A 144179-nucleotide genomic window follows, 5' to 3' on the forward strand; every position below is an offset into this window, starting at 1 on the left:
CCTACCTCTCAAAGAACTAAGACCCACATCCTAACACTCACAGAACTGAGGCCCACGTTCTACAAATCACAGAACTAAGGCCCACGTCCTACAAATCACAGAACTAAGGCCCACGTCCTACCACTCACAGAACTAAGGCCAACGTTCTAAAAATCACAGAACTATGCCCCATGTCCTACAAATCACAGAACTAAGGCCCACATCCTACAAATCACAGAACCAAGACCAATGCCCTATCACTCACAGAACTAAGGCCCACATCCTACCACTTAAAGAACTAAGGCCCACATCCTACCACTCACAGAACTAAGGCCCACGTCCTACCACTCACAGAACTAAGGCCCACATCCTACCACTCACTGAACTAAGGCCCACGTCCTACCTCTCACAGAACTAAGTCCCACGTCCTACAACTCACAGAACAAAGGCCCACATCCTACAAATCACAGAACTAAGACTCACATCCTACCACTCACAGCACTACGGTCCACGTTCTACCACTCACAGAACTAAGGCCCACGTCCTGCCACTCACAGAACTAAGGCCTGCGTCCTACAAATTACAGAACTAAGGCACACTTCCTAACACTCACAGAAGTAAGGCCCATGTTCTACCACTCACTGAACTAAGACCCACATCCTACAAATCACAGAACTAAGGCCCACATCCTACAAATCACAGAACTAAGACCCACGTCCTACCACTTTCAGAACTAAGGCCCACAACCAGCCACTCAGAGAACTAAGGCCAACTTCCTGACACTCACAGAACTAAGGCCCACATCCTGCCACTCATAGAACTAAGGCTCACGTCCTAACACTCACAGAACTAAGGCCCACATCCTACCTCTCAAAGAACTAGGACCCACATCCTAACACTCACAGAACTGAGGCCCACGTTCTACAAATTCCAGAACTAAGGCCCACGTCCTACAAATCACAGAACTAAGTCCACGTCCTACCACTCACTGAACGAAGACCCACGTCCTATAAATCACAGACCTAAGGCCCACATCCTACAAATCACAGAACTAAGGTCCACATCCTACAAATCACAGAACTAAGACCCACGTCCTACCACTCACAGAACTAAGGCCCACGTCCTACAGATCACAGAACTAAGACCCACATCCTACCACTCACAGACCTAAGGCCCACATCCTACCATTAACAGAACTAAGGACCAGATCCTACCCCTCACAGAACTAAGGCCCACATCCTACCACTCAAAGAACTAAGACCGTCATCCTACACTCACAGAACTAAGGCCCACATTCTAGCGCTCACAGAACCCAGGCCCACGTCCTACCACTCAAAGAACTAAGGCCCATGTCCGACCACTCACAGAACTAAGGCCAACATCCTACCACTCACAGAACTATGACCCGTGTCCTACCAATCACAGAACTAAGACCCACGTCCTACCACTCACAGAACTAAGACCCACGTCCTTCCACTGACAGAACTAAGGCCCACGTCCTACAAATCACAGAACTAAGTCCCACGTCCTACGAATCACAAAACTAAGGCCCACGTCCTACAAATCACAGAACTAAGGCCCACTTCCTACCACTCACTGATTATGACCCACGTCCTACAAATCGCAGAAATAAGGCCCACATCCTAAAACTCACAGAACTGAGGCCCACGTTCTACAAATCACAGAACTAAGGCCCACGTCCTACAAATCACAGAACTAAGGCCCACGTCCTACCACTCACTGAATGAAGACCCACGTCCTATAAATCACAGAACTAAGGCCCACGTCCTACAAATCACAGAACTAAGACCCACGTCCTACCACTTTCAGAACTAAGACCCACATCCTACCACTCACAGAGCTAAGGCCCAAATCCTACCACTCACCGAACTAAGGCCCGCATCCTACCACTCACAGAACTAAAGCCCACGTCATACCACTCAGAGAACTAAGGCCCACAACCAGCCACTCAGAGTACTAAGGCCAACTTCCTGACACTCACAGAACTAAGGCCCACATCCTGCCACTCATAGAACTAAGGCTCACGTCCTGACACTCACAGAACTAAGGCCCACGTCCTACCCCTCACAGAACTAAGGCCCACATCCTACCTCTCAAAGAACTAGGACCCACATCCTAACACTCACAGAACTGAGGCCCACGTTCTACAAATTCCAGAACTAAGGCCCACGTCCTACAAATCACAGAACTAAGTCCACGTCCTACCACTCACTGAACGAAGACCCACGTCCTATAAATCACAGACCTAAGGCCCACATCCTACAAATCACAGAACTAAGGTCCACATCCTACAAATCACAGAACTAAGACCCACCTCCTACCACTCACAGAACTAAGGCCCACGTCCTACAGATCACAGAACTAAGACCCACATCCTACCACTCACAGACCTAAGGCCCACATCCTACCATTAACAGAACTAAGGACCAGATCCTATCCCTCACAGAACTAAGGCCACATCCTACCACTCAAAGAACTAAGACCGTCATCCTACACTCACAGAACTAAGGCCCACATTCTAGCGCTCACAGAACCCAGGCCCACGTCCTACCACTCAAAGAACTAAGGCCCATGTCCGACCACTCACAGAACTAAGGCCAACATCCTACCACTCACAGAACTATGACCCGTGTCCTACCACTCACAGAACTAAGGTCCACGTCCTATCACTCACTGAACTAAGACCCATGTCCTACCAATCACAGAACTAAGACCCACGTCCTACCACTCACAGAACTAAGACCCACGTCCTTCCACTGACAGAACTAAGGCCCACGTCCTACAAATCACAGAACTAAGTCCCACGTCCTACGAATCACAAAACTAAGGCCCACGTCCTACAAATCACAGAACTAAGGCCCACTTCCTACCACTCACTGATTATGACCCACGTCCTACAAATCGCAGAAATAAGGCCCACATCCTACCACTCACAGAACTAAGGCCCACGTCCTACCACTCACAGAACTAAGGCCCACGTCCTACCAATCACAGAGCTAAGGCCCACATCCTACCACTCACAGAACTAAGGCCCACGTCCCACCCCTCACAGAACTAAGGCCCACATCCTAAAACTCACAGAACTGAGGCCCACGTTCTACAAATCACAGAACTAAGGCCCACGTCCTACAAATCACAGAACTAAGGCCACGTCCTACAGATCACAGAACTAAGACCCACATCCTACCACTCACAGAACTAAGGCCCACATCCTACCACTCACAGAACTAAGGACCAGATCCTACCCCTCACAGAACTAAGGCCCACATCCTACCACTCAAAGAACTAAGACCGTCATCCTACACTCACAGAACTAAGGCCCACGTTCTAGCGCTCACAGAACCAAGGCCCACGTCCTACCACTCAAAGAACTAAGGCCCATGTCCGACCACTCACAGAACTAAGGCCAACATCCAACCACTCACAGAACTAAGGCCCACATCCTACCACTCACAGAATTAATGCCCAAATCATACCACTCACAGAACTAAGGCCCACATCCTACCACTCACAGAACTAAGGCCCACGTCCTACCACTCACAGAACTAAGACCCGTGTCCTACCACTCACAGAACTAAGGCCCACGTCCTATCACTCACTGAACTAAGACCCATGTCCTACCAATCACAGAACTAAGACCCACGTCCTACCACTCACAGAACTAAGACCCACGTCCTTCCACTGACAGAACTAAGACCCACGTCCTACAAATCACAGAACTAAGTCCCACGTCCTACGAATCACAAAACTAAGGCCCACGTCCTACAAATCACAGAACTAAGGCCCACTTCCTACCACTCACTGATTATGACCCACGTCCTACAAATCGCAGAAATAAGGCCCACGTCCTACCACTCACAGAACTAAGGCCCACGTCCTACCACTCACAGAACTAAGGCCCACGTCATACCAATCACAGAGCTAAGGCCCACATCCTACCACTCACAGAACTAAGGCCCACATTCTAGCGCTCACAGAACCCAGGCCCACGTCCTACCACTCAAAGAACTAAGGCCCATGTCCGACCACTCACAGAACTAAGGCCAACATCCTACCACTCACAGAACTATGACCCGTGTCCTACCACTCACAGAACTAAGGTCCACGTCCTATCACTCACTGAACTAAGACCCATGTCCTACCAATCACAGAACTAAGACCCACGTCCTACCACTCACAGAACTAAGACCCACGTCCTTCCACTGACAGAACTAAGGCCCACGTCCTACAAATCACAGAACTAAGTCCCACGTCCTACGAATCACAAAACTAAGGCCCACGTCCTACAAATCACAGAACTAAGGCCCACTTCCTACCACTCACTGATTATGACCCACGTCCTACAAATCGCAGAAATAAGGCCCACATCCTACCACTCACAGAACTAAGGCCCACGTCCTACCACTCACAGAACTAAGGCCCACGTCCTACCAATCACAGAGCTAAGGCCCACATCCTACCACTCACAGAACTAAGGCCCACGTCCCACCCCTCACAGAACTAAGGCCCACATCCTAAAACTCACAGAACTGAGGCCCACGTTCTACAAATCACAGAACTAAGGCCCACGTCCTACAAATCACAGAACTAAGGCCCACGCCCTACCACTCACTGAATGAAGACCCACGTCCTATAAATCACAGAACTAAGGCCCACATCCTACAAATCACAGAACTAAGGCCCACATCTTACAAATCACAGAACTAAGACCCACGTCCTACCACTCACAGAACTAAGGCCACGTCCTACAGATCACAGAACTAAGACCCACATCCTACCACTCACAGAACTAAGGCCCACATCCTACCACTCACAGAACTAAGGACCAGATCCTACCCCTCACAGAACTAAGGCCCACATCCTACCACTCAAAGAACTAAGACCGTCATCCTACACTCACAGAACTAAGGCCCACGTTCTAGCGCTCACAGAACCAAGGCCCACGTCCTACCACTCAAAGAACTAAGGCCCATGTCCGACCACTCACAGAACTAAGGCCAACATCCAACCACTCACAGAACTAAGGCCCACATCCTACCACTCACAGAATTAATGCCCAAATCATACCACTCACAGAACTAAGGCCCACATCCTACCACTCACAGAAATAAGGCCCACGTCCTACCACTCACAGAACTAAGACCCGTGTCCTACCACTCACAGAACTAAGGCCCACGTCCTATCACTCACTGAACTAAGACCCATGTCCTACCAATCACAGAACTAAGACCCACGTCCTACCACTCACAGAACTAAGACCCACGTCCTTCCACTGACAGAACTAAGACCCACGTCCTACAAATCACAGAACTAAGTCCCACGTCCTACGAATCACAAAACTAAGGCCCACGTCCTACAAATCACAGAACTAAGGCCCACTTCCTACCACTCACTGATTATGACCCACGTCCTACAAATTGCAGAAATAAGGCCCACGTCCTACCACTCACAGAACTAAGGCCCACGTCCTAAGACTCACAGAACTAAGGCCCACGTCCTACCAATCACAGAGCTAAGGCCCACATCCTACCACTCACAGAACTAAGGCCCACGTCCTACCACTCACAGAACTAAGGCCCACGTCCTGTGGTATTGGGTTTCAACAGACCTACATACTCTGCAAAAACTCTCGAACACCTTAGAATAGAAGTTGGCACGGAAACTGGAAATGCAAAAGACAAGTTTATTAAGACCCCATGGGGTGGTGGTACAATCCTACAGCACCCTTCGGTAATGCAAGAAGTGTCACCCCGAACATCGGTGTGCGACATCTTTTATACAGTTTAACAGTAATAAAAAGGGTAGGCGGTATACTTTTGAACAGTTTAGGTACTACTACCGATAATGCGGCATGCACCCCCACGATCAGCTAATACTACATCTAGAACCATCCGGTTCTGGAGCGTAACAATTCTAGTAATTTGAAGTTCCTCAGTCAAGTTCCCTAGGGCGGAGGCAGTTTCATTTGCAACAGCTTCTACAACACGTGTTAGTCGTCTTATTTTCCTGCTATTTAAGGCAGCACAAACAAAGGAAAACAAGCCTAAATTAAAATCTACATATTGCTGTAAAGAGGTGTCGGTCTGATCAATATTGTCGAGTTCTGATGTTCTCTTAACCCTATTTAATATGAAATCATGATACAATATAAAATCATTATGATACATGGGTGGGGCAATAAATACAGGGGGTAGCACAAAAGAAATGTAACAAGTTCCTAACCACCCAATGGGAAGACGGTGGTATCCCTTATTTCCACAAATGAAGTAAGTGTTACGTGATGCTACAAAAGCAATACCATTTGGTGTATCAAAAGTGAGAGTAGTGTTACATTCACTCCTACCTACTGGAATAGTGCCTTTATTACGGATACATAATTCAGCCTTAGTATCAATAACTGTAATTACATGTAAACTAGACATGTTTGCAGTTCTTAGATTGGTGAAAATAAAAGGTGTACATTGTCCAGTCGATATTCTTCCCACTCGAATTTTGTTCCTTCTGCTTGTGGGTAGACATCTCTGTCATTATAAAAAATTTGTTTAATCGGAAAAGCAGTCCACCTTTTGTTGGCTATCTTAGGGTAAAAAGAAGAGTATACCAGGCATTACAAGAACCATTATGGGAGAATGGAAGAGGAATAAGTGGAGTTCCTCCTTTCTTTTGATGTCCAGGCAACATTCCACATACCCAACAGTTCGAAGTGTACGTCATATTATGGGTATGATGTAAAATTTGAATGGAACTGTTATTCAAGTAAGTCTGTCTATGTCTCTCTTCATGATAAGGCAGAGTAAAATGAAAATGTTCAGATGGGTTTGGAGTGGTACGCAGTAAATATTCTCGTGCAGGAAGCAATCGTTCTATGATCCAAGCTATTACTACTATTACCACTTTAGTCATAACAAAAAGCACAGCACCAAGAATGTTCTTGTTTCTCGTTGTAGCAGGTGTCATAGTTCACAAAACAAAATTCTTCAAGACAAAAATAAAAAATAAAAAAATGAGTGCGAGAACCGTGGCTGCCGCTGGTTTCTTCTCCGAGATTCAAGACGGGTGTCGCTACACTGGACAGAACTGATGCCCCCCCCTTGATATTCTCGGCTTCGATTTTCACAAACCTCAGAACGGTAACTCAACCAGTCTTGGACAAAACAACAGCTTTTCTTGACCGCAAATTATACTTCGCTGCACCAGAAACAGTGTGGTCCGGGAAGGCTTCCTCCGATTCGTTAGGCGTAGTAGCTGGGCTCTTCTCCGCATCCAAGATGTCTCGATAATCAGACAGCACCTCAGGATTCACCAGATCCGGAGAAACACGACGGCAGTGAGTGGAATACACCCACCACTTCTTATTCGTTACTCGTACAGCCGTCCGAGTTGTTAGCAGTACCTGTTCAGGGCCACGCCACCTCGGCTCCAAACTGCTGGCTCTCTCGAACACGCGGACCATAACATGGTTCCCAGGAAGGAGATTATGAGCCTCTCCAATGGAATTGTCGGGGTGCGCTTCTCGAACCTGTTGATGAATAGAAAGTAAATCATTTGTTAATCGTGCCAGATAATCGTTCATCATTATACAAGGCAAATCATGTATCAGACGAGGCTTAGGAACTCCCCAGATGTTCATAGGCCTTCCAAACACCACTTCATAGGGTGTGAGGCCAGATCGGGAATGTGGCACTGATCTAATGAACAGTAATGCCAAGGGACGGGGCGTCCGGCCATTTCAAAGACGTGGATGCCACAATCTTTGCTAGCTTCAGCTTCAGGGTTGCATTATACCTTTCTACAAGACCTGCTGACTGCAGATGGAATACAGCATGAAATTTTTGCTTAATTCCCAATCCTTTCAGGACGTACTCCACTATCTTCCCAACGAAATGAGGACCATTATCAGTCAGTCAGAATATCTTTATTCGACTTATTCCAAGTCATACAAAGAAACAAAACAAAAAAAAACAATAAAACATAACATAGAAAGCATACTTGATCTTCCTAATATCTAAAAAGCATCATACTAGATGTTCATTATAAATACTATTTACAAGATTTAAGATAATACATTTATATCTAAAAAGAATACATATTGACTCATTACAAGAAACGATTTTTAAGACGAAGTTTGGCCAACAGCTTTCACCCTCGCAGCGGCCACTAAGAAGTTTGCAAGACTAAACGTTGTGCGTGGATTTGTCATGAACTGTAAGTAGAGCAGCGCAGGGCGCACCTGTGTGAACCCTGCTTCTTTCAAAATGGGGAGCAAGTATTTTTTCCTCTGCTCATGATACAGGCTACAAAACATGACAAAGTGCATTGTATCCTGCACAGAAAAAAGGTCACAACTGCAGGGGGCGGCTAATTCTGGCTTCTGCCAGCCCTTAAAAGAACCAAGATAAAAATGTAAAAGGTTAAACCTGAGTTTGGTTAATAAAAACCTGTGGTAAGGGATTGTTACAAAGCGGAGATAAGGTGCCAAATAGGGTACGCTAACCAATAAATAGTGAGCCCTGACTGCAGGTTTCTGCAGTTCGACTGCCTCACGGCATGCTTCCTTCCTTTCTTTGAATACCTTTTTTATGTAGGCTATATCCTGGACCCTAATTTTTTCTGGGCAAAGGAAAAGTTCCGGGCGGCCCAGTTCTTGAAATGATTTGGTTAAGTAGGCCAGCCATGGGATTTTACTATATTTATCCAATGATTGGACATCCCTCAAAACTTTATGATTCAGTGGGAGATCGTCGTTTAACCACAATTTCAACCACAGGATCAAGGGCGCTACACTAAGTGAATCCGACAGATATGGCAAACCCACCTCCTTATGGATGGAATAAGTTGGGGTTGACTGGGGCACAGAGAGAAGAGATCTTATGAATCTGTTTTCTGCTCTCTGAATGGGATCAAGATTTGCGTACCCCCACAGAGGGGATCCATATGAAGCGATGGCCACAGGTTTACACTTATAGATCTTTAACATCGCTTCCATAGGCCGGGCTCCCAGCTTACCAGCGAAACCCAAAAGTGCAGAAGCAGATCTGGTTACCGCCAGCCTCTTTGCACTTATCTGCGGTCCCCAGGTACCTTTTTGATCGAATAAAACACCCAAATAGGGGAATGTAGTTACCTCGGAAACAGGGACCCCACAGCAAAAAAATGATTTGTGTCTTCTCTTAGTACACTCACGACCCATGACCATCGTGTGGGATTTGGACACATTGACCTTAAGGTCCAAATTTCCCATAAAGGAACCAAAAGCATTCAGGAGAACCTGGAGTCCAACACCAGTGCGGGCAATCAACACGGCGTCATCCGCGTACAGGAGTGCCGGAATTTGGGCATCTCCTGCGCGTGGAACGTCCGTGCCCTGGCCTCGCAGGTGCGCCCCCAGGCCATTAATATAGATGGTGAAAAGCGTGGGGGCCAAAATGCAACCTTGCCGTACCCCTTTTAAGGATCTAAATAAAGGGGTACACCTGCCGTTGTTTGACACTCGAACGGCTGCAAAAAGCTCCTGGTGCAGACTGGCCATATACATGACCAGGGCTTCGTCAATGCCCAAATCCAACAGGGTCAACCATAATTTGGACCTATTAACGAGGTCGAAGGCCGAGGAGAGGTCCATAAATGCAAGATACACTGAACCCTCCTTGGCCACCGTGTACTTAGAGATGAGTAAATGCAAATGAATACATTGCTCGATGGTACCTTTTCTCTCTCTAAAGCCATATTGCAACTCGCACAGCCCTCCACAACCCTCAACATTCTCCCTCAGTCTAAATAAAAGGACTCTGCCCAGAACTTTTATAGTTGAGTCTAAAAGGGATATAGGCCTATAGAATGCTGGGTCGTCCCGCTGGCCTTTATTTTTATAAATGGGGACGATAGTAGATATAGCCCAAGATGCGGGAGCTGAATTGCCATTAACTGCATTAAACACGTTGGACAACACCCTCGACCACATTTTAGGTGAATACATAAAGAAGTCAGCCGGGACTCCATCTGGGCCAGGTGCCTTATGTTTGGTAGTTTCCGCGAGTGCCTTTTCCACTTCTTGGGGATTAAATACGATAGGATGGGCAACCCCACTAGGCAGTTGACCCATATTAATGCCCTCATCAACTACATCACCCCCATAAACATTTTTAAAGAAAGACAGCCATTTTTCCTCAGTGATCACACAATCCATGGGTACGTTACTATCCTCCGAGAATAGGGGCTGCTTAATGATCTCCCAGAATCTCCTACTGTCCTTCAGCACTGCCGCCGAAAGGAGATTATCCCATGTTTCACGTTTAATGGCTTCTTTGCGGTTCCTTACGGCTATCTTGTAAATTTTCCTTAGCCTCACGATGTCATCTGTTACTCTCGGAACGATTTTTAGAGCCACCATCAAGTCTCTATGGGCCTTCGAACATACAGAATCGAACCATCGCTTGTGACCCTGGACTCCCTGGAAGGGTTTAGCTAAAAGTTCGTTAGAGACCTGGACACATATATCCTCGTAGGCTGCTACCATGAGATTCCCTTGAGTGTCCGGGTTCTGACAAAGCTCAACCTGGTCTTTAATCTTAGGGAAGCATTTTTTGTAAAAATTTTCCGGGATCACATTCGCCCACTTCACTCTTCTGTCTTGATCGGTAGTCCTCAGGGGATGGGCTGGTTTTATGATTGATGGTGATGCACCCATATGAGCCCCCCAAGCCACTTCGAGTAGTACTGGATTATGGTCACTGAAGTGAGTTGCTACCGTACAATAGGCGGAGGTCCGAGTTAAAATACCCAGAGAGACAAAGATGTAATCTATCACAGTTCCATGATGACCGCCAGTAAAAGTTGGCAATCTCAGACCGTGATCGGGTTCGTAAAGATTATAGTTTGCAAGTAAATCTTCGAGCTCCTGGCCCTCCACTGAATGTTCGAAGTGAGGCACTACTGGGGCGGCATCATCATCTTCGCTGACTCCTCTTCCCTTACAGGCTAATTTGCATAAATGTATGTTAAAATCACCTAATAAAATAGACTCAGAAGCAAATGCGATATTCTGTAAGACTGTATTTAAAATGCTGTCCAAACTAGCAATGTTACAGCCGTCATAGGCACTGTTCCCAGAGTTATAAAAATTAACATATAAGGTCCTACTAGTTTTATTAATGACCCTTTCGACAATTAATATATTATCAGATTCAGAGATAATCTGCCTGTAGCTTCCTTTTAGGTCCACGGCGAAAAAAAGCGCCAGACCGCCTTTGGCCCTGCCCATTCTACTAGGGGCAGCAGGTCTTGTGAAACTGGTGTACCCGTCCCACCAGATGTTACTGGCTGTGTCCCAAGTTTCTTGCAGGGCAATGATGTGGTACTTTGAAATATAGCTCCGCCAAACAGGATCCTGGCGTTTAGCGTTTAAACCTGCCACGTTCCAACTTATAATCTTACATGAATCCGTGATAGTCCTTAGCTCATTACCACCCTCTGAATCTCCTTCCGCTATTTCTTGCAATAGTGGAACCTCGCTAATTTTCGCTTGACAGCGGCTCTGTGTGACCTCTCCAATGGGACCCAAGTTAGCACCAACCTCAGTCCCAGATAAGATTGATTGCTGGTCAAGAATTGTAGGAGGTTGAGACTCAATGGCTACGTTAAGCGTGAGAAGGCTAGAAGGGTCATCAGCGATGAAACCGCCACTACTGGTATTTAGATTGGTCAACCCCACGTTTTTTTGGTCAGCTCCTGGTTCAAGTCAATCACAGGTGTTTAGGTCGGATAGAGGACCAAACCTGTTACCTGTAGTGAAGCCCCATGCAGATGGAGTAGCTAACTGAACCTGTCCATATTGAGCTGGATTCCACAGAGAATGTGGGGTGTTTGGGCGGATCAAAGAAGGGTCCGTTCTCTGCCAACGTATTGGCCTTATACCCCGCACACTATGATCGAGCCCCATTGCGCCAGGCCCCCACCCGTTTGTTCTTATCTCATGCGGGTGGACAGGCTGGATGTTTTGGTCATACGGGTAGATGGATCTTCCTAACTCTCGCTGTGCGATAGGCTGAGACCGGACATTTGCGTATCGCGATCCCATAGCCCCTCCCCAACTGCTGATATTACTAGGCTTGTTATGCCTACTAGTATTGGGTAAGGTGGCAAACTGAGACTCGTCATAAAAAAATTTGAGAGTTAGTGGGACTATAGAACCGCTGCGGCGTTGTGGCAGGAAAACGTTGCTCAAAATATCTGGGAGGACCTCGGCATTAGCAAGATTTAAAATGACGCAGTCGCCGTTGAACTTTTTCGACTTACTGCCAATCCAAGGTACCCTCCTAGTCAAAACTATATCTCCTGCCAATTTGTCAATCCCTTCTTGGGCCATATACATATTATTTGAAAGCCAATGTAAGGCTTTATCTTTGAGACCCTGATTGGACTCTATTTTATCTTTTGGCAGAACTGGGACATTAGCCAACACCAAGACTACCGGTGAGGCTTCCGCAATGAATTGGACTGAAGCGTCCTCTTGGTGTCTTATCACTGTTACGTCAGTGGGAATGGTGTTAGGGTCCCCAGTTACAGCGTTCTGATCCGGGACAGTTAGTAATAATGGTGAAGGTAAGGGCAACAGCCCTTGTTGAGTGGGCTGTAAATTACTATCGGTAGGGGAAGCCTCCTCATCCGTGGATATTAAATCCGTGACGAGGGAAGATAGATTCTCTACCTCCTTAGTCAGGTTACTATGAACCCCACCCAACTTCCTAACTTCAGCAGTTAGCTTGTCCACTTTCCCGATCAGAGGTTTAATAATGGTCCTAATTTTGATGTCTATCATGTCTTGAATCCTGTTAAAAAGGTCATCATCCATAATGCGTTTAGACTCAATATCTACCTCGGAATCTACATGTTTACCCGCCCGTCTATGAGGAGGGGTGGCAGGCTTCTTCCTACCTAATTGTTTCCCCCCTCGTTTTACTGGTGGTTTTCTGCATGCTCTAACAGCACGTGTTTTTGGCGGCGGGGGTTGTATATCTTCATCCGTGGCAGCTATCTGGCTGTTTGAGTCAGTAATGGCATTGTCAGATAAATCTATGAGATCTATTCTATCCATAACAGGATCAGGGTCATCAGTGACCTCGCTGTGGTAAGCTAGAGAGTTAGAATCAGCAAGGTTAAGCGGAGGATTTTCTATCAAAGAATCAGACATGGCAGCGCTTACAGCGCTTGTGGATGGACTTTCTGCAGGCAACACAGGTGATTGGCTTAGGCCCAAGGATTGCCTTCGTTTATTGTTGATACTGCTGACCACTTGAACGAGATAAGAGTCCAGTGTATTCAAGGTCTCAACAGGGGCAGGTACCAGTTTTTTCCCCATACTCTGGTATATTACTCTAAAAGGGTCAATCAATCGAAGCTAGACTTAGACCAAGTCAAGGACTGACCATGGCACGATATAATATATATTGTCAACAGCTAATATTTGATACAAAGTAAATGTCATATATAATATGTTATGTGCCAAGTGGCAGGCCGGGAACAGTACCTTAGTGTCCACACGAAAGATGTCAGGGGGATAGCCTTGCCTGGCCTTTCCGTGCCTCGGAGGGCCTCAGAGGGCCCGCCCTTTGCCCGGGCTTAGCCCCGGGCGTCCCGCTCGCGTCCCGCTGCGCTGTAATCTGATCAAGATAAGGAGGTTTTACACGCAGGGGGCGTGTCTTCCTGGGGGGGCGCCCGTGCACACCTGTGCAGCGCAGGGACTCCTGGTCTTATGAGTCCCTGCGGCGCGCTCCCTCGATGATTTCGCGATGTTCCCTCCTCCTGGGACAGGACCCACGGCGCTAGGACTCCCCCAGCCTCGACCCCACGCCACTCACCGCGCAGCAGCGCCCGCGAAGCGGGTGCTGCAAGTTGTAGCGTTGCGGGAGGGCGGTCAATCCCGCCTGGGACACAGGGAGGCCGGGTAAGAGCAGGGCAAGGGTTAAAGATCACACAGCAATAACAGAAGCAGTCTGGTCAGTACAAAGGGATCCCGCTGGAGACTACTCGGGAGCGCCGACTTCGCGCCGAAGTCGCGCACAAGTCAAGCCCCTCTGCGCCCGTCCGCGGCCGACCAGGCCCAGGGCCCAGTCGTAATGCCCATTTTTATTCCTACTCCTTTTCTGACCTCCTGAGCCTTAACATATCAGGACCTATTCCTACCCATGCTGTTAAGTCGGCCCAGACATGTGGCATCCTAATTCCTTCCGCCTTTTCGGCGCTGGCCCCTCTTCACGATCTGACCCCTCCTGTCCCACAAACTTCTACCTCTTTGTCAATCTTTTATCTTAACACCCGATCCCTTATTCGACATCAGCTTGAGGTGTTTCAATTATTGATCGATAGTTCTATCGATATTCTCCTCTTAACAGAGACTTGGATCACTGAAGACTCCGCCCCTGATATTCTCGCTGCTATCCCTTCGGTATACTACATCATGCACAGCAACCGGCCTGCTGGGAGGACTGGGGGCGGCGTGGCGGCTATTATCCGCTCTGAACATGTCTTCTCGGAAATTTCGGTAAATTCCATCCTAAAAACTGAACTATTGGCACTAAAATTTTCCTCCCCCAAATCTTCCTTTGTTTGTGTCCTTGTTTATCGACCCCCGGACCCTATGCCCTTCTTTCCCCAACTCTTCAGTGACGCAATTGCTCACTTAGCAATTAACCACGCTAATATCGTGGTAATTGGCGATTTTAATTACTGGCCAGCCGATGTCCATGAAAATCATCTGTCGGTGGAATTCACAGACCTGCTCACAGGCATGAATCTTACCCAACACATCCACACCCCCACCCATTTGAAAGGTCATACCCTCGACCAAGTTTGGACTTCTAATATTGACATATCACCTCCCTCGGTTTTTCCTTGCTCCTGGTCTGATCACTACTTCATCTCTTTCCACCTACATTTGCACACCCCCTGGCCCCCTCCCCGTTCCTCCAACATCATGGCTCGCAACTGGAAAAGGGCCAACTTGCCGGACTTTCTGGATTCACTGATCGCTACCGCACCCCTGTCGTCGACCTCACTAGAGCTCCAAGCTGATTCTCTTGATGCATGGCTGCAACAGGCTAGCGATGAAGTTGCTCCTCTAAAGAAAATAAAAACCAAGCGTCCTCACGACGCTCAACGTTGGTTCACGGACCAACTTAAAGCAGAAAAACTTGCACTGCGACAATCTGAACGCCGTTGGCGTCGCCATTACGACCCTCTGCTTAAACTAGCCTACATTGAGGCTCTGAAATCCTACAAACGACTAATCTTGGAGGCCAAGACGGCATACTTTTCCCCAAAAATTTTGAACTCCAACAATAAAACTAAGGATATTTTTTCAATCGTAAATGAGCTCTCCATGCCAGATAGAGTCACCCTTCAACCACAGCAGACTCAATCCCTCTGCGACTCACTCAATTCTTATTTTACAGATAAAATAATCACAATAAAAAATAATATTCCATCTCCGGCTTCCCCCATTTCTCCGTTCCTCCCCCCCCACAAATACTAATATCCTTACAGAGTTCCCTCCGATATCCTTAGAAGAGTTTACTAATCTTCTTCATATAGTCAGTTCAGGCTCCCCTAACGACTGCTGCCCCCCGCAGGTCTTAAAAGAAGCTTTCCTTGCCTGCCCAGGCCCCCCTTTGGCACTACTCAACAACTCCCTTGCCATCGGGAAGGTCCCATCTTCTTTTAAGCAAGCTGCAGTTTTACCGATACTAAAGAAATCTACCGCAGACCCCTCTATACTCAGCAATTACAGACCTATCTCTCTCCTACCTTATTTAGGCAAGATCCTGGAGACCTTTGTCACCCGCCGTTTGAGCTCCTTTATAGAGCAATCCTCCTTCCTAGACCCCCAACAAGCAGGATTTAGACCCCTCCACTCCACCGAGGCGGTCATTGTTGCTGTTATGGACACCCTTAGGAAAGGTGCGGATAGTAACATCCCTCAAGCCCTTGTCCTATTAGACCTTTCGGCAGCTTTTGACACGGTCGATCACACGCTTTTGATCGACCGTGTCCACAATGCCGGCATTCAGGGTGTGGCCCTCGACTGGCTTAGATCTTTTCTCCATCAACGATCTCAGTCTGTCCACTTATCCTCTTTTTCCGCTTCTTACACTTCCCTTCCTTGCGGAGTCCCTCAGGGCTCAGCACTTTCTCCTCTCCTTTTTAATTTGTACCTCCAACCCTTATTAGCTTCCCTCCGTCACTCCCCGGTCACAATATTTAATTACGCTGATGACCTTCAGTTAATTTTTCCCATAGACTCCCTCCCTTCCTCCCGCACTGACTTTCAGACCACCATGATGACCATCGCGGAGTGGATGCACTGCAGCCATTTAAAGCTGAACCCCACAAAAACTGAGCTCGTCCTGGTAGGAGGCCCCAACCATCCTTGGAACTCCACGTTCTGGCCAACTTCCTTGGGGCTAGCACCCTCTCCTGTGAGCTCCGTCAAAAGCCTGGGGGTGATTATTTCTGAGGACCTGTCAATGCGACCCCAGATCAACGCAGTCACTTCTGCCTGTTTTTTCCACCTCAGGCGGATCCGTAAGATCAGCAGGTATTTCAGTAAGGAAGCCCTGACCCAAGTGGTCATTGCGCTTATCACCTCCAGGCTTGATTACGCCAATATTCTTTATGCTGGGATTCCAGCTTGCCACCTTCAACGGCTGCAGCTGGTGCAGAATCAGGCCGCCCGCCTGATCTTCCACCAGCCTAAGCACCAACATGTCACTCCCCTTCTTCGCAGCTTACACTGGCTCCCGGTATCCAAACGCTGCACCTTTAAACTGGCATGTACCACCTTTAAAGCCCTATTTGATGCAGCGCCTGTTTTCATCTCCTCGGCTCTGACCCGTCACATCCCTACGAGAGCCCTTCGTTCAGCCTCATCAAACCTCCTTGTGGTGCCCAGATTTAAGAGGAAAAAACACGGTGGTCTGAGTTTTTCCGTCCTGGCCCCCTCCACCTGGAATTCCCTTCCCCTTCCCCTTCGTCTCTGTTCAAAGCTTGACTGCTTTCGCAGACTTCTAAAAACTTTGCTCTTTCAAGCTGCCTTCGACTAACCTCCTGCTTTCGGTCCCCCATTTGTCTATTCAGCGCCAAGAAACCAATGGTGATAGAGCGCGTTACAAATGTTTTTAATAATAATAATAATACTCGGTATCCCGCTTTAATAATCTGGACACGCAGGGGGCGTGTCTTCCTGGGGGAACGCCCGTGCACACCTGAGCAGCGCAGGGACTCCTGGTCTTATGAGTCCCTGCGGCGCGCTCCCTCGATGATTTCGCGATGTTCCCTCCTCCTGGGACAGGACCCACGGCGCTAGGACTCCCCCAGCCTCGACCCCACGCCACTCACCGCGCAGCAGCGCCCGCGAAGCGGGTGCTGCAAGTTGTAGCGATGCGGGAGGGCGGTCAATCCCGCCTGGGACACAGGGAGGCCGGGTAAGAGCAGGGCAAGGGTTAAAGATCACACGGCGATAACAGCAGCAGTCTGGTCAGTACAAAGGGATCCCGCTGGAGACTACTCGGTATCCCGCTTTAATAATCTGGACACGCAGGGGGCGTGTCTTCCTGGGGGCGCGCCCGTGCACACCTGTGCAGCGCAGGGACTCCTGGTCTTATGAGTCCCTGCGGCGCGCTCCCTCGATGATTTCGCGATGTTCCCTCCTCCTGGGACAGGACCCACGGCGCTAGGACTCCCCCAGCCTCGACCCCACGCCACTCACCGCGCAGCAGCGCCCGCGAAGCGGGTGCTGCAAGTTGTAGCGATGCGGGAGGGCGGTCAATCCCGCCTGGGACACAGGGAGGCCGGGTAAGAGCAGGGCAAGGGTTAAAGATCACACGGCGATAACAGCAGCAGTCTGGTCAGTACAAAGGGATCCCACTGGAGACTACTCGGTATCCCGCTTTAATAATCTGGACACGCAGGGGGCGTGTCTTCCTGGGGGTGCGCCCGTGCACACCTGTGCAGCGCAGGGACTCCTGGTCTTATGAGTCCCTGCGGCGTGCTCCCTCGATGATTTCGCGATGTTCCCTCCTCCTGGGACAGGACCCACGGCGCTAGGACTCCCCCAGCCTCGACCCCACGCCACTCACCGCGCAGCAGCGCCCGCGAAGCGGGTGCTGCAAGTTGTAGCGTTGCGGGAGGGCGGTCAATCCCGCCTGGGACACAGGGAGGCCGGGTAAGAGCAGGGCAAGGGTTAAAGATCACACGGCGATAACAGCAGCAGTCTGGTCAGTACAAAGGGATCCCGCTGGAGACTACTCGGTATCCCGCTTTAATAATCTGGACACGCAGGGGGCGTGTCTTCCTGGGGGCGCGCCCGTGCACACCTGTGCAGCGCAGGGACTCCTGGTCTTATGATTCCCTGCGGCGTGCTCCCTCGATGATTTCGCGATGTTCCCTCCTCCTGGGACAGGACCCACGGCGCTAGGACTCCCCCAGCCTCGACCCCACGCCACTCACCGTGCAGCAGCGACCGCGAAGCGGGTGCTGCAAGTTGTAGCGATGCGGGAGGGCGGTCAATCCCGCCTGGGACACAGGGAGGCCGGGTAAGAGCAGGGCAAGGGTTAAAGATCACACGGCGATAACAGCAGCAGTCTGGTCAGTACAAAGGGATCCCATTATCATTCCACAAAAATTTACAAACACCATAGCGCGAGAAGTACTCTTTAAGTAACACCTTAGCTGTCGTCAATGCTGTATTATCCATCGTGGGGTAGGCCTCAATCCATTTACTGAAGGCACACACCACCACTAAGACATACTTGAGGTTATTACAGCGCTCCAGCTGGATGTAATCTATTTGCAGTACTTCGAACGGTGCAGTAGGTGGAACAAACCCTCCTTTAGGAGTATAAGTCCCTTTAGTAAGATTGTACTGTAAGCATATCAGACAGGTCTGCACTACTCTTTTGGCCGTGCTAGCAATCTCAGGATGCTCCCAAACTCGCGTAAGCCATTTGGTAATTGCCTGAGCTCCAACATGTGCAGCCCATGTGTCATTTGGACCATTGCTTGCAAATAAGGGGCAGGCAATTTCCATCTCTCCATATCCTTGCTACGCCAACAACCCTCATCCTCCAACACTCCCTCTGTTGCCCAGGTTGTAAGTTCTGCTTCAGATGCTGATTTTTGTATGTCTAGTATTTCTTCTCTAGCATCATGCCATCGCTCAGCCTGTGACTTCACTACATACATAGGAGAGACATTTTGTAACATGGCAGTCTCTCTCGCTATGCGATCTGCAAAAGCGTTTCCTTGTCCTATTTTATCTGTCACTTTCTTATGTGCACTACATTTGATTATCGCTACTTTCTTTGGACATAATAATGCATTCAGGAGATCACGTACTAATTCTCCATGCATAATGTGCACTCCATGCGATGTCAGGAACCCTCGTTCCTTCCAGAGTAGGCCAAAATCATGCACTACTCCAAAAGCATAACGGCTATCAGTGTAGATATTGACACATAATCCAGCACTTAGCTCACATGCTTTCGTTAAGGCTATCAATTCAGCTGCTTGAGCCGATTTCTGCGGTATTCGTGCTGTTTCTACCACTGTCTTAAGTGTCGTGATCGCATAAGCTGCGGAAGTCGTGCCATCTGGTAATCTTAAACACGATCCATCAACCCACAGTTCCCAATCTACATCTGGAAGAACCGTATCCTGTAAATCGATACGACCCTTTGTTTGTTCTTCGGTCAGGAAAACACAATCATGGTGTTCTTCCTTCTGGGTCTCAACAGCAGGATATGGCAATAAAGTAGCAGGGTTCAGAGTGGCACACCTCTTCAGTGTAATATGTGGCGCCAACAGCGTTAACTCGTATCCTGTTAAACGAGCTCTAGTTAGATGCTGTGTTTTCGTTTGGTTCAATAAAGCATCTACCGCATGGGGAACTAACACCAATAATTTGTGTGACAACACTATTCCCTCACTCTGTCGTATGGCCACTGCTGTTGCTGCAACTGCTCGAAAACATCCAGGCAGTCCTCGAGCCACAGGGTCGAGTACTACCGAGAAGTACGCACAAGGTCTCTGTTTATCCCCGTGTGTCTGCACTAGGACTGACAATGCGCACCCATCCTTCTCGTGTACATACAGTGTAAAGATCTTTGTGTAGTCAGGTGTACCTAGCACTGGTGCAGAACAAAGGGCTTGTCTCAATTGTCCAAAAGCATTTTGACATTCATCTGTCCATTCAATGGGAACCGGTGTAGTTTTAGACAACAATGCTAACAAAGGTTTTATAATGTGTGAAAATCCTAGTATCCATTGCCTACAAAAAGACGTCAAACCTATGAAAGCACGAACATCTTTCTGAGTGCAAGGGACTGGCGTATCTAAAATTGCTTGAATTCGATCTGATGTCAGTGCACGCCCCTCTTTAGACAAAAGATGACCGAGGTAGGTCACCTTTGGTCTACAATATTGCAACTTCTTCCTTGAAACCTTGTGATTGTTCTGGGCAAGAAAAGAAAGCAGAGAAAGAGTACTTTCCTCACATTGCTCCTGCGTGTCTGCTGCTAGTAAGATATCATCCACATATTGATTAAGAGCCACCCCAGACTGTAAATCAAAAGAATCAAGCTGTCTTTTTAATGCTTGGCTATAAATGCTAGGGCTTTCTGTGTAGCCTTGAGGAACCCTACAAAAACTATACGATTTGTTATTTAATGTAAAGCCAAACAAATATCGGCTATCAGGGTGAATGGGAATCGAAAAGAAAGCGTTTTTCAAATCGATTACCGTGAAGGTAGTGGCTGTGGGTGGAATCAACGTGAGTAAAGTAGTAATATCAGACACCACCGGATACTGGGGCACTACTATCTTATTGATTTCCCTCAAATCAATAATAAAATGATACATTTTAGTGTCCGTGTCTTTCTTGAGGATCGGAAGAATTGGGCTGTTACATACATTATAAGAGACTTCCTCCACCTCCCCTGCCGCAATCAAGTCATTTACAATATGTGTCAAAGCAACTTCTCCTTCTCTAGAGATCTTATACTGTGCTATGAGAGGCAAAGACACTCCCTCCTTTACAGTAATACGTACGGGAGGGATGATCATTTGACCCACATCGGTATCAGAAGTGGCCCATAAAGTGCTTGGGAGAGACGCTAACGCATCAGCCTCCTGCATGAGGCACAATCTCTCAACCTCTGGGTAATTTTCATTCAAAATAACCTGCACCCCTTCAGGGGCACAGCGTATAGTTGCTCGAAAATGTTTTAGCATATCAAGTCCCACAATATTATCTGGTGTGTTTGGAGATAACAAAAACAGGCATGGAGCAACACATTTATCAATGTGAAATGTAAGGGTTTGGGACAGTGGGCTAAGGGAAGACGTTCCATCGAACCCTATTGATGTAATCATTTCGCCAGACAGGGGAGCCCTTGGAACCAAGTGTTTGGACAGAGCGCTACGAGTAGCTCCCGTATCGACCAGAAACTGATCAGGAGAACACAAAACATTCGCTAATATATAGGGACCCCTTTGATCTACTGGTACTTCCACCGATTCCACACCCCATCCTACGCAATCCTATGCATGTGTATTTTCCTGAGACTCAACAAACTCACCCTCAGCTGTCTGATACTGATTCCGTCGATCAAAAGTATTATGGTCAGCCTGACCACGACCTCTCGCCTCAAACCTTCCACGATCATTCGCTCCACCCCTCGATCCTGTATAACTATTCCGAAACCTTCCACTCCCTCGACCACGCTGATTACGCTGTTCTCGAAACACCGGACAATCTGAAGTCCAATGTCCAAACTGTTTACAGTATGCACACTGATCCTCAGAAATATCAGAACGAGGAGAAGACGCTCTATACGATCCACGTCTACCCCTATCATTCCCTTTCGCTGTGTAGCGTAAACCTGAGCCAACATCACCTTCGTCTTCAAATCCTTCGCTTTCTAATCACTACTTTCCTTAGCCTCTAATTCCTGTCGTTCATAATACTGAGCCATAGTCAATAAAGAAGCAGGGGTTGCTGTGGTCCATGAACTTTCACTAGTCTTTAAATGTTTTGCAATCTCCGGTAGGAGATTAGCCACGTACTTATCAACAAACAAATGCCTGTACGTGTCCTCTGTTAATAATTGACCACTGTAATCATGAAACGCTTCCTCAAAACGTGAAAAGAAGTCAGAAACCGATTTGTCTGGTTTCTGTTTGCAAGAAGCCAACATTGTCCAATCTATTTTTCTTAGGGGGAACAAGCGTTTTTAATTTATTCAAAATAGCCTCTGGGAGGTCTAAAATCAGTTGGCATGGCTTACATGCGGGTTCTCTATCCAAATCAGCTTGAGCTAAATCCTTCCAATCTGCACCCAAAACCGTTCAATCATCAAACTTACGAATCGCCCTCCACATATCAGGAGGCAGTATTAACCCAAAGAAGAGATCAATATCAACTAATGTCATAACACATGAAGAAATAGCACCTTCCACTCCTTCAAAGAAAGCCGCCGGATTTTTACGGCGATCAGGCAAAGCATTCTTAAGCGCCATAGCATCTGCTCTATTCCAAGGCGTATAAAGCCAATTATATATAAAATAACCCTTTGCATCCGCTGACAATTTATTATCATCTGTAGCTTGCCCTTTAGGGGGAACATACAAAGGCGCATCTTCTCGCATAGGCATAACATGGACCGTAGCACTCTTATCTGTTTCAAAGATAGGACACTCGTTGGATACTTCCGTCGATCCAGGCGCAGGCGAACCCGGTGTCTTTTTCAACGCCCGTAGTCATGACGCTTCATCCCGTAGCTGAACCAAACACCGGAAAAACTCATCCGCATCTGTAAGAACGAAAACACCTTTACATAAATTACTACAACCAACTGATATATCCTTCGGTTCCAATTCAGATGAGTATTTCCTAAACCGTTCAACTACTTCCTCTCCAAAATGATCCAGAAAATACAATCGTTCTCTTTCAGACCACTTACACATAGGTCCATCAATCTCTGAGACAGTTATAGAATTAAGATTAAGTTTACGAGTTAACCCGCGTAATTCTGCAGCTCGATCAGCACTTAGCCGGGTACGATTACCCCTCTGGTCATCCTCACTCGAGTCCTCATCCGGGGCCGTAGGCGCAACATACGGAGGTGGGCAACGATCTAACAATGCAAAATCATCAGATTCATTAGTAAGGACAGGATAAAGAGGACGTCGAATAGGAAACTGACCATTAACCTGTAAATTACGTTCTCGAGTCACCCTCTCTTTCTGTTCCTGCAATTCTTTTTCCTGCAGCTGCAAAGCTTTGTCACGAGCAGACTTTCGCTGCTCTTTATCCGCCAAGGCTTGTTCACGCTTCATTCGTTCACGCATCGCTTTCTCCCACATACGCACACAATCAAACATATCCTGTCTAGACCTGCGCTGAAACAAACACTGCTCCACATATTGAACCTTTCGTAAATCAAACGACCCATGTAGTGGCCATTGCAATTCACGATCAGTTTTCGTGTATTTGTGCCATAATGTACTATACATTATAGGAGGAAGGCCAAATTTTATATACAATTCGCGATTAGGCGTCCCCTCTGGGAGAGCCGGTTGAGATTCATTTAATCGATAACTGGTACCATTTCCAAGACAGCACATTCCTCGGAGTGTGCTTAAAACAGGCATATCAAAATATCACGAAAACGCGATATTACAAAAATGGCACTTAATATGTTTTACACATGGTGCGCCGTTCAAACAAATACAAAGTCAGAGAAATATCCCTACATGCCTGCCTATGTGAGGTGCACTCCACAAATAAATCAAATCATAGGTCCAAATGTTAGCTAACTCAAACAAGTCCAAAAAGCCACAGTAAGTGTCAGTAGACTACCTTACCAATCACAAGCTTACCAAATATTTCTCAAACGTCCAGGTTCCAACTGCCAAGGTCTTTTAATCGAATCAGCCAAACGGGCACTGCACGACAACCCAACCGATCAGGATCTCAGTCGAGGACCGGCGCCACCTGGAAGGTCAGATCAGAAGGAAAGGAAAAAACCCCGTGGGTGCCAAGACTCGGGTCACTCAGTGGCAGCGTACGAGTCCATGGCGAGTTTCCAATCCTTCGTCACGACCACTCCTTCGGGCATCCGAGTCGCCGATGAGTCCCTTCGTGGTCGCCAATTTGTGGTATTGGGTTTCAACAGACCTACATACTCTGCAAAAACTCTCTAACACCTTAGAATAGAAGTTGGCACGGAAACTGGAAATGCAAAAGACAAGTTTATTAAGACCCCATGGGGTGGTGGTACAATCCTACAGCACCCTTCGGTAATGCAAGAAGTATCACCCCGAACATCGGTGTGCGACCTCGTTTCTACAGTTTAACAGTAATAAAAAGGGTAGGCGTTATACTTTTGAACAGTTTAGGTACATATAAGGGAATTTTTGGAACACAGCCAACATGTGGGAGGAGTTCAGTACCACTGGTCAGTTTTGGAGAACATTCCTAAGAGATGACCGCTCGATAGTCTAAACGTGCGAGTACGCATGCGCAAGATTGACCAGTGCTAAAAATAGCCTGTTGCTGGGCAAGGTAAATGGTCATTGGTACAGAGAAAGGACAAAAGGGCATGCTGACCACGAGGCAGCATGTTCATACAAAATGGAAGCCAGGGAATCTAAAATGGCCCGCACATTTTGGTCAAGTTAGATAAGAAAGTTCGTGTAGCTGAGCTAAATGCTAACTCAGGTGCTGCCAAATTACGACAGTCCTACCACTCACAGATCTAAGACCCACATCCTACCACTCACAGAACTAAGACCCACGTCCTACCACTTTCAGAACTAAGACCCACATCCTACCACTCACAGAGCTAAGGCCCACATCCTACCACTCACCGAACTAAGGCCCATGTATTACCACTCACAGAACTAAAGCCCACATCATACCACTCAGAGAACTAAGGCCCACAACCTGCCACTCAGAGAACTAAGGCCAATGTCCTGCCACTCACAGAACTAAGGCCCACATCCTGCCACTCACAGAACTAAGGCTCACGTCCTACCACTCGCAGAACTAAGACCCACGTCCTACCAATCACAGAGCTAAGGCCCACATCCTACCACTCACAGAACTAAGGCCCACGTCCTACCCCTCACAGAACTAAGGCCCACATCCTAAAACTCAAAGAACTAAGACCCACATCCTAACACTCACAGAACTGAGGCCCACGTTCTACAAATCACAGAACTAAGGCCCACGTCCTACAAATCACAGAACTAAGGCCAACGTCCTACCACTCACTGAACGAAGACCCACGTCCTATAAATCACAGAACGAAGGCCCACATCCTACAAATCACAGAACTAAGGCCCACATCCTACCACTCACAGAACTAAGTCCCACGTACTACCACTCACAGAACTAAGGCCCACGTCCTACCCCTCACAGAACTAAGGCCCACATCCTACCATTCACAGAACTAAGGCCCACATCCTACCACTAACAGAACTAAGGACCACATCCTACCCCTCACAGAACTAAGGCCCACATCCTACCACTCAAAGAACTAAGACCGACATCCTACCACTCACAGAACTAAGGCCCACGTTCTACAAATCACAGAACTAAGGCCCACGTCCTACAAATCACAGAACTAACACCCACGTCCTATTACTCACAGAACTAAGGCCCACATCCTACCAATCAAAGAATTAATGCCATCATCCTACCACTCACAGAACTAAGGCCCATGTCCTACCACTCACAGAACTAAGGCCCACATCCTACCACTTACTGAACTAAGGCCCACGTCCTACCACTCACAGAACTGAGGCCCACGTCCTACAAATCATAGAACTAAGGCCCACATCCTACCGCTCACAGAATTAAGGCCCACATCCTACCACTCACAGAACTAAGTCCCACGTACTACCACTCACAGAACTAAGGCCCACGTCCTACCCCTCACAGAACTAAGGCCCACATCCTACCACTCAAAGAACTAAGACCCTCATCCTAACACTCACAGAACTGAGGCCCACGTTCTACAAATCACAGAACTAAGGCCCACGTCCTACAAATCACAGAACTAAGGCCCACGTCCTACCACTCACTGAACGAAGACGCACGTCCTATAAATCACAGACATAAGGCCCATATCCTACAAATCACAGAACTAAGGCCCACATCCTACAAATAACGGAACTAAGACCCACGTCCTACCACTCACAGAACTAAGGCCCACGTCCTACAGATCACAGAACTAAGACCCACATCCTACCATTCACAGAACTAAGGCCCACATCCTACCACTAACAGAACTAAGGACCACATCCTACCCCTCACAGAACTAAGGACCACATCCTACCCCTCACAGAACTAAGGCCCACATCCTACCACTCAAAGAACTAAGACCGACATCCTACCACTCACAGAACTAAGGCCCACATTCTACAAATCACAGAACTAAGGCCCACGTCCTACAAATCACAGAACTAACAGCCACGTCCTATTACTCACAGAACTAAGGCCCACATCCTACCAATCAAAGAATTAATGCCATCATCCTACCACTCACAGAACTAAGGCCCATGTGCTACCACTCACAGAACTAAAGCCCACATCCTACCACTTACTGAACTAAGGCCCACGTCCTACCACTCACAGAACTGAGGCCCACGTCCTACAAATCATAGAACTAAGGCCCACATCCTACCGCTCACAGAATTAAGGCCCACATCCTACCACTCACAGAACTAAGTCCCACGTACTACCACTCACAGAACTATGGCCCACGTCCTACCCCTCACAGAACTAAGGCCCACATCCTACCACTCAAAGAACTAAGACCCTCATCCTAACACTCACAGAACTGAGGCCCACGTTCTACAAATCACAGAACTAAGGCCCACATCCTACAAATCACAGAACTAAGGCCCACGTCCTACCACTCACTGAACGAAGACGCACGTCATATAAATCACAGATCTAAGGCCCATATCCTACAAATCACAGAACTAAGGCCCACATCCTACAAATCACGGAACTAAGACCCACGTCCTACCACTCACAGAACTAAGGCCCACGTCCTACAGATCACAGAACTAAGACCCACATCCTACCACTCACAGAACTAAGGCCCACATCCTACCACTCACAGAACTAAGGACCACATCCTACCCCTCATAGAACTAAGGCCCACATCCTATTATTCACAGAACTAAGGCCCACGTCCTACAAATCACAGAACTAAGACCCACGTCCTATTATTCACAGAACTAAGGCCCACATCCTACCACTCAAATAACTAAGGCCCACATCCTACCACTCACAGAACTAAGGCCCATGTCCTACCACTCACAGAATTAAGGCCACGTCCTACCACTCACTGAACTAAGGCCCACGTCCTACCACTCACAGAACTAAGACCGGTGTCCTACCACTCACAGAACTAAGGCCCACGTCCTACAAATCACAGAACTAAGGCCCACGTCCTACCACTCACAGAATTAAGGCCCACGTCCTACCACTCACAGAACTAAGGCCCACGTCCTACCACTCACAGAACTAAGACCCACATCCTACCACTCACAAAACTAAGGCTTACTTCCTACCACTCACAGAACTAAGGGCCACGTCCTGGCACTCACAGAACTAAGGCCCACGTCCTTCAAATCACAGAACTAAGGCCCACGTCCTACAGATCACAGAACTAAGACCCACATCCTACCACTCACAAAACTAAGGCTTACTTCCTACCACTCACAGAACTAAGGGCCACGTCCTGGCACTCACAGAACTAAGGCCCACGTCCTTCAAATCACAGAACTAAGGCCCACGTCCTACAGATCATAGAACTAAGACCCACATCCTACCACTCACAGAACTTTGGCCCACATCCTACCACTCACAGAACTAAGGACCACATCCTACCCCTCACAGAACTAAGGCCCACGTCCTACAAATCACAGAACTAAGACCCACGTCCTATTACTCACAGAACTAAGGCCCACATCCTACCACTCACAGAACTAAGGCCCATGTCCTACCACTCACAGAACTAAGGCCCACATCCTACCACTCACTGAACTAAGGCCCACGTCCTACCTCTCACAGAACCAAGACCCACGTCCTACCATTCACAGAACTAAGGCCCACGTCCTACCTCTCACAGAACTAAGACCCACGTCCTACCACTCACAGAACTAAGACGCACAGCCTACCACTCACAGAACTAAGGCTTACGTCCTACCACTCACAGAACTAAGGGCCACGTCCTGGCACTCACAGAAGTAAGGCCCAGGTCCTTCAAATCACAGAACTAAGGCCCACGTCCTACCATTAACAGAACTAAGGCCTACGTCCTACCACTCACTGAACTAAGACCCACATCCTACAGATCACCGAACTAAGGCCCACATCCTACAAATCACAGAACTAGGACCCACGCCCTACCACTTTCGGAACTAAGGCCCACATCCTACCACACACAGAGCTAAGGCCCACATCCTATCACTCACCGAACTAAGGCCCATGTCCTAGCACTCACAGAACTAAGGCCCACATCCTACCACTCACAGAACTAAGACCCACGTCCTACCACTCACAGACCTAAGACGCGCGTCCTACCACTCCCAGAACTAAGGCCCACGTCCTACCACTCACAGAATTATGGCCCACTTCCTTCCACTTACAGAACTAAGGCCTACGTCCTACCACTCACAGAACTAAGACCCACATCCTACCACTCACAGAACTAAGGAGCACGTCCTACCACTCACAGAACTAAGGCCCACGTCCTACCACTCACAGAGCTAAGGCCCACGTCCTGCCACTCACAGAACTAAGGCCCACATCCTACAAATCACAGAACTAAGACCCACGTCCTACCACTTACAGAACTAAGGCCCACGTCCTACCACTCACAGTACTAAGGCCCACATCCTAGCACTCACAGAACTAAGACCCACGTCCTACAACTCACAGTACTAAGGCCCACGTCCACAAATCACAGAACTAAGGCCCACTTCCTACCACTCACTGAACTATGACCCACGTCCTACAAATCGCAGAATTAAAGGCCCACATCCTATCACTCACAGAACTTAGGACCACATCCTACCACTCACAGAACTAAGGCCCACGTCCTACCACTCACAGACCTAAGGCCCACATCCTGCCACTCACTGAACTAAGGCACACGTCCTACTACTCACAGAACTAAGACCCACATCGTACCACACACAGAATTAAGTCCCACATCCTACCACTCATAGAACTAAGGCCCACATTTTACCACTCACAGAACTAAGACCCTCGTCCTACCACTCACAGACCTAAGGCCCAAATACTACCACTCACTGAACTAAGGCCCACGTCCTACTACTCACAGAACTAAGACCCACGTCCTACCACTCACAGAACTAAAGCCCACGTCCTACAAATCACAGAACTAAGGCCCACATCTACCGCTCACAGAACTAAGGCCCACATCCTACCAATCAGAGAACTAAGGGCCACGTCCTACCACTCACAGAACTAAGACCCACGTCCTACCACTCACAGAACTAAGGCCCACGTCCTACCGCTCACAGAACTAAGGCCCACGTCCTGCCACTCACAGAAATAAGGTCCATGTCCTACAAATCATAGAACCAAGGCCCACTTCCTACCACTCACAGAACCAAGGCCCACATCCTACCACTCACCTAACTAAGATCCACATCCTACCACTCACCTAACTAAGGCCCACGTCATACCACTCACAGAACTAAGGCCCACGTCCTGCCACTCACAGAACTAAGGCCCACATTCTACAAATCACAGAACTAAGTCCCACGTCCTACAAATCACAAAACTAAGGCCCACGTCCTACAAATCACAGAACTAATGCCCACTTCCAACCACTCACTGATTATGACCCACGTCCTACAAATCGCAGAAATAAGGCCCACATCCTACCACTCACAGAACTAAGGCCCACGTCCTACCACTCACAGAACTAAGGCCCACGTCCTACCAATCACAGAGCTAAGGCCCACATCCTACCACTCACAGAACTAAGGCCCACGTCCTACCCCTCACAGAACTAAGGCCCACATCCTGAAACTCAAAGAACTAAGACCCACATCCTAACACTCACAGAACTGAGGCCCACGTTCTACAAATCACAGAACTAAGGCCCACGTCCTACAAATCACAGAACTAAGGCCCACGTCCTACCACTCACTGAACAAAGACCCACGTCCTATAAATCACAGAAGTAAGGCCCACATCCTACAAATCACTGAACTAAGGCCCACATCCTACAAATCACAGAACTAAGACCCACGTCCTACCACTCACAGAACTAAGGCCCACGTCCTACAGATCACAGAACTAAGACCCACATCCTACCACTCACAGAACTAAGGCCCACATCCTACCACTCACAGAACTAAGGACCACATCCTACCCCTCATAGAACTAAGGCCCACATCCTATTATTCACAGAACTAAGGCCCACGTCCTACAAATCACAGAACTAAGACCCACGTCCTATTATTCACAGAACTAAGGCCCACATCCTACCACTCAAATAACTAAGGCCCACATCCTACCACTCACAGAACTAAGGCCCATGTCCTACCACTCACAGAATTAAGGCCACGTCCTACCACTCACTGAACTAAGGCCCACGTCCTACCACTCACAGAACTAAGACCGGTGTCCTACCACTCACAGAACTAAGGCCCACGTCCTACAAATCACAGAATTAAGGCCCACGTCCTACCACTCACAGAATTAAGGCCCACGTCCTACCACTCACAGAACTAAGGCCCACGTCCTACCACTCACAGAACTAAGACCCACATCCTACCACTCACAAAACTAAGGCTTACTTCCTACCACTCACAGAACTAAGGGCCACGTCCTGGCACTCACAGAACTAAGGCCCACGTCCTTCAAATCACAGAACTAAGGCCCACGTCCTACAGATCACAGAACTAAGACCCACATCCTACCACTCACAAAACTAAGGCTTACTTCCTACCACTCACAGAACTAAGGGCCACGTCCTGGCACTCACAGAACTAAGGCCCACGTCCTTCAAATCACAGAACTAAGGCCCACGTCCTACAGATCATAGAACTAAGACCCACATCCTACCACTCACAGAACTTTGGCCCACATCCTACCACTCACAGAACTAAGGACCACATCCTACCCCTCACAGAACTAAGGCCCACGTCCTACAAATCACAGAACTAAGACCCACGTCCTATTACTCACAGAACTAAGGCCCACATCCTACCACTCACAGAACTAAGGCCCATGTCCTACCACTCACAGAACTAAGGCCCACATCCTACCACTCACTGAACTAAGGCCCACGTCCTACCTCTCACAGAACCAAGACCCACGTCCTACCATTCACAGAACTAAGGCCCACGTCCTACCTCTCACAGAACTAAGACTCACGTCCTACCACTCACAGAACTAAGACTCACAGCCTACCACTCACAGAACTAAGGCTTACGTCCTACCACTCACAGAACTAAGGGCCACGTCCTGGCACTCACAGAAGTAAGGCCCAGGTCCTTCAAATCACAGAACTAAGGCCCACGTCCTACCATTAACAGAACTAAGGCCTACGTCCTACCACTCACTGAACTAAGACCCACATCCTACAGATCACCGAACTAAGGCCCACATCCTACAAATCACAGAACTAGGACCCACGCCCTACCACTTTCGGAACTAAGGCCCACATCCTACCACACACAGAGCTAAGGCCCACATCCTATCACTCACCGAACTAAGGCCCATGTCCTAGCACTCACAGAACTAAGGCCCACATCCTACCACTCACAGAACTAAGACCCACGTCCTACCACTCACAGACCTAAGACGCGCGTCCTACCACTCCCAGAACTAAGGCCCACGTCCTACCACTCACAGAATTATGGCCCACTTCCTTCCACTTACAGAACTAAGGCCTACGTCCTACCACTCACAGAACTAAGACCCACATCCTACCACTCACAGAACTAAGGAGCACGTCCTACCACTCACAGAACTAAGGCCCACGTCCTACCACTCACAGAGCTAAGGCCCACGTCCTGCCACTCACAGAACTAAGGCCCACATCCTACAAATCACAGAACTAAGACCCACGTCCTACCACTTACAGAACTAAGGCCCACGTCCTACCACTCACAGTACTAAGGCCCACATCCTAGCACTCACAGAACTAAGACCCACGTCCTACAACTCACAGTACTAAGGCCCACGTCCACAAATCACAGAACTAAGGCCCACTTCCTACCACTCACTGAACTATGACCCACGTCCTACAAATCGCAGAATTAAAGGCCCACATCCTATCACTCACAGAACTTAGGACCACATCCTACCACTCACAGAACTAAGGCCCACGTCCTACCACTCACAGACCTAAGGCCCACATCCTGCCACTCACTGAACTAAGGCACACGTCCTACTACTCACAGAACTAAGACCCACATCGTACCACACACAGAATTAAGTCCCACATCCTACCACTCATAGAACTAAGGCCCACATTTTACCACTCACAGAACTAAGACCCTCGTCCTACCACTCACAGACCTAAGGCCCAAATACTACCACTCACTGAACTAAGGCCCACGTCCTACTACTCACAGAACTAAGACCCACGTCCTACCACTCACAGAACTAAAGCCCACTTCCTACAAATCACAGAACTAAGGCCCACATCTACCGCTCACAGAACTAAGGCCCACATCCTACCAATCAGAGAACTAAGGGCCACGTCCTACCACTCACAGAACTAAGACCCACGTCCTACCACTCACAGAACTAAGGCCCACGTCCTACCGCTCACAGAACTAAGGCCCACGTCCTGCCACTCACAGAAATAAGGTCCATGTCCTACAAATCATAGAACTAAGGCCCACTTCCTACCACTCACAGAACCAAGGCCCACATCCTACCACTCACCTAACTAAGATCCACATCCTACCACTCACCTAACTAAGGCCCACGTCATACCACTCACAGAACTAAGGCCCACGTCCTGCCACTCACAGAACTAAGGCCCACATTCTACAAATCACAGAACTAAGTCCCACGTCCTACAAATCACAAAACTAAGGCCCACGTCCTACAAATCACAGAACTAATGCCCACTTCCAACCACTCACTGATTATGACCCACGTCCTACAAATCGCAGAAATAAGGCCCACATCCTACCACTCACAGAACTAAGGCCCACGTCCTACCACTCACAGAACTAAGGCCCACGTCCTACCAATCACAGAGCTAAGGCCCACATCCTACCACTCACAGAACTAAGGCCCACGTCCTACCCCTCACAGAACTAAGGCCCACATCCTAAAACTCAAAGAACTAAGACCCACATCCTAACACTCACAGAACTGAGGCCCACGTTCTACAAATCACAGAACTAAGGCCCACGTCCTACAAATCACAGAACTAAGGCCCACGTCCTACCACTCACTGAACAAAGACCCACGTCCTATAAATCACAGAAGTAAGGCCCACATCCTACAAATCACTGAACTAAGGCCCACATCCTACAAATCACAGAACTAAGACCCACGTCCTACCACTCACAGAACTAAGGCCACGTCCTACAGATCACAGAACTAAGACCCACATCCTACCACTCACAGAACTAAGGCCCACATCCTACCACTCACAGAACTAAGGCCCACATCCTACCACTCAAAGAACTAAGACTGACATCCTACCACTCACAGAACTAAGGCCCACGTTCTACAAATCACAGAACTAAGGCCCACGTCCTACAAATCACAGAACTAACACCCACGTCCTATTACTCACAGAACTAAAGCCCACATCCTACCACTCAAAGAACTATTGCCCACATCCTACCACTCACAGAACTAAGGCCCATGTTCTACCACTCACAGAACTAAGGCCCACATCCTACCACTCACTGAACTAAGGCCCACGTCCTACCACTCACAGAACTAAGACCCACGTTCTACCACTCACAGAACTAAGGCCCACGTCCTACCGCTCACAGAATTAAGGCCCTCTGTCGTAATTGGCAGTATCTGAATTAGCATTTACTACACGAATATTCTCCGTTAACTTGACCAAACGTACGGGGCCATTTTGTATTCAGTGGCATCCATTTTGTATGAACACGCTGCCTCGTGCTCAGCGTGTCCTTTTGTCCTTTCTCCATCCCTATGGTCGTTTTGTCCTGCCCAGCAACAGGCTATTTTTAGTACTGGTCAATCTCACGCATGCGCATTTACACTTTTAGACTACCGAGTGGTCATCTCTCAGGAATGTTGTACAAAACTGACCAGTGATCGTTAAACTCCTCCCACAAGCTGGCTGTGTTCCAAAAATGCCCTTATATGTACCTAAAACTGTTCAAAAGTATACCGCCTACACTTTTATTGCTGTTAAACTGTATAAAAGAGGTCGCACATCGATGTTCGGTGTGATACTTCTTGCATTATCGAAGGGTGCTGTAGGATTGTATCACCACCCCATGGGGTCTTAATAAACTTGTCTTTTGCATTTTCAGTTTCAGTGCCAACTTCTGTTCTAAGGTGTTCGAGAGTATTCTGCAGGGTATGTAGGTCTGTAGTACCCGAATACGACAATTGGCGACCACGAAGGGACTCATCGGCGACTCGGATGCCCGAAGGAGAAGTCGCAACGAATGTTTGGAAACTCGCCATGGAAGCGCGCTGCCACTGAGCGACCCGAGTCTTGGCACCCACGGAGTTTTTTCCTTTCCTTCTGATCTGACCTTCCAGGAGCGCCGGTCCTCGACTGAGATCCTGATCGATTGAGTTGTTGCGCAGTGCCCATTTGGCTGATTCGGCTAAAAGACCTTGGCAGTTGGAATCTGGACCTTTGAGAATCTTTGGTAAGCTTATGATTGGTAAGGTAGTCTACTAACACTTACTGTGGCTTTTTGAATTTGTTTGAGTTGGCCAACATTTGAACCTATGATTTGATTTATATGTGGAGTGCACCTCACATAGGCAGGCCTGTAGGGATATTTCTCTGACTTTGAATTTGTTTGAGCGGCACATCATGTGTAGGACATATTAAGTGCCATTTTTTGTAATATCACGCTTTGTGATATTTTGTAACATGCCTGTTTTAAGCACGCTCCGAGGAATGTGCTGTTTTGGAAATGGTACCAGTTATCGATTAAATGAATCTCAGCCGGCTCCCCCAGAGGGGACTCCTAACCGTGAAATGTACATAAAATTTGGCCTTCCCCCTATAATGTACAGTAACCTATGGAACAAATATACAAAGAGAGACCGCGAGTTACAGTGGCCACTACATGGGTCATTTGACTTGCAAAAAGTACAATATGTGGAACAATGTTTGTTTCAGCGCAGGGCTAGGCAGGATATGTTTGATTGTGTGCGTATGTGGGAGAAAGCGGTGCGTGAACGAATGAAGCATGAGGAAGCCTTGGCGGATAAGGTGCAGCGAAGGGCTGCTCGTGATAAAGCTTTACAGCTACAAGAAAAGGAACTACAGGAACAGAAAGAGAGAGAGATTCGAGAACGTAATTTGCAGGTTAATGGGCAATTCCCTGTTCGTCGTCCTTTGTATCCTGTCCTTACTAATGAAAAAGATGATTTTTCGTTACTAGATCGTTGTCCGCCACCGTATGTTCCACCTACGGCCCCGAATGAGGACTCGACCGAGGAGGATCAGGATAATCAGCGTACCAGGTTATCAGCCGAGTGAACAGCAGAACTACGTTCGATTACTCGGAAACTTAATATAAATACTTTAACTCCTACAGAGGTTAATAGTTCTATGAGTACGTGGTCTGGAAAGGAGCAATTATATTTTTTAGATCATTTTGCAGATGAAGTTGTTGAATGGTTTAGGAAGCATTCTCCTGAATTGGAGCCTAAAATTATATCAGTTGGTCGTGAGAATTTTCGTAAAGGTCTTTTTGTTCTTGCAGATGTGGAGGAGTTTTTCCAGCATTTGATTACGCTACGGGATGAGGCGACACATCTACGAACGGCGAAAAAGGCATCGGACCTGTCTGCGTCTGGATCGACGGGATTATCAAAAGAGTGCCCTATTTTCGGAACAGATAAGAGCGCTGTGGTGAATGTTATGCCCATGCGAGAAGCCGCGCCTTTGTATGTCCCTTCTAAAGGCCAAGGTACAGATGATAGTAAAACATCTGCGGATGCAAAGGGATCTTTTATATATAATTGGGTTTATACGCCTTGGAATAGAGCAGATGTAATGGCGCTTAAAAATGCTTTACCTGATCCTCGTAAAAATCCAGCAGCTTTCTATGAAGGGGTGGAAGGTGCTATTACTTCATGTGTTATGACATTAGTCGATATTGTAGAAAAAACAAGAGAGGAAGGGTTCAAGGACACTCCTATACCCCAGTCAAAATATCAAGTAAGCAACAAAGGAGTGACTCAAAAAAGTGATAATAAAAAAAGTGAGACACAAAAAACAATGGGTGTGTAATAGAAAAAATATCGAAATGATTTTTATAAAACCCTCACTCACCCGTCTATTGGGTGACATGCTTCATCATTGGGTTATGTTCACCGGGCAGGCCAAATGCGTGCCCGGTGTGCTACTACACCTGCAACTGCAGTGGAGCTGGTTACTAATTTAAAAGCAGTGCAAAAAGTGATAGTGAATTAAAGTGTAGGAATAAAAAGGTGCACGTTCCAACCTAAACTCAATTTTAATAAAGGTTGAAACAGGCACGGCGTAAAAAAAGGGATTGGTGGACGGGCTTGACTATAAATTTGAGTCAAACAGTCCTGCTTGGTACATCAAATGGTCGACATGTTTCTGCTCATGGTGGCCCACTTAGCCGAGCTTTCATCAGGACCAAACTGCGACACTGGGCGGGAGGAAATAGACGCACTCATGTCCGATCCTTCTCTGTTCGCTGACCCACAGGTAGCTCAAACTATATCTCAAACTACCGAATGGGACAAGTTAACTGAACAGAAAAGGAGTCGTATTCGGACTATATTACACGGAACGATTCTCAAAGAATATCTATTGAATAATGCTGCACCAAAGGGCCTACTTGTTACGAACGCTCCCAGGATTTTTCTGGAAGATGCCCAATTCCGAAAGGAATGGGCACAGATTGCCTGGCGTTGTACCCGCGACTGGGCCATACTGATTATGAAAATCTCACTACGGTTGTCAGAAGCACTGATAATAGAAATCCAGAAGACAGAAACGCATTTTCGAACAACCTTAACTGGATATAAGAAAAAATTAGATGAGCTAAACAAAGAGGTGACAGAATATAGAGATGACCTGGCACAATCCAAAACCCAAAAACTCCAAAAAGACTTGAAACGCTGGTCATATGCCAAAGTATATCCCTATTCTTCTGCGGAATATGTACCACCAAGCCGTAAAAATGAAGATCCTGATACATCTGGAGATAACGACTCCAATAGTAGTGGCTCTAGTAATGGGAGTCAGAACACTAGACAAAGGGGCAGAGGCAGAGCTAGAAGGGCCCATACACCACAACCATGGTATCCTTTCCCACAGCACGGAGCATACCCCATGCCTTTCCAACCACCTTTTCCACCAATGATGGGTTGGAATACACCAAATATGGGTTTCCCTCAATATCCACAAAATATGCACCAACAACCTTTTTTAGGGCAGGGCCGAAGGAACAGGGGCAGAAGAAGAGGGGGCAACCAGGTCCATTGGGTCCCGAACGAGACAGTGGGGGACAATACCCGCAGCAAAACAACAGAACCACGTGCGGGTCCAAGCAACCTGAGAGCTTGATCACTAACCTATCGACAGTACTCCTGAAACCAGATGAAATAGCTGTTTTGGAAAAAGGGCTAGGTTTCGTCCCCACAGCAAGATTAGATCGCTTTAAATTACATTGCGAATTGTCAGATTTCTTCCGCAAATTACGCCTCAAAAACTTCTGGAAAAATCATAATGATGAAGATTCACAACGTGTACAAGATGACACGGGGTTACGAGTTAAATCTAATTTTTTTCCCCCTTCTCATATGACCCCACCAGAAATAATTGCCTTTGAGCAGGCGGTATTTAACGAAGTTGACCAGTTACAAGAACCTACACCCTTTAAAAATATGAAAGCTACCGAGTACCAGGCAATACAAACTTTACAATCTAATACCAACATTGTAATAAAACCTGCGGACAAGGGGGGAGGTATTGTAATACTTGACGCAGTGGCCTACGACACAGAATGTAGACGGCTTCTGAATAACAGAACTAACTATTCCCCCCTTGACACAGATCCTACAGAGGCTTTGAGGGATGAAATAATTGAATTAGTGTCTGAAGCAGAACACAATGACTGGATCTCACAGCATGAGGCTAACTTTCTGACGAAATCGGATGGAAAAATTCCATATTTCTATATCCTACCCAAAACACACAAAAACAGGGTCCCCCCTCCCGGAAGACCGATTGTTTCTGGGATTGGGTCGTTGCTAGAGCCCTTATCCCAATACTGTGACTTTTTTCTAAAGCCCATAATACAACAAACGGCTACCTATCTAAAGGATACGAAAAGTCTCTTAGCCATGCTTAATGAAATTGTTTTACCAGAAGGTCCTATTTTTCTAGTCTCTTTAGACATAGAGAGCCTTTACACCTGCATCCCACAGGATGATACCTTGATGGTTCTAACAGATGCCTTGGACGACTCAGAATGGAGTTACAAAACCCCACCTTCCTTCGTGGTGGATTGTGCAGTTCTAGTTCTGAAAAGGAATTTCTTTCAATATCAAAATGACCTATTTCTCCAAACAACGGGACTTCAATGGGCAGTACTTGTGCCTCTAGTGTGGCGGGATTGTATGTTCACAATTTTGAGAACAAACATATCCTCCATGCTTCTAATCCATTTCTAACCAACATTACATTCTGGCGTCGCTATATCGACGACGTGCTGGTTATTTGGAATGGCACTGAACCCTCTCTTTTAGAGTTCCTAACATGGATTAATACTTGTAACACCCACCTCAGATTTACAAATAACTACAATCCAAACACTATGGTCTTCCTAGATGTCACAATTACTAGATCAGGAAATCATCTTAAAACAGAAAATTATCAAAAACCTACATCTAAAAATAACCTCTTACATTTCAACAGTTTCCATCCTCGCCCGCTTAGGGAAAATCTCCCATATGGGCAGTTTTTACGCCTAAGGCGCAATTGTAGTGAGACTGAAGACTTCAAAGATCAGTCGGAACAACTGACACAGAAACTCCAAGCACGGGGCTATCCTCAAAGAATCCTGAAAAAAAGCTGCAAACGGGCTAGAAACCAACAACGTGAGGCCCTACTTGAGGATTATCCGAAGCCTGATGATAATGAAATTCCTTTGACATGCGTCACAACTTACAACTGTCTCTCCAACACAGTTAGTAGATGCATAAATAAACATTGGTCGATCCTCACTAGTAACAACCATAATTGGAACAAACCGCTTTTCTCCTACCGGAGAGCGAGAAGCCTGAGGGACTCTTTAGTCCACACACGTCCAACAAAACAAATGGTGCAACCTGCAAACACAGTACTTAATGCGTGGGGGCTCCCACCGGTACTAGGTCACCACCCTTGTGGCGGGTGTAGTGTGTGCCATTTGACATCTGCAACAAAAACTTTGGCCTTAGAACCAAATAAAATATGGCATTTAAGACAACACACCAATTGCAATTCCACAAACGTAGTCTACCTCATAACATGCCCCTGTGGACTGCGTTATGTAGGAATGACTACAAGACGTGTAAAACTTAGAATTACGGAACATCGCAGTAATGTCAGGTGCCTAAAGGACATGACCAAACTTACGGCACACTACAAAGAAAAAAATCATACTCCTGATGACATCATATGGACAGTAGTGGAACAGATACATACCACCACAATGACACAGGAATCTCTATTCGAAAAGGAGCAACGATGGGTGTACCGCCTCTCTACACACCTACAGGGTCTTAATGACAATATCCCTTGGGGTAGCGTGAGGCGCCGCTAACCTTTGTTATTGCTCACTAAATATTTCAGATTGCCCTAGTAAATATGACCATCTCACACATAAAACAGCCCGTTTTGGTCAATGAATGAGCATAAAAACTACCAAGAAACCCCGTTTTGTTGCACAGTCAAGAACGCTCTGTTATAATATATCTCAGATTGCTAACTATCTGGTAGAAAGCAACGAACTGTAAACACGAGCGTCTGTTCAGCAAATTATGACTGATAAAGTTATTTGGACTTAGAGGACTTGCCTACTACCCCTTTAAAAATTACTTGACAACAAACAAACACGCCTGATGTCACCGGGGACGTAGTCTCTGATTCGGTGGGAGTATCACGTGCTTTAGGCAACGTGATATCCCTTGGCCAGCACTACACATCCACCATTACTCGGGCGGTGGTAGTGCACTACGTAGGTGTAAATGCGGGGAGCCACCGGAATGAAGGTGAGTGACACACGGATGCGTCCGTTCCTAGTCCTTACCCGTTCTGGACTCTTAGGCGGGCTGTAACACCGTCCTCTCTATGTTTTTTCCACCAGACTATTCCGGTGTGAAGATTACCCCCTCCACCGACCTAAGAAGTGAAGAAAACTGTTCTTTCACGTAACTACAAATAATTTGCTTTCTCCTTGTTATGTATTGTCCTCCAGGTCCAATGTGCGAGTGTTGTGGCTATCAATTGTTGAGATTCTAAACTGCACAATTCCTTGTATTCCACACGTGGAGATCGTGATAACTTACAAAATCACATTGTGTTTGACTAATTACATAAACACATTCCGGCGCATTTTTGGCGTCTTGAAGATGGTTTGTTAGTGAGAGTGAAGAGGGAACTCCCTTCTGTAACCCGATTAAAATAACAAACTCATCACCTTCCTTCTAAAAATAGAGAAGTAAACTAATGATGAGCACTTAATTCGGAGGTGTGTTATAAAATAAGTTGTGGTGGATAAAGGAATCCATTCATTTTTTCATATTCATGATTATGTGTTTGGTTGTTTCTCTGTCTTTATTCCACAGATTATAAAATCCTGGAAATACCAGGGTGATCCGGTAAAAAAAACGTGAGTCTTTTTCTTTTCTACTACACTGAGGTTTGGGTATGCCTTAGCGTGCGTACACCGCCCAGTGTCACAGTTTGGTCCTGATGAAAGCTCGGCTAAGTGGGCCACCATGAGCAGAAACATGTCTACCATTTGATGTACCAAGCAGGACTGTTTGACTCAAATTTATAGTCAAGCCCGTCCACCAATCCCTGTTTTTTACGCCGTGCCTGTGTCAACCTTTATTAAAATTGAGTTTAGGTTGGAACGTGCACCTTTTTATTCCTACACTTTAATTCACTATCACTTTTTGCACTGCTTTTAAATTAGTAACCAGCTCCACTGCAGTTGCAGGTGTAGTAGCACACCAGGCACGCATTTGGCCTGCCCGGTGAACATAACCCAATGATGAAGCATGTCACCCAATAGACGGGTGAGTGAGGGTTTTATAAAAATCATTTCGATATTTTTTCTATTACACACCCATTGTTTTTTGTGTCTCACTTTTTTTATTATCACTTTTTTGAGTCACTCCTTTGTTGCTTACTTGATTAGTCGATATTGATCTTTTCTTTGAGTTGATATTGCCTCCTGATATGTGGAGGATGATTTGTAAATTTGACGATAGAACAATTTTGGGGGCAGATTGGAAAACTTTAGTTCAAGCGGATCTAGATAGGGAACCAGCGTGTAAACCGTGTCAGTTAATCTTGGACCTTCTAGAAGCTATTTTGAATAAATTAAAAATGCTTGTACCCCCTAAGAAAATTGATTGGACGATGTTAGCGTCTTGCAAGCAAAAGCCAGATGAAACGGTTTCTGATTTTTTTTCACGTTTCGAAGAAGCGTTTCATGATTACAGTGGTCAATTATTAACAGAGGACACGGGCAGGCATTTGTTCGTTGATAAGTACGTGGGTAATCTCCTCCCGGAGATTGCAAAACGATTAAAGACTAGTGAAAGTTCATGGACCACGGCAACCCCTGCTTCTTTATTGACTATGGCTCAGTATTATGAGCGGCAGGAATTGGAGGCGAAGGAAAGTAGTGATAAGAAAGCGAAGGATTTGAAAACGAAGGTGACGTTGGCTCAGGTTTATGCCACGCAGCAACGGGGGAACAATAGGGGTAGGCGAGGATCGTATGATGCGTCTGCTCCCCGCACAGATATTTCTGAGGATCAATGTGCATATTGTAAGCAGTTTGGGCACTGGATCGTGGATTGTCCGATCCTTCGAGAACCGCGTAATCTGCGTGGGCGAGGAGGTGGAAGGTCTCGGAATAGTTATTCAGGAGCAAGAGCTGGAGCGAATAATCGAGGTGGGTTTGAGGCGAGAGGTCGTGGTCAGGGTGGCCATAATACTTTTGATGAACAAAATCAGTATCAGATAGCTGGGGGTGAGCTTGTCGAGTCCCAGGGAAATACACATGCATAGGATTGCGTAGGATGGGGTGTGGAATCAGTAGAAGTACCAGTAGATCAAAGGGGTCCCTGTATATCAGCGAATGTTTTGGGTTCTACTGATCAGTTTCTGGTCGATACAGGGGCTACTCGTAGCGCTCTGTCCAAACACTTGGTTCCAAGGGCTCCCCTGTCTGCCGAAACGATTACATCGATAGGGTTCGATGGAACATCTTCCCTTAGCCCACTGTCCCAACCCCTTACATTTTATGTTGATAAATTTGTTGCTCCATGTCCGTTTTTGTTATCTCCGAACACACCAGATAATATTATGGGACTTGATACGTTGAAACATTTTCGAGCAACTATACGTTGCGCCCCTGAAGGAGTGCGAGTTATCTTAAATGAAAATTATCCAGAGATTAAGAGATTGTACCATATGCAGGAGATTGATGCGTTAGCGTCTCTTCCAAATATTTTGTGGGCCACCTCTGATACTGATGTGGGTCAAATGATTATCCCTCCTGTGCGAATTACTGTAAAGGAGGGAGCGTCTTTGCCCCGCGTAGCGCAGTATAAAATTTCTAGAGATGGAGAAATTGCCTTAACACATATTGTGAATGACCTAATTGCAGCAGGGGTGGTGGAGGAAGTTCCTTATAATGTATGCAACAGCCCGATTCTACCGATTCTTAAGAAAGACACAGACACCAAAATGTATCGTTTTATCATTGATTTAGGAGAAGTCAATAAGATAGTGGTGCCCCAGTATCCAGTGGTGTCTGATATTACAACTTTACTTACCTTGGTTCCACCCACAGCAACTACGTTTACTGTAATCGATTTGAAAAATGCTTTCTTTTCGATTCCCATTCACCTTGATAGCCGCTATTTGTTCGGCTTTACATTAAATAACAAATCGTATAGATTTTGTAGGGTTCCTCAAGGTTACACAGAAAGTCCTAGCATTTATAGTCAGGCATTAAAAAGACAGCTGGATTCTTCCGACTTGCAGTCTGGGGTGGCTCTTATTCAATATGTGGATGATATTCTCTTAGCAGCAGACACACAGGAACAATGTTAGGAGAGTACGCTTTCTCTGCTTTCTTTTCTTGCTCAGAACAATCACAAGGTTTCAAAGAAGAAGCTACAATATTGTAGACCAAAGGTGACTTACCTCGGTCATCTTTTGTCTGAGGAGGGGCGTGCACTAACACCAGACCGAATTCAGGCGATTTTGGATACGCCAGTCCCTTGCACTCAAAAGGATGTTCGTGCTTTCATAGGATTGACGTCTTTTTGTAGGCAATGGATATTAGGAATTTCACACATCATAAAACCTTTGTTAGCATTATTGTCCAAAGATACACCAGTTCCCCTTGAATGGACAGATGAATGTCAGAATGCTTTTGAACAATTGAGACAGGCTATTTGTTCTGCACCAGTGCTAGGTACACCTGATTATACAAAGATCTTTACATTGTATGTACACGAGAAGGATGGATGCGCATTGTCAATCTTAGTGCAGACACACGGAGACAAACAGAGACCCTGTGCGTATTTCTCGGCATTACTCGACCCTGTGGCTCGAGGACTGCCTGGATGCTTTCAAGCAGTTGCAGCAACAGCAGTGGCTATACGACAGAGTGAGGGAATAGTGTTGTCACATAAATTGTTGGTGTTAGTTCCCCATGCGGTAGATGCTTTATTGAACCAAACAAAGACACAGTACTTGACGAGTGCTCGTCTAACAGGATATGAGTTAACGCTATTGGCGCCGCACATCACACTGAAGCGATGTGCTACTCTGAACCCCGCTACTTTATTGCCATATCCTGTTGCTGAGACCCAGAAGGAAGAATACCATGATTGTGTTTTCCTGACTGAAGAACAAACAAAAGCTCGTATCGACTTACAGGATATGCCCCTTCAAGATGTAGATGGGGAACTGTGGGTTGATGGATCGTGTTTAAGATTACCAGATGGCACGACTTCTGCAGCTTACGCTATCACGACACTTAAGACTGTGGTGGAAGCAGCACGAATACCGCAGAAATCGGCTCAAGCAGCTGAATTAATAGCATTGACGAAAGCTTGTGAGCTGAGTGCTGGATTATGTGTGAACATTTACACTGACAGTCGTTATGCTTTCGGAGTAGTGCACGATTTCGGCCTACTCTGGAAGGAACGAGGGTTTTTGACATCACATGGAGTACACATCATGCATGGTGAATTAGTACGTGATCTTCTGAATGCACTGTTATGTCCAAAGAAAGTTGCGATAATTAAATGTAGTGCACATAAGAAAGTGACAGACAAAGTAGGACAAGGAAATGCTTTTGCAGATCGCATAGCGAGAGAGACTGCCATGTTACAAAATGTCTCCCCTATGTATGTGGTGAAATCACAAGCTGAGCGATGGCATGATGCTAGAGAAGAAATTTTAGACATACAGTAATCAGCATCTGAAGCAGAATTAGCAACCTGGGCAACAGAGGGAGTGTTGGACGATGAGGGTTGTTGGCGTAGCAAAGATATGGAACGGTGGAAATTTCCTGCCGCTTATCTGCAAGCAATGGTCCAAATGACACATGGGCTAGCGCATATTGGAGCACTTGCAATTACTAAATTGCTTACACGAGTTTGGGAGCATCCTGAGATTGGCAATACGGCTAAAAGAGTAGTACAGACCTGCTTGATATGCTTACAGTACAATCCTGCTAAAGGGACTTATACTCCTAAAGGAGGGTTTGTTCCACCTACTGCACCATTCGTGATTATATCCAGCTGGAGCGCTGTAACAACCTCAAGTATGTCTTAGTGGTGGTGTGTGCTTTCAGTAAATGGATTGAGGCCTACCCCACGAAGGATAATACAGCATTGACAACAGCTAAGGTGTTACTCAAAGAGTACTTCCCGCGCTATGGTGTTTGTAAGTTTTTGTGGAATGATAATGGTCCTCATTTTGTCGGGAAGATAGTGGAGTACGTCCTGAAAGGATTGGGAATCAAACAAAGATTCCATGCTGTATTTCATCCGCAGTCAGCAGGTCTGGTAGAAAAATACAATGCAACTTTGAAGCTAAAGCTAGCAAAGATCGTGGCTTCTACGTCTTTGAAATGGCCGGATGCTTTGCCTTTGGCATTGCTGTCAATCAGATCAGTGCCCCACTCCCGATCTGGCCTCACGCCTTATGAAGTGGTGTTTGGAAGGCCCATGAATATTTGGGGAGTTCCTAAGCCTCGTTTGATACAAGATGTGCCTTGCATAATGATGAACAAATGATTTACTTTCTATTCATCAACAGGTTCGAGAAGCGCTCCCCGACAACTCCATTGGTGAGGCTCATGATCTTCGTCCTGGGGACCACGTAATGATACGTGTGTTTGAGAGATCCAGCAGTTTGGAACCGAGGTGGCGTGGCCCTGAACAGATCCTGCTGGCAACTCGGACTCCATAGGAAGCGGTGGGTGCACTCTACTCACTGCCGCCATATCTCCCCGGAGCTGGTGAATCCTAAAGTAATATCTGATTTTCGAGATATCCTGGATGCAGAGAAGAGCCCAGCTGCCACTCACAACGAATCGGAGGGAGCCTTCCCGGACCACACTGTTTCTGATGCGTCAAGATATAACCTACGATCAAGAAAGGCAGTTGCTTTGACCAAGACTGGCTGAGTGGCCGTTCTGAGGTTGTGGAAACGGACGCCGAGAATATCAAGTGGGGGGATCAGTTCTGTTGAGTGTAGCGACACCCGTCTTGAATCTTGGAGAAGACACCAGTGGCAACCTCAGTCCTTAGCACTCATTTATTTTTTATTTTATTAGTTTGTTCTGAAGAGAATTTTTTGTTTTGTGAAATAATGGCATCAGCTACGACAAAGAACAAGAACATTTTTGGTGCTGTGCTTTTTGTTTTGACTATAGTGGTAATAGCAGTAACAGCATGGACTATCGAACGTTTGCTTCCTGCACGAGACTATTTACTGCCTACCACTCCAAGTCCATCTGAACATTTTCATTTTACTTTGCCTTATCATGAAGAAAGACATAGACAGACTTACTTTAACAATAGTTTCATCCAGATTTTACACCATACCCATAATATGACAAACATGTCCAACTGTTGGGTATGTGGGATGTTGCCTGGACACCAGAAGAAAGGAGGAACCCCACTTATTCCTCTTCCATTTTCCCATAATGGCTCTTGTAATGCCTGGTACACCCTTCTTTTTACTTTAAGATGGCCAACTAAAGGTGGACTATTGTTTCGACTGAATAAAATTTGTTTTAATGATAAAGATGGTCATCCACAAGCAGAAGGAACTAAATTCGAGTGGGAAGAATATCGACCAGACAATGTATCTACACCTCGTATTTTCACTAATTTGAGACCTTTAAATATGTCTAGTACACATGTAATTACTGTAATTGATACTAGGGCAGGATTATGTGTTCGAAATAAAGGCACGATTCCAGTAGTGAGAAGTGAGTGTAATACTACTCTCACCTTTGATACACCTGTTGGTATTGCTTTTGTGGCATCACGAAATACTTACTTTATTTGTGGAAATAAGGGATACCATTGTCTTCCTATTGGGTGGTTAGGAACTTGTTATATTTCCTTTGTATTGCCCCCTGTGTTTATTGCCCCACCTATGCACCATAACGATTTTGTATTATACCATGACTTTATATTGAACCGAGTCAAGAGAACGTTAGATCTTGAAACAATTGACCAGACTGATACTGCTTTACAACAATATGTAGACTTCAATTTAGGATTGTTTTCTTTTGTAGGGGCTGCATTGAATAGCAGGAAAATAAGACGTTTAACACGTGTTGTAGAAGCTGTTGCAAATGAAACTGCCTCTGCTTTAGGGAATTTGACTGAAGAACTTCAAATTACTAGAATTGTTACGCTCCAGAACCGGATGGTTCTAGACGTTGTATTAGCTGATCGTGGGGGTGCATGCCGCATCATCGGAAGTAGTTGTTGCGTATACGTCCCAGATAACTCGCCCTCTGTATATGATGCTATTTCTAAATTGCATAAAATAGATTCCGAGATTCATTCTGAAAACGGCACCTGGACATTCTCTAGTTGGTTCTGGACTTTGCTTAGCACTTGGGGTTGGAAACTATTAACGATTCTATGTGCAATTATTGGAACCTTTTTCTTCTGTTGTTTATGTATTCAATGTGGCCCTACCTTATGTTCCATATGTATCTCTGCCTGTATCCCATCTAAACGAGCTATTGTCAAACATGAACAGATGAATAACGCAGAAGTGATGAAAATTATGATGATTGATATCAATGATGAACATTCCAATTATATCCACTATGAGGTAGCTTCAGCTAAATGCTAAAAGGGTCGTCTGTCGTAATTGGCAGTATCTGAATTAGCATTTAGCTCAGCTACACGAATATTCTCCGTTAACTTGACCAAACGTACGGGGGCCATTTTATATTCAGTGGCATCCATTTTGTATGAACACGCTGACTCGTGGTCAGCGTGTCCTTTTGTCCTTTCTCCATCCCTATGGCCGTTTTGTCCTGCCCAGCAACAGGCTATTTTTAGTACTGGTCAATCTCACGCATGCGCATTTACACTTTTAGACTACCGAGTGGTCATCTCTCAGGAATGTTGTACAAAACTGACCAGTGATCCTTAAACTCCTCCCACAAGCTGGCTGTGTTCCAAAAATGCCCTTATATGTACCTAAAACTGTTCAAAAGTATACCGCCTACACTTTTATTGCTGTTAAACTGTATAAAAGAGGTCGCACATCGATGTTCTGTGTGATACTTCTTGCATTATCGAAGGGTGCTGTAGGATTGTATCACCACCCCATGGAGTCTTAATAAACTTGTCTTTTGCATTTTCAGTTTCCGTGCCAACTTCTGTTCTAAGGTGTTCGAGAGTATTCTGCAGGGTATGTAGGTCTGTAGAACCCGAATACGACACCACGTCCTACCACTCACAGAACTAAGGCCCACGTCCTACCACTCACAGAACTAAGGCCCACGTCCTACCCCTCACAGAACTAAGGCCCACATCCTACCACTCAAAGAACTAAGACCCACATCCTAACACTCACAGAACTGAGGCCCACGTTCTATAAATCACAGAACTAAGGCCCACGTCCTACAAATCACAGAACTAAGGCCCACGTCCTACCACTCACTGAACGAAGACCCACGTCCTATAAATAACAGAACTAAGGCCCACATCCTACAAATCACAGAACTAAGACCCACGTCCTGCCACTCACAGAACTAAGGCCCACGTCCTACAGATCACAGAACTAAGACCCACATCCTACCACTCACAGAACTAAGGCCCACATCCTACCACTCACAGAACTAAGGACCACATCCTACCCCTCACAGAACTAAGGCCCACATCTTACCACTCAAAGAACTAAGACCGACATCCTACCACTCACAGAACTAAGGCCCACAGTCTACAAATCACAGAACTAAGGCCCACGTCCTACAAATCACATAACTAAGACCCACGTCCTATTACTCACAGAACTAAGGCCCACATCCTACCACTCAAAGAACTAAGGCCCACATCCTACCACTCACAGAACTAAGGCCTATTTCCTACCACTCACAGAACTAAGGCCCATATCCTACCACTCACTGAACTAAGGCCCACGTCCTACCACTCACAGAACTAAGACCCACGTCCTACCACTCACAGAACTAAGGCCCACGTCCTTCAAATCACAGAACTAAGGCCCACGTCCTACCACTCACAGAATTAAGGCCCACGTCCTACCACTCACAGAACTAAGGCCCACGTCCTGTGGTATTGGGTTTCAACAGACCTACATACTCTGCAAAAACTCTCGAACACCTTAGAATAGAAGTTGGCACAGAAACTGGAAATGAAAAAGACAAGTTTATTAAGACCCCATGGGGTGGTGGTACAATCCTACAGCACCCTTTGGTAATGCAAGAAGTATCACCCCGAACATCGGTGTGCGACCTCTTTTATACAGTTTAACAGTAATAAAAAGGGTAGGCGGTATACTTTTGAACAGTGTAGGTACATATAAGGGCATTTTTGGAACACAGCCAACATGTGGGAGGAGTTCAGTGTAGGAGAGTAGGGTCTGCTATCCTATGGTCACCCAAAAATCTTTCTTTTTGCTTCACTGGTTTATGACTTAATGTGGCTGTGGGCCTGCTAATCAGACCCACAGCCTGCTGTTCTCTCTCTAAATTGTAACCCATGCACTTTAGGTGAATAACGAAATTGGAACTGGTTCACCTTATTGGCCCCTGTAACAGTGTACCCAGGTACCCAGGGCATAGGTGCTTCCAAGGCCTACCAGGGGCTGCAGCACGTATTGTGCCACCCCTGGCCTGGCCTCCATATTTGACACAATTGGCTGATCACTCAGCTGGGGTAAGTCGGTGTAACCACCCCTTACTTAGGTGTAGTATGCCTATACCTAACCTAAAATGGACACATATGTTCCTATCAGTCACTCCTATGGAAGGCCTCATCAATCCTGGAGGCAGAGTGCTTGGAAATATGTGAGATGGTGCTCTGGCATGAGCTGAGCCTTTCTGCAGCTTTCGGTACCGAGGGCCAGATGTAGGTAAATCTATTTTACCGACACTTAAATACCGAATTTTACCGATTCGGTATTTAAGAGTCGGTAAAATAGATGTACCGAGATGTAGGTAAATCCAGATGTGGATTTACCGAATCTTTAAAAGTCGGTATTTACCGATTCGGTAAATACCGACCTGTAATGCTCCATTCATTCCTATGGGCTTTGAAGCCCATAGGAATGAATGGGGCATTACAGGTCGGTATTTACCGATCGGTAAATACAGATTTTTGGCAAGGGTGCAGGGGGTGTCACTTTGACACCCTCTAGCACCCCCAAAAAAGGTTCGGGGGCCATATGGCAGGCATACCTGCCCTAAGGGCAGGTCTGCCTGTCATATGGCACAGGTGTGCATGCACACATTTGCATGCTCACCTGAATCGGTATTTCACCATCAAATTGAATTTGATGGTAAAATACCGATTTCTTAGGCCTTGTGGGACTCATCAGAGTCCCACCTACATATCGATTTTACAGAATCTGTAATTTTACCGTTCTGTAAATTTACCGACCGGTATATTTACAGATTCTGTAAAATTACAGATCGGTAAATTACAGAACGGTAAAATTACCGATTCTGCCCCCTACATCTCAAATTCCTTTTACCGGTCGGTAACGGCCGAATTCGGCCGTTACCGACCGGTAAAACCCTACCTACATCTGGCCCTGAGTCCTTTAGCTGTTTCATGATACTGCCATACCATATACTCTTAAGTGCATTATAATTCTCGGGGTTAAATGCTATCTTGGGTTTGGCTTTATCAAAACATGTCGAGTAAGGTGTCATACGAATTGGAATACTACCCCCTCGCCAGTTCTGGCGACGGGGGTAGCATTCCACCCTTCTAGAGGGACACAACATGTACCTAACCTGAACCCCGGTTAAAGTTAAACAGAGCCTCAGCATCACAAAATGGATGCAGCCACCACAGACACAAGTCTGACCTCCTGTTGCTGGGAGTCCTTCCAGCGAGGGCAGCTTGGACAAAGGGTTTCCTGCCTTGGGAGGTGCTAGCACCACCCCAGACAGGATTTTGTGTATTGGGTAGGACAGGGCTGAATAGAATCAGACATGCCTGGGGCACACAAGGTGTCCCTGTGCATAGGCCAGTTCAAACCGGTGCTGGGGCTTTCCAGCCCCAGTCCTGGCGCGAACTGGACAAAGGAAAGGGGGTGTAAACACCCCCCTTCCTGGTCCCACCCAGAGGAGGGAACTAGCAGGTGATCCACCCCTCAGATTGGGAATAAGAGTGGGAGCAGTGCCATAGCACCTCAGATCATCCTGAATCAACTTGAAAAACAGAAGAAGACTGGACTTCGACATTCTGCTACACAGAAGACGGAAGCGAATCTCCCTTGTGGCCAAGGAGTGACCACCCTGTGAATACAGGCACCAACCAGCAACTCGACATCTGCTTTGCCGCCGCCTCCCGCCGGAGCCCGAGCCCAGAGCCTGACAAGACCCAGACTCCCAGACTTCTCACAGCCCGATCCACAGTCCCTGCAAAGAAGGGACCCGTGGAGGCATCGAGAGACGTGGGACCGGACCTCTTGGAAGACCCCTGAGAAGCTGACTGCGCAGCACCCGAGGCACCCTCGATGCTGTGCTTTAGGGTTTGAGAAGCCCCAACCTCGAGCAGCTCTTGCTCCGAAGATCAGCCCCCCAGTATCTCCACGATCTGCGTGGGGCCCTTTTGTACCGTGCCACTTGACGCATCATCCCGGCCACTTGCCACGTGGCTAGCGGCCATCTTGGCAACGAAACCTTCAACTTTCACTGCAGGTCTGGTTGCTCCAGACTTGCCCTCGCTCCTGTAAAAGGGAGCACTCGCTCTGACCTTGCTGGTCCGAGTGATAAGCCCTTTTTTGATTCCTGCGTGGCTTGCATTAGCCAAGGCCTGTTTGCTCCAATTAAGTTTCCGACACTGCCAACAGCGAGAAGCCTGCGTGGGACAGCTCGTGACCGACTCCTGGATGTCCTCAACCCCTCGTGTCCACGTGGCTGCAGAGAGAAGCTATACCTCGATGCCTGTTTGCACCCGACATCGCCTGGTTCCAATCTGGTTCCACGGTAGTCACTGGCTAGTGACTTTGAACATTGTCCCCTCTGCTTTCAGGTCTTAACAACTTCAGATCCACCCTTGGATCCACCAGAACTCTTCACATCGAGCCGCCTGCAGCATCTTCAGCTCCAAGCACCATCGACCATCGTGACAAAACCCGACACTACTTTGACCCTATGCACCTGCGTCCTGTGGGTGAGGTAACTCAGCAACGCCGGTGTTCCCACACTGGTACACACCTCTAGTGTCTGTGTCTTAAGTTTCATTCCTCTAGGTCACTCGGAAGGTTCCTTTTTAACTAACTTTGTACTTTTTACGCACTATAGACTTAGCATTGGTGAGTGCGTGCACTTTAAACATTGCACCCGAGGCCCACGGGCCTTTCCCGACTTAGTCACTGCTAGTCCCGATCAGCTCCAGCGATTCCCAAAGCCCTAGGCCTATTCCCTGTTCGAGTGGTATCTCTTACACCACTTTCTTAGTATATGGTTTAGGTGGCCCCTAGGGCTCATCCATATTGTGCAACTTTTGTGTATTTTAAACTGTCTTGTGTTTAACGCTTGTGCTTCTGTGCTCATAAAGAGTCCAGGGGATATTTGTAGTTAATAAATCTATATATATTTTCAATATATATATCTGTGTGGTGTCCTTTCATTTGGTATTCAAGGGATTGTGTATGGTAAAACAGCTTGCTTCACATGCCTTTCACAGTTTAGCCTAAGACTGCTTAGTCCATGCTACCCCTAGGATAGCTTGTCTATAAGGTTGACTTTACAACCTGCACCATAAGGGTTGCTTGGCATGGTACAAGGTGATCACTAGAACTAGTGAGCATCATATACCAGGCCAACTTCTCACATTCAGTACCACTGGTCAGTTTTGGGGAACATTCCTAAGAGATGACCTCTCGGTAGTCTAAACGTGCGAGTACGCATGCGCAAGATTGACCAGTGCTAAAATAGCCTGTTGCTGGGCAAGGTAAATGGTCATTGGTACAGAGAAAGGACAAAAGGGCATGCTGACCACGAGGCAGCATGTTCATACAAAATGGAAGCCAGGGAATCTAAAATGGCCCCCGCACGTTTTGGTCAAGTTAGATAGGAAATTTCCTGTAGCTGAGCTAAATGCTAACTCAGGTGCTGCCAAATTACGACAGACGGCCCTTTTAGCATTTAGCTAAAGCTACCTCATAATGAAAGTAATCAGGATATTCATCATCAATATTTATCAGCATCAAATGTATTATCTCTTTGTTAATTATTTTCTCATTTTTGACAATAGCTCGTTTGGATGGAATGCAGGCAGTAATACATATAGAACATAAGGTAGGGCCACATTGAATACATAAACAAAAGAAGAAAAGTATTCCAATAATCACACATAGGATCGTTAACAGCTTCCAACCCCAAGTACTAAGCAAAGTCCAAAACCAACTAGAAAACGTCCATGTACCATTCTCGGGATGTATTTCAGCAGCAATTTTGTGCAATTTAGAAATAGCATCATACACAGAAGGCGAATTGTCTGGCACATATACACAACAACTACTACCGATAATGCGGCATCCACCCCCACGATCAGCTAATACTACATCTAGAACCATCCGGTTCTGGAGCGTAACAATTCTAGTAATTTGAAGTTCCTCAGTCAAGTTCCCTAGGGCGGAGGCAGTTTCATTTGCAACAGCTTCTACAACACGTGTTAGTCGTCTTATTTTCCTGCTATTTAAGGCAGCACAAACAAAGGAAAACAAGCCTAAATTAAAATCTACATATTGCTGTAAAGAGGTGTCGGTCTGATCAATATTGTCGAGTTCTAATGTTCTCTTAACCCTATTTAATATGAAATCATGATACAATATAAAATCATTGTGATACATGGGTGGGGCAATAAATACAGGGGGTAGCACAAAAGAAATGTAACAAGTTCCTAACCACCCAATGGGAAGACGGTGGTATCCCTTATTTCCACAAATGAAGTAAGTGTTACGTGATGCTACAAAAGAAGCAATACCATTTGGAGTATCAAAAGTGAGAGTAGTGTTACATTCACTCCTACCTACTGGAATAGTGGCTTTATTACGGATACATAATTCAGCCTTAGTATCAATAACTGTAATTACATGTAAACTAGACATGTTCGCAGTTCTTAGATTGGTGAAAATACGAGGTGTAGATACATTGTCCGGTCGATATTCTTCCCACTCGAATTTAGTTCCTTCTGCTTGTGTTAGACATCTCTGTCATTATAACAAATTTTGTTTAATCGGAAAAGCAGTCCACCTTTTGTTGGTCATCTTAGGGTTAAAAGAAGAGTATACCAGGCATTACAAGAACCATTATGGGAGAATGGAAGAGGAATAAGTGGAGTTCCTCCTTTCTTTTGATGTCCAGGCAACATTCCACATACCCAACAGTTCGAAGTGTTCGTCATATTATGGGTATGGTGTAAAATTTGAATGAAACTGTTATTCAAGTAAGTCTGTCTATGTCTCTCTTCATGATAAGGCAGAGTAAAATGAAAATGTTCAGATGGGTTTGGAGTGGTAGGCAGTAAATATTCTCGTGCAGGAAGCAATCGTTCTATGATCCAAGCTATTACTACTATTACCACTTTAGTCATAACAAAAAGCACAGCACCAAGAATGTTCTTGTTTCTCGTTGTAGCAGGTGACATAGTTCACAAAACAAAATTCTTCAAGACAAAACTAAAAAATAAAAAAATGAGTGCGAGAACCGTGGCTGCCGCTGGTTTCTTCTCCGAGATTCAAGACGGGTATTTCCTAAACCGTTCAACTACTTCCTCTCCAAAATGATCCAGAAAATACAATCGTTCTCTTTCAGACCACTTACACATAGGTCCATCAATCTCTGAGACAGTTATAGAATTAAGATTAAGTTTACGAGTTAACCTGCGTAATTCTGCAGCTCGATCAGCACTTAGCCGGGTACGATTACCCCTCTGGTCATCCTCACTCGAGTCCTCATCCGGGGCTGTAGGCGGAACATACGGAGGTGGGCAACGATCTAACAATGCAAAATCATCAGATTCATTAGTAAGGACAGGATAAAGAGGACGTCGAATAGGAAACTGACCATTAACCTGTAAATTACGTTCTCGAGTCTCCCTCTCTTTCTGTTCCTGCAATTCTTTTTCCTGCAGCTGCAAAGCTTTGTCACGAGCAGCCTTTCGCAGCTCTTTATCCGCCAAGGCTTGTTCACGCTTCATTCGTTCACGCACCGCTTTCTCCCACATACGCACACAATCAAACATATCCTGTCTAGACCTGCGCTGAAACAATCACTGCTCCACATATTGAACCTTTCGTAAATCAAACGACCCATGTAGTGGCCATTGCAATTCACGATCAGTTTTCGTGTATTTGTGCCATAATGTACTATACATTATAGGAGGAAGGCCAAATTTTATATACATTTCGCGATTAGGCGTCCCCTCTGGGAGAGCCGGTTGCGATTCATTTAATCGATAACTGGTACCATTTCCAAGACAGCACATTCCTCGGAGTGTGCTTAAAACAGACATGTCAAAATATCACGAAAACGCGATATTACAAAAATGGCACTTAATATGTTTTACACATGGTGCGCCGTTCAAACAAATACAAAGTCAGAGAAATATTCCTACATGCCTGCCTATGTGAGGTGCACTCCACAAATAAATCAAATCATAGGTCCAAATGTTAGCTAACTCAAACAAGTCCAAAAAGCGACAGTAAGTGTCAGTAGACTACCTTACCAATCACAAGCTTACCAAATATTTCTCAAACGTCCAGGTTCCAACTGCCAAGGTCTTTTAATCGAATCAGCCAAACGGGCACTGCACGACAACCCAACCGATCAGGATCTCAGTCGAGGACCGGCGCCACCTGGAAGGTCAGATCAGAAGGAAAGGAAAAAACCCCGTGGGTGCCAAGACTCGGGTCACTCAGTGGCAGCGTACGCGTCCATGGCGAGTTTCCAATCATTCGTCACGACCACTCCTTCGGGCATCTGAGTCGCCGATGAGTCCCTTTGTGGTCGCCAATTTGTGGTATTGGGTTTCAACAGACCTATATACTCTGCAAAAACTCTCGAACACCTTAGAATAGAAGTTGGCACGGAAACTGGAAATGCAAAAGACAAGTTTATTAAGACCCCATGGGGTGGTGGTACAATCCTACAGCACCCTTCGGTAATGCAAGAAGTATCACCCCAAACATCGGTGTGCGACCTCTTTTCTACAGTTTAACAGTAATAAAAGGGTAGGCGGTATACTTTTGAACAGTTTAGGTACATATAAGGGAATTTTTGGAACACAGCCAACATGTGGGAGGAGTTCAGTACCACTGGTCAGTTTTGGAGAACATTCCTAAGAGATGACCGCTCTGTAGTCTAAAAGTGCGAGTACGCATGCGCAAGATTGACCAGTGCTAAAAATAGCCTGTTGCTGGGCAAGGTAAATGGTCATTGGTACAGAGAAAGGACAAAAGGGCATGCTGACCACGAGGCAGCATGTTCATACAAAATGGAAGCCAGGGAATCTAAAATGGCCCCGCACGTTTTGGTCAAGTTAGATAAGAAAGTTTGTGTAGCTGAGCTAAATGCTAACTCAGGTGCTGCCAAATTACGACAGTCCTACCACTCACAGAACTAAGACCCACATCCTACCACTCACAGAACTAAGGGCCCGATGTAGGTCGGTCGGTAACGGCCGAAAATCGGTATTTTCGGCCGTTACCGATCGGAATTGAGCCATCGGGATGTAGGAGGCCGAAATCCGACAAAATCGGTGATATTACCGAATCGGAAAGTCACCGAATCGGTAGAATTCCGAATCGGAAAAAATAAGGAATCTGAAAAATCTCCGATTCGGTACCGAATCGGAGATTTTTCAGATTCCTTATTTTTTCCGATTCGGAATTCTACCGATTCGGTGATTTTACAGAATCGTTAACGTACCGATTCAGTATAATTACCGATTCGGTGATAATCCGATTTGTTGTGAAAAGCTGAAGATTGAGATGTAGGTAAGCACTGAAATACCGAATTTGCTTCAAATTCGGTATTTCAGATTCGGTAATTACCATGGATTGGAATCAGGTGGTAACCAGGTGCAACCTATAAAAAAGGACCCAAAATGCAGTTCTACTTGCAACATGGCAGCTTTCTATGTCATAGCAAGACGGCTACGGCTACAGCAGGAAGGAGAGAGGGAATGGCAGAGAGAGGAGCAGGTGTATAGAGAGCGGATCACCCTGTCCATGCTCACAGATGCAGAGATCCTACAGAGGTACAGGCTGGACTCAGAGACCATCATAGACCTCATTAGGGACCTCCAACCCCTGTTGCAGCACCCCACCCCAAGGGCACACGCAATCCCTGTGCATGTGCAGGTGCTATACTGCCTACACTTGCTGGCGTCTGGCAGCTATCAAAGTGTAGTTGCTGTGGCAGGAGGGGTGACCCAGAGCAGCCTGCCAAGGTTCTTCCACAAGTTCCTTGACGCCATGATCCAGAGAATGGACCAGTACATTTCCTTCCCTGCAACCCATGCAGAACTGGTACAGACCAAAGCAGACTTCTACCAGATGGCAGGATTCCCCCACATCATTGGCTGCATAGACGGCACACACATTCCGATTTGCCCCCCTGCTGACACGGAATACGTATACCGCAATCGGAAGTCACGGCACACCATAAATGTCCAGGTGATTTGCAATGCCAAGTGTGTCATCACTGACCTGGTTGCGAAGTTTCCGGGGAGTACCCACGACTCCTATATCTTCCAGAATAGCGGAATTTATGCACGGCTGACGGCAGGGGAATTTGGTGAAGGATACCTCCTAGGTAAGACACAGTGTCAGACCCCCATAACCTAAATAGCAGTGTGAAGTACATGTATGCATGTGAGTAATGTCACCCCTTTTCCTTCTAGGCGACAGTGCATATGCCCTCCGCTCGTTCATTCTCACCCCCTACCTGAACCCCTCAACACCCAGCCAAAGGAGGTATAACCGTGCCCACAAAAGCACGAGGAATGTATTGGAAAGGACCTTTGGCATCTGGAAGAGCAGGTTCAGATGCCTACACAAGAGCGGAGGTGCAAGGCAATATACCCCCATCACCTGCTGCAAGATAATTGCTGTCTGTGCAATGTTGCACAACCTTGCAGTCAGGAAAGGCACTGAGGTTAAGTTGTCCGACTACGATGACCCTAACGATGACAATGCTGTGCCACTACCACAACCTGCTGGAGTGTCTGCACCAAGTGACGGCAGATACAGGCGTGAGGAGATGACAGCCAACTATTTCTGAGTGCGTACAGATGCACAGACAGGTCAATGTATGTTTTCAAAAAAGAAATTTAATAATGTTGCAACAACGTTACTGCACTGATGTGCAACAAAAGAAAAGGTAAACAAGATGTGGTTAAATGTCAATTGTCCGGGTTGCCTCACCCGCCCTGGCAGTCTTATTTCTTGCTGCGCTTAGCAGCCCCACTAGGATGTGGCTCACCCCCTTCTGTATGACCAGCAGCCTCAGCTGAGCGCCTGCTGCTCCGGCGCGGCTCAGACACTGCGCTGGCCGGGCTGCTGCGGCTGCTGCTGTCCCCAGCCTCGCCCAGGCCCAAGGTGGGATTAACAACTGTGTTCGAAATAAGTAGTGTCTCCATGGCGGTGGTAATGCGGGCCATGCCCCTAGTCACCACTGACATGTTCTGGGTGAGGCTGGCCTCCATGTTTGCCCCACGTTGGCATAGCTGGGCAGTTGCAGCAGCAAGGCGGTTTGATAGACCTATTCTGCACGCGGGCATCCCTGCGGCGACAGTGCTCATGTTCATCCATTTTATTGCAGAGCTGGGTGATGGCAGTGGTCATTCGCCCAATACCTGTTGCAATGTCCTTGTTGCTATCAACAAATGTTTTGAATCCCTGTGCCATCTCCCCCATCTGCAGGTTGTGCAGCCGCAACTGGCGATGGCAGGCCAAGATTGATTTTGCCTGCATTCTCTGGATTCTGACCATACTGCCCTTCAGCCCTAGGAACACCCTGCCCTCCTGTGCTGGAAGTGGACTGCTGGATGCACGTGGCCTCCGGGGATTTCTGCTGCCCTGCTGTGTGTGCTGGAGTGACACAGGTGTTACAGGGTTTTGTGCTGGAGCCTGACCCGCTGCTCCCTCCATGAGGTTTAATGGAGCAACAATTATCCTCCTGGCAGGAGATGTGGCAGGTGCAGGGTGGCTCTGTGGTGGTGAGTTCTTCGGGGAGAACTGCAATGGGGGCGTCTGAGACAGAGACAGTCGGGGGGAGTGTGGAAATGTGAGGGAATGTCCAGTGTCTTCCTCATTGCCCAGGGCACTGCTTTTGTCCTCCTCCTGTGTATGTACACTGGTGCTTGGCACTGCCACCGCACTGGCTGATGGTGCTGGAGCTGGTGCTTGAGTAGCTGCTGCTCCCCCGTCTGATGGTGCCCCTAGGTATAAAGAAGCATTTGTCAACTGAGTGCTAATGTATTACAGTCACTACTATTAAAGCATTGCACATCTCATTACAAACACTTTGATGCAGTATTACAGTTCTTTTTATTATGCTTCTGCAGTGGCATTTTTGGGTACTTTTGCTGACTACATTTAGCATGATGCATTGCTCATGTCTGTTGCTAGCAGTACTGGGCTGGGGTTTGGCTGTGCATTGGGTCTAAAGGGGAGGTGTCTGATATGGTGTGTCAAGTTGCGCATGCTTCTTACCTGTAGCTGTAGCTCGGGATGAGCTATCCAGGTCCCCAATTCCCACAACACTCGCGCTCTCAATGGTAGTCGCCACAAGTTCCTCCAGGTCAGTGAGGGGTGGCGCCCGGTTCTTGCCTCCACCAGTTAGTCCAGCCTGCTTGTGCAGCTCGGCCAGTTTCCTCTTTGTGAGGCTGCGGATGTCGTAGAACCTCTTTTTGAGGTCGTCCTGGCTCCTGTGGGTGACACCAACAGCGTTTACTCTTTCCCCAATTTCAATCCACAGCTTCCTCTTAGTGCTCTCTGGAACAGTGAGGGACAGCCTTCCATACAGCTGCCTGTGTACCCTCACCACCTCCTCCACCAACACTTGCAGCTCCATGGTGCTGAATTTGCTCTTCCGCTTGCGCTCTGCCTTCTGCCTCTCAGAGCTGCTTGCCATGTTTCACAGGGATCTGGATACTGCTACCACTGCTGCTCACTGTGGCTGCTCAGCTCAGGCTGCCTCTCCAGAAAGTTCTGATGAGTTGCACCTGCCTGGGTTGCCACACCCTGTGGGGGAGGGTGCTTCCACCTCATTGGCTGATGTCTTTAGTTTCAGTTTCCTTGCTCGACGAATCGGCATTTACCGATTCGGTAAATGCCGAATCGGATAATACCGATTCGGAAAATACCGATTCGGTATTTATAATGCGTTCCTATTGGGCTTTTGGCCCATGGGGTGTATTGCTATTACCGATTCGATATTTACCGATTCGGTAGTGGCCGAATCGGTCTATACCGAATCGGTACTTGCCGAATCGGTACGTATCGACTCACGATACCGATTGCTACCGATTCGGTAATTTTCCGATTTTTTTTTCCTACATATCATTTTCCGATTTTGAAATACCGATTCGGTACGATTCGGTATTTTAAAATCGGTAAATGCGTTTTACCTACATCGGGCCCTAAGACCCACGTCCTACCACTTTCAGAACTAAGACCCAAATCCTACCACTCACAGAGCTAAGGCCCACATCCTACCACTCACCGAACTAAGGCCCACGTCCTACCACTCACAGAACTAAAGCCCACGTCATACCATTCAGAGAACTAAGGCCCACAACCTGCCACTCAGAGAACTAAGGCCAATGTTCTGACACTCACAGAACTAAGGCCCACATCCTGCCACTCACAGAACTAAGGCTCACGTCCTACCACTCACAGAACTAAGACCCACGTCCTACCAATCACAGAGCTAAGGCCCACATCCTACCACTCACAGAACTAAGGCCCATGTCCTACCCCTCACAGAACTAAGGCCCACATCCTAAATTTCAAAGAACTAAGACCCACATCCTAACACTCACAGAACTGAGGCCCACGTTCTACAAATCACAGAACTAAGGCCCACGTCATACAAATCACAGAACTAAGGCCCACGTCCTACCACTCACTGAACGAAGACCCACGTCCTATAAATCACAGAACTAAGGCCCACATCCTACAAATCACAGAACTAAGGCCCACATCCTACAAATCACAGAACTAAGACCCACGTCCTACCACTCACAGAACTAAGGCCCACGTCCTACAGATCACAGAACTAAGACCCACATCCTACCATTCACAGAACTAAGGCCCACATCCTACCACTAACAGAACTAAGGACCACATCCTACCCCTCACAGAACTAAGGCCCACATCCTACCACTCAAAGAACTAAGACCGACATCCTACCACTCACAGAACTAAGGCCCACGTTCTACAAATCACAGAACTAAGGCCCACGTCCTACAAAACACAGAACTAACACCCACGTCCTATTACTCACAGAACTAAGGCCCACATCCTACCAATCAAAGAATTAATGCCCACATCCTACCACTCACAGAACTAAGGCCCATGTCCTACCACTCACAGAACTAAGGCCCACATCCTACCACTCACTGAACTAAGGCCCACGTCCTACCACTCACAGAACTGAGGCCCACGTCCTACAAATCACAGAACTAAGGCCCACGTCCTACCGCTCACAGAATTAAGGCCCACGTCCTACCACTCACAGAACTAAGGCCCACGTCCTACCACTCACAGAACTAAGCCCATGTCCTACCCCTCACAGAACTAAGGCCCACATCCTACAACTCAAAGAACTAAGACCCACATCCTAATACTCACAGAACTGAGGCCCACGTTCTACAAATCACAGAACTAAGGCCCACGTCCTACAAATCACAGAACTAAGGCCCACGTTCTACCACTCACTGAACGAAGACCCACGTCTTATAAATCACAGAACTAAGGCCCATATCCTAAAAATCACAGAACTAAGGCCCACATCCTACAAATCACGGAACTAAGACCCACGTCCTACCACTCACAGAACTAAGGCCCACGTCCTACAGATCACAGAACTAAGACCCACATCCTATCACTCACAGAACTAAGGCCCACATCCTACCACTCACAGAACTAAGGCCCACATCCTACCCCTCACAGAACTAAGGCCCACATCCTACCACTCACAGAACTAAGGCCCACATCCTACCACTCACAGAACTAAGGCCCACATTCTACAAATCACAGAACTAAGGCCCACGTCCTACAAATCACAGAACTAAGACCCACGTCCTATTACTCACAGAACTAAGGCCCACATCCTACCACTCAAATAACTAAGGCCCACATCCTACCACTCACAGAACTAAGGCCCATGTCCTACCACTCACAGAACTAAGGCCACATCTTACCACTCACTGAACTAAGGCCCACGTCCTACCACTCACAGAACTAAGGCCTACGTCCTACAAATCACAGAACTAAGGCCCATGTCCTACCACTCACAGAATTAAGGCCCACATCCTACCACTCGCAGAACTAAGGCCCACGTCCTACCACTCAAAGAACTAAGACCCACATCCTACCACTCACAAAACTAAGGCTTACTTCCTACCACTCACAGAACTAAGGGCCACGTCCTGGCACTCACAGAACTAAGGCCCATGTCCTTAAAATCACAGAACTAAGGCCCAAGTCCTACAGATCACAGAACTAAGACCCACATCCTACCACTCACAGAACTAAGGCCCACATCCTACCACTCACAGAACTAAGGACCACATCCTACCCCTCACAGAACTAAGGCCCACATCCTACCACTCACAGAACTAAGGACCACATCCTACCCCTCACAGAACTAAGGCCCACGTCCTACAAATCACAGAACTAAGACCCACGTCCTATTACTCACAGAACTAAGGCCCACATCCTACCACTCACAGAACTAAGGCCCATGTCCTACCACTCACAGAACTAAGGCCCACATCCTACCACTCACTGAACTAAGGCCCACGTCCTACCACTCACAGAACTAAGACCCACGTCCTACCATTCACAGAACTAAGGCCCACGTCCTACCACTCACAGAATTAAGGCCCACGTCCTACCACTCACAGAACTAAGACCCACAGGCTACCACTCACAGAACTAAGACTCACATCCTACCACCCACAGAACTAAGGCTTACGTCCTACCACTCACAGAACTAAGGGCCACGTCCTGGCACTCACAGAACTAAGGCCCACGTCCTTCAAATCACAGAACTAAGGCCCACGTCCTACCATTAACAGAACTAAGGCCTACGTCCTACCACTCACTGAACTAAGACCCACATCCTACAGATCACCGAACTATGGCCCACATCCTACAAATCACAGAACTAGGACCCACGCCCTACCACTTTCAGAACTAAGGCCCACATCCAACCACACACAGAGCTAAGGCCCACATCCTATCACTCACCGAACTAAGGCCCATGTCCTAGCACTCACAGAACTAAGGCCCACATCCTACCACTCACAGAACTAAGACCCACGTCCTACCACTCACAGAACTAAGACCCGCGTCCTACCACTCCCAGAACTAAGGCCCACGTCCTACCACTCACAGAACTATGGCCCACTTCCTACTACTTACAGAAATAAGGCTTATTTCCTACCACTCACAGAACTAAGACCCACATCCTACCACTCACAGAACTAAGAAACACGTCCTACCACTCACAGAACTAAGGCCCACGTCCAACCACTCACAGAGCTAAGGCCCACGTCCTGCCACTCACAGAACTAAGGCCCACATCCTACAAATCACAGAACTAAGACCCACGTCCTACCACTTACAGAACTAAGGCCCACGTCCTACCACTCACAGTACTAAGGTCCACATCCTAGCACTCACAGAACTAAGACCCACGTCCTACAACTCACAGTACTAAGGCCCACGTCCTACAAATCACAGAACTAAGGCCCACTTCCTACCACTCACTGAACTATGACCCACGTCCTGCAAATCGCAGAATTAAAGGCCCACATCCTATCACTCACAGAAATAAGGCCCACATCCTACCACTCGCAGAACTATGGCCCACGTCCTACCACTCACAGACCTAAGGCCCACATCCTGCCACTCACTGAACTAAACATACGTCCTACTACTCACAGAACTAAGACCCACATGGTACCACACACAGAACTAAGTCCCACATCCTACCACTCACAGAACTAAGGCCCACATTTTACCACTCACAGAACTAAGACCCACGTCCTACCACTCACAGACCTAAGGCCCACATCCTACCACTCACTGAACTAAGGCCCACGTCCTACTCACAAAACTAAGACCCACGTCCTACCACTCACAGAACTAAACCCCACGTCCTACAAATCACAGAACTAAGGCCCACATCTACCGCTCACAGAACTAAGGCCCACATCCTACCAATCACAGAACTAAGGGCCACGTCCTACCACTCACAGAACTAAGACCCACGTCCTACCACTCACAGATCTAAGGCCAACGTCCTACCGCTCACAGAACTAAGGCCCACGTCCTGCCACTCACAGAAATAAGGCCCATGTCCTACAAATCATAGAACTAAGGCCCACTTCCTACCACTTACAGAACCAAGGCCCACATCCTACCACTCACCTAACTAAGATCCACATCCTACCACTCACCTAACTAAGGCCCACGTCAGACCACTCACAGAACTAAGGCCCACATCCTGCCACTCACAGAACTAAGGCCCACATCCAAATACTCACTCACAGAACAAAGACCTACATTCTACCATTCACAGAACTAAGGTCCACACCCTACCTCTCACAGAATTAAGACCCCATTTTACCAGTCACAGAACTAAGGCCCATGTCCTACCACTCACTGAACTAAGGCCCACGTCCTACCAATCACAGAACTAAGGCCCACGTCCTACCACTCACAAAACTAAGGCCGATGTCCAACCACTCACTGAACTAAGGCCCTCATCCTACCACTCACAGAACTAAGGCCCACGTCCTACCACTCACAGAACTAAGGCCCACGTCCTACCACTCACAGAACTAAGGCCCACGTTCTAAAAATCATATAACAAAGAACCACGTGCTACAAATCACAGAACTAAGGCCCACATCCTACAAATCACAGAACTAATACCCATGTCCTGTCACTCACAGAACTAAGGCCCACATCCTACCACTTAAAGAACTAAGGCCCACGTCCTACCACTCACAGAACTAAGGCCCACGTCCTACCACTCACAGAACTAAGGCCCACATCCTACCACTCACTGAACTAAGGCCCACGTCCTACCACTCACAGAACTAAGACCCACATCCTACCACTCACCGAACTAAGGCCAATGTCCTACAAATCACAGAACTAAGACCCACATCCTACCGCTCACAGAACTAAGGTCCACATCCTACCGCTCACAGAACTAAGGTCCAGGTCCTACCACTCACAGAATTCAGGCCCACGTCCTGCCACTCACAGAACTAAGGCCTACGTCCTACAAATCACAGAACTAAGGCTCACGTCCTACCACTCACAGAACTAAAGCCCACGTCCTACAGATCACAGAACTAAGGCCCACATCTACCGCTCACAGAACTAAGGCCCACATCCTACCAATCACAGAACTAAGGGCCACGTCCTACCACTCACAGAACTAAGACCCACGTCCTACCACTCACAGATCTAAGGCCAACGTCCTACCGCTCACAGAACTAAGTCCCACGTCCTGCCACTCACAGAAATAAGGCCCATGTCCTACAAATCATAGAACTAAGGCCCACTTCCTACCACTTACAGAACCAAGGCCCACATCCTACCACTCACCTAACTAAGATCCACATCCTACCACTCACCTAACTAAGGCCCACGTCCTGCCACTCACAGAACTAAGGCCCACATCCAAATACTCACTCACAGAACAAAGACCTACATTCTACCATTCACAGAACTATGGTCCACGCCCTACCTCTCACAGAATTAAGACCCCATTTTACCAGTCACAGAACTAAGGCCCATGTCCTACCACTCACTGAACTAAGGCCCACGTCCTACCAATCACAGAACTAAGGCCCACGTCCTACCACTCACAAAACTAAGGCCGATGTCCAACCACTCACTGAACTAAGGCCCTCATCCTACCACTTACAGAACCAAGGCCTACATCCTACCACTCACCTAACTAAGATCCACATCCTACCACTCACCTAACTAAGGCCCACGTCATACCACTCACAGAACTAAGGCCCACGTCCTGCCACTCACAGAACTAAGGCCCACATCCAAATACTCACTCACAGAACAAAGACCTACATTCTACCATTCACAGAACTATGGTCCACGCCCTACCTCTCACAGAATTAAGACCCCATTTTACCAGTCACAGAACTAAGGCCCATGTCCTACCACTCACTGAACTAAGGCCCACGTCCTACCAATCACAGAACTAAGGCCCACGTCCTACCACTCACAAAACTAAGGCCGATGTCCAACCACTCACTGAACTAAGGCCCTCATCCTACCACTTACAGAACCAAGGCCCACATCCTACCACTCACCTAACTAAGATCCACATCCTACCACTCACCTAACTAAGGCCCACGTCAGACCACTCACAGAACTAAGGCCCACATCCTGCCACTCACAGAACTAAGGCCCACATCCAAATACTCACTCACAGAACAAAGACCTACATTCTACCATTCACAGAACTAAGGTCCACACCCTACCTCTCACAGAATTAAGACCCCATTTTACCAGTCACAGAACTAAGGCCCATGTCCTACCACTCACTGAACTAAGGCCCACGTCCTACCAATCACAGAACTAAGGCCCACGTCCTACCACTCACAAAACTAAGGCCGATGTCCAACCACTCACTGAACTAAGGCCCTCATCCTACCACTCACAGAACTAAGGCCCACGTCCTACCACTCACAGAACTAAGGCCCACGTCCTACCACTCACAGAACTAAGGCCCACGTTCTAAAAATCATATAACAAAGAACCACGTGCTACAAATCACAGAACTAAGGCCCACATCCTACAAATCACAGAACTAATACCCATGTCCTATCACTCACAGAACTAAGGCCCACATCCTACCACTTAAAGAACTAAGGCCCACGTCCTACCACTCACAGAACTAAGGCCCATGTCCTACCACTCACAGAACTAAGGCCCACATCCTACCACTCACTGAACTAAGGCCCACGTCCTACCACTCACAGAACTAAGACCCACGTCCTACCATTCACAGAACTAAGGCCCACGTCCTACCACTCACAGAATTAAGGCCCACGTCCTACCACTCACAGAACTAAGACCCACAGGCTACCACTCACAGAACTAAGACTCACATCCTACCACCCACAGAACTAAGGCTTACGTCCTACCACTCACAGAACTAAGGGCCACGTCCTGGCACTCACAGAACTAAGGCCCACGTCCTTCAAATCACAGAACTAAGGCCCACGTCCTACCATTAACAGAACTAAGGCCTACGTCCTACCACTCACTGAACTAAGACCCACATCCTACAGATCACCGAACTATGGCCCACATCCTACAAATCACAGAACTAGGACCCACGCCCTACCACTTTCAGAACTAAGGCCCACATCCAACCACACACAGAGCTAAGGCCCACATCCTATCACTCACCGAACTAAGGCCCATGTCCTAGCACTCACAGAACTAAGGCCCACATCCTACCACTCACAGAACTAAGACCCACGTCCTACCACTCACAGAACTAAGACCCGCGTCCTACCACTCCCAGAACTAAGGCCCACGTCCTACCACTCACAGAACTATGGCCCACTTCCTACTACTTACAGAACTAAGGCTTATTTCCTACCACTCACAGAACTAAGACCCACATCCTACCACTCACAGAACTAAGAAACACGTCCTACCACTCACAGAACTAAGGCCCACGTCCAACCACTCACAGAGCTAAGGCCCACGTCCTGCCACTCACAGAACTAAGGCCCACATCCTACAAATCACAGAACTAAGACCCACGTCCTACCACTTACAGAACTAAGGCCCACGTCCTACCACTCACAGTACTAAGGCCCACATCCTAGCACTCACAGAACTAAGACCCACGTCCTACAACTCACAGTACTAAGGCCCACGTCCTACAAATCACAGAACTAAGGCCCACTTCCTACCACTCACTGAACTATGACCCACGTCCTGCAAATCGCAGAATTAAAGGCCCACATCCTATCACTCACAGAAATAAGGCCCACATCCTACCACTCGCAGAACTATGGCCCACGTCCTACCACTCACAGACCTAAGGCCCACATCCTGCCACTCACTGAACTAAACATACGTCCTACTACTCACAGAACTAAGACCCACATGGTACCACACACAGAACTAAGTCCCACATCCTACCACTCACAGAACTAAGGCCCACATTTTACCACTCACAGAACTAAGACCCACGTCCTACCACTCACAGACCTAAGGCCCACATCCTACCACTCACTGAACTAAGGCCCACGTCCTACTCACAAAACTAAGACCCACGTCCTACCACTCACAGAACTAAAGCCCACGTCCTACAAATCACAGAACTAAGGCCCACATCTACCGCTCACAGAACTAAGGCCCACATCCTACCAATCACAGAACTAAGGGCCACGTCCTACCACTCACAGAACTAAGACCCACGTCCTACCACTCACAGATCTAAGGCCAACGTCCTACCGCTCACAGAACTAAGGCCCACGTCCTGCCACTCACAGAAATAAGGCCCATGTCCTACAAATCATAGAACTAAGGCCCACTTCCTACCACTTACAGAACCAAGGCCCACATCCTACCACTCACCTAACTAAGATCCACATCCTACCACTCACCTAACTAAGGCCCACGTCAGACCACTCACAGAACTAAGGCCCACATCCTGCCACTCACAGAACTAAGGCCCACATCCAAATACTCACTCACAGAACAAAGACCTACATTCTACCATTCACAGAACTAAGGTCCACACCCTACCTCTCACAGAATTAAGACCCCATTTTACCAGTCACAGAACTAAGGCCCATGTCCTACCACTCACTGAACTAAGGCCCACGTCCTACCAATCACAGAACTAAGGCCCACGTCCTACCACTCACAAAACTAAGGCCGATGTCCAACCACTCACTGAACTAAGGCCCTCATCCTACCACTCACAGAACTAAGGCCCACGTCCTACCACTCACAGAACTAAGGCCCACGTCCTACCACTCACAGAACTAAGGCCCACGTTCTAAAAATCATATAACAAAGAACCACGTGCTACAAATCACAGAACTAAGGCCCACATCCTACAAATCACAGAACTAATACCCATGTCCTGTCACTCACAGAACTAAGGCCCACATCCTACCACTTAAAGAACTAAGGCCCACGTCCTACCACTCACAGAACTAAGGCCCACGTCCTACCACTCACAGAACTAAGGCCCACATCCTACCACTCACTGAACTAAGGCCCACGTCCTACCACTCACAGAACTAAGACCCACATCCTACCACTCACCGAACTAAGGCCAATGTCCTACAAATCACAGAACTAAGACCCACATCCTACCGCTCACAGAACTAAGGTCCACATCCTACCGCTCACAGAACTAAGGTCCAGGTCCTACCACTCACAGAATTCAGGCCCACGTCCTGCCACTCACAGAACTAAGGCCTACGTCCTACAAATCACAGAACTAAGGCTCACGTCCTACCACTCACAGAACTAAAGCCCACGTCCTACAGATCACAGAACTAAGGCCCACATCTACCGCTCACAGAACTAAGGCCCACATCCTACCAATCACAGAACTAAGGGCCACGTCCTACCACTCACAGAACTAAGACCCACGTCCTACCACTCACAGATCTAAGGCCAACGTCCTACCGCTCACAGAACTAAGTCCCACGTCCTGCCACTCACAGAAATAAGGCCCATGTCCTACAAATCATAGAACTAAGGCCCACTTCCTACCACTTACAGAACCAAGGCCCACATCCTACCACTCACCTAACTAAGATCCACATCCTACCACTCACCTAACTAAGGCCCACGTCCTGCCACTCACAGAACTAAGGCCCACATCCAAATACTCACTCACAGAACAAAGACCTACATTCTACCATTCACAGAACTATGGTCCACGCCCTACCTCTCACAGAATTAAGACCCCATTTTACCAGTCACAGAACTAAGGCCCATGTCCTACCACTCACTGAACTAAGGCCCACGTCCTACCAATCACAGAACTAAGGCCCACGTCCTACCACTCACAAAACTAAGGCCGATGTCCAACCACTCACTGAACTAAGGCCCTCATCCTACCACTTACAGAACCAAGGCCTACATCCTACCACTCACCTAACTAAGATCCACATCCTACCACTCACCTAACTAAGGCCCACGTCATACCACTCACAGAACTAAGGCCCACGTCCTGCCACTCACAGAACTAAGGCCCACATCCAAATACTCACTCACAGAACAAAGACCTACATTCTACCATTCACAGAACTATGGTCCACGCCCTACCTCTCACAGAATTAAGACCCCATTTTACCAGTCACAGAACTAAGGCCCATGTCCTACCACTCACTGAACTAAGGCCCACGTCCTACCAATCACAGAACTAAGGCCCACGTCCTACCACTCACAAAACTAAGGCCGATGTCCAACCACTCACTGAACTAAGGCCCTCATCCTACCACTTACAGAACCAAGGCCCACATCCTACCACTCACCTAACTAAGATCCACATCCTACCACTCACCTAACTAAGGCCCACGTCAGACCACTCACAGAACTAAGGCCCACATCCTGCCACTCACAGAACTAAGGCCCACATCCAAATACTCACTCACAGAACAAAGACCTACATTCTACCATTCACAGAACTAAGGTCCACACCCTACCTCTCACAGAATTAAGACCCCATTTTACCAGTCACAGAACTAAGGCCCATGTCCTACCACTCACTGAACTAAGGCCCACGTCCTACCAATCACAGAACTAAGGCCCACGTCCTACCACTCACAAAACTAAGGCCGATGTCCAACCACTCACTGAACTAAGGCCCTCATCCTACCACTCACAGAACTAAGGCCCACGTCCTACCACTCACAGAACTAAGGCCCACGTCCTACCACTCACAGAACTAAGGCCCACGTTCTAAAAATCATATAACAAAGAACCACGTGCTACAAATCACAGAACTAAGGCCCACATCCTACAAATCACAGAACTAATACCCATGTCCTATCACTCACAGAACTAAGGCCCACATCCTACCACTTAAAGAACTAAGGCCCACGTCCTACCACTCACAGAACTAAGGCCCACGTCCTACCACTCACAGAACTAAGGCCCACATCCTACCACTCACTGAACTAAGGCCCACGTCCTACCACTCACAGAACTAAGACCCACATCCTACCACTCACCGAACTAAGGCCAATGTCCTACAAATCACAGAACTAAGACCCACATCCTACCGCTCACAGAACTAAGGTCCACATCCTACCGCTCACAGAACTAAGGTCCAGGTCCTACCACTCACAGAATTCAGGCCCACGTCCTGCCACTCACAGAACTAAGGCCTACGTCCTACAAATCACAGAACTAAGGCTCACGTCCTACCACTCACAGAACTAAAGCCCACGTCCTACAGATCACAGAACTAAGGCCCACATCTACCGCTCACAGAACTAAGGCCCACATCCTACCAATCACAGAACTAAGGGCCACGTCCTACCACTCACAGAACTAAGACCCACGTCCTACCACTCACAGATCTAAGGCCAACGTCCTACCGCTCACAGAACTAAGTCCCACGTCCTGCCACTCACAGAAATAAGGCCCATGTCCTACAAATCATAGAACTAAGGCCCACTTGACTACCACTTACAGAACCAAGGCCCACATCCTACCACTCACCTAACTAAGATCCACATCCTACCACTCACCTAACTAAGGCCCACGTCATACCACTCACAGAACTAAGGCCCACGTCCTGCCACTCACAGAACTAAGGCCCACATCCAAATACTCACTCACAGAACAAAGACCTACATTCTACCATTCACAGAACTATGGTCCACGCCCTACCTCTCACAGAATTAAGACCCCATTTTACCAGTCACAGAACTAAGGCCCATGTCCTACCACTCACTGAACTAAGGCCCACGTCCTACCAATCACAGAACTAAGGCCCACGTCCTACCACTCACAAAACTAAGGCCGATGTCCAACCACTCACTGAACTAAGGCCCTCATCCTACCACTTACAGAACTAAGGCCCACGTCCTACCACTCACAGAACTAAGGCCCACGTCCTACCACTCACAGAACTAAGGCCCACGTTCTAAAAATCATATAACTAAGAACCACGTGCTACAAATCACAGAACTAAGGCCCATATCCTACAAATCACAGAACTAATACCCATGTCCTATCACTCACAGAACTAAGGCCCACATCCTACCACTTAAAGAACTAAGGCCCACGTCCTACCACTCACAGAACTAAGGCCCACGTCCTACCACTCACAGAACTAAGGCCCACATCCTACCACTCACTGAACTAAGGCCCACGTCCTACCACTCACAGAACTAAGACCCACATCCTACCACTCACAGAACTAAGGCCAACGTCCTACAAATCACAGAACTGTGACCCACATCTTACCGCTCACAGAACTAAGGTCCACATCTTACCACTCACAGAACTAAGGTCCACGTCCTACCACTCACAGAATTCAGGCCCACGTCCTGCCACTCACAGAACTAAGGCCTACGTCCTACAAATCACAGAACTAAGGCTCACTTCCTAACACTCACAGAACTAAGGCCCACGTTCTACCACTCACTGAACTAACACCCACATCCTACAAATCACAGAACTAAGGCCCACATCCTACAAATCACAGAACTAAGGCCCACGTCCTACCACTTTCAGAACTAAGACCCACATCCTACCACTCACAGAGCTAAGGCCCACATCCTACCACTCACCGAACCAAGGCCCACGTCCTACCACTCACAGAACTAAAGCCCATGTCATACCACCCAGAGAACTAAGGCCCACGTCCTGCCACTCAGAGAACTAAGGCCCACGTCCTGACACTCACAGAACTAAGACCCACATCCTGCCACTCACAGAACTAAGGCTCACGTCCTACCACTCAGAGAACTAAGGCCCATGTCCTACCAATCACAGAGCTAAGGCCCACATCTTACCACTCACAGAACTAAGGCCCACGTCCTACCCCTCACAGAACTAAGGCCCACATCCGACCACTCAAAGAACTAAGACCCACATCTTAACACTCACGGAACTGAGGCCCACGTTCTACAAATCACAGAACTAAGGCCCACATCCTACCACTCACATACCTAAGGCCCACGTCCTACCACTCACAGAACTAAGACCCACGTCCTATAAATCACAGAACTAAGGCCCACATCCTACAAATCACAGAACTAAGGGCCACATCCTACAAATCACAGAACTAAGACCCACATCCTACCACTCACAGAACTAAGGCCCACGTCCTACCGCTCACAGAATTAAGGCCCACGTCCCACCACTCACAGAACTAAGGCCCACATCCTATCACTCACAGAACTAAGATCCACATCCTACCACTCACAGAACTAAGGCTTACGTCCTACCACTCATAGAACTAAGGGCCACGTTCTGGCACTCACAGAACTAAGGCCCACGTCCTTCAAATCACAAAAGTAAGGCCCACGTCCTACCACTCACAGAACTAAGGCCTATGTCCTACCACTCACTGAACTAAGACCCACATCCTACAGAGCACAGAACTAAGGCCCACATCCTACAAATCACAGAACTAAGACCCACGTTTCGGGATTCATAGAGTGAACTTACTGCCTTCGGGATTCACAGAATGAACTTACTACTTTTGTTATTCACGGAATAGATTTAAGACTACTAACTTTACTTCCGCACTCGGGCCGGAAATTTCGGCCCGGAGGTGGAGTTTCCGGCCCAGAGGCGGAGCTTGCGGCCCGGAGGCAGAGCTTGCAGCCCAGAGGTTGAGATTTCAGCCATGGCTAAATTCCCACCTCCGAACCGGAAGCTCCGCCTCCAAGCCGCAAGCTCCACCTCTGGGCCACAAGCTCCGCCCCAAACCGAAATATCTGCCTCCTGGCTGGAATTTCCAGCCTGAGTGCGGACGTAAAGTTAGTCTTAAATCTATTCTGTTTTTGTTACCGAGCTGTTTTTGCAAAATGGGCCCTGTAACAAAATCAGCCGAAAACTGGCCCAGGAAACTAGTTCAGCCACACCCCCGGACCCTCCCCCCCACCCCTTGGGAGGGGGGCCGGCCGAGCACTTTGCCAGGGACGGTTTTGGTTCCCAGTCCAGCCCTGGGCTGGAGCTGGAAGTGATCCCGAGCGCGGCTCCTGCTGCGGTTGAGTCTTGAACAGCAAGAGCCGCGAGGGCATTGCCTGAACATGGCAGGGCGTGCGAGCTTTACAAAAGCATCAGGAGTCACGAGGACACTCTTAGTACGTGCATTACCTGAAGCGCCATTGTCCATCCTGTGAGGCATGCATCATCGCTTGAGTGCGGGAGTCCGTTTACTCATATCTGCTGTGATATTTCCCTGCCTACCTGCTGTCAATGCAGGGGAAAAGGAGACCGCTGCTGGGGGCCTCGCCATACACCTCTTGCCGCCACTCCGAGGGAACTACAACCCCCATCATCATTGCTTGGGAAGCCAGGGCTCCCGCAGCGCAGCGAAACCCGGGCGGGCCCGTCGAGACTGGAAGTGACTTGGCTGGGCCACACCATTAATATCTCAACTACAGCATCCAAAAGGTTAGACTCGTCACCCAACCTTTATTAACCCCATTAATCTCCCGCCTAGAGTGCAGCTGTACCAGAAGCTACTAACTTTAAGAGCTGACATGAATAATATGAATAAGCAAGATCCCAAGGGTAAGAGTGTGCAAATAGGAGGAAGTATTCCAGGGACTCTTGACCAATTCCTCACTAGAGCTACCTCGGTCCTTGCGTAAGAGATAGAAAGGAGAGAGCGACGACTATCATTAGATCCATTACCACACAAAGGATCCATTCTGGGCACCATAGCCCCCAATAATAGCATCTTTGATTACGGGTTCACCAAGGAGAATGTGGCCGATCTCATCTTAGTCACTGACAGAACTGACCTAGCTGAGGGAAGTTTGCCATCTGGAGAAACTGTGGCTAAGTCTGCTACGGCATGTCCTAGACTGCAACCTGCCATTAATGATATAGGCCCAAAAAAATACTCAGGCGTAGGTCCAGTTGTGGATCCTGCAGTTAAAAGAAAGAGGGGAGGGGGCCCGCAGAGGCCGAAAAATGCTAAAATATCGAAGGAGAACGCTAAAGGAGGGGAAGGTTTAGCAGTGTTAATTTATGGAGAAGAAGGTGTTCCTTCAGAAGTCACCACTGTGTATTTTAACCCACTGCATACTCTGCCCCCAGCTATATGTGAGGAAATGTGGACTAAACTAGAACATCGTGTGCTTACACTCTCAGGCCAAGTCCAATTTCCGTGCGCTTGAGGGTCAATGCTAATGCCTCTAACTAATGAGAACTCGGAGCTCAATCTTGAGAAAAGTAAATCTGCTTCTATAGACGGAGTTATTAAACCAGCAAGTAAGCCACCCGCTAAGCAAACAAAACTGGTAAATAAAAGAAAATCTCCAATGGAGACTCCCCCTGCAGAGGGAAGTTCAGCAGAAGTTAGAGGAAAGTAGATTCCGGACGTACTAGATATATCTGGCGAATTTGCTCAATCAAATGAAAACTTAATGGTTGATAACGTCACAAATAAAGCAGGAGATAATAATACTCTAATCACAGCAAACAGTACTATGAACAAAATCCCTACAGATCCCACTTGTCCGTCAACAAGGAATAGCGCCCAAGGAAACCACTGGAGCCATGGAAGACAAGCCAATGGACCCTCTACTTTAGGACTATGGACGCTAGATCTTCCATCTGCAGCAGCCCCGTTGGTGGTGGTCATGGGGAATGTGTCACCTCTACGGGAGGACCAGGTGGAATCAACAGCTCAGCTAATGCTAAAGGTTATGCATTGGCTGGATCACCGACTGCAGGGTACTGGGTTTATGAATAGGGATATACAAAACCAGATGATCGTGGCTAGAAGACTGTCTTGGATTGGCCAAACAAGAACAGGATTGGGGGGCGATTATGTAGTGGTAAATTTTAATAATAAGATTATTATCCACCTGATAGGTTGCTTTTACAGATCTTATTGTAACACCTTAGGTATGAACAGCTCCCTAAGAGCAGGTAGACAGTTATTGCCAATCACAAGAAGCATGCCTATATGTACAGATTTAAGATTGGCCAATAGGTTTGCCCCACTAATGGATCTTGAAGAATGTGATTGACTACAACCAAGCAATCCTCAACCTATAGAGAATATCCCCAGTGCAGTGACATTAAATAACAACCTAAATACAGGATCACAGATAACTAAAGTCACACAACTGGAAGGTAGTATGACCCAGATAACTCACCAATCCACTGAGAGGTTGGTGAGTTCCTCCTCATGTATTCTCTCGTGGAACATTGCCGGTCTGTTTTCTAAGATAATGTCATCCGATTGGTCTTCCTTTATGGAGGATCAAGAAATTGGTATCTTCCAGGAAACCTGGTCAAGGGATTGTATCTTTCACCCAGGTTACCTTGCATTTTGTAAACCGGCCACGAACAGAAAAAAGGGGAGACCTTCAGGGGGACTTATTATCTGGGTTAGATAACATTCTGAATATCAGGTTGAGGAGGTAAATATGGACTTTCCAGATATTTTAGCTGTAAAGATCTGTTTTAAGCATGATTATGATGTTGTAGTAGTTAATGTGTATGCAAGAGGGCTGGTGGGTGGAAAATCATCCCCTACTGTTTCACAACTAGATGACTTAATTGACCTATTTAGAGCGATAAATCCTCTAGTAATTGCAGGTGATTTTATTTGTACATTCAAGCCCCTTGGACACAAAGACTGTGATCTTAGCGGTAAAGAGGACTCTAATTGGGCTGTCCCTCAGCTTATGTTGCCTTATATAAAAAAAAATGGGCTGAGTCAGCTCTTCATCTAAAAAGTCTATGCCTAGAGAAGGGTATAAGGGAATTAAAAAGGAGGTCACAGTCAGACAACGAGGGACAGCATACATAAAATAATGGAACTAGAAGTAGCCACATAGATGATTTCCTTATAAATTTAGAGCTATGGCCCCGGCTTAAGGATATGAAAATACAACAAAGAACTGAGAGCAACCATTACCCTTTATTGTTAACTTTGGATATAAAGGGGCTAAAAACCCACATGGTAGTTAATGAAATAACAACTGCAGTTATATTGATTACAAATGACATGCGAAGAATAAAATGGGATCACTATTAGAAAATGCTAATGTCCTTGAAAGGATAATGCTAGCTGTGGAGGACACGCTAACCACAATATCAACCTTACAGACACAGAGTGGCAATCCCACTTATATAACAAAGGCCCATGAGGAGCTGTTTGTAAAGTTAAGGGCCTTTTTTATTAGGGAAAATAAATCGACCAGTGGGTAACAAGAGAAATCGGCAAAGTGGTATAATTCTGTTTGCAGAGCAGCGTATAAATGCCTATCACAAGCAATTAGGTCAAAAACAGCATATGAGGTTAGAGCTGCCCAATTAACATATAAAAAAGCTCAATATAAGGCAAAAAGGGATTTTGATGAGCAATGATGGATTAATCTCTCGGAAGCAAGTAAAATGAAGGACATGCAAAACTTTTGGCACACCGTAAAATGGGGAAGCTGTGACAATATGCCAGTCCCTGTTAACAACGTAGCCCCTGACCAATGGGTTGCATATTTTGGGGCCCAATTCGCTGATACCCCAGATGCTCTGAATAAGTACCCCGAGATAATCACTAATAACAAAGTATCCTTCGAGATGAGGGAAATAGAATTAGCTCTGGATGTAATAACATCTGGAAGGGCCCCCAGCCCGGATTGTATCCCTGCCTATATATTTAAATTTGATAAACCTAACTGGCTTAAATATATCTATGTATTACCTAAAGGTCTAGCCAGAGTGGCACCTATTCCCGAATCTTGGCACGGAGCATCGTCTCTCCTACTCAAAACCAGTAGGCCCAGCGTTATCAATATATAATGGGAAGGTCAGGGCGTCAATAATATATGGCGCAGAGCTATGGGGCTTTAAAAATCTATCTTCCTGAGTCCTAGCTCAAAATAAATTCCTGAGATTTCTAACTGGTTTACCCCAATCTACCCCTTTAAAACCACTACTGTTAGATCTGTAATGTAAAACATTTGAGGAGATTGCTCACTTTAGACCCCTTGCATATTGGAAAAGGCTCTGGACCACTCCGGAACTTCTACCATATGCAAATGTTCTAAAACACATAAAAGAAGTAGATACATCATGCAAAATTAAATGGCTGCAAAACATCAAGTGCTCACTCACTACCATGGGACTTAGTCATCTGTGGGAGGACCCAGTAGAAAACTCTATTCCTTCACAATTAGAATATAAGACAATTTACTGGAACAAGGTCACACTCAATTCTATGTCAATGGCAAATAACTCCTCACTGACATGTGGCTTCTTGGAGCATAAGCTCAACACAAGATTTGACGCTTATTGAGATAGTATCACTAGACCTTGCGACAGAAAACTGTACCACCAATTCAGAGTTGGTCCTCTCCCTATAAAGATGTTTACATCATACTGGCGTAATGTTACTGGAACTAAGTGTCCCTCATGTCAAGTTATAGATGAGACAATCTTGCACATAATGTTCGCGTGCCCCGCATATTATCGACCAAGACAGAAATGGCTTACACCGATCTGTCAGAATCTTGGAACAAGATCTTGTAGGTCAGCACTTCGCTTTTTGAAAACTGGTACTCGTGAAGATATAGTGGTAGCAATGGCAAAGTTTTTAAGCTGGATGTGGGACATTCAAAGGAAAAACTTAAACTACTTAAAGATCTGTATAGAATGACTAGATTGTTTAATGTTTTCAATTTTTTTTTAATGTATTCTTCTGTCACTAATTTTTTAACTGTTGGACTGCTGATGATTTTTTTTATGAAATTGTCTTTTTATGTCACTGTGTCTTTTATGATTGAAAAAAATCGAAATAAAGACTTATTGAACTGAGCTTATTTCTCCCACCCGTAACAATACTCATTATCTTTTTCATGGATAAACTTCAATAGTGGGTGATTAACCTTTAGTTTTATCAAATGAAACATTTCTGTGGTCTCAACTCCTAATTTGAGAAGGTGCTCTTTAAGAGCAAAGAGAAGAGCATTTGTCAGTGAAATTGCTCTCCCACCCTCGCAGCTCCACCAGCCCCGAGCCCCTGCACTCTTGATTGTTGGTGTGCGAGGCCCTCCTCCACCCGCTGGGTTTCCTGCGCCTCATCCCTGGTGGTCCAGTGGACCTCTGTCTCCTTTCTCTTGCTCCGCTTCTGCAAAAACCCGACTCTTCGACAGACCCCCTCCTTGATGGACTGGAACCTACAACGCCCCAATCCCAAGCGCCTTGAGACTCTCTCAGGTGAGTAGTCGCGCTCAATAAACGCCTGATTGAGTGATTGATTGAAGAGTGCCTTTGAATAAAGAGTGTAACTCTCAAGATACAAAACCTCTCAATAGAGAGAACAAATTTGCATTTCGGTGACATTCCAGGAAGTGGTATTGGACTACATTTGACATTGATAGAAACACAAGAAATTACGTAACTGAACTGATAAATTAGAACAAATGTAATGTAAAAAATGTAAATCCTAACACCTCACTAACCTATCCTTGTAGAGAATTAGTGGAACAACGCTCTAATCTAATGTGGCTGCTCTTATCAACAGAAAGGGTCTCCTGGAGGCCACTCAACATGGTGGAAAGACTTCTAAAAGCCCCTGACACTTCCAAATGCTGCTCTGCACACTACAGAGCTCTTAGTAGAACCACATTTACTGCTGTTCTAGGCTGCACTTCTCCTTTTTTAGGTCGAGCCTGGCGAACGCAGCGCGAAACGCTGTCTCCAGCGAGGCTTATTGTTGTGGACTTGCCTCGGAAGTGGGACAGAAGATGAGCAAGCGCAGAGCTTTTGGCAAATTTGAGCAGGTGCACACGCACGTACAGCCACGCGCTGTGCAAATCCCCTGTCCCGCTTCCGAGGCAAGGCAAGTCAGCCTCCTGCAATAGCATTTTTTGTATTGCTCATATGTGCTCCACACATACATCATGCCCCACTTACTGGCTCTTGTGGGGACTTTGCGTTGCTCCCCAGCTGGTCATCTCGTGGCAGGGTAGCCTCTTCACCCGGTCAATGGCGCAGAAACACGCGGGCTCCCTCAGCTCACGGAAGCCCCGGACACTTCCGCCCACTCGACAGCACGCATGCTCAGGACGTAAGAAATGCTTGTCAGCGTGTGTGTTCCTGTGAATACGCACATCACGCGCTTTCAGTTTCCGTTTCCCTCGTCGGCTTATTTAAATTGTAATTGGAACTGTTTAGGAACATATTAATAAACACTTTCCTTTCAGAATCACACGATTGAAAGAAAAGTCAATAAAGATCAGATGTCACCAAACATGGCATGTACCGAGATGCTGGTAGCCCCAGCAACAACACAAATGCCCACACTTTACCAGAATTCCCGTCACAACAAGCAGTCACGCCATGCAAATGTCATGCACTTTTTACTGACACCCGATTACTGCAGCTGGCTTCATAAGGGCTATCAGAAAAATAAGTTTAGCACTATCGCTTGAGAGACATTCGACAGGATGATGCCAGCAGCACTGCCAGAGCTATGCAAAACAGCTGGGCTGTAACCAATAGAATTGTGCGCACGCCACTTGGCAGGGCGCGTGGACGACAGATCACACAAGGCTTATTTAACTACGCAGACTTAAATGCTAACATTCTGGTTCTATCAGACAGCAACCACAAAAGCAGGTCATACATGTAGTCCAAGAGAAAAAATTTAAGAATTTCCTACGTGTCATGTAACAGAAGGCGGGGAAAGCTGAAGAGGTAGACACAAGCGTTGTGTGATGGCCCCAAACATGTACCAGCTCCACAGGTATACAGAGCATGCACTACAATAAGACATGAAGACAGACTCTGGTGTCATGCAGCTGACAGTGAGCAGTATCTATCCCCAAGTTTAGTAGCCCGGATGCAGGTTACAATGACGATGAAGGGAGTGACGCTGTACGGCTTCAGCGGCTTACTGTACGTGAGATGCCGCCTGTCAGACCAGGTTCCAGTGTTGTAGGTAAATCCTCCATTTGATCCATGAAATTATCGAGTGTAGGCAAAGTCAAAGGTAAAGTGGCCGGTTCTGGGCAGGTGGAAGTGTGGCCAACTGGTACTAGGGGTGGCGGAGGAGTGCTCGAGCTTCCGTCCTGCTCCCTGGCAGCATTAACCTGGTAGAAATGGACTACTATAAACTCAGGCAGAGCCGTAGCGGATGTGGCATCCTGCAGGAGATAAGGTGTTATTATATGCAGAGAAGCAATTCATACCTTATACAAGTGCACTTGTGAAATGACATGCCACACATACATTTGCAACAAGGGTTCAATTCATTCATTGTCGGTTTTTTCAAGATGCAAAACAAAATAAATCAAAAAAATCAGCTCCAAACTGACAAGACTCGCATTTTACTTAGTCCCTTTTTGAACACATTTTTTCCCGACCGTGTTGACAAAAAAACATTTTTTGAAACATATTAATAAATAATTGCTATTTGCGTTTAAACTGGCAATAGCATTACATTTTGCAAGTACAGTAGCCCACATTCCTAGCCTGCTATTTAGTGGTTCGAGACCACGATGTTAACAGGAGGTGGTTACTATCATGGGAGTAAGTTCGGAGGCCGCAGTTTATATAAAATGATATCACTATGAACCAATACAATGAAAACGAGTGAGCACATTCTGCAGTTCAGATGCCTGACCAGTGACCACAGATACGCAGCAGTGAGAACCACATTGAATGTTTACCAACATGGCTACTGACTTGTATTTTTTACATTAGATAAATCTTTCCTAAATCTAAAAAGTGCAGCCACTCTATGATTATAAGGAGTACACTGTTGGGGTTAACAGCAGAGCACAAGTACTTCATTCAGTCATTCACTTAGCATGTCATCATCTAGCAAATAAAACAATATTCAGTTCACGCCCTCCCTTTACCCCACTGAAATGAAAGCTTCAATTGTCATTGTCAGACATTAAGAAACAAGCTAGAGGCAGCTAAGAAAACCAGCAACAACGAAGCACAGTGTTAGGGACAATCTGTTTGGAACAGAGAACTGTGCGGCACAATCTTAAGAGAGTCATGAAGAAGACATGTTCCACGCGGTATGATGCCTTTGATAGGTGCTTCCGTTGGGATGGGAATGCGGCTGCTGTGGGGACCACCTCAGAGGGCTGCCCCCCTTAGTTCCATTTGGGACCCTTCCCCACCCCCACTCTCTACTGCGGGACTCCAGGAGGAGTCCTCTTACAGGGCGCGCCAGACCTGTCATGTCCGGCACGCCAGGTGATGGGGAGGGTATTTAGGCTGCTTGAATCTGTTCTTACTGGACATGAATGAGGCCCAGGAAATTGCAGGTGGCAAGTGAGAATACAGCTGTGTTGGAGGGGGGCTCTTTAGGCGACGGGGGCCGCCTCCAGAGCTGTGGCAGAGTTACAGGGCGATCTGGAAGCAGTTTTTGTACAGAAGGATACCTCTGCAAGAGCACAATAAGGGTGCCAGACCCAAATCCCAGGAGCCTCAGGGGAGGGTCCTGGAACAATGACATCAGTGCCCCGTTAGTCCTTCGGGCGGTTGTGGGCCTGAACAACCGGGGGCTTGCCTTGCTACGCTCTGCCCTGAAAGGGGCGTTAGTAATAAGGGACCAATGTGTCATGTGAGCCAGTAAGGGGATCACCCCTAGAAGGGTAGCGCTGAATGGGTTTTCCACAGTGCTTGGCTCATCAGGCGGGCAGGGCAGCATAGTCTGGTACAGCTGCCTGCCCTTGGATCACCCGTAAGATAACCCACCATATTTGCATACTTTTGTATGGAATAAACCTGCAGCAATATTTTCTCCAAACAAAAAGTTGTTTTGTGCATTTATTCATGCATACCTATTCTGCTGTGATGTGGGTGGGGTTTTGCACCTATAATGGAACTATGCGGCTGCCCTCGGCCCCCGCAGGGGGCCACCTCAAAGGGCGGCCCCCCTTAGTTCCATTTGGGATGCTTCCCCACCCCCACTCTCTACTGCGGGACTCCAGGAGGAGTCCCCTTACAGGGCGCGCCAGACATGTCATGTCTGGCGCGCCGGGGGATGGGAAGGGTATTTAGGCCCCCCCCCATTTTTGATCCTCTTTGTTGCCTGCCACGCCGTCTCCCACCCTACCGCGTACCCGGGGGACAGGGGTGAACTGCAAAGGACATTGTAATGTTTTCTTTGTCGTTGCAGACGGAGTTGCAGGGCAATCTGGAAGCAGTTTGGGTACAGAAGGATACCACTGCAAGAGCACAATAAGGGTGCCAGAACCAAATCCCAGGAGCCTCAGGGGAGGGTCCTGGAACAATGACATTGATGCCCCGTTAGTCCTTCGGGCGGTTGTGTGCCTGAACAACCGGGGGCTTGTCTTGCTACGCTCTGCCCTGAAAGGGGCGTGCGTAATAAGGGACCAATGTGTCACGTGATCCAGTGAGGGGATCACCCCTATAAGGGTAGCGCTGATTGGGTTTTCCACAGTGCTCGGCTCATTAGGCGGGCAGGGCAGCATAGTCTGGTAAGGCTGCCTGCCCTTGGATCGCCCGTAAGATAACCCACCATATTTGCATACTTTTGTATGAAATAAACCTGCAGCAATATTTTCTCCAAACAAAAAGTTGTGTTGTGTTTTTATTCATGCATACCTATTCTGCTGTGGTGTGGGTGGGGTCTTGCGCCTATGATGGAACTAATACGTTTCATTGGAGGCCATTTTCCTGCCGCCAGCGCCGTCCTTGGACACCATTACCGTGCGCCACATGTCTTGCAGCAGTGGGTATGGCGTCCAGAAGCTGCCCGTGCTCGCATAGGCGGCTGCGTCTTTGCTTAGGGTGGTGGGCGACTGTGGCCGGAAGGGACAGGCGGAGGAGACTTGTCGGTGTCTATTATTGCGGAAACAATGTTTGTGGCGTGTGCTCTCGTCAGTTTCCAATTTGGCTCTCTGTGTTTTATCGTGTGCAATGCTTTTGGAATTTTCAGATGCGGCTGGGCCAGTTCTGTTAGATAAACAAGCCACATATAAACTGCTGATATTTTTATCCGTGACAATCTCATGACTGGAATGTATTCCAGCTCCATTGCTATCTGGACAGACTGGACCTGGCTGGTTGGGTGCTGCAGTGACGCGTCCAATAACAAGCAGCAGCTTCCAGAAAGTGCCTGTTTAGCATGCACGCTGTCCTGAGCAGGCACACCGGCTGCTGCTGAAGCAGGTGCCTCCCTGGAAGGCGCTGGTGAAAAGCGATGGTCTCAGGGATAAATGATATATTGTGATGAAAAGTGCTGTTTGTTAGTGGGGGGTGGAGCTGGTGCTGCGTACAATTTAGGCGCGTTCAGATACACACAGTCCATGTTGGGAATGGGACGCAGGTAGGAGAATTTAGGGCCAGATGTAAGAGCCCAAATACCGGCCGGTAACGGCCGAATTCGGCTGTTACCGACCGGTATTTGGTGATTGAGATGTAGGGGCATCATTTTACAGATTCGGTAAATTTACCGAATCGGTAAATTTACCGAATCTGTAAAATACCGAATCGGTATTTTTACCGATTCTGTAACTTCCAGATGTAGGTGGGACTCTTCTGAGTCCCAAAGGCCTTTCAGATTCGGTATTTTACCACCCAATCCAATTGGGTGGTAAAATACCGAATCCAGGTGTGCATGCACATGTGTGCATGCACACCTATGCCATGTGACAGACAGACATGCCCTTAGGGCATGGCTGTGTGCCACATGGCACACATGCCTGTATTTGGGGTGCTAGAGGGTGTCAAAGTGACACCCCCTGCACCCTTGCTGAAATCGGTATTTACCGAATCTGTAAATACCGATTCGGTAATGCCCATTGATTCCTATGGGCTTCAATGCCCATAGGAATCAATGGGCATTACCAAATCGGTATTTACAGAATCGGGAAATACCGAATCTTAACGATTCGGTATTTACCGAGTATGTATTACCTACATCCCCCCCCTCTATTTTACCACTTCTTAAATACCGAATCGGTATGATTCGGTATTTAAGAAGTGGTAAAATAGAATTACCTACATCTGGCCCTTAGTGTTAGTGCGGGGGCGCCATGCAAAGCTTTCCTCTTTGGGAGGAGGTGGGAGAGGGAGAGGAGAAGTCTTTCGTGAAATAATAGGGATGTGAACAAAAGTAAGAAGGGATTAGCTACTGACAAGAAATCCATGAGTAGACCATTAAATTACAGTATACTTCAAATGTTACAAAACAACAGCCTACCATGGATGTCTAGATCTCAAAACTGTAGAAAACAACTGTAATAAGGTTAATGTTCAAATATGGCATGAGATGATGAAATATCATATTTATAACCATAAATGCCAGGTAAAGATTCATGTGCACAACACTTCACCAACGGTGTTTAACGAGCATTTGCAATGCAATAGGTCTCGCAGTTGTAAGAGTTTCAGCTACTGGCATTTGTAAATGGCAATGCCTTTTATTTACATGTTGGTTTTTAAAACATAAATGAAAGGCATTGTCATTTACAATGCCAATAGCTTAAACTCTCGCAAATGTGAGACCTATTGCATTGCAAATGCTTGTTAAAAGATGAGAGTGCACAATGGTATCACTTTTGCCTCTGGATAGTCAGTATTTGTTGTATTTTTTTCTCAGCTGACATCTATTGTACGTGCTGCCCTGCAGGCATAGCTGTGACTTATGTTTATTTTGTGACCATCATCAGGTGTACTGAATGCACAAAGTGCCAAACAGACCAATGACCACCTCCTCCTCCATATATTTTGTTCATGGAAATAAGCAAGCATTGTGTGTAGCATTGTGTGTAGTAGCTTCTAGTGGATTTCATGAGGTCATTCCTGGCCAACATTTAATTTTTGTATGCCCTTCCTAACTGGGTGGAACTCTCCTTTATGAGATATAAAGGGGCAATATTGTCAGACAGATTCACTTAATAAATACAACTGTCAGTGGAATGGTAAGGTTTATGTTTTTGGTCTAATGTTCACATATATTTCAGCGCCAAACTGTTGCAGAGGTGTTTACATGATAGGTTAGTCTTACATAATTTCTGCATAGCCAAAAGATGGATGCAATATTACGAAATTGTGCCTAGTCTGGTCCCCTTACTGAACAATGTTCTCATGCGTTCATTTTGCAAAATTAATCAAATTTCAGGACATCATGGATCCAGCCATCATCCGCAAAGCTGTCTCTCCTGCTTTAAAGCTGTGGCTATTTACGCTCATGCCACAAATTTAAGTGCAACAGACACACAATTGATGGACGGAATGCAGAACAAATCGAAACATTCACCCTCAGTCAAGATATCTGGGTTAAATCCATCATTCTTTTGCTCACCATGCCACCCCAGAAACCAGTCCTAGGATGCTTGTTTCCGGTCCAGGGAGGACCTGGCTTAGCAGTACGGACTGCACTGTTCCCATGAGGCACAGGGTCAAGACTGATTTGCATATGGCCAGGTCTAAACTGGGGTGGCATTGTGAGCAAAAGAATGATGGATTTAACCAACATTTCTTGACTGGAGGTAAATGTTTGGATTTGTTCTGCATTCCGTTCATCAATTGTGTGTCTTTTACTTCCTCACCTTAAGTGCGCCGGGTATGTGTTTTAGAAAGAATTTTAGGCGTTACGATCGCACTGGCATACAGGTCTTTTTGGCCGTAGCCAAAGGGCTGAACCTGACAGACAGGAGTGAGGAACTTCCACTGTCCACTTGGTTGCAGGAAGAAAGCGGGCAACTGACAATGCATCACTAGGTCCAGATGGAGACAAGAACCAAGGACTCCCACGGCGGTAAAAAACAGCCTTTAAAATCATAGTGAATTCACACATTACAGGATTATATTAGCAGGTATCTGTTGATACTTTGGGGAACAATTATAAAAATGGATGCAGGCAGCAGCCGAGTAGAAGACAAGAATGAGGAGAGGCATGCGGCGGTAAAGCAGAGACCCCTCTATGTAATAGGGTGCCGCTTCATTGGAGAAGACTCTGTTTGGGTACTTTGTGATTTTGTTGGGGGCTCCGCAGTCCAGGAGCCCCCGGAATTGCCGCCACCTGTGCCGCAAGAGGCCCTCCCACAGCCCCTACATCTCTCCTCGTGGCACCCGCTTCGTGGGTCCCACTTCGTTGGAGAAGACTCTGTTTGGACGCTTTGTGTGTTTGTTGGGGACTCCACGTTCCGGGAGCCCCAATGATTGCCGCCAACTGTGCCGCAAGAGGCCCGCCCATAGCCGCCACACCACTCCTCGCGGCACCTGCTTCGCGGGTGCCGGTTTGTTGAAGAAGACTCTGTTTGGGCACTTTGTGTGTTTGTTGGGGATTCCATGTTCCAGGAGCCCCCGGGATTGCCGCCACCTGTGCCGCAAGAGGCCCGCCCACAGCCGCTACATCACTCCTCGCGGCACCCGCTGCTCGGGACGAGCGCAGGCCCGTTTGAGCCCATTGTAGACCGGAGGAGACCGGGCCAGGCCCCTCCTCTAATGCCCCAACATCCAAAGGTTCTGCCCTCAGCTTCATAAGTACATACTAACCGCTATTAGTTGACATTCTTTTACACTGACTAAGCAATGCCTGGGCGCGAAGGAAAGGGGAAGAAAGCTACAGTGGGTAGCTATGTAGCAGGGACTCTTGACCAATTCATAAAGAGGGCTATGTCTGTTCTGGCACACGAGATAGCCATCACAGAGCGTCGCCTTTCACTGGATCCCGTCTTTGCAAAACGATCGTCATTAGGGGGACAGGCGAACGCACGCACACCGGAACGGCGTTTACAAACTGCTCTCCCTTCTGGGTCCCAGAGTCTCAGCCACACTAAATTAACTCAAGATCATAGTATTTTATCTGAGGTTGGAGAGTCTTCCCACCCTATGTCGACTAGACATAACTCATCGCTAAACAAAAATAGTGGTGTGCCTGCAGGCCACATGGAAGCCCCTGTAGTCCCTCTACAACCCACGGTGCACATGCAGGGGGCTGTCCCCAAGAGGAAGAGAGGAGGAGCCCTAAAGTGGGGGAAAAAGCCAAAGATTCCGAGATTAAATAAGACCGAGTGTCCTCAACTATTGAAGGCCCCCCGCAGATGACACCTGTTATAAACCGTGCGAATGTGGTTGATCCTGTGGGAACATTGCCCCAGCTGGATGAGGGCTGCTGGTCACAAGTGGGTGGTCTCATTACATCATCCTTGCAGCCTCTACTAGAGAGTCTATCGCTAATAGGGAATAGGCTAGAAAGATTTAAAGAACGCACCTTGTCGAGCCTGGGATGCATCAGGGAAAACTTGGTGTACTGTGGCCAAGTGCACAAATCTATGAAGATTGGACCACGGGGTCTCCCTCCTGCCAACATCCCATCGAGCCAACGCGTTCCTTCAAAAACAATGGACCTAACAACAAGCAGTAATGAAGTAGTAAGTGTGTGAGAAATGGGGGTCTCTAGTTGGCAGGGATAGGTACCACTGTCCAAATAGGGACCCTTGCTTCTAGTCAGTGTAAGGAGGAAACCCTCTGAGATAACCCCTGCTCACCCTCTAGGTAGCTTGGCACGAGCAGTCTAGGCTAACCAGAGGCAACGTGTAAAGTATTTGTACCAATAGTAACACAGTGAAAACACCACAAACTGACTCCACAACAGTTTAGAAAAATAAAGGTATTTAATCTAAACTACTCAAGACCAAAACGACAAAAATCCAACATACACAGTTCAAGAATATGGTTTCAATAGCGTTCTTAAGGTTGCGATAAAGTTGTTTAGGTTGCGATAAAATAATCCACAGTTACGTGTAAAGTTCACAGTTGCATCACGTTTAGCTCACAGTACCTTTAGTTGCGACAAAGTTCCAAAAGAAGAAGCTGGTGCGGTGGAAAACAAGCGATGCGTTGCTCCTGAGACCCTGGGGAGGCGATGCGACAGCCCCGCTGCCGCAGCGGGCGTGTTGTGACAAATCCGGTCTGTATGGGAAGGAAGGCCACATGTATGGATTCTGGTGAGTAGGTTCCGTAGGAAGTTTGCTCTCGCAAAGGCACGATGCGACGATCTTTGGAGTTCTGACAATCTCCGGTGCGACGATGCGCGGACCAGAGGTGATCTTCTCTCTCGCAGCTCCTCGATGCGATGCCTTTGGCGATGACTCTCGCAGTGACGTGATGCGGTCCGCAAGCAGGCGGTGCGGCGATCTCACCCAGCGACGACAGGCTCTGCGACGACACTCGCAGCGATGTTAGGCTTCCTGCACCGATCGGGTGTGTCCTGCAAGCAAAGGTGGTGACAGCTCTGACAGCGGCAACAGGTGCTGCGACGATCTCGACCTTTGTAGCGGCAGGAATTTCCTTGCACTGTCGGGGATGCACTCCGCAGCGAGCGATGCAATAACTTTTCTGTAGCAAAGTCTCTAAAGCTTAGTTTCCAGCTTCCCAACACAGGTACAATTTCCAGAGGCACCACACAGAGGCCAAGCACTCCAGGAAGGACAGAACTCTCTCATTAGAGCTCAGGGGAAACTGGGGGTGAAGTCCTTTTGTTCCTGGGACTTCAGAACAGGGAGCCAGCTCTTCTCAGGCCCTTGGAGATTCCTTCAAGCAAGGGGACACAGCACAAAGCAAAGTCCTTCCCCTCTCCTTGGCAGCAAATGAACAGCAAGGCAATCCAGCAGGGCAACAGCTGGACAATCTTCCTTCTTCAGTTTCAGCTTTGGCAGAGGTTCCTTCTTGATTCCAGGATGATCTAATTTTCTGTTGTCAGGGGTCCTGTAGTTATAACCCTAAAAGTCTTTGTTCTCTTTGTGCAAGGGTGCCCTGAGCCCGGTCTGAACCAGTTCTGGGTGTTTCTTCAGCACTTTGTTTTCCTGGCTTCTCCTTTTCTTTCAGAGTCAGGGGCAGGTCACCAGCCGCCCAGCAGGAGGTGGAGCCGACATTGTGGAAGGCAGGCACAGCCCTATTCAGGCCCAGGTGCTATCTCCTCCCTCCACTCAAGTTGAAAATGCAGTCATTCAGCCTAGGGCTGACTCAGCCAGCCTCCTGGGGAATCCCCAGCCCCTGTCACTCTCAAACCAGACAGCCAATACACAAACAGGTTAAGGCACACAGGATTGTCAGACAAGAGAACAGCAACTTTCTAAAAGTGCTGTTCTCAAACACAGGATTCAAAAACAACCTTTCCTAAAAGATGTGTTATTAAAATCTGAGTTCAGGGATACTAGACTCTTATGTCCTATATTGATCCTATAGGAAGAAATGCTGGTAGCCACTATAGCCATCATCCCCCATGTTAACCTATAGAGCAAGATAGCCTTACAACAGTGAAAAACGAAAATGGCTGTAATTCACTACCAGAGCATGTCACCTGCACCAGTACATGCTCTACCTTTCACATACACTGCACCCTGCCCAGGGGGGTACCTTGGGCCTTCCATAGGGGTGACCAATGTGCACTAAAAGGGAAGTGTTAGGCATGGTCAGTGGGGACACTGACTAGGAGGACATGGCAGTTCACAGACTGCACACAGGCACTGCGATGGCAGGCCTGAGACACCATTTTGGGCTACTCCTGTGGGTGGCACAATCAGTGCTGCAGGCCCACTAGTAGCATTTGTCATCACCAGCCCTGGCACACTCAGTGCACTTTACTAGGGACCTCATGGTGATACAAATAAGCCAATCATGTATATCCAGTCATAATAACAATTTACTTAGGGAGCACTTACACTCTGGCACTGATCAGCACAGCATCAAAAATACAGGGGGTAGAGGCAAAAAGATAGGGGGAACCACGCCAAAGATGCCAGGTCTAACAAAGTGCAAGTACCAAACCTGGTCAAGAGGTACATCGAAATAAAGCCTGCAATCAAGGACAAAGAGAAGCCCAACAACTCTCGGGAAAGGGCCAGGTGCAAAAACTGAATGTTGACACCAAGGGGAATTATGCTGATAAAAAGAACATTCTTCCTCACTTAGACCTACCTCCTAATTATTCACCACATGTTGCTGTTTTGGCTGGGTTCCAGAATTGGAACCTGGTAGAGGTGAATCTTATATTAAACTTAAGAACAAAACAATTCATTGGTTGAATAATAATAGACCTCTTCCACCTAATGTATTATGTCAAATTTTGTTTGCCCGTAGAGTGAGTTGGGTAGGTTGCAGGCCAGAAATATAGCTGGTGATTGCATTGTCATTAATCTTAAGGATAGCAAGGTGGTGGAATACGTTTGTGCAGGTTTCACTACAAATAGGAAATCTACCATTCAGATCTATGACAGCGATCAAGTATCCGTCTGACAATGCTAGGGGCAGGGGGAGGGGGTAATAAGTCAACACTCTTTCCTTGGCGATGCAGCAGGTTCTATTGTAAGTGGCACAACATGTTTGGTCAATGTAGTTGAGGAGTGACTGAACCCCATTACGCCTATTGAAATAAGCCCTGTATTTTGTGATGTTGGCTCTCAATCTCAAGAACTAGCCACACCCTTTATTAGTACTGAACCTCTAGGAATGCTAGATAGACGAGAATTGGAGGCAGTAGTTGGTAGTGGTTTGGAAGTACGAGCTGGTGGGCCTAGAATTTTGTCTTGGAACATCGCAGGTCTTGCGGCTAAATTAGATCTGCCCGATTGGGGTGATTATATTGACTTCCACGAGATCTGCCTTTTCCAAGAAACTTGGGCCGTCAGCCCATCGTATAGAGTGGGGTTTGTGGCGTACTGCGAAGACGCAGTAAAGGGCCCCAGGAGTAGACCATCGGAGTGGGTCTATGCATATGGGTGGGTTCCCATTGAGGATGCAAGGTAAAGAGAGTGGAAACCCACTCGCCTGATATTAATTGCATTCTTTTGTCTCATAGGGACCTACCAAAACAAGCTATTATCAATGTTTATTCTAGGCCAGTCCAGCATGGTGGGATTTCCCCGACGTTAAATTACCTGGTGAGCGTCCTTAACTCACATTTGGGGAATGCCTCTTTTGTAATTGGCGTAGATTTTAATTGCCACTTTGAACCTCTCACTGGTCTTCAGAATACTATTAACAGTGAAGAGAATGCATCTTGGCTAATCTCGGAGCCCAATACATACTCGATTAGGGGGTTGACCCCACTTGTCCTTCAATTAACGTCTCTTACCCTAACCTTTTCTCCGAGGGCTTGTAATGGACTGTTTCAGGGTGATAATCCAGCCAGTCCTACTTTTGAAAGACTGGAACAGTCCTCAGTAATTGACTATCGCCTATTTAGTGTTGAGATCTGGCACAAAGTGGCAGAGTTTAGCGTTAATACTCGTAATGAAAGTGACCACAATCCTTTGATCGCATCACTAGATTTCCATCTGAGGGAAATAGATCGAGGGTGTTAAAACGCCCTCTGTGACAATCGAGTTGTCGCTGAAGGAGGGAGACACATCTGTTGGGTTACATTAAACCAATCCCCGGAAAAAATTTCAAGCATGTTGTTCCAGCGCTCCAACAGAAATTCTTTATAATTGACGTCACAATCTACTACCATACTTACCAATCAAAACCAGGCCCATAAAAAACAACAGAGCAGCTGAAACATGAGGCGAATGGATCTGATATGTTGTTATTAAACTCTTTTCAATAAACAAGACCAGCTTGTCATTTTAAAAGTTTATTTCAAAATTCTCAAATTTGTATAAATTCAATTAGCTGTTTATTAATATCAACATTTATTTTTAATAAGTAAGCTTTATTGCATTAATCATTGGCTCAAAATCTGGCACTTCAACATTGTATGAAATAATGAATTTAAAGAAAACATGGCCCTAAACCCTAAGTTAGCTTTCTGACCTGAAAAGGAAAATAATGAATAAACAGTTGAATGCTTACAAGTCCATGGAAAATCGAACAGCACTTCGCCCTCAGGAAACAGTCAGCCCTGATCCCTTCAAGAGGCCAATTTTTATACCCTATTTGCTTGCTAATCTAACTAAAATGTAATTCTTTCAGAAAGTTCAGCACTCTGATTGGTTGCTGTCTGTCAGACCACCAAAATCACCACGTCCAGGGTGTAAGCGTCACCATACTATTGTTCATTGACATAGAGTGACATCAGCTTCCGAGTGTCTTTGCAACAATTTAAAAAGTTGCTTCTCTGACTTCCACCAGAGCTCGGTAAAATCATCCCTGCCATTTCCTCGGCCTTGAGAAAAGAACATCCAGAGCAGTTCATGAATAAGTCTCTTTTGTTAGAGCCACAGTCTTTTTCAAAGGTTATGCAAAAGCAAAGTTCCATGGAAAGTTTCCAAGATGACTGCACTTGGCTCCAACTCTGCTCATGTACAGGCCGACCAGATTTTCTTCAGAACCAGAACTAAGGCTAGGCCTCAAACCACATTCAGGCTAATAATTAAACAAACACAAAAAGAGTGATTAATTCAGGTAAAACAAACCCTTCTGTTACCCACCCTTCCCTGCTAGTGATTAACCCATTAAAAAATGACAACTAGCAGAAGCAAACAAATAAAGCAACACATAAAATATCTACCATTCTTCATATAGTCCAGCTTTATGAATCTGAAAGAGTAAAAGATGATTAAATGTTTCACAGACAGACAATCACAACATAGGACAAACATGTAAGCACATATAATGAAGCACATGCCTTGAATGATCAGCCGCATATTAATAGTGACAAAGACAATAGGACAGACATGACAAACAAAACAATATTAATCATGTGTTACAAAACAGACTTGCAAATGCAACAAGAGCACATGTTATTAGTTCCCGCGTGTTCATGTGTGGTGCAAACTTAATCTAGGTTGGATTAATCAAACAAATCATGCAACAATTCATTAATTGATTAGTTCATGTTATTGGAAATTGAATCCACAAGTCAGAATAAAATAATTTCTGAAGCTCGCTTCATCAACTCCCTCATCTGGTGATTTAAAAATCACAAAACAATACCCAAAAATTTCAAGAAATTTTTACCCACTTTTGGAGACTACACACATTGAATTCTCTCGATATTAGTCTCCCTAAACCCCAGTTTCTGCTGTCTGATCATCTCTTCCAAACTGAACCCTTCGCATTTCCTCTAACTCATATTCCTTCTCCTGTTCCTTTCTGAGTTTATAAATTCTTCTCTTTTCCTTCTGATGCTTTCTCCTCCTGTGAATCAAACAACTAATTTTTAGCAGCATTATCAATATAAGAATGACAATTACTGGATAGAGCACTTTGCCAATGATTGAGCTACCAATTTCAGAAAACCAATCTTTGATAGCCTCCATTCTCTTCCCAATTTTCTCGGTAAAACTTTCTTCCTCCATGGGTTCTATTTCTTCATGAAAATGTGTAATGTTTTTAACAAGCAACTCTATATCCCGACTTTTGTCAGGTATATAAGTACAGCAATGTTGGACATGCAAGACCCCACAAACTCCTCCCTCTTTTGCAAGCAGAATGTCTAATGCAAGACGATTCTGCATAACCATGCTTCTGGTAGCAACAAGTTCTGTGCTAACCAACTGGAAACCACTTGCAGTATCAGTTGACAATCTATCCACAATTGTAGAAATTTTTCTGATTTTGATTGAATTCATAGTAATTCCCACCATAGGAATAACAGCACCAAAGATGTCTCCCAGGATTTCTGAAAAACTTTCTCTTTTGTACCTATTCAAATGTTCACCAAATTCAAAGGTACCCCTTTAATTTCTGTCAACATGAAATATTTTTGGAAAGACCAGGCCAATATAACATGTCCCGTACCAGTGGTCTGGAAGACTAAAATATGCTTTATTACCACAGATAAAATAAATCCCAGGAAAAATGGGATCCTTACCACCTTTAAATCCCCAACCCCCCTGTGATAAGATAAGTATCCTCACATTGACTAGCACCCACAAAAAGATTATCATACAACGTATTGTCTCTTCTAATGCAAAATTTACCACTAACTGGTTCATCTATGTGAATTGCAGCATTTGTGTTAACACCATTTAATTTAGCATCCTCCATTTGCCAGTACTTAGACTTGGCATGCTTTAACATCTCATTTCTTTTGTAAACAGCCCTTCTCTCCTCAACCATGTTCAGGAATGTCTTCTCTTCAGTTCTCATTTTGCAAGTTAAATTATTTCTATAGGCGTATTCATAATTGAGTTCATTAGTGACTAAAAAGAATTCCCTCATCTGCTTTGCAGGTCTAACTTTGTTTAAGCTATTTACAATTTTGAGATTTGCAAAAACCTCATCAAAGTCTGAGTAATAATACTCCAGACGTCCAGTTTCATAAAACAAGCTAGCAATCACACTGCAAGTAATGCCATAAGTGAGACGTAACATATTATAAGTCACACCCTCTGAAACAGAAGCAGGCAATTTTACGCAGACATAGCAATCCTTAACATTCATTACTTTAACATATTCAGATAAAAGCCTTGAAAATGAATTGCTTGAGAAATCTCCGACAGATCTGTCTTGATGAATCTCTGGATTATGCTCAATAACTCTGCTAGACTTGCCAGCATGTTTCTTATGTTTAGACTCAACCTTACTGGTTATATTAGTCTTGGATTTCTGCTTATTAATATCAAAAGGATAGACCACAGCTAAAATTAACCAAAGTAGAATTAATAATATCACACAAATTGAAGTCATTTTACAACATCTCTTAAGAATCGAACACCTAGAAGTATCTGATCCAGGCATTCTAACAACATTTTTTATGTTTTTTTTTGTTTTTTTTTTTTAATTTTAAATTGTGAGTAGACTACAGTAGACTACAAACTATATCCCCCCTTTTAAAAAAAAAAATTTTTAAACCCTAAACAGCTTTTCTTCAACCTTGTGTCACAAAAACATGTGCTTTTCCAACTAAACAACTTTTCTTCGACCTAAAGTCACCTAACAAAATTTTTCTTCAGCCTTATGCCAGAAATCAAAAACTCCTGTCTAAATTTAATGACTTCAATCCTTGCCACTGGTTTCAGCAATCTCCAAATCTTCTTGGCCACTGGATTCCACTTCAGCACTTGGTGGTATTATGATGTATGTCCATTCCGGAGACTTATATTTCTGATTTGGCTTTATTACTCTTCTTGTTTTACAAGTAATTACTTATATTTTCTTGTTTTTCTCTTCTTTCTTATCAGAATCACCTCCTGGACTTGATATCTCATTGACCTGCTCTTTTGATTTTTTCACCAATTTGAACTTCAAATTGTCTTCAGGCCAATTATCCCCTTTTCTCAGCATTTTCTTCTTTGGCACGTTTTCGTTACTTTCAGCTTTCCAAGCTCTTTTTCTGAAATTTCTTATTTCAGAATCTTCATCACTTTCATCAGTGTCTGTATCTGAAACTTCAAATCTGTACCTAGGAACTTCTTTACTCGGCAGCTTCACTCCATTTGGAACAATATCCTTACTGGTACTTGGTAATTCTTCTTCTTCTTCAGAAATTACCTTCAACTTCCCAGTCTCAGGCTTTTTGCTATTGTTCACAGAGTTACTCTTTTGCCTTTCAATACTCTGGCTCAGATTTTTGTTTTGTTCAGATTTTTCTGCTTCTTCTGAATCTCTTTTTTCTTCTAGAGACTCTTCTTCAAGCAGATCATTATCAACACCTCGATCTCCAGTTTCGATATTCAGATCTTCTTCATTCAAGTTCTGACTCTTTTGTAGATCTTTCAAATGTTGATTATTTTGCTGATCATCAGAATCAGGATCTTCTGGATCTCCTTCTGAATCTGAATCAGTTGTTGTGTCACTGTCTTCATCAGGGTTTTTAGGAGGTGGCACACGAATTGTATGACTTGGATGAATCCACCTTTTTAACCCTTTGCACTTGATCGCATTTGTTGTAATTAAAATAACTTGTCTTGCCTTTTGCCACCTTGGGACTAAACAGTTTCTTCTTCGATGAACTTTGGTCCTTACCCAGTCTCCGGGTAACAAATCATGAGCTTGAACCTTTTCCTTAGAGATTACATCTGTTCCCACCTGATGAAATATAGAATTCACTACATCAGACAGGTTTTGGCAATATTCAATGATTGCACTATCATTAATACTCATTAGTTTGCCAACTGGAACAAATGCTTGCCTCATCACTCTACCCATCACGATGTCATGTGGGCTAAGACCTGTTTTTTTCTCAGGAGTACTTCTCATTGACATTAGAACAAGTGGAAGTGCATCTGTCCACTTCACTCCTGTGGCAAGACACATTTTTGAAATTCTGTTCTTAATGGTGCCATTAATCTGTTCAACAACTCCTGATGCTTCTGGTCTGTAAGCACAATGTAACTTTTGCTCAATGTTTAAAGCTCCACAAATCAGTTTCATCAACCTATTTTCAAAATGGGTTCCGCAATCACTTTCAATAGTCACTGGAAATCTGTACCTAGGTATGATCTCCCTTAAAAGTAATTTTGCCACAGTTACTGAGTCTCAATGACGGGTTGGGAAAGCTTCCACCCATCTTGAAAACAGACAGACAAACACCAGTACATACCTCAACCTATTGTGCATAGGCATTTCAATGAAATCCATTTGTAATCTGGTAAAAGGACCACCCTGCCGTCCTATGGTTCCCGAACTTACAACAGTTTTTCCGTTAGGATTCATCTGTTGGCAGGACAAGCATCTTTGGCAAAGTGACTCCGCAATTATTCTAAATTTTGTGTTAAACCATGTTTCTCTGAATAATCTTATCATGGAATCTCTTCCTAAATGTCCTGGACCATGATACATCCGTGCCATATCAGCAATCATGCAGTCCGGCATTACAGGCCTTCCATCTTTGTGTACCCAAATTCCATCTTCTTCTCTTGGTCTGCACTCACTTTTTGACCATGTATTTTTCTCCTCCTCACTTGCCTCATCTTGTAAGTCTTTTACTTCCTGTCATGTTTCAACTACAGAAATTAGCATGAGAGAATTCATTGTGTGACTTTCGTCTTTTTCCAAGTGGGTGTTGTTTTTAGCGCAGTACTTTGCAATTTTATCTGCGTATGCGTTTCCTTTAGTGATGTAATCATCACCTTTTTTATGAGCTGCACATTTAACTACAGCAATTTGTTCTGGTAATTGAATGCCATCAATCAATCTTTTGATCAAATTTGCATTTCTGATTGGTGTTCCTGCAGAAGTTAAATAACCTCTTTGGGACCACAGTTGTCCATAATCATGAACAACACCATAACCATATTGACTATCAGTCACTATGGTTACTCTTTTGCCTGCTGCTTTTTCACATGCTCAAATTAAGGCAATCAACTCTGCAATTTGTGCAGAACGAATTCCATTCAGAGGTGAACCTTCAACAACATCTGAGACTGTGCATACTGAATATGCTGCTCCCTTCATCATTTCTCAAACAAGACCCATCTACAAAATAGATTATGTCTGATTCAGGTAAAGGAACATCTTTTATGTCCTGTCTTGGTTTTGTGCAGTAATCTACAACATCCAGGCATTCATGATCAATGTCATTTTCATTACTTACCTCAGTAATAACTCCATCTGGTAATAGTGTGGAAGGATTCAAGTTCACACACCTTACAATTGATACATTGTCTGAACCCAGAATTGTTTTTTCGTATTTTGTCAGTCTACTACTTGTCAGATGTTGCGTCCTGCTTCTGGTAAGTAGAATCTCAACTGAATGAGGTACATATACTTTTGCAGGAAACCCCATAATGATTCCTTCACTTTGGTCAAGACTTACACTTGTTGCGGCCACTGCTTTTAAGCAACCTGGCAAAGCTTTTGCAACAGGATCCAAGACAGCTGAGAAATATGCAATTGGTTTTCTCAACTTACCATGTTTCTGTATCAAAACAGACAATGCACAACCCTCCCTTTCACTGCAGTAAAGTTCAAATTCTTTTTCATAATCTGGCATACCCAGGGCAGGAGCTTCACATAAGCTCTTTTTTAACTGCTCAAAAGCTTCCAGTTCAACTTTTGACAAGATAATTGGATCTTTTACATCTGCTTTAGTTAATCTTTGCAATGGTTTTGCAATTACTGAAAATCCACTGATCCATTGTCGACAGTAACTAACCATTCTCAGAAACATTCTCACCTGTCTCTGAGTTGTTGGTGGTTGAATTGCTCGAATCCTTTTGATCCTTTCAACTGTCACTTTTCTTGTTCCCTTTGCAATTCTGTGACCAAGATATTTTACTTCTTGCTTACAAAATTGCAACTTTGCAGGTGACACTTTATGTCCTTCATCTGCCAAACGATTTAACAGGGTAATGGTATCAGTAACACAATTTTCTCGTGTTTTGGCTGCCACAAGCAAATCATCAATGTACTGTACCAATGTGGAATTGCCAGGTAACACCAAATCTTCCAGGGATTTCTTTAACAACTGATTAAAGATAGATGGACTCTCAGTATACCCTTGAGGGATACGACACCATGCTAGGATCCTATTTTGGAATCTGAAAGCAAAGATTTGCTGACTTTCTGGGTGTAAAGGAACAGTAAAGAAGGCGTTACACAGGTCAATGATCTGCTTGAAGAAGAGTCTCTAGAAGAAAAAAAAGATTCAGAAGAAGCAGAAAAATATGAACAAAACAAAAATATGAGCCAGAGTATTGAAAGGCAAAAGAGTAACTCTATGAACAATAGCAAAAAGCCTGAGACTGGGAAGTTGAAGGTGATTTCTGAAGAAGAAGAAGAATTACCAAGTACCAGTAAGGATATTGTTCCAAATGGAGTGAAGCTGCCGAGTAAAGAAGTTCCTAGGTACAGATTTGAAGTTTCAGATACAGACACTGTGTGGAGTGGTGTGGCTCACTGGTTAGAGGCGGCAGGCCTGAGAGCAGAAGTCAGCCCGGGACCAGGGTTCAATTCCCGACGCGGCAGGGTCGTGGACCTTGGTCAGCGGACTCGATAATTCTCGCTTCGATGCTTACTCTAATCAGGGGTTCCACTCGGCAACTCTGGGCATTAGCTTGCCTAATCTCCACAACGGCCCCACCAATTCCGGGGATGCCTGGCTCCACCTTGGGGACTCCCAGCAGGGGACCATCCCACAGGGAAAGCCAGGACGGGTTCCCCAGAGTTATACAGCGCCGGGACGCCCTGTTGCTGGGGCAGCTGTGCGCTTTACAAGTATACTACATTTACATTTACACTGATGAAAGTGATGAAGATTCTGAAATAAGAAATTTCAGAAAAAGAGCTTGGAAAGCTGAAAGTAACGAAAACGTGCCAAAGAAGAAAATCCTGAGAAAAGGGGATAATTGGCCTGAAGACAATTTGAAGTTCAAATTGGTGAAAAAATGAAAAGAGCAGGTCAATGAGATATCAAGTCCAGGAGGTGATTCTGATAAGAAAGAAGAGAAAAACAAGAAAATAGAAGTAATTACTTGTAAAACAAGAAGAGTAATAAAGCCAAATCAGAAATATAAGTCTCCGGAATGGACATACATCATAATTCGACCAAGTGCTGAATTGGAATACAGTGGCCAAGAAGAATTGGAGATTGCTGAAATCAGTGGCAAGGATTGAAGTCATTAAATTTAGATAGGAGTTTTTGATTTCTGGCATAAGGCTGAAGAAAAATTTTGTTAGGTGACTTTAGGTCGAAGAAAAGTTGTTTAGTTGGAAAAGCACATGTTTTTGTGACACAAGGTTGAAGAAAAGCTGTTTAGGGTTTAAAAAAAACAAACAAAAAAAAAAAAATTTAAAAGGGGGGATATAGTTTGTAGTCTACTGTAGTCTACTCACATTTTAAAATAAAAAAAAAAAAAAAAAAAAAAACATTGTTAGAATGCCTGGATCAGATACTTCTAGGTGTTCGATTCTTAAGAGATGTTGTAAAATGACTTCAATTTGTGTGATATTATTAATTCTACTTTGGTTAATTTTAGCTGTGGTCTATCCTTTTGATATTAATAAGCAGAAATACAAGACTAATATAACCAGTAAGGTTGAGTCTAAACATAAGAAACATGCTGGCAAGTCTAGCAGAGTTATTGAGCATAATGCAGAGATTCATCAAGACAGATCTGTCGGAGATTTCTCAAGCAATTCATTTTCAAGGCTTTTATCTGAATATGTTAAAGTAATGAATGTTAAGGATTGCTATGTCTGCGTAAAATTGCCTGCTTCTGTTTCAGAGGGTGTGACTTATAATATGTTACGTCTCACTTATGGCATTACTTGCAGTGTGATTGCTAGCTTGTTTTATGAAACTGGACGTCTGGAGTATTATTACTCACACTTTGATGAGGTTTTTGCAAATCTCAAAATTGTAAATAGCTTAAACAAAGTTAGACCTGCAAAGCAGATGAGGGAATTCTTTTTAGTCACTAATGAACTCAATTATGAATACGCCTATAGAAATAATTTAACTTGCAAAATGAGAACTGAAGAGAAGACATTCCTGAACATGGTTGAGGAGAGAAGGGCTGTTTACAAAAGAAATGAGATGTTAAAGCATGCCAAGTCTAAGTACTGGCAAATGGAGGATGCTAAATTAAATGGTGTTAACACAAATGCTGCAATTCACATAGATGAACCAGTTAGTGGTAAATTTTGCATTAGAAGAGACAATACGTTGTATGATAATATTTTTGTGGGTGCTAGTCAATAAGAGGATACTTATCTTATCACAGGGGGTTGGGGATTTAAAGGTGGTAAGGATCCAATTTTTCCTGGGATATATTTTATCTGTGGTAATAAAGCATATTTTAGTCTTCCAGACCACTGGTACGGGACATGTTATATTGGCCTGGTCTTTCCAAAAATATTTCATGTTGACAGAAATGAAAGGGGTACCTTTGAATTTGGTGAACATTTGAATAGGTACAAAAGAGAAAGTTTTTCAGAAATCCTGGGAGACATCTTTGGTGCTGTTATTCCTATGGTGGGAATTACTATGAATTCAATCAAAATTAGAAAAATTTCTACAATTGTGGATAGATTGTCAACTGATACTGCAAGTGGTTTCCAGTTGGTTAGCACAGAACTTGTTGCTACCAGAAGCCTGGTTATGCAGAATAGTCTTGCATTAGACATTCTGCTTGCAAAAGAGGGAGGAGTTTGTGGGGTCTTGCATGTCCAACATTGCTGTACTTATATACCTGACAAAAGTCGGGATATAGAGTTGCTTGTTAAAAACATTACACATTTTCATGAAGAAATAGAACCCATGGAGGAAGAAAGTTTTACAGAGAAAATTGGGAAGAGAATGGAGGCTATCAAAGATTGGTTTTCTGAAATTGGTAGCTCAATGATTGGCAAAGTGCTCTATCCAGTAATTGTCATTCTTATAGTGATAATGCTGCTAAAAATTAGTTGTTTGATTCACAGGAGGAGAAAGCATCAGAAGGAAAAGAGAAGAATTTATAAACTCAGAAAGGAACAGGAGAAGGAATATGAGTTAGAGGAAATGCGAAGGGTTCAGTTTGGAAGAGATGATCAGACAGCAGAAACTGGGGTTTAGGGAGACTAATATCGAGAGAATTCAATGTGTGTAGTCTCCAAAAGTGGGTAAAAATTTCTTGAAATTTTTGGGTATTGTTTGGTGATTTTTAAATTACAAGATGAGGGAGTTGATGAAGCGAGCTTCAGAAATTATTTTATTCTGACTTGTGGATTCAATTTCCTATAACATGAACTAATCAATTAATGAATTGTTGCATGATTTGTTTGATTAATCCAACCTAGATTAAGTTTGCACCACACATGAACACGCGGGAACTAATAACATGTGCTCTTGTTGCATTTGCAAGTCTGTTTTGTAACACATGACTAATATTGTTTTGTTTGTCATGTCTGTCCTATTGTCTTTGTCACTATTAATATGCGGCTGATCATTCAAGGCATGTGCTTCATTATATGTGCTTACATGTTTGTTCTATGTTGTGATTGTCTGTCTGTAAAACATTTAATCATCTTTTACTCTTTCAGATTCATAAAGCTGGACTATATGAAGAATGGTAGATATTTTATGTACTGCTTTATTTGTTTGCTTTTGCTAGTTGTCATTTATTAATGGGTTAAACATTAGCAGGGAAGGGTGGGTAACAGAAGGGTTTGTTTTACCTGAATTAATCACTCTTTTTGTGTTTGTTTAATTATTAGCCTGAATGTGGTTTGAGGCCTAGTCTTAGTTCTGGTTCTGAAGAAAAGCTGGTCGGCCTGTACGTGAGCAGAGTTGGAGCCAAGTGCAGTCATCTTGGAAACTTTCCATGGAACTTTGCTTTTGCACAACCTTTGAAAAAGACTGTGGCTCTAACAAAAGAGACTTATTCATGAACTGCTCTGGATGTTCTTTTCTCAAGGCCGATGAAATGGCAGGGATGATTTTTGCCGAGCTCTGGTGGAAGTCAGAGAAGCAACTTTTTTAAATTGTTGCAAAGACACTCGGAAGCTGATGTCACTCTATGTCAATGAACAATAGTATGGTGACGCTTACACCCTGGACGTGGTGATTTTGGTGGTCTGACAGACAGCAACCAATCAGAGTGCTGAACTTTTAGAAAGAATTACATTTTAGTTAGATTAGCAACCAAATAGGTTATAAAAATTGGCCTCTTGAAGGGATCGGGGCTGACTGTTTCCTGAGGGCGAAGTGCTGTCCGATATCCCATGGACTTGTAAGCATTCAACTGTTTATTCATTATTTTCCTTTTCAGGTCAGAAAGCTAACTTAGGGTTTAGGGCCATGTTTTCTTTAAATTCATTATTTCATACAATGTTGAACTGCCAGATTTTGAGCCAATGATTAATGCAATAAAGCTTACTTATTAAAAATAAATGTTGATATTAATAAAGAACTAATAAAGTTTATGCAATTTTAAGAAATTTAAAATAAACTTTTAAAATGACAAGCTGGTCTTGTTTATTGATAAGAGTTTAATAACAACATATCAGATCCATTCGCCTCATGTTTCAGCTGCTCTATTGTTTCTAATGGGCCTGGTTTTTTGATTGGTAAGTGTGGTAGTAGATTATGACATCATTTATAAAGAATTTCTGTTAGAGCGCTGGAACAATTTTTGGTAGCTTCGTACGGTTATATGTTGTTTTTGACATGCATGTTACATATATGTTGGTATAGTCATAGGATGAATGTTTAACATATGTTGAGATTTTATTTGATTTTGTCAAATGTTATATGTAGTCTTAAGAGTTTTTTTCAGTAGTGTGAAAGACTCTTGGTTATTGCCGGCAAAGGTAGTGTGACTGGAAGAGTTACACAGTGCATTTGTCTGTTTCAAAATTGTGGTATAGAATATATCACGTGTTGTGGACGTACAACACAAGTTTACGGACCTTAGATTGACTGGTTGAATGTATAGTGAGGATTGCCTATGAAATTGTAACATTAAGCATAGGGACTTGTTGCCCGTTTTAAAACTTTATGTGAAAAGAGTAGTAGGATTTATTCAAGGTTGAGAGAAGGGTGAGATAGCGTCGTCTATTCTTATCAACGTCTGACGTTTTCTGTGGTTGGTTCAAGTCCTGCCAAGAATTCGTGTGTGTATGATCAGGGTTTTCTGTCTGGAAGTGCGAGAATGATTGAGATTTGTTAGAAGGGTAGGGTAAGAATTACTCTATTGGCAATTGAAACTATTCTGTGAGAATAGCGTCGTCTATTCCACGTTAAGGATACTTGAATGTATGTATAAAACTATCTCTTTGTTAGAGAAACAGGCAAATGGTTTCCTTTTAAGTAGTTATTAATTACGTTTTTTATAAGTAATTGAAAATTGTTTTAAACCCTTCTGGGTAAAGTAAAGGCATTGAAAAGTGTTTTGCGCTTTTTAAATACCTTCAAAAAGCATTGCGCGCTATTTTAAATCATTGAAAAGTGCCCCGATCGAAAATTGTGAGGGAGGGGCTGATTTAGGAGTGAGAGCGTGTGGGGAGAGACTGCAGCCGCAGCTTCTGTATACGTCAGAGCCTGCCGCGCTCTGATTGGTTGATGTGCCTGGAATATTAAAACAAAGCAGTGCTCTCATTGGCTAAGGTGCGATTAAAACTCTAAAGTGATTCCTGGCAGAATATTCCTGTTCTATTCTGAGTTCTGCCTTTGTCCCTCGCATTATTGATTTAAATTAATTAATTGCATATTGCATGTGGTGAGGAGCGCGAGAGAAGAGACTGTAACAGCAGTAGTAACAAAATAGCTACAGCTGTATGGTAATTGGCTGAGCTTACAGGGACGGCGCGTTGATTGGCTGGAACGCGGTGCTGTGATTAGCTTGAGCACGTTGTTAGTATTCTGTATTGTGTGAGTATCCCCAGGTATATAATAAGCAGTGGATTAGATCAGCTGCTTTAGTTTCCGTTAAATTTGCGCTGTCCTATGCGAGTGCGGAGCATTTTGTAAAGGAGGGGGGCTGCTTGGAGCGCGTAAGGAGAGAGCTGACTGCAGCGGCTGTCTACGTCAGCCGCCGCGCTTCCATTGGTGTAAATCGCCGAAGCGTCATAGACAGAGCCGCGCTCTGATTGGCCGAGGTTCCGTGAGCCGCTCTGATTGGGCGAGGCTTTCCCATTCAATATCCTTAGTCCCGAGTGTCACGGAGGAGCCGCGCACCGATTGGCTGTGACGTGTGCTGTCCCGAGAGAGGAGCCGCGACCTGATTGGTCAGAGCTTCGTGTACTAGGACTTCATCTTTTTCTTTTGAAAGGGAGTACTGCAGAGCGCTGATAATAGAATCACGCTACAATTGAAGAGTTTTAAATTTAGGATTAAAAGGGAACTGGCTTAATTTAGATTGTTTTGTTTGATGCTCGAGAGGAACTGTGTCCTGGTTGGTTGGAGACACCGTAGTGTCATAGAAAGGCCACGACCGAATTGGTTAAGGCTCAGGCAGGCACTGTGATTGGCTGAGCGCTGTGCAGCCACACGCTGATTGGCTAAAACACTTGTGCTGATGCACATTGTTTACTTTTTGTCGAATGTTTAATTTTCTACGTTGGTAATGCCTAGAGCTTTAATTTAATAACTGATTATTTCTAAATTTAGCCATAACATTAAAAAGTGGAATTTCTATAAAGTATTTAAAATTACAATAAGCAGCTACCCTGATTAATAAACAGCAAAGGTGATTAGAGCTTAGTAAATAAAAAGCAAATAATAAATAGTTATCATTAAAATTGCAATTTAAATAAAATTTATAGCAAGTAATAACATTTAAAACCTCTTTAACAGAATAGCATTGTATCATAAACATGAGTTATTGGGATGATTATGAGAAGAAGCCTTCTTGGTTTCAAAAGGTGAAAAATTATTTTAAACTTGACAAGAAAATTGAAACGCGTGGTGGTAAATTACTTCATAAGTACAAAACACCTGCAGCCTATATGGAAGGTGAATATGGCTATCATACTGTAATTTGGTTTGATAATTGGATGCATTATACTAGAAATGATGGCGTACTAGCCTGGCCAGAAGATGGATCATTTAATACAAAAATTTTACAAAATTTAAGGAAAAAGATGATGGATCTTGTGCCAAAGCCAAGACCTACACAATTTGAAGCCTTAGTTGAATGGGAGGTTGAGATGATGGAACTTGAACGTGAAAGCAAATGTTCAGCACTTCTTTTGGGGGAATTTTTCCTTTCAACCAGTAAATTACTTTATTATAAATATCCATGACATCTTTTGCTGGTGCACCTGTAACCGGATCTCGAGGAGGTTCTTCTTTTGGCCAATCTATAGAAATCTTACATTCTGTCCAGAGATCTGATGGGACAACAATGTCAAAGAATCCATCTAGATCAATCCACAGAACTTTTGATACCTTTATAAATCTGTCTACCTGTCGGTACCACTCAACTGGCTTTTCTCTCAACCTTGGAAAATCATTAGTAAACAGGAGAATATCCTGTCTCGACCAAGGAACATGCACATACCCTCCTCCAGCTATTTCCCTCATTGGAAATTCAGAAACTACATCTTTTCTTAAATTTTTATCCTGATCTTTCTTAGACCATTTCATTCTCCATTTACCTAATTCGCCTAATTTTCTGAGAAAACTTATTAATTCTTTTGTATGTGTCATTCTTCCTGCAGCGTTTAGATTGTCAATGTCTTTTTCAGAGAAATCCACTCTGTAATGTTTTTGCAAATGTTTCTGTTTACTCAAATCAATTTCTAATTCAGCAGCCATTTCTTCCAGTTGTTCATACCTGTTTTTTACTTTCCACTGAATACTCTTACAAATGAACAACAATTCATCATCCTGATACAATTTCAAATTATCAGTACCAATTGTGCCAATGATCAATTCTTCCAAATCAGCTTTTAATTTAGCAACATCAAGTTTTTTATAATCAGGAACTTCAGGGCTTATTCCATTTTGTGATAATTCCATTCTATCCAGACTTTTCTCAGACAGACCTGAATCTGAAACTGCCACTGATGGTACTTGTGAACTTGACAGATTTCCATTTAATGTTAAATTTGGCATCATAGAATTTTCTCTATGAATCTATGAAAGTTCTGAATAAAATCTCTCAGCAACCTTTTGAATTTCTGCATTTAGTGGAACTGTTAAAGCTGTTTGTCTATTGACTCCCTGATCAAAAACCGGTACAACAGGACCAATAGTAACTGGTACCGTCACTGCTTCCATACCTTTTGTCAATTGTTGAATTAACTCTTCCTTCGCTTTATTGTAATTAGAAATTTCTGGAATGTTAACAGGTATTCTCTCTTGATTTTTCACAAAATTATTTTCCTGTGGGACTCTGCTCTCTCTGTGTGTACTACAATTATTTATTGATCCTACTCTTTCAGGTAGTTTCAAAAATCTGGGAGAACCTTCTTCAGCTTCTCTAGGAGGTGCACTTGGAGAAGTTTCTGTAGAAACTCTCGGGGTAGAATGAGAACCTACTTGATAAGGTGGCGGTTTATGTTTATTTGCATAAATGTCTTCTAAAACTGCATCATCTAATTCCTCATCAATTCTCTAACTAGCTATCTTTTCTTGTAAATCCTCAGTAACCATTATTCTCACTGGATATAGACCATCATACATGTTTGCCTTTCTCCAGCGTTTTACTTTTTCTTCATGTGTTTCCTTATTTACAACATATTTTGAATATTTGGGTGCTGAACATTTGCTTTCACGTTCAAGTTCCATCATCTCAACCTCCCATTCAACTAAGGCTTCAAATTGTGTAGGTCTTGGCTTTGGCACAAGATCCATCATATTTTTCCTTAAATTTTGTAAAATTTTTGTATTAAATGATCCATCTTCTGGCCAGGCTAGTACGCCATCATTTCTAGTATAATGCATCCAATTATCAAACCAAATTACAGTATGATAGCCATATTCACCTTCCATATAGGCTGCAGGTGTTTTGTACTTATGAAGTAATTTACCACCACGCGTTTCAATTTTCTTGTCAGGTTTAAAATAATTTTTCACCTTTTGAAACCAAGAAGGCTTCTTCTCATAATCATCCCAATAACTCATGTTTATGATACAATGCTATTCTGTTAAAGAGGTTTTAAATGTTATTACTTGCTATAAATGTTATTTAAATTGCAATTTTAATGATTACTATTTATTATTTGCTTTTTATTTACTAAGCTCTAATCACCTTTGCTGTTGTTTATTAATCAGGGTAGCTGCTTATTGTAATTTTAAATACTTTATAGAAATTCCACTTTTTAATGTTATGGCTAAATTTAGAAATAATCAGTTATTAAATTAAAGCTCTAGGCATTACCAACGTAGAAAATTAAACATTAGACAAAAAGTAAACAATGTGCATCAGCACGAGTGTTTTAGCCAATCAGCGTGTGGCTGCACAGCGCTCAGCCAATCACAGTGCCTGCCTGAGCCTTAACCAATTCGGTCGTGGCCTTTCTATGACACTACGGTGTCTCCAACCAACCAGGACACAGTTCCTCTCGAGCATCAAACAAAACAATCTAAATTAAGCCAGTTCCCTTTTAATCATAAATTTAAAACTCTTCAATTGTAGCGTGATTCTATTATCAGCGCTCTGCAGGACTCCCTTTCAAAAGAAAAAGATGAAGTCCTAGTACACGAAGCTCTGACCAATCACGTCGTGGCTCCTCTCTCGGGACAGCACACGTCACAACCAATCGGTGCGCGGCTCCTCCGTGACACTCGGGACTAAGGATATTGAATGGGAAAGCCTCGCCCAATCAGAGCGGCTCACGGAACCTCGCCCAATCAGAGCGCGGCTCTGTCTATGACGCTTCGGCGATTTACACCAATGGAAGCGCGGCGGCTGACGTAGACAGCCGCTGCAGTCAGCTCTCTCCTTACGCGCTCCAAGCAGCCCCCCTCCTTTACAAAATGCTCCGCACTCGCATAGGACAGCGCAAATTTAACGGAAACTAAAGCAGCTGTTCTAATCCACTGCTTATTATATACCTGGGGATACTCACACAATACAGAATACTAACAACGTGCTCAAGCTAATCACAGCACCGCGTTCCAGCCAATCAACGCGCCGTCCCTGTAAGCTCAGCCAATTACCATACAGCTGTAGCTATTTTGTTACTACTGCTGTTACAGTCTCTTCTCTCGCGCTCTTCACCACATGCAATATGCAATTAATTAATTTAAATCAATAACGCGAGGGACAAAGGCAGAACTCAGAATAGAACAGGAATATTCTGCCAGGAATCACTTTAGAGTTTTAATCGCACCTTAGCCAATGAGAGCACTGCTTTGTTTTAATATTTCAGGCACATCAACCAATCAGAGCGCGGCAGGCTCTGACGTATACAGAAGCTGCGGCTGCAGTCTCTCCCCACACGCTCTCACTCCTAAATCAGCCCCTCCCTCACAATTTTCGATCGGGGCACTTTTCAATGATTTAAAATAGCGCGCAATGCTTTTTGAAGGTATTTAAATAGCGCAAAACACTTTTCAATGCCTTTACTTTACCCAGAAGGGTTTAAAACAATTTTCAATTACTTATAAAAAACGTAATTAATAACTACATAAAAGGAAACCATTTGCCTGTTTCTCTAACAAAGAGATAGTTTTATACATACATTCAAGTATCCTTAACGTGGAATAGACAACGCTATTCTCAAAGAATAGTTTCAATTGCCAATAGAGTAATTCTTACCCTACCCTTCTAACAAATCTCAATCATTCTCGCACTTCCAGACAGAAAACCCTGATCATACACACACGAATTCTTGGCAGGACTTGAACCAACCACAGAAAACGTCAGACGTTGATAAGAATAGACGACGCTATCTCACCCTTCTCTCAACCTTGAATAAATCCTACTACTCTTTTCACATAAAGTTTTATAACGGGCAACAAGTCCCTATGCTTAATGTTACAATTTCATAGGCAATCCTCACTATACATTCAACCAGTCAATCTAAGGTCCCTAAACTTGTGTTGTACGTCCACAACACGTGATATATTCTATACCACAATTTTGAAACAGACAAATGCACTGTGTAACTCTTCCAGTCACACTACCTTTGCCGGCAATAACCAAGAGTCTTTCACACTACTGAAAAAAACTCTTAAGACTACATATAACATTTGACAAAATTAAATAAAATCTCAACATATGTTAAACATTTATCCTTTGACTATACCAACATATATGTAACATGCATGTCAAAAACAACATATAACCGTACGAAGCTACCAAAAATTGTTCCAGCGCTCTAACAGAAATTCTTTATAAATGATGTCATAATCTACTACCACACTTACCAATCAAAACCAGGCCCATAAGAAACAACAGAGCAGCTGAAACATGAGGCGAATGGATCTGATATGTTGTTATTAAACTCTTATCAATAAACAAGACCAGCTTGTCATTTTAAAAGTTTATTTTAAATTTCTTAAAATTGCATAAACTTTATTAGTTCTTTATTAATATCAACATTTATTTTTAATAAGTAAGCTTTATTGCATTAATCATTGGCTCAAAATCTTGCAGTTCAACATTGTATGAAATAATGAATTTAAAGAAAATATGGCCCAAAACCCTAAGTTAGCTTTCTGACCTGAAAAGGAAAATAATGAATAAACAGTTGAATGCTTACAAGTCCATGGGATATCGGACAGCACTTCGCCCTCAGGAAACAGTCAGCCCCGATCCCTTCAAGAGGCCAATTTTTATACCCTATTTGCTTGCTAATCTAACTAAAATGTAATTCTTTCTAAAAGTTCAGCACTCTGATTGGTTGCTGTCTGTCAGACCACCAAAATCACCACGTCCAGGGTGTAAGCGTCACCATACTATTGTTCATTGACATAGAGTGACATCAGCTTCCGAGTGTCTTTGCAACAATTTAAAAAAGTTGCTTCTCTGACTTCCACCAGAGCTCGGCAAAAATCATCCCTGCCATTTCATCGGCCTTGAGAAAAGAACATCCAGAGCAGTTCATGAATAAGTCTCTTTTGTTAGAGCCACAGTCTTTTTCAAAGGTTGTGCAAAAGCAAAGTTCCATGGAAAGTTTCCAAGATGACTGCACTTGGCTCCAACTCTGCTCACGTACAGGCCAACCAGCTTTTCTTCAGAACCAGAACTAAGACTAGGCCTCAAACCACATTCAGGCTAATAATTAAACAAACACAAAAAGAGTGATTAATTCAGGTAAAACAAACCTTTTTGTTACCCACCCTTCCCTGCTAATGTTTAACCCATTAATAAATGACAACTAGCAAAAGCAAACAAATAAAGCAGTACATAAAATATCTAGCATTCTTCATATAGTCCAGCTTTATGAATCTGAAAGAGTAAAAGATGATTAAATGTTTTACAGACAGACAATCACAACATAGAACAAACATGTAAGCACATATAATGAAGCACATGCCTTGAATGATCAGCCGCATATTAATAGTGACAAAGACAATAGGACAGACATGACAAAAAAAACAATATTAGTCATGTGTTACAAAACAGACTTGCAAATGCAACAAGAGCACATGTTATTAGTTCCCGCGTGTTCATGTGTGGTGCAAACTTAATCTAGGTTGGATTAATCAAACAAATCATGCAACAATTCATTAATTGATTAGTTCATGTTAAAGGAAATTGAATCCACAAGTCAGAATAAAATAATTTCTGAAGCTCGCTTCATCAGTCCACTCCTGAAGAATCTTGTTCGGCTATCTCAAAGAAAACCCTGGCAAATGTGCTGAAGGAGTATAAATTGACTAGAATTTTACAGGTCGTCAAACCTATGACTTTACCATATGGGTTCTTGGATTGTTAGTCACATTATACATTTGAGCAGGTGTTGGATTCAATACAACCGCCTTTAGCTAAGAATTTGTTCTTGCAATTTGGATATGGGACGCTGCCGCTTCATGCTATAACTAAGTGGTGGGAGCAACCCATTGTCTATGTCCTGGATGCCTAGTAGAGGAAGAAACAGATAGTCATATAATGTTCTTATGCCCGACATACAAACAGACTAGATTTGAATTGGTTATACAACTATGTAGAAACCTGGGCATTAGGAACTATTGTGAATTCTATAGGATCCTAAAATCTGATACTGACCCGGTCTATGTTGTTGTAATTTCGAAATTTCATTTTGCAATGTGGTCGAAAAGAAGGTATTTATTGAAATCTGATCTGGCTACAAGTAACAACTAGTTCTATTATTCCTAAAACATGTAGGCAGGTACTGGGAGTTACATCCTCGTGAGTGATAGAAGTGCCTGTTTCCAGGTTGATATATTGATCTTGGGCTTTTTTTCTTAGTGTTTATTGGATGTGTTTTATTATTCTTTGTATGCAGTTTTAGCTTAAACTATATTCTTAATGATTGTTTTAAATTTATGAATTTCCCATAATCGACGATTTTGTATTTTTTATTCTCTTATAGTGGCTTGTCTACCTCCCCAAGTTTACATCGCAGTGTTTCCGGTGATTTTTTATGTTTTCCCTTGATATGAATTGTAATATGTTATGAATTCTTAATTGTGCATTTATGGCTGTAATAGCCGAAATAAAGTTTTTTTGATGATGATGAACAATGTTCTCATGCGTTCATTTTGCTAAATTAATCAAACTTCAGGACATCTTAGATCCAGCCATCATCCGCAAAGCTGTCTCTCCTGCTTTAAGCTGTGGCTATTTACGCTTATGCCACAACTTTAAGTGCAAAAGACACACAATTGATGGACGGAATGCAGAACAAATCAAAACATTCACCCTCAGTCAAGGTATCTGGGTTAAATCCATCATTCTTTTGCTCACTATGCCACCCCAGGAACCAGTCCTAGGATGCTTGTTTCCGGTCCAGGGAGGACCTGGCTTAGCAGTTCGGGCTGGACTGTTCCCATCAGGCACAGGGTCAAGACTGATTTGCATATGGCCAGGTCTAAACTGGGGTGGCATTGTGAGCAAAAGAATGATGGATTTAACTCACATTTCTTGACTGGCTTTTTTGTCTTTAGTCTGTCTGTGTTTTCAGGTCTCCTCTACAGATCTACATAGCGCCGGTACACTCTGCCCGAGTAGCCGCGCGCTCTATAAGACACCCAATAACATAACATAACATAACATAACATAACATAACATAACATAACATAACATAACATAACATAACATAACATATAACATAACATAACATAACATAACATGTTTTGATTTGTTCTGCATTCCGTACATCAATTGTGTGTCTTTTACTTCCTCAGCTTAAGTGCGCTGGGTATGCCCAGACGTGGGTCCCGGGCTCACTGTGCCATTGGATTCAAGCTATCCTGGCTGAAGAGGGGTGAGAACCCAAAACCGGTCCTAGGGTGCTTGTTTACGGTCCAGGGAAAACCTGGCTTAACAGTTCGGGCTGGACTGTTATCATGAGGCACAGGGTCTAGACTGATTTGCATATGGCCAGGTCTAAACTGGGGTGGCATGGTGAGCAAAAGAATGATGTATTTAACCCTGATCTCTTGCCTGGGGTGAATATTTTGATTTTTTCTGCATTATGTCTATCAATTGTGTGTCTTTTACAACTTTAAATGCAGCAGCAGACTTTGTAGATTCTTTTGTCTCTCTGTGATCATCCCTCCTGGATCCAGACTTAGGACGTAAAGAGACAAAATGCTGTCACTCATCATGATTGCTACACCAAACATATAATGGGTGTTCTGCAGTCAGGTCCAAAATCTAAATGACACTGGATACAGATCAATGGACAAAGGGGTCTCACCCATTTCCCTAAACTGTGTATATTATTTTATTTTGTGCGTATTTGTATAGTGCACAACTTTCATTGCCTGTTGGTGAAGCAGGAGCTCGTCATGCTGAGCTAGGGCATGGAGTAGTTGAGGAGCCAGGTCTTCAGTTTCTTGTGGAATTCAAAAACTAAGCAGGTGGCTTTGATATGCAGGGATAGATCATTCCAGACTTGAGGCAGGGCAGGTAGGTAGAAGAAGTCATGATTGTCAGATCTTCCTCTGCGTATGCGTGAGTAGGCGCCAGTCTGAGCAGCTGTGTCTGGTAGGTTTAGGGACGTTTATGTGGTTGTTGAGTTACTTGGAGCCTGTGTTGTGTGATACTTTGTATGTGAGGAGCTTGAAGAGTTCTCATTTGTGGATTGGAGTACAGGTATAAGATCAGTGCGGGGTGGGAGCATGAGGGTGTTAATGGCTGCTGAATTGTGTATGGTCTGGATTATTCTGATCTGTTTAATGTTGATTCAATCGTTGAATGACCTGTTCATTGAAGACCTAATCCAAAATCATCTACAACCCTGATCCCTCTCCAAACATTTCTCTGTTGACCACGCCCACAGGGTGCCTGGGGGCCCTCCGAAGATGGGCATTCCAACGCGTCCCATCCTGGCGTGGAGCTTCAATTTCCGTGACTGGGACATCATCCTTCAAGCTGCAAGAGGTGGATCTCCTCTAAAATTTGAGAACTTGAGCGTCACCTTTTTCCCACCTACAAAGTGCACCAGAAGCACCACTCCTTCCTGAAAATAAAGCGAGGTCTCAGGGGTCACAATTTGAAATATGCAATGCTCTTCCCAGCAAAACTGCGTGTGCAATCAGACGGTACGTCGCTGTTCTTTCAGTCCCCGGAGGAAGCCTGGGACTGGCTGGATAGGTGTCGGTCCTCCGTAGACCATGATGGCTCATCCCGGGATCAACCTCATGGATCCGACCGTCCTCAGGGAAAGATTGACTGAGTTCCTACGATACAGGTATTGACAGACTTAGCACAAACTGGGGTGCCCACCTAGTATTTATTGGTCAGCTACGGTGCTGACTACGATGGCCCTGGACATATTCCTTGGTTATGGAGGATATTTAACACATATGTTGTTTCCCATAATGAGCACTCTAAGACTATTGTTAATGTTTAATTGCGGCCTGGTTTTGGGGGGTGTGGGGGGATATATCACCCATATTGATTGGGGTTCCATGTATCAGGGCTGGGGCTATGAGATCCTTTAGGAAACATTTTGGGCAAATGTAATTGTTCTTAGGGTGGAAGAGGGTCGAATCGTGGGGTATATTGGTTGTGTAGTGTTCTCCTCTCCATGGTTCTAGTTATGGGTATACTAGCGCTCTGCAAATTGACGTGGTAGGCAGTTCTGAGTCCACATTGTAGGGGTGGGGTGGGGTTCCAGGGTGTTTTACTAAGGTTTTTTTTATTTTTGTTATGTTATATGAGCAGTTGGTCTATTATGGTCACATACAATTGTAGGGTGGTTACTAGCACACACAACGACCTAGCCTACACACTTCTGATATGCTTGGGGGGTGGTCCCTCGTTTTGGGTTCCATTTATGGTCCAGTGGGTCTCCCCGGGGGGTTCTGTCAATTCTCGCCAGGGGCCCTGTGTGACCCGCCTACTTTATTTCTCGGGGTGGTGATATGTCCCATTGCGCACTGTCGTCTCCTGGGGCCAGTGGGAAGTGGGGCTCTTGTTCTCCAACGCAAATGCGTGATACTCCTATAGCCTCTCCCTCCCTGGGTCAACTCAAAATAATCTCTTAGAATGTGAACAGACTGGGTGACTGGATACAAAGAGGGATAGTCTTGCAATATCCGAGATGTCACACCCCTGACCTTGTGCACCTTCAAGAAACACATATTCCTGGCACCACATACTGTGCACTAAATCGGTGGTTATAAACTACTTGCACATGTGGGTTACACACGGGGTCCAGAGGAGTGGGCATTCTTGCACGTGCCTACCTTCCCTTTATGGTTAAAAAAATTGCACACAACCCCGCTGACCTTTTTGTCACAGTGTCCAGATGGTGGGAGGGTCGCTCCCGCAACGTGACCTCCTTATACATACCCCCAAGCTCCACTCCTCCACCCTGACTGATTTGGGCCCTCACATGTTGAATCTACCCGAAGGAGCCATTTTACTGGGGGAGTCTGTAATGCTGCCCTGGCTGGGGATTTGGATCGCTTACCACCCAACAAAGTGAACCACATGGGAAACTACTGTCTGACTTTCTGATAGCCATGGGACTGGTAGATGCGTGGCACACACATCACCCCTCCGATCGGCAATCCACCTTCCTTTTGGGGATTTATGGAAGTATGTCTCATATTGATTACCTCTTCAACCAAGCCACACAGTTTTTTATGTTTAGTGACATCACCTTATTGCCCAGGGGTACATCTGACCACTCTCCTATCCTGGCTTACTACGGTGGTGTGCCTTCTCGCTCCCATCAGGAGAAGGCCCTCACCCCATGCTATCTTTGGGTCCCAGAGATACGGGATAAACTGGTACAAGCCACAACAGACTATTTCGCAGAAAATGAGGGCTCCATCGAATCGGATGTGACGTTATGTGAGGCATATAAGATAGTTATTCGATGGTGTGGGGTGGCGGCAGTGGCGGGTCACTGAAAGGAGAAACGTAAGCAACTAGAGGACATAGAATTAGAGGTGGCCAATCTTGAACACAAATTAATCGCATCCGCCTCCCCTGAAACTTCCCACAAACTTGCAGTGAAACAAAAGGAATATAGAGATATAGCCAGAGATGCGGCCCAAGCGCACTACCGCACCACTCAATATCGTGTATATGAAATTGGAGCTAAGGCCAGTAAATTGTTGGCACGGATAGGTAAGCCTGAGTTGGCCAACAGGTGGGTGGCTGAAATTGTGGCTCCTAATGGTGTGATACGATGCGACCGGGATGGGAACGCTGATAGTTTTGCTAGCCATTTTGAGCAACTCTATGTCCCTACGTCCACCTCCATGCAGGAGGAAGCAGCCGACCTGCTTTCCACCCTCCCAAACCCCGATCTTCACTTCACGTGGTGCTACCTATTCTCTCTCTTTTCCGGAAATACTCGGGCTACACCATCAATTGGGACAAGTCATTGATCTATGTCCTCAGTGGGGAGCCCCCACAGCTTCCTCCAGGCTGCAATGCTGGCATAGTCACGGACTGCTTTCACTACCTGGGCATCTATGTCACAAAAGATGCAGATGTCTTCCACCAAAAGAACCTCCTCCCTCCCTTGCATCGCCTCCGGGCTGACATGCAGCACTGGAAGACACTGCTCCTTACTCAAAATGATGGCACTTCCCCATTTCCTATATGCCCTACAGAATGCGCCCTACCTCCTCCCGATTCAATATTTCCAAACATTTGATTCCGAGGTCCGCTCACTACTCTGGAATGGTGGCACGACCTGAATTGCCCTGACAAAACTGACATGCAGCTGGTACGACGGGGGTATTGCTCTCCCTACAATTAAAACATATTACTGGGCCTCACAATAAGTGGTCCTCAATCACTGAGGCCACCGTCCCATTACAGACCCAGCATACATAATGGATAGGTTCAATATGGCGGCAGGCACTTACATGAGGGTGTTATATGAGGGGCCTAAGCAGTTACCCATCTTTACCCCTACCTCAACCACAGTCTCGATCTGGCACGTGACAACCTCCACGTTGGGCTGGAAAGCTAGAATTACATGGGTTACTCCACTGCTGGAATTCTTCCACTTGAGTATGCTATCGAGTCAACCTGGATTTGATAAATGGGACCTGATTGGTCTTTCTGATTAGGTGACATGTGGGCGAAGTGTGCAGTGGTTCCATTCGGTGAATTGCAAGTAAAATACTAGCTACATGGGGGAGAAACGTTCCGATTTCTTCAGGCGCATAGTGCATTAAATAAAGCCATCCACAAGGGTTTCGATTTGCCAGTCTCTTCACCTCTAGAGGACAGGCTGCTCGATGACTACCTTCCGGACAAGGCCATCTCTTGACCTACCGCAAAATACTCAATAACTTACCAAAACCTCTCGATAAACTCCAAACGAAATGGTCGGATGACGTGGGGGATATACCTGATGAAGATTGGTGGCCCTGGCATCTCCCAGGGAGGTAGCAATCCGGTCTCGCTTTGAGCATACACAACTTAAAATACTCCACACGGCCTATTACACCAGCACAGCACTTGTCAAAATGGGTCTTAAGTTCTCCCCACTCTGTCCCAGAGACTGTGGCTCCTTAGGTACTTTCTTGCACCAGTGGTGGGACAGTCCAATCCTTCAACAGTATTGATGTGAGGTTTTGTCCACTATGTCCTGAATATGTCAGAAATCAATAGAACCCTCCCCTCGACTCTATATTTTAAACATTTGGGACGCTACCAACCTCAATCGCACCGAACAAATAAGGGTTTCTCTGGGCTATATCATAGCAAAACACAATATAGCCAGAACATGGAAGGGGGGAGTTATGCCCCGATTTAAGGGCTGGGTGGAGGACATGGACTGGTGCATGCAGGCCGAGAGGGTGATATACGAGAGCAGAGGATGCACAGGCAAATGGACTAAAATATGGGGGCCCTGGAAAGAAAGCAGAGGGTTTCTGTGCATCCCCTTTGACGATGATTCCCCATTCAATGTTGATAAGGAGACATTTTAATAATTCAATGTCACTGTGTGCCTGTGCCATTATCTGTATTGTCTCTTTTTAGTTTATTGATTACATGTATGACGTGTCTAGTTTATGTGATATGCTCATTTCAACAACTGCTCTTCTTTTATGCGTTGATGCTTTTATTTTATTATTGTTTTTTGTTTCTTATATAAAAAGACTTATAAAAAAAAAAGATTACTACTTCTGTCTTGTCTGTTTTGAGTTTGAGGCAGTTAGCTTTCATCCATCTGGTAAGTTCGGTTATGCAGGCAGAAAAATTAGTCTGGCGTTTGGCATGTTGTCGGAGAGGCCGAAAGTGAGTTGGGGTGTTGCCAGCATAGAATATGATATTGAGTGGGGTCATGTGGAAATATAACCGGATGGGGCTGATGGAGTATCCTTGAGGAACTCCGTAGATTAGGTTAACAGTGTCCGAGGCAAAGGGGGCCAGGGTTATTAACTGTATGCGACCTGTTGGGCAGGAGCAAATACAACAAAATGCAGGTCTTTGGATGCTGGCTTTGTGCATAAGGGGCAGGTTGCTTCATAAATCTACTTGACCTGTAACAAAATCCACTTGTCCCTTTCGTGTCATGAAATGCGCGAAACATTATGGCAGCTATCTCATATAAGAGCTCTGATAATAGCCTCTCTGATTATGCCAGGGCACATATCTTAGTAGGGTTTGGATGCTACCACTTTCCTTATGTTGCCATATTTCCTCAGATTTACTTACTGGGGTTGAAGCTAGTGGTGAGCAACAGTTCCAGGGTTGGAATGCCCTTATGAGTCTGTGCAAACCTACTAACTTGCATGTTTTAAGGGTTTTCACCAACTCGTCTCAAATTGTTTCCTATACTGTAGAAAGGATGGAACTTTACTTCTGATAATGGCAGGTGTGAAACTTCTTCCAGGGTTGGGAAAAAAGTGGTTGGAGGGAGTGTATGGTTTCAATAGAGTTCTTAAGGTTGCGATAAAGTTCTTTAGGTTGCGATAAAATAATCCACAGTTACGTGTAAAGTTCACAGTTGCATCACGTTTAGCTCACAGTACCTTTAGTTGCGACAAAGTTCCAAAAGAAGAAGCTGGTGCGGTGGAAAACAAGCGATGCGTTGCTCTTGAGACTCTGGGGAGGCGATGCGACAGCCCCGCTGCCGCAGCGGGCGTGTTGTGACAAATCCGGTCTGTATGGGAAGGAAGGCCACATGTATGGATTCTGGTGAGTAGGTTCCGTAGGAAGTTTGCTCTCGCAAAGGCACGATGCGACGATCTTTGGAGTTCTGACAATCTCCAGGGCGACGATGCGCGGACCAGCGGTGATCTTCTCTCTCGCAGCTCCTCGATGCGATGGCTTTGGCGATGACTCTCGCAGTGACGTGATGCGGTCCACAAGCAGGCGGTGCGGCGATCTCACCCAGCGACGACAGGCTCTGCGACGACACTCGCAGCGATGTTAGGCTTCCTGCACCGATCGGGTGTGTCCTGCAAGCAAAGGTGGTGACGGCTCTGACAGCGGCAACAGGTGCTGTGACGATCTCGACCTTTGTAGCGGCAGGAATTTTCTTGCACTGTCGGGGATGCACTCCGCAGCGAGCGATGCAATAACTTTTCTGTAGCAAAGTCTCTAAAGCTTAGTTTCCAGCTTCCCAACACAGGTACAACTTCCAGAGGCACCACACAGAGGCCAAGCACTCCAGGAAGGACAGAACTCTCTCATTAGAGCTCAGGGGAAGCTGGGGGTGAAGTCCTTTTGATCCTGGGACTTCAGAACAGGGAGCCAGCTCTTCTCATGCCCTTGGAGATTCCTTCAAGCAAGGGGACACAGCACAAAGCAAAGTCCTTCCCCTCTCCTTGGCAGCAAATGAACAGCAGGGCAATCCAGCAGGGCAACAGCTGGACAATCTTTCTTCTTCAGTTTCAGCTTTCTCCTTGGCAGAGGTTCCTTCTTGATTCCAGGATGATCTAATTTTCTGTTGTCAGGGGTCCTGTAGTTATAACCCTAAAAGTCTGTCTTTGTTCTCTTTGTGCAAGGGTGCCCTGAGCCCGGTCTGAACCAGTTCTGGGTGTTTCTTCAGCACTTTGTTTTCCTGGCTTCTCCTTTTCTTTCAGAGTCAGGGGCAGGTCGCCAGCCGCCCAGCAGGAGGTGGAGCCGACATTGTGGAAGGCAGGCACAGCCCTATTCAGGCCCAGGTGCTATCTCCTCCCACCACTCAAGTTGAAAATGCAGTCATTCAGCCTAGGGCTGACTCAGCCAGCCTCCTGGGGAATCCCCAGCCCCTGTCACTCTCCAACCAGACAGTCAATACACAAACAGGCCAAGGCACACAGGATTGTCAGACAAGAGAACAGCAACTTTCTAAAAGTGCTGTTCTCAAACACAGGATTCAAAAACAACCTTTCCTAAAAGATGTGTTATTAAAATCTGAGTTCAGGGATACTAGACTCTTATGTCCTATATTGATCCTATGGGAAGAAATGCTGGTAGCCACTGTAGCCATCATCCCCCATGTTAACCTATGGAGCAAGATAGCCTTACAATAGTGAAAAACGAAAATGGCTGTAATTCACTACCAGAGCATGTCACCTGCACCAGTACATGCTCTGCCTTTCACATACACTGCACCCTGCCCAGGGGGGTACCTTGGGCCTTCCATAGAGGTGACCAATGTGCACTAAAAGGGAAGTGTTAGGCATGGTCAGTTGGGACACTGACTAGGAGGACATGGCAGTTCACAGACTGCACACAGGCACTGCGATGGCAGGCCTGAGACACCATTTTGGGCTACTCATGTGGGTGGCACAATCAGTGCTGCAGGCCCACTAGTAGCATTTGTCATCACCAGCCCTGGCACACTCAGTGCACTTTACTAGGGACCTCATGGTGATATAAATAAGCCAATCATGTATATCCAGTCATAATAACAATTTACTTAGGGAGCACTTACACTCTGGCACTGATCAGCAGTGGCAGAGAGTCCAAAGCATCTAAACCAGCAAAAACGAAATCCAGCACAGCATCAAAAATACAGGGGGTAGAGGCAAAAAGATAGGGGGAACCACGCCAAAGATGCCAGGTCTAACAAAGTGCAAGTACCAAACCTGGTCAAGAGGTACATCGAAATAAAGCCTGCAATCAAGGACAAAGAGAAGCCCAACAACTCTCGGGAAAGGGCCAGGTGCAAAAACTGAATGTTGACACCAAGGGGAATTATGCTGATAAAAAGAACATTCTTCCTCACTTAGACCTACCTCCTAATTGTTCACCATATGTTGCTGTTTTGGCTGGGTTCCAGAATTGGAACCTGGTAGAGGTGAATCTTATATTAAACTTAAGAACAAAACAATTCATTGGTTGAATAATAATAGACCTCTTCCATCTAATGTATTATGTCAAATTTTGTTTGCCCGTAGAGTGAGTTGGGTAGGTTGCAGGCCAGATATATAGCTGGTGATTGCATTGTCATTAATCTTAAGGATAGCAAGGTGGTGGAATACGTTTGTGCAGGTTTCACTACAAATAGGAAATCTACCATTCAGATCTATGACAGCGATCAAGTATCCGTCTGACAATGCTAGGGGGCAGGGGGAGGGGGTAATAAGTCAACACTCTTTCCTTGGCGATACAGCAGGTTCTATTGTAAGTGGCACAACATGTTTGGTCAATGTAGTTGAGGAGTGACTGAACCCCATTACGCCTATTGAAATAAGCCCTGTATTTTGTGATGTTGGCTCTCAATCTCAAGAACTAGCCACACCCTTTATTAGTACTGAACCTCTAGGAATGCTAGATAGACGAGAATTGGAGGCAGTAGTTGGTAGTGGTTTGGAAGTACGAGCTGGTGGGCCTAGAATTTTGTCTTGGAACATCGCGGGTCTTGCCGCTAAATTAGATCTGCCCGATTGGGGTGATTATATTGACTCCCACGAGATCTGCCTTTTCCAAGAAACTTGGGCCGTCAGCCCATCGTATAGAGTGGGGTTTGTGGCGTACTGCGAAGACGCAGTAAAGGGCCCCAGGGGTAGACCATCGGGGTGGGTCTATGCATATGGGTGGGTTCCCATTTAGGATGCAAGGTAAAGAGAGTGGAAACCCACTCGCCTGATATTAATTGCATTCTTTTGTCTCATAGGAACCTACCAAAACAAGCTATTATCAATGTTTATTCTCGGCCAGTCCAGCATGGTGGGATTTGCCCGACGTTAAATTGCCTGGTGAGCCTCCCTAACTCACTTTCGGGGAATGCCTCTTTTGTAATTGGCGGAGATTTTAATTGCCACTTTGAACCTCTCACTGGTCTTCAGAATACTATTACCAGTGAAGAGAATGCATCTTGGCTAATCTCGGAGCCCAATACATACTCGATTAGGGGGTTGACCCCACTTGTCCTCCAATTAACTTCTCTTACCCTAACCTTTTCTCCGAGGGCTTGTAATGGACTGTTTCAGGGTGATAATCCAGCCAGTCCTACTTTTGAAAGACTGGAACAGTCCTCAGTAATTGACTATCGCCTATTTAGTGTTGAGATCTGGCACAAAGTGGCAGAGTTTAGCGTTAATACTCGTAATGAAAGTGACCACAATCCTTTGGTCGCATCACTAGATTTCCATCTGAGGGAAATAGATCGAGGGTGTTAAAACGCCCTCTGTGACAATCTAGTTGTCGCTGAAGGAGGGAGACACATCCGTTGGGTTACATTAAACCAATCCCCGGAAAAAATTTCAAGCATGTATAATTGTATAATAGTATTATCCCTTTGCTGGAGAAGGCAAGCCTTATATCTGGTACTTTTACTAATTTAGGTTCTGAAAACGGTCTGGGGAAAATCCACCAGGACATGGTTTCTACCCTGGCGGATTTTTTCTATACTTGCAGTCCTACTAAGACCAAACATGTTAGCTATAAAAAACCCTGGTACAATAGGAACTGTAAGGAAGCAAAGCAAGCTCTGCTATCGTCCCTTAAGGGGGTGATAGCTTGTCTATCAGGGAGGCCAGGGCTGTTTTTAAGAAAACCCTTTTAAAAGCTAAATCTGAATGGGAAACCGTTAGATGGCAGGCTATACAGTCTGCCTTGGATGCAAAAGACACTAGAGCCTTTTGGAATTTGGTCCACACAGGAAAAATCGAGGGCAGGATCACTATTAAGTCAAATATTAGCGAAGAAGCCTGGCATCTATATTTTAAGCAGCTATACTCAAGCCCGTCTATCGGATCGAGTGTGAGTGAGACCACGGTTTGCTTTTCTATCCCTGATCCCATATGGGACATTCCCCCATGTACTACGGCAGGTACAACCTAACAAAGCCCCTGGATTAGACAAAATTCCTGGTGATTTGTATAAAAATGAACAGGTAGTGTGGACTCCATACCTCCAATTACTTTTTAATGCAATTCTTCGTGGTCTCCCAGCTCCACAGACATGGGCTGGAGCAGAGATCATCCCTATATATAAAAAGGGTCCCCCCACTGAACCTGCTAATTATAGGCCAATTAGCCTTATTGAGGTGACACAACATTTTTTGCAAGGGTGTTATTAGGGAGATTGCAGGATTGGATGGAAGACCATGCTGTTCTAACCCCGTTGCAAGCAGGTTTCAAAGTCAAAACTTCAACAGTAGATCAGCTGTTTAGGCTTCAGGTGATATACTGGAAGCATGTAGTGTTGGAAGGTGGGAGCCTGTACCTTACCTTCATGGATTTGAAATCTGCGTTTGACATGGTGGACGGTGAACAGCTGTGGGGTATCCTGCTGGACATGGGTGCTCCACCCTAACTTTGTTTCCAGCTCTAACGCCTCCACGAGGGAACGTTTGCTAGAGAAAGGTATGGTAAAAATGGGCAATTAATGGCTCCTTTTCCCATTGGCAAGGAGGTGAGGCAGGGCTGCGTGTTTGCGCTGACCCTCTTTTCCCTCTTCCTCAACGGATTAATAGAAGATCTACTTACTGTTAAGGACATTGACTCCCCTAGATTAGGAGTACGTAAATTTCCGGCACTAATGTTTGCGGATGACACCCTGCTCCTCTCTAAATCACCAATGGGGATGCAGCGAGTGCTAAAGGAATTTAGCCAGTTCTGCACTAGTAGCAACCTTGTAGTAAACATCAATAAAACAAAATATATGGGGCCATATGTATGAAAGTACCGATTTGCGAATCCTAATTTGCGATTTTTACCGAATCGCACATTCAGATTCGCAAATCGGTATGTATGAAAGAAATCGCAAATATTTAGCGATTCCTTAGAAATTGCTATTTATTTGCGATTTACCCAAGTGCGATTCCTTAACCTTTAGGAATCGCCCAAATTGCGAAATCGCACTGAAAAATCATAATTTTAGCGAAAAACGCAATTTTGCGAATTTCGCAAAGAAGTCAATCAGGGACTCTGGTACAGCATGATGACATCACAACCAGGAAGTGATTGACTACCCATACTGCACCTGAGTTCCTGATTCTGAGGCAGAGTGAAGGTGTGTTTGGGAGAGTGTACTGTGTTCCTGGAGAAACATGGCTGAGAGTGGAGACACGCCCAGGCAGGAATCCCAGCAGCAGGAGAGTGAAATCTCCAGGAAAAGAAAGCAAAAGTTTTCTGAGGCAGAACTGGAGGCTTTGATTCATGAAATGGTGTCAAACCATGAATTATTATTTGGAAAAAAATCAGGGAGGTGCCAGAGAGCCGCAAAAGGATAATCTGGGAAACAATCCAGCATAAGGTGAATGCTGTGGGTGTGACACCGCGGTGTGTGGAGGACCTCAGAAAGCGCTGGTATAACCTGCGCCTGCGCTCCAAATAAAAACTAGCTGCCAGGCTGGAGCAGTCCAGGATAACAGGTGGTGGGACCTCATCTGTTTCAGACACACCCCTTGAGGAACTGGTGGAGGGGACCCTGCAACCAGAGAGTGTGGGAGGAGTGGCGATCTTGACAGCTCTGACCAGCCAGCATGCCCTCACACCCCTTACACCCCCCAACAGCCCCCAGCAGTGACCAAGGGTCAGGACACAAGATAGGTAGTCCAGAGCAGGCACACAGGCAGACATAGCAATGCATCATGGGAGATGTAGTTACATGTAAATCAAAGTGCAAAAATTGCTGCTAAAATAGTCAAACATATATTCTGCAGGTTATGACAGGGAAACAATACACCAATGTAAATCAAATAGGTGTGAAAAATGTATTTCTACAGTGCAAGTTAGTACAGTCAATTAATGTGTGCTGTTCTGTCCACAGCACCATCTTCAACACAGCCCTCAGGCAGTGGGACAGTCGGTGAGAGTTTTGACTCAGGAGATGCCAGCCAAGATGTGAACACTGATGGGGAGGACAGTCCCGTGACCACTCACAGACAAAAGAGGAGACATATTGTAAGACCACTTGTGCCAATACAGGATGATGCAGATGCAAGTGTTGAAAATGTTACCAATGATGACACACAACCAAACCAAGAGGGACCTGCAACAGACCATCATGTCCCACGAAGTGCAGCCAGGCGCAGACGGTGCACGGCCAGGTATGCAGACAAAATATCGACATTAAAATATCGATATACAATAATATCGATGTTTTAATTTCGATAGTATAGAATATCGATGTCCAAAATATCGACAGACAGAATATCGTTTTTTTAAGGTATGTATGTTACTAATATCGTATTTTACTAATATCGAAATTTTGTTTAGTGTTATGTATTTTATTATGTTGTTTATATGTTTGTTAAACATGTTTTGTAATGTATGTTTGAAAATTTGTAAATTTGTTTACATTTTGCGTTTTACTATCAGAGCGGGTTGTGGGTTTATAGGGGAATAGGGTGGGAAGTCATTTAATAATAATTAATTAATTAATATATGTTTGTAAATATTTTTAGTTAATAGTTAATTGGTAATTAATTAATATTAATTAGTTAATTAATTAATATAATTTTGTACATATTTTTAATTAATAATTAATTGGTAATTAATTAATATTAATTAGTTAATTACATTAATTAGAGTAATTTTTTATATATATAATTTTTTGTTATTGTTAATTAATTAATTGGGAAAAATAATATTAATTAGTAAATTTAATTAATTACAGCTAATGTGCTAATATATTTACTTTATTGTTATTGTTAATTAATAATTAAATGGTAATTAAATAATATTAATTAATTTTGGGTAAAGGAGTATTTTTAGGGTTCAGGGTCAGTTTTGGGTAAAGGGGTATTTTCAGGGTTCAGGGTCAGTTTTGGGTTTTTGGGTAAAGGGGTATTTTTAGGGTTCAGGGTCAGTTTTCAGTTCTTGGGTAAAGGGGTATTTTTAGGGTTCAGGGTCAGTTTTCAGTTTTTGGGTAAAGGGGTATTTTTAGGGTTCAGGGTCAGTTTTCAGTTCTTGGGTAAAGGGGTATTTTTTGGATTTAGGGTCAGTTTTCAGTTTTTGGGTAAAGGGGTATTTTTAGGGTTCAGGGTCAGTTTTGGGTTTTTGGGTAAAGGGGTATTTTTAGGGTTCAGGGTCAGTTTGGGGTTTTTGGGTAAAGGGGTATTTTTAGGGTTCAGGGTCAGTTTTCAGTTCTTGGGTAAAGGGGTATTTTTTGGGTTCAGGGTCAGTTTTCAGTTTTTGGGTAAAGGGGTATTTTTAGGGTTCAGGGTCAGTTTTGGGTTTTTGGGTAAAGGGGTATTTTTAGGGTTCAGGGTCAGTTTTGCGTTTTTGGGGTACAGGGGTATTTTTAGGGTTCAGGGTCAGTTTTGGGTTTTTGAGGTACAGGCGTACAGGGTAAAAATAAAATAAATTTAAATTAAATCAATTAAATGGAATTAAAAAAAATAAAATTACATTAAATTATTACGTTTTTTATTTATTTTAAATGTATATGTATTAGTTTTAATTTTTTAATTATGTTTTAATGTTTTTATTTAATATTTGTAAAATTATATGTATTTTAAAATTATTTTTACATTATTATTAATACATTTAAAAAAACGATTTTTTTTATTTCGATATTTTTGTACGATATTAATTTTTCGATATTTTTGTACTTACCTTTATGAAGATATGACTCCGATATTTTTGATTTCGATATTTTTGTGTCGATATTTTTGTATGTAGATATTCTGTCTGTCGATATTATGTCATACATTCGCACGGCCAACAATGTTGAAGGGCGAGGCAAGGATTCTGTTTTTACCGGCCTGGAACTCAATATGTTGCAGGTGCAGCGCCTGCAAGCCAAAAACATTTAACTATTACAAAGGGAGGTGAGGGAAGGCTTCAGGGGACTTAGGAATGACCTGAGGGATGGCCTAAAGGCGGTATGCGAGGAATTGCGCACAGAGGGTGCTGCTAGGCGCAGAGCTTTGCAACGCCAAGATAGGTATACCCGGGCCATCAACCGCTTGGCAGCTAAAACAAGCATCCAGGCCAGGCGCAGCATTGAGATGCAGCAGCAATTCACACATGCTGCACAGGACATTGCAAATGCACTTTTGCAAGTAACAACTGCTGTGGATGAGTTGTGCCAAGTACGCACAACAGGGCCGAGAGTAATAAGTCCAAGTAAAGAGGATATGCAGTCAGGTCGGAGCAGCACCACCCCACCACCCACCTTAGAGAGGCGCCATAGTGGCAGGACCAATAGGGCTACACTTTCAAATTAGCATGAGGCTGTCCATCATCTCACTCTAAATTCACTCCTTTATTCTTCTGAGCACTGTGATTGAAACATGTGCCACACATATGTAGTATGACTACTGAACGTTTTCTGTTAATATATATTCTGCTATTAAGGATTAAAAAACCACATTCACACTTACATGATTTGGCATTGTGTCGTTTTTTTCTTACCTAAAAATAGTTGCGCGTAATCTCATCACGCCTCTGGCGCCCAGCCGCTGCAACAGCTCTACCAGCTACCATACGTCCTGGTCCAGGCCCCTCAACGTTAGAGGATCCTGAGTCACTCAGCTCCACTGGTGTCCTTTTTCTTGTGGCAATATTATGCAGCATGGCACAAGCCACCACTATTTTGCAACACGTATTGGGGCTGTATTGGAGTGCACCTCCACTTTTATGGAGGCACCGAAATCTGCTTTTCAGGATCCCAAATGTCCGTTCGATGTTGCCTCTGGTTCCAATGTGTGCCCTGTTGTACCTGCGTTCACTAGCATTGTTGGGATTGAGGTAGGGAGTCAAGATGAAATCCCGTACTGCATAAGCACTGTCACCTGTGGGTTTGATATAAAAGGTTAGTCTGTGAAATGCACATGGTAGTTGGTACTAATGACCCCTATGTCTGAAGGTATTTACCGAGTAGGTATCCCTCGCCAAACTCCCCTCTTGAGAGTCTACGGTATATCCCACTGTGATGGAAGATGAATGCGTCATGTGTGCTGCCAGGGTACTTTGCTACAAGTCAGTAATGATGTGTTTGGCATCACACACCACCTGAATGTTCAGTGAGTGGTAGCATTTCCGGTTCCTAAAGATGTATTCATTGCTTGAGGGGGGGGGGGGGATATAGCAACATGTGTGCGATCTATGCATCCTATCACGTGTGGGAAAAGCGAGATTTGATAAAAGTCCTGCTTTGTCTGTGCTATTGCCTGTGGTGTGCTGGGGAAGTAAATGTGATGTTGCATCCTCTGAACCATGGCATCTAGGAAGGCATGGAAGAATCGCGAAAGGGCACTTTGTGACACCCCTCCTGCTGAAGCAATCACCCCCTGAAAACTTCCAGAGGCCAACAGGTGTAATGAACACAGGACCTGTATTTCAGTGGAGATGGCATTTGTCCTGCGTGTGGGGTGTTCAAGGTAGGGTCTGAGTTCTGCAATTAAATCATTAATGCTGTCTTCCTCCAGCCTGTAATAGGTGTAGAGCTCCTCCTTAAGGCGCGAGGAGATGCTGATGCGCAAACGGAATATCCTCTCCTGGCGGATCCTCCTCTGTGCAGCAGCTCTCAAACGCATCCTCCTAGCTATGAGGTAAAGCCCCGCCATTGTGGTGAACAGTTTTTGGAATTCTGTTGCTGCTTAAATAGTTTGCACCTGGTTACCACCTGCTCCTACTTGGTGGTAATTGCGATTCTGTAATTTGCGAATGATTGAAAATCGCTAATTGCGAATTTTTCATACAAATCATTACGATTCAGTATTTTGTGAAATTTGCAAAACTGCGATATTTAAGCGATTTCCTACATTTGCGAATTTCCATTTGCGAATTTCGCAAACTGGAAACTCGCAAATGTACAAAATTGCAGATTAATCGCAGATTGGCCAATTTCGCAGGATAAGGAATCGCATTTTTAGCGATTCCTTCAATCAAATAAATTTTGCATTCATACATGCCATTAAGCAAATTCGCATTCGCAAAGGGCCTTTGCGAATGCGAATTTGCTTGATACTTATGGCCCATGGTCTTTAATGCCAATTCCACAAACTGCCAGCACCCAATGAAGAATGGAAGACCCTTAGAGAGGGTCCACATTTTTGATTATCTGGGCCTCTCCTTAAATGATAAAATGGGGTGGGGTGCTCAAGTTAATAAGGCTAATCTGAGGCTAACTCAGGCAATTGGGGGAATTCTAAAGGTCCAGAAGAGCTGCGCTTTAAATGTTATAAGCCCTCCGCTAGAGATCTACAAAGTACAAGCGAGTTTTATATGGGGCAGAACTGTAGGGGCACAGACCTCCTAATGCCCTCACCATAACTGAAAATAATTTTATGAGACAAATTTTGGCACTCCCAAAAAAAACACTCCCCTTGTACCCCTAAGAATGGACTTAGATATCCTCCCTATTATGGACCTAATCTCACGGTCGTTCCTATATTGGCAACGGCTGTGGAGTACCCCGGAGTTGAGCCAATACAGGGCGGAACTAAAAGTGGTAATGTCATTACCGGGGGCCGGGGGTAGTATACCCTGGCTGCCCTTTCTTAGAGATTCTTACCGATCTATGGTCCACTCCTGAAGAATCTTGTTCGGCTATCTCAAAGAAAACCCTGGCAAATGTGCTGAAGGAGTATAAATTGACTAGAATTTTACAGGTCGTCAAACCTATGACTTTACCATATGGGTTCTTGGATTGTTAGTCACATTATACATTTGAGCAGGTGTTGGATTCAATACAACTGCCTTTAGCTAAGAAGTTGTTCTTGCAATTTGGATATGGGACGCTCCCGCTTCATGCTATAACTAATAAGTGGGTGGGAGCAACCCATTGTCTATGTCCTGGATGCCTAGTAGAGTAAGAAACAGATAGTCATATAATGTTCTTATGCCCGACATACAAACAGACTAGATTTGAATTGGTTATACAACTATGTAGAAACCTGGGCATTAGGAACTATTGTGAATTCTATAGGATCCTAAAATCTGATACTGACCCGGTCTATGTTGTTGTAATTTCGAAATTTCATTTTGCAATGTGGTCGAAAAGAAGGTATTTATTGAAATCTGATCTGGCTACAAGTAACAACTAGTTCTATTATTCCTAAAACATGTAGGCAGGTACTGGGAGTTACATCCTCGTGAGTGATAGAAGTGCCTGTTTCCAGGTTGATATATTGATCTTGGGCTTTTTTTCTTAGTGTTTATTGGATGTGTTTTATTATTCTTTGTATGCAGTTTTAGCTTAAACTATATTCTCAATGATTGTTTTAAATTTATGAATTTCCCATAAACGACGATTTTGTATTTTTTATTCTCTTATAGTGGCTTGTCTACCTCCCCAAGTTTACATCGCAGTGTTTCCGGTGATTTTGTATGTTTTCCCTTGATATGAATTGGAATATGTTATGAATTCTTAATTGTGCATTTATGGCTGTAATAGCCGAAATAACGTTTTTTTGATGATGATGAACAATGTTCTCATGCGTTCATTTTGCTAAATTAATCAAACTTCAGGACATCTTAGATCCAGCCATCATCCGCAAAGCTCTCTCTCCTGCTTTAAGCTGTGGCTATTTACGCTTATGCCACAACTTTAAGTGCAAAAGACACACAATTAATGGACGGAATGCAGAACAAATCAAAACATTCACCCTCAGTCAAGGTATCTGGGTTAAATCCATCATTCTTTTGCTCACTATGCCACCCCAGGAACCAGTCCTAGGATGCTTGTTTTCGGTCCAGGGAGGACCTGGCTTAGCAGTTCGGGCTGGACTGTTCCCATCAGGCACAGGGTCAAGACTGATTTGCATATGGCCAGGTCTAAACTGGGGTGGCATTGTGAGCAAAAGAATGATGGATTTAACTCACATTTCTTGACTGGCTTTTTGGTCTTTAGTCTGTCTGTGTTTTCAGGTCTCCTCTACAGATCTACATAGCGCCGGGACACTCTGCCCGAGTAGCCGCGCGCTCTATAAGACACCCAATAACATAACATAACATAACATAACATAACATAACATAACATGTTTTGATTTGTTCTGCATTCCGTCCATCAATTGTGTGTCTTTTACTTCCTCAGCTTAAGTGCGCTGGGTATGCCCAGACGTGGGTCCCGGGCTGTACCACTGGATTCAAGCTATCCTGGCTGAAGAGGGGTGAGAACCCAAAACCGGTCCTAGGGTGCTTGTTTACGGTCCAGGGAAAACCTGGCTTAGCAGTTCGGGCTGGACTGTTATCATGAGGCACAGGGTCTAGACTGATTTGCATATGGCCAGGTCTAAACTGGGGTGGCATGGTGAGCAAAAGAATGATGTATTTAACCCAGATCTCTTGCCTGGGATGAATAATTGATTTGTTCTGCATTACGTCTATCAATTGTGTGTCTTTTACAACTTTAAATGCAGCAGCAAACTTTGTAGATTCTTTTGTCTCTCTGTGATCATCCCTCCTGGATCCAGACTTAGGACGTAAAGAGACAAAAGGCTGTCACTCATCATGATTGCTACACCAAACATATAATGGGTGTTCTGCAGTCAGGTCCAAAATCTAAATGACACTGGATACAGATCAATGGACAAAGGGGTCTCACCCATTTACCTAAACTGTGTATATTATTTTATTTTGTGCGTATTTGTATAGTACACAACTTGCATTGCCTGTCGGTGAAGCAGGAGCTCGTCATGCTGAGCTAGGCTACGGAGTAGTTGAGGAGCCAGGTCTTCAGTTTCTTGTGGAATTCAAAAACTAAGCCGGTGGCTTTGATATGCAGGGATAGATCATTCCAGACTTGAGGCAGGGCAGGTAGGTAGAAGAAGTCATGATTGTCAGATCTTCCTCTGCGTATGCATGAGTAGGTGCCAGTCTGAGCAGCTGTGTCTGGTAGGTTTAGGGACGTTTATGTGGTTGTTGAGGTACTTGGAGCCTGTGTTGTGTGATACTTTGTATGTGAGGAGCTTGAAGAGTTCTCATTTGTGGATTGGAGTACAAGTATAAGATCAGTGCGGGGTGGGAGCATGAGGGTGTTAATGGCTGCTGAATTGTGTATGGTCTGGATTATTCTGCTCTGTTTAATGTTGATTCAATCGTTGAATGACCTGTTCATTGAAGACCTAATCCAAAATCATCTACAACCCTGATCCCTCTCCAAACATTTCTCTGTTGACCACGCCCACAGGGTGCCTGGAGGCCCTCCGAAGATGGGCATTCCAACGCGTCCCATCCTGGCGTGGATCTTCAATTTCCGTGACTGGGACATCATCCTTCAAGCTGCAAGAGGTGGATCTCCTCTAAAATTTGAGAACTTGAGCGTCACCTTTTTCCCACCTACAAAGTGCAGCAGAAGCACCACTCCTTCCTGAAAATAAAGCGAGCTCTCAGGGGTCACAATTTGAAATATGCAATGCTCTTCCCAGCAAAACTGCGTGTGCAATCAGACAGTACGTCGCTGTTCTTTCAGTCCCCGGAGGAAGCCTGGGACTGGCTGGATAGGTGTCGTTCCTCCGTAGACCATGATGGCTCATCCCGCGATCAACCTCATGGATCCGACCGTCCTCAGGGAAAGATTGACTGAGTTCCTATGATACAGGTATTGGCAGACTTAGCACAAACTGGGGTGCCCACCTAGTATTTATTGGTCAGCTACGGTGCTGACTACGATGTCCCTGGACATATTCCTTGGTTATGGAGGATATTTAACACATATGTTGTTTCCCATAATGAGCACTCTAAGACTATTGTTAATGTTTAATTGCGGCCTGGTTTTGCGGGGTGTGGGGGGATATATCACCCATAGTGATTGGGGTTCCATGTATCAGGGCTGGGGCTATGAGATCCTTTAGGAAACATTTTGGGCAAATGTAATTGTTCTTAGGGGGGACGAGGGTCGAATCGTGGGGTAGATTGGTTGTGTAGCGTTCTCCTCTCCATGGTTCTAGTTATGGGTATACTAGCGCTCTGCAAATTGACGTGGTAGGCAGTTCTGAGTACACATTGTAGGGAGGCAGGAAGGGGTGGGGTGGCGTTCCAGGGTGTTATACTAAGGTTTTTTTTTTGTTTTTGTTATGTTATATGAGCAGTCGGTCTATTATGGTCACATACAATTGTAGGGTGGTTACTAGCACACACAACGACCTAGCCTACACACTTCTGATATGCTTGGGGGGTGGTCCCTCGTTTGGGGTTCCATTTATGGTCCAGTGGGTCTCCCCGGGGGGTTCTGTCAATTCTCGCCAGGGGCCCTGTGTGACCCGCCTACTTTATTTCCCGGGGTGGTGATATGTCCCATTGCGCACTGTCGTCTCCTGGGGCCAGTGGGAAGTGGGGCTCTTGTTCTCCAACGCAAATGAGTGATACTCCTATAGCCTCTCCCTCCCTGGGTCAACTCAAAATAATCTCTTAGAATGTGAACAGACTGGGTGACTGGATAAAAAGAGGGATAGTCTTGCAATATCCGAGATGTCACACCCCTGACCTTGTGCACCTTCAAGAAACACATATTCCTGGCACCACATACTGTGCACTAAATCGGTGGTTATAAACTACTTGCACATGTGGGTTACACACGGGGTCCAGAGGAGTGGGCATTCTTGCACGTGCCTACCTTCCCTTTATGGTTAAAAAAATTGCACACAACCCCGCTGGCCTTTTTGTCACAGTGTCCAGATGGTGGGAGGGTCGCTCCCGCAACGTGACCTCCTTATACATACCCCCAAGCTCCACTCCTCCACCCTGACTGATTTGGGCCCTCACATGTTGAATCTACCCGAAGGAGCCATTTTACTGGGGGAGTCTGTAATGCTGCCCTGGCTAGGGATTTGGATCGCCTACCACCCCAACAAAGTGAACCACATGGGAAACTACTGTCTGACTTTCTGATAGCCATGGGACTGGTAGATGTGTGGCACACACATCACCCCTCCGATCGGCAATCCACCTTCCTTTTGGGGATTCATGGAAGTATGTCTCATATTGATTACCTCTTCAACCAAGCCACACAGTTTTTTATGTTTAGTGACATCACCTTTTTGACCAGGGGTATATCTGACCACTCTCCTATCCTGGCTTACTACGGTGGTGTGCCTTCTCGCTCCCATCAGGAGAAGGCCCTCACCCCATGCTATCTTTGGGTCCCGGAGATACGGGATAAACTGGTACAGGCCACAACAGACTATTTCGCAGAAAATGAGGGCTCCATTGAATCGGATGTGACGTTATGTGAGGCATATAAGATAGTTATTCGATGGTGTGGGGTGGCGGCAGTGGCGGGTCACTGAAAGGAGAAACTTAAGCAACTTAAGCAGGTGGCCAATCTTGAACGCAAATTAATCGCATCCGCCTCCCCTGAAACTTCCCACAAACTTGCAGTGAAACAAAAGGAATATAGAGATATAGCCAGAGATGCGGCCCAAGCGCACTACCGCACCACTCAATATCGTGTATATGAAATTGGAGCTAAGGCCAGTAAATTGTTGGCACGGATAGATAAGCCTGAGTTGGCCAACAGGTGGGTGGCTGAAATTGTGGCTCCTAATGGTGTGATACGATGCGACCGGGATGGGAACGCTGATAGTTTTGCTAGCCATTTTGAGCAACTCTATGTCCCTACGTCCACCTCCATGCAGGAGGAAGCATCCGACCTGCTTTCCACCCTCCCAAACCCCGATCTTCACTTCACGTGGTGCTACCTATTCTCTCTCTTTTCCGGAAATACTCGGGCTACACCATCAATTGGGACAAGTCATTGATCTATGTCCTCAGTGGGGAGCCCCCACAGCTTTCTCCAGGCTGCAATGCTGGCATAGTCACGGACTGCTTTCACTACCTGGGCATCTATGTCACAAAAGATGCAGATGTCTTCCACCAAAAGAACCTCCTCCCTCCCTTGCATCGCCTCCGGGCTGACATGCAGCACTGGAAGACACTGCTCCTTACTCAAAATGATGGCACTTCCCCACTTCCTATATGCCCTACAGAATGCGCCCTACCTCCTCCCGATTCAATATTTCCAAACATTTGATTCCGAGGTCCGCTCACTACTCTGGAATGGTGGCACGACCTGAATTGCCCTGACAAAACTGACATGCAGCTGGTACGACTGGGGTATTGCTCTCCCTACAATTAAAACATATTACTGGGCCTCACAATAAGTGGTCCTCAATCACGGAGGCCACCGTCCCATTACAGACCCAGCATACATAATGGATAGGTTCAATATGGCGGCAGGCAATTACATGAGGGTGTTATATGAGGGTCCTAAGCAGTTACCCATCTTTACCCCTACCTCAACCACAGTCTCGATCTGGCACGTGACAACCTCCACGTTCGGCTGGAGAGCTAGAATTACATGGGTTACTCCACTGCTGGAATTCTTCCACTTGAGTATGCTATCGAGTCAACCTGGATTTGATAAATGGGACCTGATTGGTCTTTCTGATTAGGTGACATGTGGGCGAAGTGTGCAGTGGTTCCATTCGGTGAATTGCAAGTAAAATACTAGCTACATGAGGGAGAAACGTTCCGATTTCTTCAGGCGCAAGTGCATTAAATAAAGCCATCCACAAGGGTTTCGATTTGCCAGTCTCTTCACCTCTAGAGGACAGGCTGCTCGATGACTACCTTCCGGACAAGGCCATCTCTTGACCTACCGCAAAATACTCAATAACTTACCGAAACCTCTCGATAAACTCCAAACGAAATGGTCGGATGACGTGGGGGATATACCTGATGAAGATTGGTGGCCCTGGCATCTCCCAGGGAGGGAGCAATCCGGTCTCGCTTTGAGCATACACAACTTAAAATACTCCACACGGCCTATTACACCAGCACAGCACTTGTCAAAATGGGTCTTAAGTTCTCCCCACTCTGTCCCAGAGACTGTGGCTCCTTAGGAACTTTTTTGCACCAGTGGTGGGACGGTCCAATCCTTCAACAGTATTGATGTGAGGTTTTGTCCACTATGTCCTGAATATGTCAGAAATCAATAGAACCCTCCCCTCGACTATATATTTTAAACATTTGGGACGCTACCAACCTCAATCGCACCGAACAAATATGGGTTTCTCTGGGCTGTATCATAGCAAAACACAATATAGCCAGAACATGGAAGGGGGGAGTTATGCCCCGATTTAAGGGCTGGGTGGAGGACATGGACTGGTGCATGCAGGCCGAGAGGGTGATATACGAGAGCAGAGGATGCACAGGCAAATGGACTAAAATATGGGGCCCCTGGAAAGAAAGCAGAGGGTTTCTGTGCATCCCCTTTGACGATGATTCCCCATTCAATGTTGATAAGGAGACGTTTTAATAATTCAATGTCACTGTGTGCCTGTGCCATTATCTGTATTGTCTCTTTTTAGTTTATTGATTACATGTATGACGTGTCTAGTTTATGTGATATGCTCATTTCAACAACTGCTCTTCTTTTATGCGTTGATGCTTTTATTTTATTATTGTTTTTTGTTTCTTATATAAAAAGACTTATAAAAAAATAAGATTACTACTTCTGTCTTGTCTGTTTTGAGTTTGAGGCAGTTAGCTTTCATCCATCTGGTAAGTTCGGTTATGCAGGCAGAAAAATTAGTCTGGTGTTTGGCATGTTTTCTGAGAGGCCGAAAGTGAGTTGGGGTGTTGCCAGCATAGAATATGATATTGAGTGGGGTCATGTGGAAATATAACCGGATGGGGCTGATGGAGTATCCTTGAGGAACTCCGTAGATTAGGTTAACAGTGTCCGAGGCAAAGGGGGGCAGGGTTATTAACTGTATGCGACCTGTTGGGCAGGAGCAAATACAACAAAATGCAGGTCTTTGGATGCTGGCTTTGTGCATAAGGGGCAGGTTGCTTCATAAATCTACTTGTCCTGTAACAAAATCCACTTGTCCCTTTCGTGTCATGAAATGCGCGAAACATTATGGCAGCTATCTCATATAAGAGCTCTGATAATAGCCTCTCTGATTATGCCAGGGCACATATCTTAGTAGGGTTTGGATGCTACCAATTTCCTTATGTTGCCATATTTCCTCAGATTTACTTACTGGGGTTGAAGCTAGTGGTGAGCAACAGTTCCAGGGTTGGAATGCCCTTATGAGTCTGTGCAAACCTACTAACTTGCATGTTTTAAGGGTTTTCACCAACTCGTCTCAAATTGTTTCCTATACTGTAGAAAGGATGGAACTTTACTCCTGATAATGGCAGGTGTGAAACTTCTTCCAGGGTTGGGAAAAAAGTGGTTGGAGGGAGTGTGAACTTGCAAACACTTACTACATTTTCTAGGAGTACTATTTCTTGGCATACTTCTCTAAATTCTTGCGAATTTATGAATGTTGTATATCTGCACTCATTGTAAGGACATATACCTCGGGTGCACTTTTGAGATTTTCTTTAATAATTGGGCCCCTAGTTAGGTCTGGCATCAACCATGACCTTTTGTGTTTATTACAATTCATTGTCCCTCTCTCTCTTTCTCTCTCTCTCTCTCTCTCTCTTTCTCTCTCTCTCTCTCTCTCTCTCACTCTCTCTCTCTCTCTCTCTCTCTCCCCTTTACTGTGAGTTACAGCATTCTGCTCTTTCATAAGAAGCATATCTGCACACAAAGTAGCTTTGTTCAGTGCCAGGAATTGCTGTGGCAATGTGTGCTTTTGAGACCAAAAACAATTTTGTCATTCTGGTATCATTGTATTTCATAAAATGTTCCCTAATTGTCTAAATTAGTTTGAGATTTGTTTTGTGTTGTGCTTTCACTTTATTACGGTTTGTATGCTGCATAAATATTTTATACATACCATCCACGTTAAGCCTGACTGCTTTGTGCCAAGCTACAAAGGGTGAAGCACAGGTTAATTGAGTGATTTTTGAGGTTCACCATGATAAGATCTGTGGTTGTTGTCTGAGTGGGGCTTCTCCTCCTCAACAAAGGAACCCAATTTCTTACACTATGCATGAGCCAATATATTCGGCAATACGTACAAGAAGTACTCTCTGATGTGTAGATCCTGATCGGTTCTGAGTTGAAACTAGTATCTCCCTAGTTTCTATGTTCAAACTGTTTTTTTTATTGTTTCTGTCTCCTCAGACGCAGTTTAGCATGTCGCAGAACTTTCAGGTGGAGCCAGGAAAAGCTGTGCGTCAAAAGGCCGCAGTCCAGAAAGCCACATTAAATGTGCCTTATATTGCCAGAGTTTGCAACCTCTTTGATTATGAGGTCACCATGCGGGGTACATGGGAAGGTGCCACTTACTTTAATCTGAGCATTGTGCAGGAGGATGTATAAATAACAGCACTTCTTATTTTAAAAAGGTTTGGGCCAGATTCGGAGTTAAGTGAACCAACACGTTTAGCAGGACTACAGGTACCAGAATGCATTTGGATAAATGTTGAATAAAACAGGAGGTCCTTGTGCTGATTCTGCTGTAAGAGACATGGTTAGTAAATGTTGTTGTGTATTTCTCCAGTGGTTCTAGGGTTACTATATCGTGGTGATGAGGTAAAAACATGATTATTCTCTTCTTATCTGCTCTGCTATGTGGCTTCTTCTGACTTAAGAGAATCAAATTGCAATGTTGAGCAACATGTCATTAAAAAGACTGGCTAGTAATGCATAAACATGGATCATCATTTTTGTATAAGGCAAGTGAGTCCCTTGCATAAAAAACTCTTGTCAGATACCAGCAGAAGACTGATTGGAGCACAAAGAGCTCTGGGAGAGACACCGATTCATGAACTATGATAAGTGATGCAATTAAGCTGCCTTTATGAGAAATTGTCTCGAAGGAGGAAAACTGTTGTACCAAATATAAAAGTCAGATCGGATTCTTGTTGAATCAAAGTGTGAGAGCATCTATACCAGTACACATCATAGATTATGCCTGACCACAGATGAAGATCTCCCCTACATCTTGATAATGCTATTCCTCTCAACTCCTTGAGCAAAACCAACCATTGCCTTTAGCCCCTTCGATGCGCACGCCTGCCAACGGCCATCGCAAGCACTAACTCGGTAGTGCCACGTCTGTTGGCAGACACGGCCCCGCCCACTCTTTCAAACCGCCGCACCGCAACGGAATTCGCACAGTGGATAATCCACATCTTGAAATCTCAAATTTGGTTTATTTACTAACAACATCCTTTCCTACCTATCTCGCCACACTAGTTGTGCAAATGAGCACCTCAAGGTTAGAAAGTATACCAATTACCTGTGGAGTACCCAAGGTTTTGCCATATTCCTTGTTATCGTCAACCTTTCTCTGAAGTAAGATTGGTCTTTTCTCACTGGTACAGATTCAAAATTAACCAATACACTGATGACACCTCAGAAACATCAGCTTAAACACTGGCTGCACCTCCTTCGGACTTGGATGTCCAGCAGCTACTTGAATCTCAACCTCTCCAAATCAATGGCATAAACCTGGACAGATTCATACCCAGCACCAAATCACTCAGTCACCCTGGACACCAGCTTCTGCCTCAAGAAATAAATTGCAATATAAGAAGACTGCTGTCTGTAGTAGAGAAAGTAAAACCATTCCCCCAAAAAGCAGTATGACAACTGTCCTTTCTTATCTTGCATCTGGAGGACAGCAAAGCCATGTTCCCAGCCTCCCCAATTCAGCCCTGGTCCCTCTGAGGCCATCTTTAACGCCATTGCACAAATCATTAACGGCATTATGAAAATTATGACGTCATTACCCATGATGGAATTCCACATCATCCCCTTGCTGGCCACGCCATCTACAAAACCAGCTGCATCATCTACAAAGGAATCCAGTCTGGCACCACTATGTGTCATGCAAACATGCTCATCTTTTTGGGTGGCTCTCTGCAGACTCACAGCCATGGTGCTATCTGACTGAAAATGAAGGAGAGCAAAAAAGGAAAACACAGGTCAAAACACATTGTCCATGTATGCACAAAAGATCTGCAACAACCCCACATCCATCAGAAGAGACCCAACCCCAATCCTTGAAGAAGCACCTCTTTAAGGAACATTACATTATGGCACATGAACATTCCACTTTAGCTTTCAAAACCTAGCTCCTCTGATTACGTGTTGACTTGTTATCTTTCTTTGGCCCAGTACTGCGCTACGCTGCCTTTTGCATTTGTCATTTTTGCCATTTGCATGTGGTTCGTCCAAGCACCTCAAATAAAGAGTGTTACAAATTAGGTTTGGACAGGAAGAGCTTGTCTGGGCTCATCCAGTTGCATATTTCATTCGTTCATCCCTTCAATGTCCTATAACACTAAAGGTCATGCCAATGAAAAATTGTCCCTATGACGATGCCGTAATAATCTGAATGTCCATGTTTAGTGCTTCATAACACCATACCTTTCATCCATGATGTTCAGTTCAATTTTAGTGGGGGATATCAGAACAGAAGTCACCAATATGCTGAATGCAATATGTATAGCCTTGCTCAAACAAATACCAACACATTCACACAAGTTAACTTTACAAAATTAACAACCTACTCCCACCCCCCTCCCTCACTCCTTCCGAGGAGCCATTGATAGAAGAGCGGAAAAATTGCAAGGTGCCTCCCCTCCAGGGTCAGATTGTTACCTATGTGGATGGAACCAGTTTGAGGATAAGAAGGTATTCCAGGCAGGTCAATTCTCAGAATTCTTTAGACAAGATGGAGATGAATGGGGCCCATCTTTTCGCGTAGGCTGCGGGATCAGCGCCGGCTGGCATGGACAACTGTTCCTTGCCCAGCAGTGTCCCCAATGGGTGGAGCCATTGCTGGTGATCTGGGACTCTATGAGTTCCCTATTGTGCCAGGAGAATCCTGTGTGCTGCATTAAGAGCCATGGATATCTGACGGCCTCTGGTGGACCGTAATGGGTAAGTAAGGGCGTTGGAAAGGCCCAGAAGTGTATAGGCAGGGAAGCGAGGGATCTTCATGTGAAGAGCGCCGTCCAAATCATCCAGCACTTCCTCCCAAAGCCTTGTTAGCTTCTGGCAATTCCACAGCAGATGGATTAATGACTCCGGGTTACCACATCCCCTCCAGCGCTGGCCATCACAGAACGTGTTCCATCGTTGAGTGTGTGAAAGGGTATAATACCAATAGGAGGTAATTTTGTATGCAGTTTCTGTGTGACCTACATTGAACGTTGTGTGATGAGCCCTATAAAATATGGCCCCCCATTCCTTATCAGAGAGATTGAGTCCCACTCTGTCTCCTACCGCGTCCCTGGGCATTTGACATCGCAGTCCCTCCGAATTCACCCCGATCACCCTCACCGAGACTTTCGCCGCCTTGTATATACTACGCGTCCAGTTCAGGATCCGGTCCCCCAGCCCAAAGTGCTTAAGGGTTGCTTACAGATAGGGCCAATGCACCATGTCAAATGCCATCTCTGCGTCCACCGCCAGTAAGAGGGCTTCTTCTCGTGACCAGATGAATTTGTCAATGAGGTGGCACAAGCATTTGGCTTTGTTCCGGCATTGATGTGAAAGGATAAAACCTGCTTGATCGGCCCGGGATGAGTGGGTTGAGGCAGTGAGACAAAATGCCAGTGAACAGCTTTGCATCGATATTAAGCAGTGAAATTGGGTGATTGGAGCTGCAGAGTTTCGCATCACCAAAACGGACGCCTGCAGCATAGTTTCAGTTAGTGACCCGATTTTGGCAAAGGAGTTAAACAGGCGTGTTAAAAAGGGAGTGAGTTCCGAGCAGAAAGTTTTGTAAAAAAATCACGCTGAAACCATTCGGGCCCGGAGCCTGTATGGGTTTTAGTCTGGCATTGGCAGAAATACCCTTCTTGATCCTGATGGGTTGGTAGAGTGCCTCAAACTCAGGCGTAGGCAATGGGGTAATCGTAGCCTCCTGGAGGCAGGGTCCGCTGCAAGATGCTTTGCAAATAGGATTGTGTAAAATTCCCAAAACTCTGCCGCTATGTCTGTGTCGCCATGTACCATTGGGCCCGAGCTTGTTCAATAGCCTTGACGGTGTTGGCATGCTGGGTACTACGCAGACAATGGGCTAGCATTTGACCCCCTCCGTTAGAGCCCAATTGGAATTTGTGTTTGAGGCGGAGCAGGGTGGCGTAACAAAACTTGAGGGGGCCCCCCTGCAAAGTACATGAAGGGGGCCCCCCTGTCCACCCGGCCCACCACCTTCCACTTTGCCCCACCGCCCAAAAATCTGGTACATTTTGATTTTAAACCTCCAATATTTAATGAAATGCCTCTATATTGTCTTGCTCAAAGTTCTAATGAGAAAGGGGGAAACACTCTTAACATATAAAACTATGTAATTTGGTACATGGCC

Source organism: Lissotriton helveticus, chromosome 2_1 (genome assembly GCF_964261635.1).
Source record: "Lissotriton helveticus chromosome 2_1, aLisHel1.1, whole genome shotgun sequence".
Lineage (NCBI taxonomy): Eukaryota > Metazoa > Chordata > Amphibia > Caudata > Salamandridae > Lissotriton > Lissotriton helveticus.